The sequence below is a fragment of the Cavia porcellus genome, unplaced genomic scaffold (genome assembly GCF_034190915.1).
Source record: "Cavia porcellus strain 051 isolate PalLab524CR breed Dunkin Hartley unplaced genomic scaffold, mCavPor4.1 scaffold_13, whole genome shotgun sequence".
Classification (NCBI taxonomy): Eukaryota; Metazoa; Chordata; class Mammalia; order Rodentia; family Caviidae; genus Cavia; species Cavia porcellus.
Window position 1 is genome coordinate 12,782,119 of NW_026947496.1, and position 142,037 is coordinate 12,924,155.

Here is a 142,037-nt window from a genome sequence, read left to right on the forward strand (position 1 = left end):
CAGCCCGGCTGAGTCTCAGCCTGGGGAAACTCGGGTGCAGCCTGCAGCTTCCTGCCCTCTGCAAGGTGGGCACAGCAGCTCCTCAGTTAGCCACCGGGCAGAGCAGCCCCTGCTGCCCGCCCCAAACCCCATGCCCTCCCATGGCAGCAACACGCTGGCCCCTCATTGAGCACCACACTTCACACGTCCTGAAGCAGCTGCCACCTAGGCGTCTGCAAGCTGCACCGTCGCCTGCAGCACAGCCAGTCCCCAGTGCCGCAGCTACAGAGCCTGAAGGGCTCAGGAAATGCTGTTAAATGTACAGTAACCCTTGTTCTGGAACAAAACCACCATCAGAAACGCAAGGGTGCGGCCATGGAAACCCTGTTGAGGAAGGCCGTGCGCCACAGTGCCCAGGCCCCGCACACCCACAGCCGCCATTGCGGTCGGCGGCTTCCCTGCACACCCGGGAGATGGACACCGTTTTACTGCAGAAGACGAGCGCCTGTGAGCTGCGCAGGGCACTGCACGCATCGCCTGCATCGCCTGCACCTCCAAGACAACCGAGTCACTGCCAGGTGTGGGGGCGCAGGCCTGTGAGCCCAGCACTTGGGAGGCAGAGGCAGGAGGACTGCTGCGAGTTCAAGGCCAGCCTGAGGCTCCTAGAAAATGCAAAGCCAGCCTGAACTACACGGCAAGGCCGTCTCAAAAACAAAGAACCGAGTCATGAAGTGAAGGTTTTGATGTCACATTACTGCCATTTATTTCTCCCTGGCTGAGCCAAAATACAATTCTGGGCTGATGAGCTACAAATACACATTCAAGGCAGGCGCTTTCAACAATTCCTCACGGTGGACGGACGGCTTCTGTCTTCCCGAGCTGTCACTTCTGAGCCGCTGGCGACTCCAACCGCACTGGCCTCACGTCGCTGCTCCTTTCCTCCCGTGCTCGCTGCAGCCCCATCTAGGGAGGAGCAGGAGCAGAAGCAGGAGGAGGCCGCACAGCCAGAGCGGCCTGGCATCAGCCTGGCATCAGAACCCTCTGGTCTGGAACCTTCCGGTGCGGAAGCCACACTGCTCGGAGGGTGGACTCTGCAACCTCGGCTGGCGCTGCGAGTGAACAGACTAAAGCAGAGGAAAGCGTACCCGAGTATTTACACCATAAGAAGACACTTAAAACAGGCTACTTATTAAGTGTGCTTGGACAAACCATGTGTGGAAGTGAATTCCATTCATGTGGAGTTAGTTCTGCAAACAGCTGCTGCCGAGCTACACTAAGGAAGAACACAACGAGAAGACAGGCCTCCCGAACACTGGCTTCGCCTGAGAGCTGGACGCGCTGCTGCGGGAGGGAGGGAAGGAGAGGCCCATCCTCCGCCAGGTACCGCGGGGACCCTGAGAGGGCCCCCGAGGGCGCTCTGTGCACCGACTGCTTGCTGTTCCAGGAGTTTCACAAATTTACAAAGTCACAAAACGCTCCTTGATAACGCGAAGGGTTCCCTATGCTACAGTAAGCCAAAGCCATGCGGGTACCGAGACCCTGCAAAGCTGAGAACCAACTCACACACCTCAGTGAGAACAGCGCTGCGCGGCCAGGTGCAGAATGCTTACAGCATGGTGGTGGCGGCGCCGGTGCGGGTGGCCGGACACCCGGCCCTCCTCGCAGTGACTCATGACTACAAATAAACCTCTCTCAAACCTCTCTGGCCACGGGCTTTGGCTCAGATGCTCCAACACGTACACAAGTTGCATCTTGTGTGTAGTGTAGTGTTTCACTGCTGCGTCCCTTTTCTGTATGTGTGGATGTGCGCAGGGGAGCGGATTATATCAAATGAGGAGGTAGGGAGGTCAGGAATGAGTCACTCAACTGTCACCACTGTCTCACAAAACATAAGTATGGCTTCAAAACAGAGGGGAAAGCCTCTTACTCGTTCATACACATTCACTTTACCTTTATCCAGCCTGACAGCAACACCAAACATGATTACTGCCTCGGCAAGAGTAACCCTCCAGGAGGGCTTAACAGGACACAATTTATAATTCTGGTCCTGAGGTCTTTAAGAGCTTCACTTTTTAAAGAATTCCCACGTTAATCCAAAAAAGGTATGTTAACCACCAAAATGCAAAAGATTACATAAGAACTATTTAACTTTTAAATTTTTGTTTCTGCAGATTACCATTAGCTGAAATCCTAACTCTGTCCCTGACATGTGGTCCGCTGGGCCACGGACCATGCTAAGTTCTCCTAGGAAAGGACCCTTCCGTAAAGGAAAACCAAATTCTCTTCAAAACAAAACCCGCAGCCCAGGTAGGTCCCAGATGGTTCCCAGAGCTCTCCCTGGGCCAAAACAATGGACAACACAACTCAGTTCACAAAATTGTACCATTTTTGTTGTTGTTGTTGTTAGACAAAAGGGGGGAGGCGTGGGATTTATATATCAAAGTCAGCAGAATTTTCATGTTTTACAATCTTGTTGCTAGAGACAGCCTCAAATTCCTTTAGTCCATTTGGGAAATTTTTTGAAGGTAACGCATTAAACAGCAGCAAAAATACCAAAACAATTTTACTGCTACTGAAGCAGCCACTCCTGCCTCTGCCTTTAGAATACTAGCTGAAAGAAAGCAATGGAAAAAAGAGAATTTGTGCCATCAGTTGGGATCTGAGCAATTCCTTGGAAGAAACAATTATTCCCTAAGACAGCTCAAGGCAGGGCACCTAAAATCACATTGAGGGCAAACACTCACCCAGTTTAGGAGCAAAAATCAGAAAGCGCCAGAAAGAAGAGACAATGGCTCGCATTTAGTATTCTAAAGGCATGATTCAGGTGGTTCAACAATGATTCTGGTAAGACCGACTGCTCACACGCGTACACACGCACACACGTGGATTTTAATGGTTTAAAAAAAAACCAAATTCATTACTTTAGAAAAATGAATGCAGTGCATTTTCAGCAATGTTCTCGCCACACTCGGATCGCTCAGTCCACACTTCAGGAGCAGGTACCTCCCACGGCAGTGTGTGGCTCTGCTCTGACTCCCACCGGCCGAGACTGAGGGTGGGAACGCAGGACCTCACTCGTCAGAGCCCGCCGACCGCTTCTGTGCCCGCTTCCGGGGCGCCCTTCTCGGAGATGCTTTGTCTGGAAGAGAAGAGAACACTCTGAGCTGCTGCCCATAACTGGACTCCAAAGCCACTTCCTCATCCTCACCCACAGAACGGAAAGACATGCACACACGCACACGCGTGCACCAAGGATGACATCCAGGAACGAGGCAGCTCCCCAGCTATCAGGAAGACAGTCCCCCTCGTTGTTAGATAAAAGGGGGTAGGTGGGGATTTATATATCAAAGCAGAATTTTCACGTTTTACAATCCCCAGAGCAAAGGAGACTTCTGCTCCCAGGGTCGGGAAAGCATCTGACCTTGGTTAATGTACTGTGGCAGACTCCTCAAAACATCTTTAATGCTACAACTTAATGCATCCACACGTGCATAAGGAGTCCCCTAAGAGCGGCTTCGGAGCCAGGACACTTGCAGCCCAAATGCACTCGTGCAGGTTCCCAGCATCGTGCAGTCTGCATCAGGAAGTCTACTTGCAATGAGCAACTGAGTACATGGAACAAGCACCGCAACGTGCAGGAAGATCCCCAGTCTCCACAGACACGCTCCCTGCAGTCAGCGCTTCCCTAACCTTCCCATCTCCCACAGGGCCCACCGACAGCACCTCAGTGCTGCTGTGCCTGCTGTGTACACCTATGCACCACGCACACAAGGCTGGACGGACCTTCTCTCTGACCGTGATTATTTTCTCTTATTTTCTAGAAGAACGTTACCCACCAGGTCTCAGAGCAGCTCCCATGGAATACACAAATAAAAATCATAAACATGTACACCTGGCACCGCGGAATGTGCCTGTAGCCCCAGCCCTGCAGGAGACTGAGGCAGAAGGATCGTTTCTGCAGGTCCATTGTAAGCCTGGGCAACATGCAGAGACCCTTCCTACCCCTCCCCAAACGCCTGTCCCACTTAAAAAAAAAAGTGAAAAGCTGGAGAAAGATTCCTTCACCCAAGGATGGGGGTTTATCAACATTTTAGTGACAAGAAAAAAAAAATGTGCTGAAAAGATCTTTCCTCTATCAATATTACTAGATCACTGCTATGGTTGAAATGCAGGTGACCCCCAAAGCCTTGCGCGCTCGTGTGTGTGTGTGTGTGTGTGTGTGTGTGTGTGTGTGCGCGCGCGCGCCCCCGTGTGCACTCGTGCTTCTGGCAGCTGTTAGGGAGGAGTCCGGCGGGGAGTCAGCTCACGGCTCGGAAGGGCTTTCCGGGCTCCCAGGACCCCTTCTCTCTGCTCCCTGTCCACCAGCGCCCGCCACTGCCACACATTCCTGCCTCGAACCAGCTACCTACTGAAACATGCCCCCGCAGTAAACCTCTTCTCCTCAGACTGTAGGTGCTGGGTAAGTTTTGTGCCAGCAAATAGGGAAGGAAGGAAGATACAGTTTCTACAGGATGCAGACATTTTTTCCCACATTTTACAATTTTAAATGTTTATCAAGAATATCTAAAGACTGCTGGGGATGACAGTGCATGCCTACAACCCCAGCTATTTGGGAGGTTGGGGCAGGAGGATTACAAGTTTGAGGACAGCCTGGGCAACTTACCTTGTTTCAAAAAAAAAAAACCTGCCTGAGGACATAGTTCCGGGCAGAATGCTTTCCTGGCGGTCCCAGGAAGGCCTTGCACTTAATCTCTGGGAAGGGGGCAGGGATTAACATCTAAAGGCTGCAAATCCTCTTCCAGCAGTTTGGTTTAAGTGTTAAGGCCTGAAATACTAAGACTGAGTGTACCATGCACATGGAAACGGCCTTACTCAACAGGTGAGCAGTGGGTAGGTTCGGGGAGCTGTACTCTTGCCTAGAACTGAGTGTTAAAGCACAGACGCACGTTCTTGATGATGCAAGCCTACTACTTTCACCAGACTTTTCAAACAGCTCAGAGGAACTACTGCCCTTGCACAGCTGACCACGTTCCAAAGTTAAACAAGGGACACCTGGAGGTAACCCTCCTGCTCTGCCTACTAGCTGTGTGCGCAATCACTGTTAACACACAGATGTGCACACAGATGTGAGCAGGTGGCCATTCCTTCCCAGGAACTCAAAGGCCAGCGCGGGCTTGGACTACAGGACTGCATGCAATGGGGCTGAGAGGACCTCCCACGCCTGCACTGGTGGGTCAGAGCCCGGCGTGGCAGGGCCCGGCTCCGGGACCCGGTGTCTGACGGCCCTGCGCGGCCACTCAGTGTCCAGTGCAGGCAGGGCAGAAACTGCAGCAGCTTTTCAGGTCATTCCGCCTTTGAGAAAATGGTCCCGAACAGCTTAGCACCACAGAGGAAGCGTTTTTCTCTGACAAACAGCAATCCCTGAAGTATGTATTTGCAACCATAAAAACCACCTCATTTACTATTCCCTCAAGACACCTGAAAGTTTTTTCTAAACTCCCACAAAGATCAAAATATTTTAATTTTCAACAGTGAAGCTTAAATCTGTATTTTAAAAAAAAAACTTTAAAATCGCAAGAACTGTGAACTTCATGTCACCCCTCAATGATACTGAATGAGGCAGCTTGAAAACGCCTGCATCCCTCATTTAAACAATGTTCTCTACAACCCACCAAGTTAACTGCAGGAAACTAATTTACTCCTTCCTTTAAAAAGAGGGGAGCAGACCATCAGGCAGCCAGCCGCCTTTCTCAGGTGTGATTTCTCACCTCACCCAGCGGCAACCTTCAGGTCCGTTTCTAGTGTTCTAACGGACACCTCAGTGAGAAAGCTGAAGCATTACGGTTTCCCTGCATATACAAAATCAGCTCACCTGTCACTTTATAGTTAAGACTTGGGTGAACTATCAGGAAAACCTGCCTAGCAATGGGCTCACACACACTGCAAGGACCGAGGACTGGAGGGGCGGGAAGAGGCAAGGCGGGGAGCCCAGCGGGCCCCTCCTGTTTCCACCACTCTCTGCATCTGGTCCCCCACGAAGCGGCTGCTCCCCCAGTCATCTGTGCTCCTAAGAACTCCCAGCTCCCGCTCCTGGTCCTGGTTCTGGAAGGTCTGGGTCCCCGTGCTGCTCGGCAGGCTCCGGAGTGGGCCAGCTCTCCCGCTCCTTCCTGCCAATGCTGGCCTGGGACCCGCTGCTCACAGGACACGAGGCTCCGTAAAGGACAGGGAACCGCAACATACATGTGTAAGATTATCACCACAACACAACTGAGAATATTATTCCGTAACTTTGAAAGCTGATGTATTTTCTAGCCGAAGGGTTAGAAACAGTGAGAGCAGCACTAACCACACTGCGAATGGCTTGCTTTTTTTTTTTTTTTTGAGGCAGGGTCTTCACTTCACAGTTCAGGCTGACCTTGAACTCATTCACAGTGACCCTCCTCCTCCCAAGGGCTGAGACTGAAGGTGTGTGCCCTGTGCCACCACGCCCAGCCCTAAAAGTCCAGATTTTACAGTCTAGTATCACTTAAGGGGTCTTTAAAGACACAACAAACTCTAGGTTTAGGGCAGAGAAAGTACAAAGTCAGTCTGGATTATCCTGGGAAGGAAACAGGTAAGAAACCATTCTAAAATCCCAATAGCCAAAGCGGTAACAATCCTGGCACAGAAGTACGGCTGGGTGAAACACACGGATTCCATAAAGTGCAAGAGTACATACGATAATCAAAAAAACGGGAGGGGAGAAAAATGCTTCTGTCACCGCCTGGGTGGCTTTTAAGCTAGTTTTTTGTTTTGAGTCCCGGTAGAGGAAAGATTAAGTATTTGTATTACTTTCCCAGAAGAAACTATTTAAGTTACCACAGAGTCCTGCTTTGCACCTCTACACAATTTAAATTTTTACCATGATGCTGTCTTTCTTGAATAAATGTTAATAAAAGTCCAACACTGGAAAAAAATTTCTACCTTCCTTTATAAAAATTAATATTCCAGCAAACTGCCTGGGTAATAAAACATATATTTGTTATCTGTCAGGTAATATTTTAGATTTATTGTTTCAAATAGTAATTTTTCCAGTAAAATTTAGTACAAGAAAACTATTCCCGATGTTGGTTAAACTTGCTATAAAGCACTCACATGCCATGTAAGAGCTCCCAATAACTCAAGCAAACACCATTAAAAAAGTTAATCACCTCACCTCTTCTACTCTGCACTGAAGCAACAGGAAGGAAAGAGACAGGAAACAGGTTAGGAATACAGAGAACGCACGCATTTGCAAATCAACTGCAGATCTGAAAGTACAGTACCGCTAAACTAAAGCCCAGATGTTACTATCAACAAAATCAATCTTCAAGGGCTACAGTAGCCGGGGATTTAGCAGCACAGGCGCCTGCCTGGCAAGCTCCAAGTCATGAGTTCGATCCCTGTACAAAACCACAAGTCTACACTAATCATCGTACTCACCTGTCCAGCAGCATAGATGAATGGTAAAGAGCACTCACCCAAGTACTGCTTACTAAATCTAACACATTTAATTTTCAACGAAAGCAGAAAGTTCTCAGCAAGCGTGTCAGGCTACTTACTGATCTGATTCAAAGTCTCCTGAGGAATCCAGCTCATGTCGACGTCACTCTGACTGGACGTGCCCATCTCCACCTTTTGTGCTGGTCTCTTGCGCTAGAGGACACAAACACACTTACAGGTTCTAGTGTACTGTTTTAAAATTTTACAATGTCAACCAAGAAACTGAATTTGAACAATTCACTGTCGTGTTGCTTTCTAGTTCTAAACCACACTAACCACTAATGCAAAGATTTTATTCACTGAAGAGTCAAATCATTACAGAACAAATTACAAAGAACAAATCCTCACAAATTATTACTTTCATGACTTAAAAAGCGTAGATTCATGTCTAAACAATGATTTCCTTTCCATTTGGGAATAAAATCTCAAAGAATGAATTTCCAGTCAGCAGCATGCAAGGCAGTTACCGAAATGCTGCATACACAGTGTTAAGCAAGAAATGAACAGCTGGCACAGATGAAAACATAAAACCTCACTTACAATCACTAACAATTTCTCTTTACCCTAAGAACCTAACACTTTCTGCTACAGTATTAGGCAACAAAGCTGCCAGAATGTAAAATACAGTTTCACTTTCTTTATAGCCTTGCTCTGAAAGTTAAAAAACAAAATTTACCATTTGTACTCCACAAGCGAGCAGTGATTAAAACGTAGCTTCAATTAAAGGGGAAACACACTTGAGGACGCATACACCTCATACATAAACGTACAGCAAGCACTCCGACCACCGTGAAAACAGCTGACAGCTGCCACACCAGGGCGGCCAGTCGGCCACGACACAGGCTCACAGCGGTCTGTCACTGTGTCTGATGCAGGGCGAGGGGACAAGATGGGCCCTTCATTTGTAGGTGGGGGAGGCAGCAGTGCCAAGGGAGGGACATGGGGAGAGGAGGGGGGAGACACAGACGCACAGGTATCGGCCACAGGGCTGGCGAAGATCGTGGCTGAGGCTTTACCACCTGGCCACAAAACCACCAGTTCAGCAGGACACCTGCAGACAAATTATTTCACTTCAAAGGACAGGACTTGTCTGCTAATTAAAAATGACCCCTATGAGCCAACAAAACGGCACCTGCGTGTCACCCCAAGAACTCAGGGTTTGAGGTGAGCCTGGAAAACTTGTAAGACTATCTCAAAATTAAAAATAAAACCAGACAAGGAGGCACATTACACCTGTAATCCCAGCATTCAGGAGGCTGAGGCAGGGGGACTCTCTGTGAGTTTCAGACCAGCCTTTGCTACATAGCAAGTTCAGGACAAGCCTGAATACACAGTGAAAGGCTGTGTCAAAAAAACCCAAAAATAAAAAAAAGCTAGCGATGTAGCTCAGCACTCCCCAGGCTCACTCCCTAGCAGCAGTGGGTGGGCTGGGGGTTACTATCCCCTCACTAAGATTACTAATGCAAATATAAAAGCTCGGTTGTTTAAAATAACATAGCCACAAGAAACTGTAAAAACAGAAAATGAAAGCTTACTGAATTCGAGGGAAATAAATTCTAGCATAGTTCAGACTTACAGTAGGACAAAAGGGTCCCTCTGAAGAGTGCAGCCAAGGAAGGGCACTAACTGCATGAGTCAGTCAGCCCTGGTCACATATCTAAGGTCTTACCTCTGGGCTTTATATTTGTTATTTTTATGAGTGGGAAAAGTTTACTGGGAAACAGAAACAGCTCCTGAGACACAGGAGGGAATCCGGAAATGGGGTGCACTGTTTCATTCTTAGAAAGTTCAAAAAAGCTTTACATTCGCAAGAAGCCACGAAGAACTGGGCTGTGGGTGAGGGAAGGCTGTAGTAACTCACTGCGGTTACCTTTCTGGACTCCAGGAGCTGATGAAGGCCAACAATCAGCAGAAGCCCAAGACCAGCGAGGAACATATACATAAAGATTCTAGCATGAAAGGAAAAACACAAACTGGCTTTAATTCGTAAGGCATACTATGACTAATTACCACTGCAATCCTAACACATCAGACAGCTGCCCAGACAACTTGGGAGGGGAAAGGAACAAAATAAAATTTCGTATTTTCGGGGCTGGAGATTTAGCTCAGCGGCATAAGCACCTGCCTTGCAAGCAGGCGGTCGTGAGTTCGATCCCCGGTACCGATAAAAATGAAAAAGACAAAAAAAAAAAAAAAAAATTTCGTATTTTCAACATTAAGCCCAATTAAAAATAACTGCATTTGATTTTTCAGCATCAAATTTACATTATTGTGCACAACTGGATTTACAAATTACCTTAGTGAATGTTATCTTAGTTCACAGTAAATGATAATTTGAAAAGAACACCATTTTTCAAGTTGAATCCAACTTACATAAAGTAAGCAATTTTGGAGGCACATAAAACATAGCTTAGGCTCAGATCAGTCTGAGGAAAGAATGACCAAAAACCAGCTACCACCATCATGTAAGATTTTGTTGGCTTTCAATTATCTTCCCTCCCAAAGTTGGCTCTAATGCTCAGCCACCTTATCTTTGACATGTTCACCAGAAGGAACAAAGCCTTTTCAATAAATGATGCTGGGAACACTAGCTCTACACGTGCCCAAGATTAAAACTGGACCCGGATTTTTTTACCATGCACTAAGCTGAAATCAGAATGAATCAAAGATCTTAATATTAAAACAGAAACAGGGGGCTAGGGATTTAGCTCAGCGGCATAAGTGCCTGCCCTGCAAGCAGGCAGTCATGAGTTCAATACCCAGAACCAATAAAAAGGAAAAAGACAAAAAAAAAAAAAAAAAAAAAACAGAAACATTAAATCTGCCAGAAGACAAAGTAGGTAAAACTCTTAGAGACACTGGTGTAGGCAGAGATTTTATGAACAAAATCCTGATTGGACAGAAACTACTGCAAAGAATCAACAACTGAGATCTCATCCTATTGAAAAGCTTTTGCACAACAAGAGAAACCACCAACAGAATGAAGAGATAACCTATAGCATCGAAGAAAATGTTTATCAGCTATTCCTCTGACAAAGGACTACTATCAAGAACATATAAAGAACTCAAAAAATATCAGTCCTCCCAGATTTAAAGACCCCCTCCAAAAATGGGCATCTGAGATGAAAACACATTTCTCAGATGAAGAAAACAAATGGCAAATTAATGTATGAAAAGATGTTCAAAATCACTGGTCAGTCAAGAAATGCAAATTAAAGCAATACTGAAATTCTATCTCACCTAAAAAGAATGACTGTTATCAAGCTATTAACCAATAACAAACGCTGGAGGGGCTGTGGGGAAAAAGGAACCCTTCTCCAGTGTTGGTGGGAATGTAGACTGATACAACCACTGTGGAAATCAGTGTGGAGCTTCCTCAAAAAGCTGGGATTGGAAGTCCTATTTGATCCAGCTATTCCGCTTCTATGCATATTCCCAGAAGAACCATAGTAGATATATGTGCGCCCATGTTTATAGCAGCACAATTTGTAATAGCCAGATCTTGGAAACCACCTAAGCGTCCATCAACTGAGGAATGGATAAAACACATATGGTATTTTTATGCAATAGCATATTACTGAGTCATAAAGAAGGATTAACTGGAGAATTTTACAGGTAAATGGATGCAACTTGAGACCTTACTCTTAAGTGAAATACATCAGACACCCACGCATAAACACTGTTATCTCACTAGTTTGAGCTAAAAGAAACATTATGTATATGCATATTGTGTGTGTGTGTGTGTGTGTGTGTGTGTAGGTATGTGAAAGTTTGTATTACTGATTTCTCTTAGGTCACTGAAGAGAAAGACTTGTGCTGGTATTGTTTGCACGATTGAACACAGATGTCTTGCGCTCTGGGGTAATGACTTGAGGATAACAATGTACAATGTATGTACTACTGCTGCCCCCTGATTGATGTGTTACGAAATTTTGTTTTGTTTTGTTTTTCTCCTTGAGATAAGATAGATTTAAAAAGAAAATCTGGGTCTGTGGAGTCAACCAGGGTTTCACCAATCTGGAGCCCACTCCCTCCCGCTCCACACTGATTTCCATAGTGGTTGTACTAGTCTACACTCCCACCAACCCTGGAGAATACATGTTAGACCCGAGCATGTGTCCAGGCTGACCACACAAGGTCACTCACGTTTCTCCATCCAACCCGTCCTCTCTTTCAATGATGGTGACAGTTTGATTGAAGACAGCATCCTGGAACACATTGCCCTGTTTAAAAAAGAAAAACTGAATTTAATTTTTAAAATCTGAAAAGCACTAAAAGAATAAATGCTTACAAGAGTTCTTAAAGCTGGGGATTTAGCTCAGCAGCGTAAGCGCCTGCCTTGCAAGCACTTGGTCATGAGTTTGATCCCCGGTAGCCATAAAAAAAAAAATGAATAAATAAATAAAATTTAAAAAAAAAAAAAGAGTTCTTACTGAGTGTTACTGAGCAGATTTAATACAACTTTTCCAGAACTCGTGTCAGCAAGACCCAACAATCAGACATAATTATACTCCTCAACACTGGCAATAGCCCACAACTGGGGTAACTTCTCCTATAAAGCAGCTGTGCCAAAGTCACCTCCACTTTCTCTGGGAAGCACAAGCAGGTGGTTGAGGAACCAGGAAAGCAGAGTAAAAATGAAGTGGAAGTTGCAGAAAGCAAGCTCACAGGCCTGACGCCGCCACACCAGCAGCTTCCGCTGGTCACCAGGCTTCACAGCAAGGAAGGCAGCGTGAAACTGGACAGCAGGATCCGCAGCAGCGTGGACACTCTGGAGACTCAGACCTGCCAGGCGCAGGGTGCAGGTCTGTGGTCTCTGCACGCTGAGAGGCTGAGACAGAAGCGTTGCAAGTCTGAACCCAGCATGGGCAGCTCAGTGACTTAGCAAGACTGTCTAGAACTCAGAAAAGGTCAGGGGCTTGCTCACTGTCTGTCAGAGCCCTGGGTTTATCCTCAGTACTGGGGAGCAGGGGTCCAACCTGCACAAGTCAGTTCTTGCTCTCAACTGACAATGGGCTGGAACCCAATTCCTTCACGATACAAGCAGCTTTTTTTTTTTTTTTTTTTTTTTTTTTTTTTTTTTGCTCTTTTTGAGACAAGGTCTCGCTATGTAGTTCAGGCTGGCCTTGAACTCACTTTGTACCCCAGGCTGGCCTCGAACTTACAACAATCCTCCTGCCTCAGCCTTCTGAGTGCTGGGATGACAGGCATGCGCCACCACGCCCAGCTTCACACATTGTTTTCTGTTATAGGCCTGAAACAACTATATTCAATAAAATTTCAGTTTCCAAATATGCCAGAAATATACCAAATATACCAGTGGGGCAAAGACAGCCGATCTGATGTGAAATGCTCCACACAGAGGCAGCCTTACTCACACCACCAGAGCTGAAACAGTAACACATAGGTGTTACTTCAGGATCCCTCAGCCTATGCTCCTGCTGACAATCCCAGAAAAACAGCGCTCCCATTGGAACCGAGACTACACGGACTTGAAAATGAGATGAAATGGATAATTCTTTAAGCTGCTAAACTGTAAAGCTGAGTAAGCTTAATACAGCACCTTGAAGGCAGGAAAAATGAGCAACCTTTCCTCCTCTCTACAAAGTAACATAAAAAGAAAAAACTGAAGTGCCACTCAGGAAACTGACATACGGTGACCATGGTAACACGTGGGCGATGAGGAGCTGGACAAGTCTCCAGAGAACTGTGAAAAGGGAAAGGTGTAGACCGGCTCTCAGCGGAGGACTGGACAGCGGGAACCCTCCAGGTCAACTCCCAACAGCAAGAGTGTTCTGGGTTCCACACACAACCTTACAAGCAGTCAATGGGCAAAGGGCACGCAACGAAAGGAGGCACAGAACAGTCACCTAGTACATGTGGATGTCTAAGCAAGCAGGACTCCACTGTCCTCCTCACAAAGCACCAGCTCTGCATCTGTCACTCAGCAGCTCGCTCTGATTTCCCAGATGTGCAGGCTGTGTTACCCCTGGTGTCTAACCACAAAATACACATCAGGAGAGACAGAAAGACACTAAATAACATCACCTGCCCCAGCCATCCCAAAGATAAAGAACACAATGGTGTAGAGCGCCTTACACTCAAATCCTTGTAGTTCAGATTGATGACCAGCCCGAAGGGCCGTCCTCCCATGGGCTCCGCGGGGATGAAGGAGTACTCGAAAGTGGCCTGCCTCTGGGGCGGCACAACAGTATTCAGAGGAAGAGCCGTGAAATTCTGGATGTAGAACTGGTAGTCCTGAGGGTAGCGGAACGACGCGTCTAGGGACTCAACGATAAAATCTTCTGTGCCCTTGTTTGTAAAGCCTACCAGGAACTTCACAATATTATTCGCTGGAAAATCTGAAACAAAACAGACACAAGAAACTCAGAACACAGTGCGAAATGAAATGCAGATGCTGCCGGTGGGTTTCCGTGTGCTCTGCTGTGACTGCGGTGGCCCCAGACACGCAACCCTCCAGCTGCACAGTAACTGCCCACCAGGGCTGCCCGTATTCCAGCACTGCACCCAAGGGGCCGACAGGACATCTGCACTCAAACTGCATGGTCTAAGAAAGAGCTGCTACATATCTTGGAGGCAGGAGTATCACACATAGGTAATGATATGCTACCCATGCAGGTAACGGAGAGAGAATGTTGGTTTTCATTTTCATTTCAACAGCACTGGACATTACCTGTGTGGACAATGGAGAGGGTCACCTCCCTGACACCTTTCTTATCGCCTCATTTATTTGCACGGTAACATCTCTGGGTTTTATTTTTAAAAAACACAACAAACCGGTAAGTCTAACAACCCGTGGTGAGACTGAGAAGCCATAAAGAATTAGGCTGTGCTTAGCTTGCCACACTGTGTAACTTCTAGCAGTATGGCATCCATGTACTGCAGTCCACAGAGCTGACTTTCACCCCCATGCGCAAGCCATGGGTCAGGGAGACCCTGTTCCTACAGTCCCCCTTCGACCTGGGAAACCCTGGGCAATGCTCTGAGCAAACCAATCTCAACAGTAACCACTCCATTGGGCTTGTTAGAATCAAATAGCGCCTCCCTCAGTATCAGCCATTATACTCAGGGCTGAATGTCCCCCACCTGAAAATCGGCAACATTCCAAAACCCCAACCTTTCTAGCTCTCCAAGTGGCCAACTCCACATGAGACCTCAAGCCATAGGACACAGTCAAAACGCAGGTGCCTTGGGAATTGTACATAAAATTACCTTCTGGTTACACAGACAAGTACACACGGAACAAATGAGTACCTGTTTGGATTTGGGCTCCCTCCCCAAACTATCCCCTTGAATATATGCAAATATTCCAAATTTTTACAAAAGTAACATCTAAAACTCTTCTGAGCTCAAGCATTTCAGGTAACAGAAACTCAACCTATACTTTCTTATAATGAAACCTAGGCTTCAACCCAAGCACAATTGGAAAGTTAGTATTTCACTAATATTTAAACACTTGAAATACAATGAAATTACTGGAAGTTTTCAAACAATGTTGAACCAGATAGCATTTATTTTTTCCCCTTAAAGACAGTAATACTGCAGATACTAGTGTTCAGATGTATGAGTCCCCAAAATATTCATTTGCATAACACAGTCATGTGAAAGGTAAAGATCTTAAATATTACCAAGGCTTCTCCCCAAAAAGCAAGCTTGATGTTTAGAAACTCCTCTAACTGAATTTAAACCAGTAACTCTTCATTACCTTCTCCTTTTACAAACAGGATGGTTGTATCTGCACTTGGTGAAGCTTCAGGTTCACCAGACACATCTTCTTCCTCTTTATCTTCTGCCTAAGGAACACGAAATTAAAGACAGATTACTAGAGGAGAAAAAGGCATCATCATATGAATTTGCAGAGATTTCCCTAGATTTGGGACCAAGTACTGCCACTTCACAGCACTGCTATTAATGGTATGAATTTCACTGCATCCCCTCACTTAAATAAAACTTCCAGGACAGGACCACTCGGACTTTCTTTCAAACAAGCACTGGGGAAGTCCAACTCTGCTAGAGTTCTGACCACACTCTCAACTGCAAGGTCTGGGGGTGGGGTTGGTAAACTTCCTTCCTGTAAAGAGCTAAATAGCAGACTGAGCTTTGCACACTGCAAGGTCCTGCTACTCTGCAACCGTCATTGTGCAGGAAAGCAACTGACAAAAGATGACAGGAAGCAGGCTGGCCCTAGGCAGCAACACAATTTCCCAAGTCACTCCTAAGCACTTTGACAACAGTCTACAAAGATCTCCATTCTGATTAACAAGAAGGTTTCTCTGTGAAAATCAGTCATCTAATGTGGATGATGAGGCGGAAAGGAGGCGAAGGCCTGAAGATTCCAAGTTTGAGCTCTGCCAGTGAGATGCTCTCTGGAAAAAAGAAAAGGGCTGAGGGTGTAGTGCAATGGCACAGCACCCCTGGGTTTGATCCCCAGAACCACCCATACATAGCAGCAGCAGCCGCTGCCGCCGCCGCCAGCAGGGGAAGACACAGGAAGAGAGGAAAAGGGTACCCCAGCACTCACTCTAACAGGGTTCAGGAGGGGCAATCAGCAAATACTAGAGGCACAAACAGCAGAGTCCTGGAAAACATGCCAGGCAGTCAGCAGTCAGGTTGCTGGTAACCTTAGCAAGCACAGCTTCATTAGACCCATGGGAGCAGAGCACAGAAGGGAAAACTGTCTCGGTTACTCTTCCAAGATGCAGCTAGCAATGGTAAAGTAAGAAAGCAGGAAGCAGTTAAGGGCGAAGAACAGCTTCACAGAGTAAAGCCTCACAAGAGCCTGGAGCTGGAAAGCAAGAGCCAAATTTAAAAAGTTAGCACTGAAATTTTTAAAACAATTACATGTACCAAAGCCAGGAGTTGGAATCTCAAGTCTTTAGGAAAAGCCCTTTCCTTTGCTTAACTCCAAAATAAATACAGCCCGGTGGCACATGATCTGCCATGTCCCACAGTCCTATGAAACCTTGACAGCTGAGCCCACACTGGTGATACAGGAATCTTGGGAACGGAACAGGACAGTCCAGCTCTCTCAGCACTGCAGGCGACTTCTGCAGCAGCCGAGGGTTGGCAGCTCAGATTTCTCAGAGAGCCTCCAGACAGAGGACACACTTGCCCTGCCTTCCTGCTTCAATCAATTCAAAGCATTTTCTGGTTTGAGAAAAGCCACAAAGCAGAAGGTACCTACGCTTTTGTGCTAAGTGGCTAGGGTGAAGTGGATAATCACAGTTGCTCTTTTTTGCTGAGAGTTCTCAGTTGGGAAAATGACTGAGACAGGGAAAAGTTCTGGCCAGCACCACGTCAGATCCAATAGTTCCCTTCTCTGAGCTTTTCCTCCGCATTACTATATTCCAGGTCTACAGAGGCCAAGTTACTTATCTATTTATTCACTTTACTTATTTTATTTTTTTGAGCTAGGGTCTCACTATGCAGGTCAAGCTGGCCTTGAACGTACTTGTAGCCACCTGCTGCTCCTCCTCCCTCAGCCTCGGAGGGCTGGGATTACAGGTGTGCACCGCCATGGCCTGCCCAAGAAATCTTCAGAAAGATGACTCTAACAATGTAACTCATTACTACATTTCTGTACATATAAGCTATCTGAACCACACGTGGCACTTGCACTTTCAGCATAAATATCACCAACAACAAAACAGCAACATACTGATCTAGCTAAAGCTGTTCATCTAACAAACTGAGTTAAAGATGCAAAGCTTTAACATAATCCCTGAAAGTGTAGTATACGTGAAAGACTTGACGCACAGGTAATCAGTAAAGCTTTCCTAAGGGAGGCAGAGAGGTCCAGAGGTATTCTACTTGGCTGAACTAGTGTGTGCTGATGCTGATGTGTCAAAATGGTAATTTAAGAACATCAACAAAATCACAAGATAGCTTAGGTGGAAGGCACACGCTATCAAATGAATTTAAAAAACAAGAGAATAAACCTAATTCAAAGTTAATCTTTTAAATACCAGGAAAATAGGAAATTGGTGGCTTAATCTTGAGGGAAGCGGCTGGGGATATAGCTTAGCAGCACAGTGTCTGCCTGGCAACCGCAAGGTCCTGAGTTCAATTCTTGGTATCCTGCCCCCAAAAAGTAATCTTAGGGAAATGACAAAATTTAGAATCTCAAAAGGTTCTAGGTTCAAATGCAGCATAAAAAAAGGGAAATCTGTATAGATCAGTCACCCCAGAGAGGAAATGCAATCAGCCGGATGAATGCTGTAATGATCATGCTTCTGGCCCAGGAGTCTTCTTGTCTTACTATAAGTATCAATAAAAAATTCAGAATGGGATGACGCCTAAGAGGTCATCTCTAACCCCCTCACTCTTCACTGGACTTACTATGTTTTAGCTTTTTTTTTTCTTGGTACGGGGGATCAAACTCATGACCTCATACTTGGCTCGTGCCGCTGAGCTAAGCCCCCAACCTTTTTTGTCTGCTCCTCACCCTGACCCGCCACCAAGACACTTGTACACTGTTCCAACAACATGACATCCAAAAGAGCAAAGATCTCAGCTGTTCACACTGGCACCCAGGTCAGTGCTGGCACAGGGCAGCCGCTTCCCAACTCAGTGACTGCATAGGGTGACAGCAAGCAAGGAAGGAAGGAAGCGGGAAAAACGAGAAGCCGAAGGCTGGCACCACAGGCCCCAAATCTGTGACCCACATCCAGGAGGCCTTGAATTGCTCTTTATAAAGCATACTATGTCTCCTCTACTCCAGAAAACATTTATGTTCCCTCTCTGTTCTCCAACTTTAATCCACTTTGATCAAAATAAACCTTCGAATTTCATGTCAAATCCATCCATAAAAGAATAAAACTTCTAGATGTATTATACATATTCTAGATGCATCAAATGTGTAAAAAAGACAAACCAAATCTGTGGGTTCATCTTCTTCTACCTCAGCTTCCTCATCTTCATCTTCGATTATTGAATCTTCTACTGTTTCTTCATCCTCTGTAAGATCTTGAGCTCTGGCTAATGAACCTAAACCATAAAATATAAAGTAAGTGAACTTTACCTAGAACAGCAATTTTAAAAATATCAAGTAGAGGGAAGAAAATGCCCCCATGGAGTAAATTTTTTTTTTTTTTTTTTTTTTTTTTGTACCAGGGATTGAACTCACAACCCCATGCTTGCAGGCACTTGTGCTGCTATGTTATATCCCCGGACCCAACACTCAGTAAATTGAATGTGAATGATGCCAAACTACAGTACATCTAAGAATATTTATATTATTTATTTTACTAGTAAATCTTACAAATGCATGTTAGCCAGGTGTGGTGGTGCACACCTGTAATGCCAGCATTTGGGAGGCAGAAGCAGTATTGCCCAACATACAAGGCCAGCCTGGGCGACATAACGGGCTCAAGACCAGCCCAGACTATATAGTGAGACTGTCTAAAAGCAAAAACAAACACAAAGCAAAACACAACCCAAAGGCATGTTAATTTTAATGGGAAAGGTGTATAACTTTTTGAAGTATCCAACAGCTGGAAAAATGAACTACAGAAACTAAAAATATCCTAAAATTCAAATAAAGAAATTCTAACAAATTTGGTTAAGCAATGTAAGAAAAATAATGTTTTGCAAAGATAAGAAGATCCTAAATATAAGCATAAGGAAAACCATCAGGTCTAAAAATAAAATAGCAACTTAGGTTAGAAACTGTTGTCAGAACTGAACCAAATGAAACAAAATTTGGTAGCAGTAATTCCATGATAAAAACTAGCCTACAGAAAAGAGTTTAGTTAAAAAAAAAAAATTACTGGTAACTTCAAAGCTGACAGCAAAGAAGAATCTATTACTTCTACATATGGCTTCAAACATATTTTAAGACACTTTTTTTAATATGATAAAGTGAAATACCAACTGTAATGCCAAGAACTTACAGATCATATTTTGTAAGCAAAAGTACTCTTAAAATTACATATATTTTAGGTGAGACTCTCAGAAGCATTGCAGAGTTCTAGCAACTCTTCCACCACTCCTCAGAAAGAGACGATGATGTGGCAGTTCTGAAGGGTGGAAAAAATGTGGGACGCATGTGCAACGCCCAGGAATAGTGGTACACGTGAAGGACCACACATTGTCCAGCCTTTTTCATTTCTTTTGAGTTCTTACCAGCTAACAAGGAATAAAACCGTACAAGTCATTTTCAAAATACAGTTTTTAAAAATCTTTGACACAGTCCTTTAAAGTTATGCTAGCCACTAAATAGCAGCTCATCGCTTCACGTTTCTTGGCCAAACTCCTCCTGGGAACACCGATCATTATCATTCATTATGCTACACAGATTGCTTAAGCTTGTAAAATGAAAAGGAATCCTAGTGATCACTTCCAACTAATGCTTCATTTTACAAACCAGAAAACCGAAGTTTATGATAAAGCCAAGTTTCCACTTGTTTTACATTTTATCATCGAAGTTATCTTTATCCCAAGTGGGAATGAATAAATCTGCCATAAAAAAAAATAAAAATAGAAAGGAGGGAGGACTCTAAGCAGACTTTTTCCAGCACATAGCATGCTTTCAATCAACACAAAATGGGCATCAAAAACCGAAGGAGGGAAAGAGGGAAGAAACAAGAGCGCTGTCCCACAGGGGCTACTTCGCTTGGGTGTAGAGGCTGACAATTAGGAAGCACACGAGGAGTTTGTTGGAAATCAAGCCTCAGGAGAAACACACAGTGATCGGCTGCTGATAAGCGAGATAGAGGACTAGAAAAAGACGCCGTAACAGAGCAGAGGCGCAGAAAGCCAGAGTCTGGTCAATGAATGAAGGCGCGCTCCGGCGTGGACGCTAAAGACACGTCAGCCCAGCGCGCGGGGCGGGAATCGCTCAGGGCGCAGCCCAGCCCGACGCCTTCGCCCCGCTCCCGCTGGGCACCCCGGGATCCGCGTGGGAGGAGAGGCCGCGGCAGGGCTGGAAGGAGCTGAGCGCGGCCGGCGAGGCGGACAACAGCCCCGGAGCCCAAGCTGCCTCCGCCTCCTTCCAACCTGCGACAGCCAGGATCCCCAAGCCGACTCCCTCCGAGGCCTTCTCCCTCCGCCTCACCTCCCGGGCCTCCGCGGAGCAAGACGGTGGCTGGGAAGACCAGCAGGAGAAGCAGCAGCAAGCGGGGGAGGAGCCTCATGGCGCAGCAGCTCCACTGTCCAGCCCCAGTCCGCGTCCGCCAGTGCTCTCGGAAGCCCGGGCGGTAATGGCGTTACTCTTCATCCGGGCTCTGCGAGGGCAGAGGCGGGACACGCACCACGCACGGCCATTGGCCACGCCCCTGCCCGGGCCCCGGAACACCGCGACGTGGCGGCTGCGCGCCGAGGGGCGGGGCTCGCTGACCACCCGCCTGCTGGAGGGATCACGTGGTCCATGTCCCGGGACTCCAGGGATCCCGCGAGAGTCGGTGGCGTGCGCTGTTCAGGGGCTGGTGACCTGCGCTTTGGCACTGGAGACCCCGCCCTCCCGTTCCAGTAAATTAGCGTCGTTGACGGTTACGTTATTGGAATGGCGAACCGCTTGGTTCTCAGCCCGATAGGCATTTAAGTAACAGTGACATAAGGAACAGGGGTTCCCTTTCTGTGGCATTTAAAAGCAAAGAAAGGGGGTGGGGATTTAGTTCCGCGGCATAAGCGCCTGCCGCGCAAGTGCAAGGTCATGAATTCGATCCCCGGTACAAAAAAAAAAAAGGGAAAAAGAGAAGGTAGCTGGGCGTGGTAGTGCGCGCCTGTAATCCCAGCACTCGAGAGGCTGAGGTAGTTGCGAGTTCGAGACCAGCCTGGGCTACAAAGTGAGCCCAAGGCCAACCTAAACTGCGTAGTGAGACCCAGTCTCAAAAAGATAACAAAAAAGAAAAAAGGGACGGTAACAATGTTTTAAAAAGAAAAAAGGAAAATCTGTTCCTATGTGCCCACAACATCTCTCATAGTAAACAGCAATTCTAAAATGTTCTTACGTGGCAATCCTGAGTTCTAAGTCACCCAGAACAGTGGCCGGCGTACTGGAGTATGTAGAAAGTACATAATGGGTGCAGCAGTAGCTTACAATTGTTTCTTTCTCATCTGTGTTGCTTTTTGGGTTCATGCAGTTAATCCAAATGGCGTCAGTGTTGGACTGCACTAATGTGAGGCATCATATGGATAATGAAATGTTAGCTTCTAAGTGTTAATTACTGTCTGTCACTTTTCCTTAGGACTCATTTTATCTTACATTCTCATGAGCTGGATTATCACTTGACCAAAGAGAGAGCAGACACATTTACCAAGGCTTCAAACACCTAACAAATGGCAGGTGCAAGTTTTGAGTGGGGCAGCAGGGTCCTGACTCCATCTGAAGCTGTTTTTCTCATGCATTATCTCAGCTTCAGGTCTCCTTGTCTTTTTGTTCTTGTCAAGGCGGTTTGGGACTTTTGCTGCCCCTGTCTTAACAATGTGGACAGAGTCAACTGAGTCCCAGTAGACTAGGTCCCCATGCCACCACTGCTGCTGTCACTGCTGCCGCCAGCAGCACACATGTGGGGAACCCCACTTCCCCTCACCCCAGGAGGCATCCTCCCACTCCACCTCTGTGTCAAAGTCACCAGGGCCGCTGACCCCACTTTACTGAGGGAAAATTTTGCTAAGTTCTCCACTAACGGGAAGAATTGCCATTCCCCACTTGTAGGCACTGTTTCCTGAGTTTCAGTGCAGACCTGCTCTTCGTCCTAGGGCTGACAGGATTGACCAATGACAAACACCTTGTTCTTTTTATCTTGTCTCTGTCTCCTTGTACCAGAAAGCAATGAAACTGTGACAGAAGAGACATCATGCCAGACTGCACCAAAGGGCTGTCACTGATTGCCTTTCCCCTTCAGGGGACTGACTTTACCTGGAGAGACGGATTCCTCCTTCACGTTAGAAAGATCTAGAAGGTGCCCTCACATGTCTCTGGGCATGTTTAGACACAACCTGAACCTGTCAGACTAACCCAGGTGAGGCTGAAGGTGGATCCTCCACTCCAGAACCTCATTGGACAATTCCTAGAGTTTGAGACTTGAATTTTAGGCAGCTATGAAAGGTGCAGCAGGGGCCCCATTCTGGATGTCACCACCATGAGGAATTCAGGGAAAACAGAAACATAACAAAAGAGAAACCAGAGAGCCCTGGGTGGTTGTCCAGTGAATATACAAAGCAGAAGCGTGTGTTTCAGGGAAGTGGAATAGTTACGGATCTGATCGCTCACAAGTTCTGCATTGCTGTGATCCCCATTCTCCCCACACAGCAGGTTCCCCCCAGTGTGTTGCAATCCTTAAGTTACGGATTGAGAATCCCTCCTAGTGGTGTGAGTCCTCCCAGGTAGTTCCCTGTGTCTTGCTGTCACCTAGCTCTTAGAAGGTATCGGTTTTCCAGAAGTGACCCATGTCCTGTCTCCTTTTATTCTGACAGTTCAGCCAAACCCACAGCTGATCTCCACTTTCGTCCTGTTATCCTCTAACTCGGTAAGAGCACAGCATTATTTCCCTTTGGCTCAATACCACTGAGGAAAGTGTCTGTTAAGAACCGGTTTTATCTCTTTATCCCCCTCTCCCCGCCCCTGCCCCCGCCCCCCCCAACTGCCTGTCCTTTGAACCTTTCCTTAACTGTTTCCTTCTCAGTGGGGCTTTCCCTGACCTCCTGACTTACACCTCCAGCCTCCTCCTCCCACACTCAGTTCCCTACCTCTCTCTGGTCCATGGCACTTCCTGCCCAATATATAGCTCATTGTGTCTCCTGTTTGTGTCCCGCTTGTGACCAGCCTGCCTCCAGAGGCTCTCTGACCCTGTGTCATGTGACACTGCCTGATGCCCAGTGGGACTCAATATTTGATGACTTAGTGAGCTATGCTACTGTTATGCCCATATGTGTGCAACCCAGTTTTGACTGTAGACCTAATATTATGGTTTGGCTCATATGTGTCCCCCAGAAGCCCATATGCTAAAGGCTTGGTCACCAAAGGAGATGACAAAACCTGGGAAGAGGTGGGGCCTAGTGGGAGAAAGTTAGGTCATTGGGCATGCCCTTGAAAGGTAATTGGGACCCTGGTGTGTCTTTCCTTTCCAGCCACCACGAGGTGAGCATCTTTGATCTACAGAGCATGCTCCCTGCCATGATACTCTGCCTGATCACAGTCCCAAAAGTGACCATGGACTGAAACCCCTGCACCGTAAGCTCAAATCAAACTTTCCTTTTACATTTTGTAACTCAGCATTTTGCTGTGCTAGTGGGAATCTCACACATTTTTTTTTAATAAAAGGAATTCCAGCAAAAAGGTAGTTTATTGTGTTCAAGGAGAGACGTTAAGTGCTCTTTCACCTATGAAGGGCTTTAAAATGAATTAAATTTTGTATACTTTCTGAGGAAAAAAAATTCTTTGTGCTCTTATGAAAAGAGGACATTATACGGGGTAAGGAGGAATTTACAAGGAGTGCTGGTGTAGGAGGGCCTTCCTGCCTTCCCCAGCTCAGACTTCGAGGAGGGAGCCGGGAAGTCACATCCACTTGACCACTCACCACAAAATCCGCCTCTTATCTGCCTCTGCACCCACAGGCTCTGCCCTTGTTTCTGTTGACATAAAAGTGTTTGTAGGACCTCAAAGCCCAGCCACCATTTGCCCTTTGAATTCCATCTCTTGGTTGAGGACGTGTTTCTGAAAACAGCACTCTTTTTTACCCCCCAGTAAATTCTCAAATTAACCACTCACATCAACACACAAATCCATACAACATTTCCTGTCATTAGAAAGCTCCCCGCTGGGATACAGCTCAGCGGCACAGTGCCTGCCTCACACTCGTGAGGTTGTGAGTTTGATTCTCGGTAACCAAGAAAGAAAAAGCTCCCTGTTTTTCTCTCATTTCCCTCTCCTTTCTCTGCTTCCTGACAGAGTAACACTGCAGGATCCCACGTCTCACGTTTCTCCAGCCTGTGCCACCAGGGCTCTTATTTGTAATACTGTGCTGAAAGTGGCTAAGTTTAATGATGCTCATGTAAGCCCCCAGCCTTCCTGAACTCCTCTCCTCACTGAACACTCCTTTCTCTAGGATCCATGGCAGCTGTACTCGGTTGGTTTCCCTTCCGCCTCAGTGGCCCCTCTGGTTTTGCCTAGCTGCTAACCGCAGGCCTGCTCGGATGGAATGGAGTTGCCAGGGAAGCCGGAGCCCCACCTGCTCATGGTCCCTGTGAAGGCCTGGAGGGCACTTCCTGTTCCAAGGTGAAGAGAGGGGAAAGAGGAAAAGGAGAGATGAAGGCTGGCTCTGGAGGCCAGAGCACAGGAGAGGCTGTCCTACAGCCAGGCCGGCGTGATAGGGATGAGGGGATGAGACAGAGGCCAGGCAGAAAGAAGTCACCGTGGGCAGGGAGGGCTGCAGGAGAGGAGAGAGGTGATGGGGAGTGGCCAAGGGGACATCGGATGAGAATAGTTAATAAAATGCATTCCTAGAGGCAAAACAGGAGCACTCAACAAGGAGACACCATTGCTTCATTTATACCATGAAAGAAATCAGGAAAGGCCAGAAGGCTGAGGGCAGTCATCCCAATAAAAAGCTATGATCTCGTTGTGGTCTTTAAAGCCAAATGTTTGAATTTAGAACTCCAGCATGACAGTATGAAGAGGCCAGGCCTTCAGGAGGTGGTTAATTTATGAAGACAGAGCTCTCATGAATGGGATTAGTGGCCTTAAAAGGGCTGGAGGGAGCAGGCTAAGTCCATTTGTTCTCCCCACCTGTCCTTTCTATCCCAGTAAGACAGAACATCGTCCTCTGTAGTAGGAAGCAACGGAGCACCATTGTGTAAACAGAGACAAGCACCCTCAGCGGGAGAAGCTGCTGCTGCCTGGAGCTTGGACTTCCAGATTCCAGGACCGTGAGAAAAGAAGTTCTGTTTGTTATAAACCACCCAGTATCTCATAGTCTGTCACAACAGGGACAGGCTGAGAGACAGATCCCTCACTCAACTGGGCCTGAGCCAGTTCTTGGTCCCTGAACCCAGAAACTGGGGAGAAGCCAGCTCGTGGGAAGGACAGCCCCGGTGACACCACAGCGCTCACCGTTCAGGCTCACAAATTGAAAAAAGAAGAAATTCCAGGCGTTTGGAGGCTGTTGGACACAGATATGAGTCAACATTATATTCAGAACCTCGTGTGCCGGTATGCCCTTGGCAAGTGATAGGACACGGAAGCCAGGTAGTAAATGGAGCTTCAGCCCCAATCAAGATGACAAGGGGCCCTTCAGGCCACTAGATGCGCCCACACCTGGCCTTCAGAACAACAGGTGGGATGAATGGGTGTACTTGATAGTTGAAAGAACCCTCATAGTGGTTCCCGGACCGGACCGGACCGGAGGGGATAACATAGGAGTAGGTTATCATACAGAACCTGCTACCCCCACTATTCTCTGTCAAGACAGTAAGTTAAAAATATAACAAAGGTGTTGGGGTACAGCTCAATAGTAGAGTGGGTATATGGCCCTGGGTTTACTCCCCAGCACACACACACACACACACACACACACACACACACACACACACAAAATGGAGGAAACACCCTGGGGAATCATAGCAGTGTGGGTTGCCCCCAAAGGGATAATGGTCACCACTAAATCCCAGTTTAATTTACCTACAGGTATCTACAAAAAACAGATAGCTGGTGGCAGTGCAATTCTAGAACTTTCCCAAGTAGTTGCACAGTGCCTCAGGCTTTCCAGAAATTGATCACAAATTTGAACCTGAATCCTGATTCCACGTCACACGTGCTCATTAATATTCTTCCATACTGTCCCCCTCACCCTGCTTTCATTTAGGGAGGAATGTCCCGGGTGCCCTTACGACAGTCACAGGCGCGATGCAGGACAGGGGTATGATTTTCCCTAAAACCCGAAGGACAGAACTGTTAGAAAGATGAAGAGCCAGGCAGTGGAGGGGGAAAAGGGACATTTAGTGGCCAGGGGAGAGCATTCCTGGAAAAGATAACCAAAATAGGGAAGACGATGAATGTTGGATTATGGGATGAAGACAGAAAAACCTGTCCGTGAAACAGAACTCAGTGATGCACGGTTACCTAGCTTTTCCAGAGGACAGTCATGGGTCACCACGCTCTCTCCTGCACGGTGGCTGCCTCACACTGTAGGCACTTCTTTTCCTAGTGGCCCAAACCCTCTCTGTTTCTTTCCCCACCTTTAATCAAACTTTGCTACAGTTTAAAAAAAAAAGAGCTGCAAAGACAGGCACTATGGCAAAAGTTATCAGAAGCACTCTGAGAGTCAGCAGCCTGCTTCAGATACTACACGTAAAGGTGCTTTATACACTGTGAATCGCAGAATGTCAGAGGAATACCAGGAGGTGAAAAGGAGAGACTTGTTGGCATCAGCAGGAGCTTGAATGGAAGGCTTGTTTAAGGCTAGGATAAGAATTTGGTCAAGAATTAGAGAGATTTGAGAAGGTGAAATGTGTGATGGCGCGAGTTATCAAGGTGAGGTGCAGTAGGTCGGAATCAAAGGACGGAGGAACACAGGGGAAGGCAAGGATGCTGGGGCACTCAGGGATCACACCTTGTGCCACTGTCTGGGCTGCGGGGAGCCAGCCCCAGCCCTCAGCTGCCCTGAGTGTGCCCATCCTGACTCCATCTTCCAGCCTTGAAGAGGAGGCATCTCTGTCCCTAGCTTGTGCCGCGGAACCTCCTGTTTTCCGGTCAGTTACCCCTGATCTCCATTCTGTTCCCTGCCCACTGCAGCCTTCCCCACACGCATGCACCCGCACATTGAACATCCCCATGCAGATGTTTCACAGTAACCTCAAACTCACGGAACCTCTCCACGAGATCCCGTGGCCCCTCGTGTCTTATTTCCGTGAAGACAGCCACCATCCACCGGGAACACTGCTGGGCTTGCTGGACCCTCTGCCCCCATTCCCATGGCCAACCAAGTTCCACACTTTTCCACCTCACCCTTGAAACCACTGTGCATCCTTTTTTAAAAAAAAATTTTTTGGTGGTACAAAGAATTGAAGCGTTTTTATTTTGAGGCAGGGTCTCACTGTATATAGCCTAGGCTGACCTCCAACCTGAGATCCTCCTGAGAGTTGCTGGGATGACAGGCCTGTGCCCCACAGTCTGCCACCTCTGCAACCTCAGTTCCTGGCTTCAGTCCGTCCTGCTTGGCATGCCATGGGAACAGCATCACACCACCTGCCTACCCCACTGTTATGGATTAAAAACTGGTGGTCAACTTAACACCTGAGTTAAATCAGCATGGTGCTGTGCATCAATATACCACCTTAGGACAGTGGCCAGCATAGAGACATGGAGAAGAAGAGAGCGAGGCATTATGGGTTTCTCTAAGTGTTGCTGTTTTGAGCCACTGGTTCTCCAGGAGGAGCTCGTCCTGATTAGCTTCCCCAATAAGAGTTTGACCGTTGTTATCAGAGAGGCTCGGGAACTGGGTGAAAGTGGCTGTGGTTCACTTTGGGGGAGCTCTGGTCCTTACATCGAGCATCGCTTCCTGGCTCCAGAGGGGAAGACAGGTGCTGTTTAATCTCCAGGAGAAACTCGTCATGCTGGCTTCCCGGCATGTACTTGACTGTTCTTATCATCAGGGGAGCTCGGGACCTCTGGGTCTCTGAGGATGACTGTCGTACTTTTCAGGACGGCTCTGGTCCTTATTTTGAGCCTGACTTCTCAGCTCCAGCATAGAACCCTCAACCCACCAGCACAGCTCCTTCACCCTGCTGGCATAGACTTCCTAGCTTCCACTGCTGACCTTTGGGTCTTCTCAGCACAATTCCTAAAAGAGACTGGTGTGAGTCCTCATGGGCTCTAGACCTCCAGTTGGACTCGTGGGAGGCACTGTCATGAGCTCCAGGTTTTCAGCTGGACTCATGCAGGATATTGCTGTGGGATCCAGGCCCTCGGCTAAATATTCTATCTTTAGTGTTGTGGACAGACTTCCTGCACTTTCTTGTGTTTAACTCTGGGTGACCATCATAAAACAGTATTATAAATTCGGTGTCCTGATTCTGATTGTTCTCCTCACAACCCCTGACTACGACATCCACGTGTCATTTAGTGCTGCCTGTGATCATCCTCCCCTCCTCCTCTGTGAAGATCCAGGCTTCAGAACTGCTGTGGCTCCAGGCACAGAAAAAGCCAACTTGAGTGCCCAAGCACCCTGGCTTTCTTCTCCTATCTGGAGAGCACCTCGGTGATGCTGGAGAGCACCTGGGTGACACTGGAGAGCTGGTTCTGGCTCAGATGTGGGCCCTATGTGAAATCTCTCCTGAGGATTTTCTCACATGGTCCAGGGCCATTTCCCATCAGCTTCCAGTCAGTCACATGATACCCGGGTCTAGAACGACACACATCTCTCTCCCCAGGATATCACGCAGTCCTTAAGGTCCTCGCCCCATTTTTCCTCCCATCCTTGGCACCTGACACAGAGCCTATCACACACGTTATTGGAAGTCATTAAATGTTTATTGAAAGAAGGACCGGCTTAAACTCTATACCCACTGCCATGTGCCGACACAGGCACATTCATTTTGAGTTAACCTGTAGGTAAAGGAATACAACAGCTGCCTTCTCTTACTATGTTATATTTTCTTCTACAGGATCCCATGGAAGCGTTAAGTTGAAACTTGAATCATTTCAAAGCTTTCAAAGCTCAGGAGCTAAGTTCTAAAGGAAACACTGCTATAGCTGCAATTCATGGTGCATTTCTCAAGTTTAACTTATGTCCCAGCTTTTAATGTGCTTTAAAGGTCCTAAATTTAAGTCATTTATGTTTTAGCTTTAAGACCCACATATCTAGCCAGACATGGTGGTTCACACGTGTAATTATTGCTACTCAGGTCAGAAGGCTGAGGCAGGAGAATTACAAGTGTGAGGCCTGCCTGGGAAACTTACTGAGACCTTGTCTCAGAAAAATATACACAGAGTGGGCTAGGGGTGTGGCTCAGCCGTAGAATGCTTGATTAGCACGTGTGAGGCTCCAAGTTTGATCCCAGTCAAACTTTCTGTTTTTAAAGTGAGTTCACTGAATTGCTGAGCATGATAATGCCAGCTTGCAGGCTGTCTGAGCCTCCTCTCCCTCACCTGCCTCTCCTATCCAGAGCTCTCCAGTGCCCCAGGCCAGCTCTACCCTGCTCCAGCTGCCAGGCTACCATCTGAGGCCCTCTGGGGTGCCCTTCCAAACAAGTAATCCAACTTTTTGAATTTGAGCAATTAACAGAGTTTGTTTCCACATTATACATATAGAATTCCTCAGCGAAAGTCACAGTGATAATAGTTTTTATTTATTCAGCACTTCCTGAAGGACCAGTTATATATCTATAGATCTTTTCCTCTGATTAAATACAATTCTAGTGAAATAAACGTATATTTTAATCAACGCTATACTTTCAGCATGGTCTTGGATGTATCGAAAAGCTAATCTGTGTGTCATGTATATGTTTATTTTCCTGAGGTACAAAAAGGTCTCTGAATCCTTTGTTTCAATTTAGAACTTACCTCAAAACCCATGTTAAGAGAGAAAATAGAAGGCTTACATTTTAAAAGATCAGTGCTCTTGTCTCATCTGGGATTTAATTTCAAACGACTTCAGAGCCGCTGCATTTTAAAATTGGCTGGTCGTAGGAAGAACTGCCTGTTTGCCTGGAGAAAAGAAAGATGTGTTGCAGGGAAAACAAAATGTCCTTAAGTTCACAACTATTGGGGTGCATCATTAGAGGCCCGATAGGCTGTAACCCCAGCACTCGAAGAGGCTGAGGCACAAGGCTCAAAGATTTGAGCCCAGCTTATACAACTTCATGACTTAAAATATAAATTACAGAAGGGCTGCAGATGTGGCTTAGTCCTGAAGGTCCTGGGTTCAAGCCCCAGCACACACATGCAAGGAAATGCCTGATCACATGGTATTCTGGAGGAATATTCAGAAGTTACCACATTCACATGTCTATGTGGAAGTAGAACATGTTTGATTTTCACTGGAAAAAATTTTTTAAATTTTACATTTTGGGGGCTGGGGATTTAGCTCAGCAGCATAAAACGCCTGCCTTGTAAGCAGGCAGTCGTGAGTTCGATCCCTGGTACCGATAAAAAGGAAAAAGACAAAAAAAACAAAACAAAAAAAAAATTTTACATTTTGGGCCAGGGATTTAGCTCAGTGGTATAAGTGTCTACCTGGCAAGTGCAAGGTTGTGAGTTCGATCCCTGGTACCAAAAAAAAAAGAAAATACAATTTACATTTCAAGTTTTTGGAATGTAGGACTTCAGTGTTTACATGTAATTTAATACATCATTTTATGAATTAATTGGAGTGGTATACTTAGTAATGATTTTTCCTGGAGTGGTTAAAAAAATGACTAGTACTTACTCTTTAGTCTTATTTAAGCTAAATCATTTCTATCTCTTTTTAAAACATCTTGCATTTAAAAATGAAAGGAAAAAGCCAGGCATGGTGGTGTATGCCTGTAATCCCAGCACTTGGAAGGCTGAGGCAGAAGGATCTCAGTTTGAGGTCAGCCTGGGCTACATAAGAGAGTTCAAAGCTGGCCTGAGACATAGGCTGACCCTGTCATAGTGAGACCTTGTCTCAAAAAACAAACACACACATACACAAAGAAAGCAAAAGGAAAACATAAGCGGCAGTAGTGACAGTATTCCTGAACAACTACTTTGTTTTTGAGACAGGATCTTGCTGTGTACTGCAGGCCTCTGTGCCTGGTGCAAGAGTGCCCGTTTCTCCTTGTAGCCATGCCTGAAAAGTTCCTCTTCCCTAGCCCTCCTCTGCAACTCCCACCAGCCTCCCTGATTGATACCAATAAAAGCCATGAGCACTTGGATTCACTGCCCTTTGTTCCACAAAGAACCTTGGTCATACAGAGCTCTTCTTCAACGGCAGAACTTTCACTGGCTTTCTTTTGCATCTGGGTGCTCTACAGCCAGGCAGGAGACTGACAGCCTCTCCTGGTGCACACCTGTAACCCCAGCATTCTGGCCAGCTGAGGTGATGTACCTAGCCTGGGTATTTGAAGACTTAGCAAGATCTTGTCTCAAAAAAAACAAAAACAAATAGGCCACAGCATTCATGAACCATTTCTGGGAGGGACAAGAGTGTTGGCAGCTGTGTTGTTTAGCAGCAAAGTGGAGCTTTGGCCTTGTCCTCAAAGCTAACACTCCTTACAATAGGGAGGTGCCTGGAGACACCAACATAAAGGTTCACGAGAGAATTCCTGCACCAGAAGAGCTGCGCCAGGCCAAGGCACAGGACGGGACATGCAGGCAGAGCATGTAAGGCCACACAGAGGTGCTGTTGTTTCAAGGGTACCTCCTGTGCAATGGGAGGAAGCCAGTCAGTTCCCTCTGGGACAAGGCAGGATGCAGGATTGTGTGGTGGGGACCAACACATGAACAAGAGAGAGAGAGAGAGAGAGAGAGAGAGAGAGAGAGAGAGAGAAGTGTAACAGGATAATAGGAGCTGCACAGGCAATAACAGGAAGGCAAAAAATAACACAGCAGGTTTGCAGACCTGCTGGCAGTTAGATATGGAGAGGGAAGCGAGAGCCACACCCCCAGCTGCATGGGGACCCAGGATGCCTTGGGACCATCATGCTTTGCTTCTGAAAGCTGAACCTGTCCAAGCCAGGTGCAGGGGAGCAAAACCAAAGAGGGAAACACCAGCGAGGCACTGGCTGTGGCAGATCAGCGGGAACACCAAGCAGGCTTGAAACAGGAGTGAGGGGACCCGTGTGAGCAATGCTTCAGACAAGAAAAGTGACAGCTCAAACTACGACAGGTGGCACGAGAGGCCCACACTAGAGGACAGAGAAGGCAACCTGATCCCCGCCAAAATGCACCTTAGGAAGCCGGCCTGTGTTATTGGCAGGTCACCGGAAAAAACAGCAGTCTCTATCCTGTCTCTCAGGGTGACCACTGAGGTCACGGTCTTGGATGATTTTCTGATCTTGGTCTGCGGGAAAGAGAAAGAAAGTAAACTGTGTGAGAGAACTAAAATAGTGAACAGGTGAAAAAACATGTCATTTAGCACATCCCTCCTTCACTTTCAAGAGAATTACTATCTGGACCCCAAAAGATTAAGATAAAGTTGTTTTTTTTTTTTTTTAATATTGGGATCAAATCCAGGGATTTGCACATGCTAAGGAAGTGCTCTTCCAGGGAGCTACAATACCAGATCTTTCCTTTCCTCTTTTTTTTTTTTTTTTTCAGTTTTAAAACAGGACCTCACTAACTTGCCTAGACTGGCTATGTATGAACTCATGGTCATCCTGCCTCAGCCTCGCAAGTAGCTGGAAAGTTAAGCCTTTTGGGGGATGTACTTGAGGGTTATTCTCAATGCACTCGAGTACAAGTCCTGAGCCAGCTTCTTACATTTAGCATCACCACAGATCTGCTTAGGAGAAAGCTGTGACCTGGGACCTCATGAATTTCCTTGAAAGTGATGAAGAACAGCGGGAAAAATCAGACACTGGAGGCTAATAAGTTGCATCGTTTCCATTACAAAAGATGACCAGCCCAAGCCGCACTGGGGATCTATGGGGAGACCGAGGCAGTCTGGAGCCTGCTCACCAGCCCAATGCATGGGACTGCTGCTCCAGCACTGCAGTGGCTGAGGGCTGCAGGAGGCCACCACAGCTGCAAAGGGACCTAGAGGTCCCTTGATTCAAGGCCGGTCTACATCTGCACAAAAGCCTCCAATCCATCATGGCCTCACGTGTAACTAAACAAATATGTCAGCTGGCGAATTATGTACATTTACATACAACTGTTATTAATTAAAATAATTCTAAGACACTCCTTATATCCTCTGCATGATTTGAAGACCACATTCAGCTAAAATCAGCATTTACCGAGCATTTAGGATATAGCAGGCTTTAGAGCACATCACATTCTCTCTTTTATTTTTCATGCTGAGGATTGAAGCCAGGGCCTCCACTTTCCAGAGTACTGGGGTGACAGACGGGAGTCACTACAGGTGGCTCACAGTGTTATGAGACTGGGGATCCAGCTCAGTGATAGAGCGCTCCTCCAGTAGATGGGAGGCCCTGGGTTCCATACCCAACACTGCATAAAGAAAGGAAAGGAAGGGAGATGGAGGGGGGGTGGAGAAGACAGGGAGGGAGGGAGGAAGAGAAAAACATCAACTATCATAAGGGATGGTTTAAGGCTGCTCCGGGTTTTTATTTTTAAAACATTGTTGTATTTATGAAAAGTAGGCTGGCTGGGTGTGGTGGCACAAGCCTGTAATCCCTGCACTCAGGAGGCTGAGGCAGGAGGATTGTTGCAAATTCGCCAGCCTGGGCTACAAAGAGAATTCAAGGCCAGCCTGTACTGCATAGGGAGACCCTGTCTCAGACAAACAAACAAACAAACAGGAAGGCTGAAGGAACATGACTCTTGACATAACTGAAATAAAACCTTAGCTACTATCAAAGACAAGCGACAATGTGATCACTATGTGTATATAAAATGTACCAATACAGGGCTGGGGATTTAGCTCAGCGGCATAAGCACCTGTCTTGCAAGCAGGTGGTCGTGAGTTCGATCCTCGGTACCAATAAAAAAAATAAAAAATAAAATAAAATAAAATGTACCAATACAATCTGATTGAAAAAAAGAATGCTCTTTGACCAAAATGATGGGAAAAAAAGACAAATGATAAGAAGTGCTGGTGAGGATGTGGGGAGGGACCCTCGCACACCGCTGGCGCTGGCGGGAGTGTAAATTAGTGCAGCCTTTACAACAAACAGCACGGAGGTCCCTGGAAATATTAACTGGCGATGCTGTGATGCCAGCTCATAGCGTGGGGTCCTCACCCGGAGGAAATGAAATGGGTGCATCACGTCACGGTGGCATCTGTGCTCCCGCGTTTGCCGCGGCGCTATTCGTGACCACTGAGAAGTGAAGGCACTCAGTGTCCGCCCGATGAGGAGCCCACAAACACAATGCAGTGCCCACACACAGTGGGGCCCAAGCGTGAAGTCCTGCCATCCGCGACAGTGCGGGTGGGACTGGAAATCATTCTGTTAGAGTGAAATCAGCCACACACAGCAGACGGGCACTGTGTACTCTCACTCATACATGGGGCATAAGACACAGGGCCCCATAGGAGTGGAGAGTGGGATGGGGGCAGAGGCTGCCTGGGGGTGCTGAGCTATGGTTAGGAGGAGGAAGTCGAGGTGCACTGTTACTGCACCATGGTATGGTGACTATCAATAATGTGCTGAGTATTTCAAAAAACTAGGAGGATTTAAATGTTTGCACCAATGAAATACAAATGCCTGCCTACCATGTGTGAAGCCCCAGGCTCAATTTGTAACATCACAAAATTTTTAATGCAACTTTAATATTTGTCTCCTGTTTTTACTTTAAACCTTTTTTTAAAATTTTTTTTTTGAGCCAAGGTCTTGCTATGTAATTTAGGCTGGGCTCGAGCTCCTGACAATCCTCCTGCCTCAGCCTCCCAAGTACTGTGATTACAAGGAGGTGACACTTGCCCGGCAAGATACTGGCATTTTTTTAAAAAGAAAGAGAACCTACCTTAGTTTTCTGGCTCTCTCCGTGGGCCTTCTAATTAAATCTTCCAAATACTTATTTCTTTCTTCCAAACTGAAGGAAGAAACAATTGAATTTTATGACTGAACAGGACTTTTCTAGGTGAATACACTGCAGATCCCCTGAAGGGTGTGAGCAGATAAAGCTAACTGGTAATCTAGCCCTCATCCTTGCCTCCCCCACCCAGCTCACTGCACAGGACCTTAGGGTTCTTTCCTAACAACTCAAATTTCAACTCAAAGCTCAACTTTCCCCATTACAGATTGCAGTGGTGCAGAGGGGCAACCGGTGGTAGCAAACACACAAAGCACCATTCAGATATTCTCCTATGGCTTTCGGAGAATGGATCCGTCTGTGTGAGTAGACCCAGCTTGGGGACAGCTTGTTAGAAGCACAGCCCCGAAGCCTCCAGCCGTTTGCCGCAGGAAGATGTGCTGGGGACTCACAGCCTTGCTGCGTGGCTGACTTGTGTGGTTTCTAAGGCTTTAACCAGACAGATATCACTGTGCTCTGTTGTTGGCCCAAAAGGGCAAATTTGGTTAGGATTTCCTCCCCAAACCCATTTCCCACTCAGGGAAGTGTGCCAGTCTCCAGCGACTGCTGCCAGGCAGTAGCACAGGAACTTAGAACAGCTCACAGCTGCCTCCGGGCCATGCAATCTAGCAGCACCTCTGAGCCCTGCTTCCCCGCCATGCCATCCCTTCGGTCTTCTGCCGTCAGCTGTCTCTCCACCTCCCATTCCATTAAGATACCTGGGGCTCCATTTACAGTGCACCCAGATAATTCAAGACCATCTCTTCATTTCAAGACCCCAGTGTAATTGGATCTGCAAAGACTCTTTTGCCGTTTGCCAGATCTTGGGTTAGGATTTGGATCTCCTGGGGGCCAATCTGCAGCCTACTGTGGAAAGCACACAGAGGAACAGACTCCTAGAGGAAGTGAGATTCTACAGAAGCTGCACATGCTCGGGCAGGTGCGTGAAAGGAACGAAGAAACCGGATGGCGATTCCCACAAACCAAAGAGCATAAACTCCTACATCCTAGCTGAAGTAAGAAAGGACCACCCAGCTCTTGCCAAGGCTCACTACATGGGAATGCTATAGCGATGTCAGATCTGTTTGTCTTTAAAGAAGAGATGGAAACTGAAAATTTTCAGTAGGATATCTCCCTTTTCAAATTTTGTCAGTTAACTTAAAAATATCTTAAACATTATGTGGACAAAACAGAACACATAAGCCCCAGAGTACAGATGATAGATTATCGTTTTGCAACCCATACCATTTTGTCCAGAGATACCAGGCTTTGCTTTCAAAGGATATGTTAGTCATTTTTTCCATCACTAGGACAAAAAAATCTGACACCTGCAATTTATAGGAGAGAGGTTTATGCCAGCTGACTGGCTCCAAAGCAGAAATGGCTTCATCAGCGGGGCTGGCGTAACACTGCTCAACACATCTCAGCCCGGAAGCAGAGAAACGAAGAGCCGGGAGAAGGAGGCAAACATCCCTTGTTTAACAACCTACCTGTTTAGCGACCACTCAGACGTAGAACACACTTTTGTACAGTCCAGTATATCTTGCTTATAGAGACTCAGTGTGTCTTTTGCACAGTATACCTTTATACAGTTCTGTAATTTTTACTGACTACACTGTACAGTTCTGACGTTTTATGCCCTGTTATTTATGTCCTATCCACTACAATACTGCATGGAAGAGTTATGCAAATAAAAACAAAAGTCATCAACTTGGAGATTTCTTTGACTATTTCTTTGTTCTGAATATTGTAATATACATACTGCACACAATTCCTCACTTAGAGACTAATCATTGGACAACTAGTCACGGGAGCATAACTTGATCATTCCACGAGGAACGTCTGCAGGCTCTTCTGGGTCACACACCCAGTCCCTGCCTCAGCTCTGAACACGTGGGATGCGGGGGGACTTCTAAGTCTACACCATAGCTCAGGGGACAGGAAATGAGTGTCTAAGGAAACACAAACGCGTCTGGACAGATCTGGAGGATGGCCGGAGGTAACTGGGGAAAGCCTGAGCATTCCACATCACACACATACAGACGCCAACAGCCAAAGGGGACATGAGACATTTGAGAAACTCCATCAGCAGTGTGGCTAAAAGCCAGCCATGGGACAGCAAGGAGGCACTGGGAAGGCGGGCAGGAGCCTGGCCATGAAGAAACTCATGGGCCACATGAAGACTTTCTGGTATTTTATAGAGTGCAAAACAGAAGCGACCTAAGTAGGGAGCAGGAAGAAGTTCAAACTCTGCCCCAAGCGACCTACTCTGTTGTTTCAAAAGTTGTGGTTTCATTTATACTACGTTTATTTAGTTCATTGAAAAGAAAGTTTTGTGTTATTTGGTTCTTTGTAAGAATCTTTTTGGTTGGGCTGGGGGTTTAGCTCAGCAGCATAAGTGCCTGCCTGGCCAGCATGAGGTTGTGAGTTCCTTCCCCAGTACTGGAGGGAAAAAAAAAAAAAAAGACTCTTTTTGGTCTATATCTCCTTCTCCGAGTAATTACTTTGAAGTTAGTGATATACAGAGGGTTTGTTTGGGGGTTTTTTTGGTCTTTTTGAGACAGGCTCTTGCTATACAGTTCAGGCTGGCCTTGAACTCATTTTGTAGCCCAAGCTGGTCTCAAACTTGCAATGATCCTGATCCTCTTGTCTCAGCCTCCCGAAAGCTGGGATTATAGCGCATCACATACCGGGTTGAAACACAGTGTATCAACTATTACCATTGTCTCATTTTATTATGAATTTTTTATTTTTTCATACAGTAAAAATGAATTTTTGATCCGAAAGTGATAGAGGCCTCTCTTTCTATGAGACAGACGGCTGACCTTCCAAGGTTTCAGGTTAGATACCAGAGACCACGCGTCCCTGTCAAGTCTCAGCCACGCCGCTTTGACAGAGCAAAGATGGGTTTTGTCAAGGAGTGCTCTTCAAGCATCTTTTCCCGCCTCAGGAATGTGGGGTCAGGAGCTGGTGGGGGTCACCGGGTAAAGTACGATGCAGAGTGGAGGACCTTTGCCACAGTCATGGCCATGAGAATGAGCACACGACACCAACCAGGACAATGGCTGCGTCCACAGTGTTCCATATAGCCCAGTCTTAGTACGAAAACAAGGGCTTTTCTTCTTTAAAAAAAAGGTAATAAGGGGCTGGGGATTTAGCCCAGTGGCATAAGCGCCTGCCTTGTAAGCAGGCAGTCATGAGTTCGATCCCCGGTACCGATAAAAAGGAAAAAGACAAAAAAAAAAAAAAAAAAAAAAAAGGTAATAGATGGCCTGGGGTTTATCTCAGCAGCACAAGTGCCTGCCTTGCAAGCACGAGATGGTGAGTTAGATCTCTAGTACCAAAAAAAAAAAAAACCTGGCGAAGGCTGGGGATGGAGGCACAGGCTGTCACTCAGCACTCAGGAGGCTGAGGAAGGAGGATTGCAGACTGCAGTGAGTTCAAATCCAGTCTGGGCTTCCTACGTGAGTTTAGGACCACCCTGCACTGCGAAGCGAAACCCTGTCTCAACGGAACAAAAAACAATTACAGCACATCCAGTGCATACAGAGAATACTGTAAACTTGGAGCACGACACTTTAAATGCTGATGAATTTTAACAGATTCTACAGACCAGCACCAAGTTAGAGGACAGCTGCTCTGATGATGTCTCTCGTAATTTTTGAAACAATATACATTTTAATGACATGAAAACTAAATTACTCTAATATTTAAAAATTATTTTCCTGGATATAATAGACTATATTTAGTTTTAAAACGTATGACAACCCTGACCACTAAAGCAAGTCAACTCACGTAACATCTGGCAGTGGTCCTCAGCCTGCCTGGATGCTAGAATCACCTGAACAGCTTGCGACTGCACTGACGCCTGTGTCTGTCCTGGGATTCTAGCTTATGTAATCAAGGAGTAGGCACTAGACACTGGCATTTTTCAAAACACACTAAAGAGAATTCCAGTAAGCAGCCACAAATAACATGTTTTTCCAGTACTGGAGATGGAACCCGGCCCTGAGCTACAACCTTAGCCCTTGTCCCCTACTTCTTAAAAAATAAAATTTCTTTTTGAGGCAGGGTCTGAATGATTAAGTTACCCAGTCTGGGCTTGAGTTTGTGATCCTCCTGCCTCAGCCTCCCAAATGCTGGGATTAAAGGCATGCACTGCCATGGTTGGCTTGATAATGCTTTTAATAAAGCTTACAATATTCGGTTGCCACCTCTTAAACTGGATCAGTCTCTTAATTGAAATGTACATTTAAAATTTTTTAAACTTTAAAAATAACTGGGACAAGACAACATGGCCAAAATGATAAGTTAAATGTTGTTTTTAAAACCTTAATTTTAGTTTTTAGTTTGGCTATTCCACAAGTCCATGATTACTGAGCACTGACCGAATTTTCAGGGCTCTAAGTTGGGGAAGACTCCAGCCTTACTCCTCAGAACATCATACCCTCCCCCAATGTCAATGCAAAACTTGCCTGCATTAGTCTTGGAAAACAGAAGAGCTGTTTACCATTTGTTCCTTCATAATGACAGTGAAAATCAAAAGCAAACAAAGCTACTGATCGCTATATTCCAATTACCCTGCAATGAAGGAGTCCTAAGGAAGTTCCTGATCTCAAGTGGGCTTTCCTTGTAAGGAGAAGCCTTTCCCTAAAGGGTTAGTGACAGCCAGGAAGCACAAGTGAAACTGGGGCGGGGTGAGGGTAAAATAAGCAGCAATTAAAAGTGGAAAATGGCAAAATTTATGAACACTATTTTTGGACTGTTTCAAGCTGAATTTCATTCCAGGGAGAGAATTCAGTTCTTTCTTCATACATGTTTACTTTTGTATGCACTCAGTAACTTTTTGGGAATAAATTGTAATCACTGAAAAGTTATTTTACGTGAATATTCTAATACTTTTGGATGTTTCTTACTAATTCCTTCATCACCCCCTAAAACTAAGAGGCACTCTGATCAAGGAAGATAAAAATTTGGTTGTTGAGCTGTTTTAAGCAGCTCAGACAATAAACAGACTATATGCACAGAGGTTAAATCTACAAATCCTTACTTTGCTTGTTTCTGGGAGTCAGAGGAAATGAACTCAGAAGCCAGAGAGTGAAATAAAATATTAGTCAGTAGTCATAAAATTGAAAGCAAAGTTTATCAACTTACTGCACGATCTGGGAATGGGATCCCTGGAGCCTTTGGTCAGCACATTTGATAATTTCCTCATATGACGCAACCTTGAAAAAATAAGCTGAACAAATCATTCCTTGACAAATTCTAGTGTTCTAGTAAGCATTTTTTGCATTCTCTTTTTTAAATCTCTGCAAGTTAGAGTTTAGTAACTTAACTATACCAATGAAAATTTCCCAACAGACAAAACATTCCCCTTAGATTCTGAGATGAGAAATATGAGGAATGATGGAATCATGTCTGTTCATCACATCCAAACTGCAGACACCTGTAAGAACCAGCAAACAGCAAGTCTGCCACACAGTGGGCTGAGGGTCACTGCAGCAACGAGCCTATTTGGTTAAAACCAAACTGGAACGCTAACTTGGCAAGGTTTATAATTACTCTGAAAGCAAAGCAGCAATGCTAAGACTTCAGACCACCTGCAGCAGGATGGACAGACACACCGCTCTCTGCTAGCGCCCAGGACAGTGCCCTTAAGAAGGGAGAGGCAGCAGTATAAACGGGCCACATCGAACCTCAGGTGCTCTTGGTATCTGAAACAGGTTTAAGAAGGGCAAAGATTTCTGCAAGAAAATGTGTACCTTACTTATTAGGTTTCCTAAGTGTCTCTGATACGTATCATTCTCCTCAATGAGTTTGTTGCAGTGATCTTCTTTCGACTCTACAAGGATTCCCAGTTTTTTGATCTACAGAGAAACATCAGTGAAAAATTAACATGAAAAACATCTTGAAATCTAATATGGATGTTGAGAACAAAAGAGGTCCTGAGCTCTTTGTTTTAAAAATAGGGTGGGGGGGTTGCCGAGGATCAAACTCATGACCTCACACTTGCCAGGCAGGTGCTTATAATGCTGAGCTAAAACCCCAGCCCTGGTAGGGTCTTATTCTATGTTGCCCAGGTTGGTCTTGAACTTGTGATCTTCTTGCCTCAGCCTCCCAAGCACTGCACTCAGTGCCCAGTATCCACCTGCACTGAGTGGGACAATAGGTGATTCACGTGATGCTGTCACCAGGACCCGAACAGCTGAGCAGGAACTGCAGTGGTGTCTTATCTTCTCTCCGATCTTACACTACGAGATAACTGCAAATAACTGCAGTAATCTATTACTGCAAACATATATTTGTTTGCCCTGCATCTACTTTCTTCTCTAGAATCAATGCACAAATAAATCTGATTCTGTCTGAAGATGATCAGTGAGGTTGCTTGTGACGACACATGCTTCGCTCTGAGGAATAGTCTCACTTGCGTAAGTAACCAGAGCCTTTTAAAAATGTTCGGCTTTATATATTTCATATTCTAGTGTATGGTCTGCTTTTACTTGCAAAGAACTGCTAATACTGGGGCTGGAGATTTAGCCCAGCTGCATAAGCACCTGCCTTGCAAGTGTGTGGTCATGTGTTCAATCCCCAGTACTGATAAAAAAGAAAAAAAAAAAAAAAAAAGAACTGCTAATATTTTTAAACTTGAGATATTTTATTTTATTTTATTTTTCTCAAATCACTTTATTCAAACATAAAAAGAAACAGAAAAAAGGAGATGAATAAAAACTACAACATTTCAAAGCATTTTCGAATTATCAGGAAAAGATATTCAAAAGTTCCCCTAGCAGTTACTTTAAAATTCTGAGCAATTACAGAAGAAAAACTATGGATGTTTTCCCAGTAAATACAATGTTAAGAATGCCTTTTGATGGGGTATTACCAGAAATCAAACTCAGAACCTTGTGCTTGTCAGGCAGGTGCTTACGCCAGTGAGCTACATCCCTGGCCCAAAAATGCCTCTTACTCTCTTATTTAAATGTAGTTCGGTATCTACAGAAAAAGCCCACAGTGAGCAATGGGGACGCAAACTGGCTGCAGAAACCGCTCTTGCTTTTCTTTCTCTTACATAAATAATGAAGACAATCTCACAGGACACTTGTAAGTGAAATAACGACATGGAAAGATGAATACCACGTAGTCTATCTCCTATGTAGGTGCTAAATGAGTTCATCTAAATATAAAACTGTGATTACTGGGGGCTAGAAAGAGTGGGTAGAAGAGAATTGGGATAAAGGGCACTAGAACCAGACAGACAAATAAATTCCAGTCTTCTCTGTAACAGTGAAGTGGCTAGAGATCACAAAAATCTGCTACATATTTTATGAATAACCAGAAGAATAGAATTCAAAACTCCAAATATAAAGAAATGGCCAAGCATTAACTACGTCAGTTTGAATTCAGTACATGCTGTCTGCAAGTATTGAAAATCATACTACAGTAACTAAATTTTAAAATTGCCTGGTAACTACCCCAAGAGTACACTGTCCTTTTCTTCTGATGCTTTCCTCCCATTTCTTTGCTTCTATCTTATGGGAGACCACACCAGGCTCAGTACCAGGCTTGCAGCACGAGATCCGATGGGACCGACTGGACCAGCTCTCAGAGGACACATCAAAGGACGGCAGCACTGGACTCTGGGGCCACTGCCCCACTGCTCTGGTTCTGGGGCCAATTTTGCCTGGATGTGACTTATGATGGCTTACTTATTTCTTCAGCGTAGTACTAAGTGTTTCTTTGTCTTGAGACTGTACCGCTATGTAGTCCAGGCCGGCCCTGAACTCAACAGCGGTCTGTCCTGCAGGAACTCTCTTCTTCCTCCAAAGCACACTTTTCCCCCATGTGCTTCTTCTGCACTTCTTTTCCTTTTCTTTCTCTTATTTCTGCCCTAAAATAAATGATAACCTTTCACACCCACCAATCATCCTAAGCAATTCATCGACTGAGACAAACAAGAACCTGGAAAACTGCTCCCCCCAACCCACGACAGGATGGAAGCAGATGACACAATACGAATCTGTTTTCCTGACGATGACAAACAGCACGTATTTTGTTGTTTCCACACTTTGAATGACGTAAGTCCTATTACTGTAGGCCAAACAGAAACTAATTGTTTAAAATTTCAACGGATGAAATTGCACCAGTTTCGTACTCCGGTAGTGAATGCAGCACGGCCCCCATGCCAGTGTGTGATCATTTCAATGAGCAGATTTCTGAAGATTAAAATTCCTTAAACTTGTTAACACAGTGGCGCTGAGTATTAAAGTGACAGCAAGTAACAAAAGGCCTCTCTTACCACGGAATCCAGCTCCTCATTTAGACTGTGGTACTCCTCCAGTTTGGCTCCCAATAAGACAGGCACATCTTTCACGTTCTTGGCTTCCTCTGAATCAAATTTGGGGACCTGAGATTAAATATATCAGTGATCATTTTCAACACACAATCCTTGGGACATCTGACAATAGATACTTCACTAGTTTAATAATCCAAGAGGTGACTGACGGGTGAGTGGCTGCCATCCTAGGAGTATGCAACTTAGACCTAGAAGGACTTCACCAAATATATCCAGAGAACATAAATATCAGCGCTTGTATATTGACACATTAAAGACAATGTGTATAAATGTTAAACTTACCTTGATGATGTGATCTTGAAACGCTTTTTCACTGGCAAGTAGTTCTTTAAAAGTTGTGATTCTGTCTTTATGTTTCAGTAGCTAAGGAGCAAGAGTGTTTATATTTCAGAGGCGAGAAAATGAAAGTACATTCTACAGCATTCACAGCCAAGTCACCATGCTATGCATAGTTGATTTCTGATCTCCACGAGACACTGTGTCTTTCCAGTGCTTCGAGGAATGAGTTTGCACAGCAGGCCTAAAACTGCTGGGCTCAGAAAGGCCTCTGATCCAGGAGTTCCTGCCTCAGTTCGATTTCCAAAGCAGGTGGTTTGAACCCAGTACCTGCTGCCTCCCTGCCGGGGGCTGCAGCTGGGAGGCGCAAGGCAGAGGGCTCCTGTGCACACAGCTCCCGGTAAAACCCCCGCTTTGCCTCCAATGAGCTCCCCTGGGGGGCACTCAGTGCCCATGGTCACCTCGCCTGGCTGCGGCAGGAAGCACATGCTCTGGGAGGGCACTTGGAAGCCTGTGTCTCTTCCCTCCTTCAGCCGATTCTGCTTTGGTGACTTTTACAGAAAAAAATTAAAACTGTGATGTAAGACTGGATGCCTTCAGCCAATCCTCAAATCTGTGGGCGCTCTTGGGGCCTCACAGGAATAGCCAGTTGTTATTACCATTAGGCCATTATGTTTCTTTTCTCTAGAAAAAAAAGGTAGGGGTGGGGTGGGGCTCCCTGGTAGTGTCTGCTTAGGGTGTACCAGGCCCTGAATCTCCAGCACCACAAAAAAAGGCCATTTGTCTGGACGTGACCTATGATTACTTATCTTTTCAGTATAGTACTAATGTTTTGTTCCTTTGTTTGGAGACACTATATTATTATGTCAACATCCTGCCTCAGCCTCCCAAGTGCTAGGGATATATGTGTGTGCCACCAGGCCTGGTTTAGATCTTACCCTTCAATATTTACACTGTAAATATTGCTGGGTGTGGTGGGGCACACTTGTAATTTCAACACTGAGTCACTGGGAGTTCGAGGCCATCTGGGGCTCCCCAATGAATTCAAGGCCAGCCTGGACTACATAGCAAGACCCTTGTTTCAAAAATAAAATAAAATAAAATAAAATAAACAAACTCTAAGTATCAGTGAGATAGAATATGCTGCAAAAAAATTGTTCACTTATTTACTCATTTCTTTTTTGAAGTACTGGGAATTAAAACCACAGCCTTTGTACTGCATCACAACCCTGTTTCTTTTTCTAATTTTTAATTTTCAGACAGGGTCTAAGTGGCTAAATTGCCCAGCCTGGGCTCACACTTGCCATCTTCCTGCCTCAGCCTCCCAGAGTGAAGGGATTACTGGCACGTGTCATCTCGCCTGGCTAACATATTTATTTCTTTGTTAAGAGATGCTTCTGATATTTAAAACGGAGAAGAACCTTAAGCAAGCCTCATGCAACTAATGCTTCGACATTTTGCCAGCTTAGACAGCTTTCTCCTATCCAAGCCACCAAAAGAAGGCAGCCAAGGGGAAGAAAGTGTCCCTGCTCCAGCGACAGTGGGAAGCAAGGGCCCGAGAAAGTGGAGAGGCCCATTCAAGAAAAGACCCAAGAATTTTGTCACTGGACAGCACATTCAGCTCCAAAATGACCTCATCTGCTCTGTCAAATGCCCCCGCCATGTCTGGCTAAACGTCACCAGTTCGGCCAGGCCTTGGACAGCCACCCAGCCACCCAGCTTCTTAAGCTGGTCCAGGGCCACAGGCCAGAGCCCAAGCACAAGAAGTTCCTGGGCTGGGCAGAAAGTCACCCGCAAAGGGGGTGTCTCCAGGAAGGGACCAGCAGTCCCTTGAGCAGGGGTCAACACTGGCACCACACCGTGTAGAGAGCAAGGAGGCTCAGCTAGTGGAGATTGCATGATACAGCAGGAGGTTCGAGCCCACAGGAAGACATGCAACACTGCTGCCTTCACCCGCATTAAGCTGGAGGACAGAGGAGCTCTGGCTAAGCTGGCAGAAGCCATCACAACCCACTGCAAAGACAGACAAGAGATCCACCATCTCTGAGATGGCGACAGACATCCTGGGCCCCACATCTGGGACCACATTAGCAACGTGCAAAGGGCAAAGGCTAAAGAACTCGCTGCCAAATTGTGCTAAATGCATACCGTTGAGATTTCTGGATAGAATAATAAAACCTGTACTGGAAAAAATGAATAGCTAGAGGGCAATCTTGTACCTTTTCTGGCCCCAGCCACTTCCCTCCCGCTCACCCCCTTTGCTGAATGAAGCAGACCGCAGGCCTCAGATCAGGTCACCCTGGGACTTTTCAGTAGCCACTTGGGAATCAGCCAAAGAACAAAAATAACCGACCCTGGGCTTCTGCAAGCTCCTCCAGCGGCTTACTTCTGAAGGGCTAAGTCACTGATGTGGGAGCCATGGCTCCCTCGCATGGCTCTGCCTCCTCCTGGGTCCTTTCCTCTGCTGCTTAGCTGGGCGATGGAGACTCCCCAGGGCACCCGCAGCAAGCTTTCAGTCCACATCAATTCAGAGTAGCACAGCGCTAACTCTGCTGGGACCCAAGGCCAGCTGTGAATACGCCTGTATTCCCTGTCATTTACCATTTGTGTGTATTTCCCTCCGATCAAAAACTGACTGATGTAACATCACGTTGGCACCTCCCCTATGTACTTTCCTGATTTTATCTGTCATCTTCTATACCACCACACCAAGGAAATAGTAACTGGACAGACTGAGAGTGTCTGCTATTTCTCAGCTCCCCCCAGAAGTGTTTCCAAAGTTTCCATGGTTTCAAGTCACGCTTGACATCACTATATCATGCCAAAATAAATGGTTCTTGGGGAATCTATAGTGCCACGAAAAGCCAGAAAAGCAATCATGCCCAAGTTCCAGATGAAGGAGAATCTCTAATACACACACCCTAAAGCAGCTCCAATGCTGAATGGTGTGTCTACCTGTCTACCTAGCAAGGGGCACAGAAAGCTACTCTGATCCCCAAGACCAATTCTTCAAGGAATTCAACTGTTATGAGTGATTTCTCTGTGACACTTTTTTTTTTCATTAAACTAGTAGAATTTCTTTTCTTTTCTGAGACAGTCTTACTATGTAGCCCAGGCTGAACTTGAACTTGTAAAGTAGTTCCTCCCGTCTCAGCCTCCTGAGGGCTGGGATTACAGAAGGGCACTGCCACAGCCAGCTTTAGGATTTTTCGAATGAATAATAAAAACAGTACCTCTTTATCGAAATCTTTCTTTTTAAAATGCAGGCTCTTCAACTTCTGCAGCATTACCTCACTCATTTTCTCCCTTTCTTTGCAATGTTCAGAAAAGATGTCCTAAAGGTAAAGAGTTCGGGAAACTAGATTAAAAGATTTTTCCTGAGGCTAAATCTTAGCTAAAACAAAGCAGAAATAGGATTTGTCCGGGATCAGGAACATGACAAACCTATGTCCCCAAATGTGCCCTTTTATTTTTGGTGTTTGAGACAGGGTCTTGCTATGTAGTTCTTTCTGTCTTTGAACTCACTATACCCCAGACTGGCCTGAGCTCGCTGTGATCCTCCTGCCTCAGCGTCCCAAAGGCTGAGATTACAGGTATGTCACCATGGCTGGCTGCAGATGCACTTATAATATTGTATGTTGGTTGCCATGTCTAAACACATCAACATACTACTAGAAACTTGGAATTCTGGGTTAGCAATTCAGAATCTATCGCAATACCTTGGTGGTATCTGGCTCCATTCCTTCATCTAATTTCTCCTGTAACTGAGTAACCTCAACTTTCGGGACATAATTCTGCTCCTGACTCCTAATGAGCTGCTCTTGAAGTTGTGCATTCTCATTTTTCAGCTCACTGATCTGCTCCTCAAGTTTTACATTCTTAGCCTTCTCGTTTTCACAGAGGTATCGCAGACTTTTAACTTGAGCGGTGGATTTCTCAACCCTCAATTTCAATTTCTGTCTCTCTTCCAGGTTCTCCTTTTCACGTTTCTGGAATTCCTCCTGCAAGGATAAGAACTCTTGCTCTCGGGTCTCTTTTTCCTTCTGCAGCAGGTCCAGAGCGGAAGTGTTGGCCCTCTCGAGCCGCCCTTTGAGTTGCTGCAGTCTTTCCACTTCTCCTTCTTTCTCACTCAGGCTTCTGTCCATCTCTATGCACTGGCTTACCGATCTGTTCTTCTGCTGAACTTCAGTAATGTACCTTTCCTGTAAATGAATATAATTGGCCTTGATCTTTTTAACTTGGAGCTGTAAGGTTTCCTTCTCTTTCCTGGATTCCTGAAGATGTTTTTCAGTGATAGCTAAACTCTCTTGTAAATTCTGCAGTTTCCTGTTCATATCATTCTTCTCTAGTTTCATGTTGTATTTGTCCTCAATTAATTCTTCCATATTCTTCTCCAGCTTACTGATGATGTCAAAAAACACCGGCTGTTTGATAATCTTCATCTGTAGCTCTTTATTCTTCTTCTGTAAATGCAGGTTGCTACACTGAAGGTCTTGGATTTGTATTTGCTGCTGTCTGTTAGCATGCTGTAAACTCTGTAAGGCTTCGTTTAAAGCCATGTCCTCTTCCAAAGGCTGTAAGTTTTCAAAGCTTTGCTCCATATCAGGGATCTCACAGTTCTCCTGAAAGGCTCTAGAATCCCTGGAGAGCCTGGCTGGGCACCAAGCTAAGGCAGTCACTGGGCTTTCCAAGTCTTCTGCTAGAACTTCGTCCTGGTGACTGGCTGACATCTCAGGACTCTCCTCAGAAATTTGTATTTCTTTTGAAGAAACTTCAGTCTGTAAATCAGTAAATAAAATAAATGTGAAAGGATAGAAAGATCATGAACTTTGGAGTTTGATCTGATCTTGAGTTCCAGATTGCTAGTTTGGTTTCCTCAGCTATTAGAATAATAATACCTACTTCCAACAATATTTATGTAACAAAGTTAATACCTAAATATTAGCTGCTGAACACATGTATGTACCCAATAGCACAGCAGAACACAAGCAGTAATTATAGATATTAGATACATATTCAGACTTACTGTGACAGAAGAAAAATTTCACACTTTTCTATCAACCAAACTTTTCTGAACACATACAGAATGCTGTGACTTCACATGAATTAAAACAAGTTAATGTATTAATTAGCTTACAGACCAGAGGCTCTGTTTTAAATGAAGGCTTTTAAAATTTGGGGGTTTTTGGAGACAGGGTCTCATTATGTAGTACAGGCTGGCCTCAAACTCACTGCAATCCTTCTGGCTCAGCCTCCACATGCTGGGATTATAGCGGTAAGCAACAATGGCTAAAATTCCTCATTTAGAGCATGACGTAAAGGATCCTCCTGCCTCAGCATCCGGAGTGCTGGGATTATAGGTGTGCACCACCATGCCCAGCCTGACCTCACTATATTATGTCTTCTATGAACATCAGAATGGCAGATTCATATACCTTATGACTGACTTTATGCCCATGATGCCCGTTTGGGACAGGGGACAGTAACAAAGGACCATGAATGACATTGGAAATACACTGGAGTAGTGGACGTCATGCTAATGTCCATTTGGCAGAGCTAATCCCCAAGTATGGGCTTGAATTAGAAAACTTTGTATCTGAATTGGTTCAGATCTCAGAACCTATTTTTCCCAGTGACAGCATCCCTCACACTGATTCAGTGATTTAACACTACTTGGAAAAGTCTCAGATTAAACCCTACACGAGTGAATATCCCACAGATTTCACTGACCTCCAGCAGCCTTACCTCCTCTGTCTTGGAAGCAACGCTCAGATCGTACAGGTGAAAGTCATCTCCATTATAATCCAGGTCTTCAACAGTTCTGGGCATGCTTTCTCTATACAAAAAGTTCTGAGGCTGACCAGGCTTGAGGATAAATTCCGTGGCATTATGTGGAGCCAATGGCTTTTCCCTAAATTCCAGGGTCTCTTTATTGTAGTGCCTTAGACTTCTAGAAGACTGTGTAACACACTCATGAGTAGGTTGGTCTTTAGTTGTAGAAATGCTAGCTTCTATTGAATTTTCTTCCTTAAATGAATCCTGTGTTACATTGTCTTTTGCATAACTGTAAACAGTATTTTGACATTCTGGTTTTTCTATGTAAGAAAAGCCTTCTGGCAGATTTTGAAACATCATTCCATCACTGAATGCTTCTATCCAGTGAAACTTGCAAATGGGTTCAGATTGTCTCAAGGAAGAAATGCTGGTGTTAATTGGCTGGGATTTTATATTTTGTTGATAACTTCCCATGTCAGTATCTCAGAAAGAAAAAGAAGGAAATAAGAATGAGTTGATCATAAATAATTTATGTGGTAACATATTCACATTTACAAATAAATCTTGAAACCTCTTAGGAATTAAGTACTATTTAATCCTTACTCTTTGCATGGGCCTTACGGTTTTGTGCTAGCAAATAAAATAGCAACTTTTTATACAGGGGGAAGAACTGCCCAAATGACTACAAGAGTACGTTACGTATCAGTCTGGTCAAACACCATTAGGGCAAATTGAAAGTACCTTCACATTTATTTTCGTGTACTGTAATTTTAAAAGCTCCAAAAGGACAAAAAGCACCCATAATAGTGTAACAGCAAACACACAGAAATTCATTTAATCTTACAATTCCATGAGCCTGGTACTGTTACCACTGCTCTTTAATAGTAAGTAAAGAGACACACGAGAGCAAGACACATACAAGATATTAACTCACTTTTTGGAGACCATGAGTTACTAAACAGAACAGTTGAGATTTTAGAATATTACTTTAAATACAACACCATAGTATTTCTCAATGTAACAAACTGTCTAGATTTAATACTTTTTTGGGGGAGTGGAGTTTGAGACAGGGTCTTGCTATGTAATCCAGGTTGGTCCTGAACTCACTATGTAGCCCAGCTCAGCCTTGAACTTGCAGTGATCCTCCTGCCTCAGCCTCCCGAGTGCTAGGATGACAGATGTGAGCCACCAGGCCCAGCTTAACACTTGTTTTTTAAAAATCAGAAGTAAGACAAATGAAATGTTATAAAATTAATAACCTCTTCTTCCTTTCCCCTCCCCAAAGATAAGCACTATACTGAAGTCCACATGAACTCATTCTTCCCAGCTTTATTTTCATCTTTTACTGACTCTAAATGATACATATTTCAGCTGGAGATATGGCTCAGCAGCACAGCGTTCACCTGACAAGCACAAGGTTGTGAGTTCGATTTCTGGTACCAAATAATAATAATGATAATAATAATATCTATCAGGTTCCCACATTTCCTTGTTTTGTGATCATGTCTCAGTGATTTTTCATGACAACCACAGAGCAAAAGAAATACCTAACAGTTCCATTAGTCCACTATCACTGTTTCACTCAAATTTCAAAACATGCAGCAGTATCCTAGAATACATAGTATCATGCTTTAAAAATTTATATAAATAGCATGTATATGTATTTGCATGTGTGATTGATCCCCAGCAGTGCACAAAACAGAGCAAAAGTATGTCATTCAAAATTTTGCTTTTGAAACTTAGCCAGGTAAGTAAGTATACATAGAGCTAGTTCATTCTACTCACAGATTAAATTTGTTTTGTTGACTATTTAAATTTCTCCTATCGCTTCTCGGCCTTTTGGCTAAGATCAAGTGTAAATTTCTCCTAATTTTGCTATTTGTAAAAATAGCATTGGGTCAAGCATCCTTACATAATTTCCCTGTTCCTCTGTTCCATTTCCCGGCGTGCAGGCTCTCAGTGTGTATCTAGACGTAGAGCTGCTCCAGTGTAGAAAACACTTAACGTCAGAACTGTAACACTATTCTCCAAAGTGACTGCGGCAATTTATACTTCTACCAAAACATAGGACTTCCAAAAGCTATGAAACTGATTACAGATCAAACCATATTTTTCTGCAATCTCTTTCATATATTTAAGGGCCTTAGAGGTGTCTTTTCCTCTGATCTGCTGGTCGCACTCTGATGGGCTGCACAGTGACCTGCCAAAATTCCTATGTCAAAGCCCTCATCGCCATGTCTTAGGATGTGGCTGTATTTGAAGACAGAGTAAGCAATGGAGCTTAAATTCAGCCAGAATGTCCGGGGCCCTCCCATGAAGATGGAGAGGCACACAGGGAAAAGCCACATGGGCAGCGAGAAAGCAGCCAGCTACAAGATCGAGAGGGGCCCCACGAGGAAGCAACCCTAAGAGTCTACTCATCTTGGGTCACAGGCCTGGAACCATGAGAAAATTAATTTCTATAGTTTCAGGTACACGGCTGATGTGTTCAGTTACGGCAGCCCTGGAAAACACATATACTTGGCCTGTTTTTCTAGTATGTGTCTTTTTAAAACTGATTCAGAGGCTGAGTGTGGTGGCTTAAGTCTGTAATCCCAGCACTGTGGAGGGTGAAGCAGGAGGATTGCTGCGAGTTCAAGGCCACCCTGGGCTTCGAAGTGAGTTCAAGGTCAGCCTGAACTGCATAGTGAGACCCTATCTCAAAAAGACACACACACAGAAACAACTACAGTGATAACAAAAAACCGAATTCAAAAAGACACACACACAGAAACAACTACAGTGATAACAAAAAACCGAATTCATAAAATTGCCTCAGAGTTCATTTTGATAGCAACTTGCCAACTAAACACAGGCCATGTATCTTCTCCCAGTCTGGGGCTTTGTTCCTTTGTACTTTGCTGATTTTACTCTGGTCACACCGAAGCTGTTTTGTTTTCTTATTGCTGTTTTTAATGTTGTCAAATGCATCAATTATGATTTGTATTTCTTAAATGTTAAGAAACAGTTCCCTTTCCTGTGGTCACAGTGGCATTTTTTTTTTTTTTAATGGTTTTAAAAAATTAAAAATTTATTATGCATCTTTAAACACATACAAAAAATAGAAAAAACAGTACATTGAATATCCATGTAGACACCAGTTAGATTGGTTAACATCTTGCCATTACCCTTCACACATACACATACTTTGCTAAACAATTTCAATTTATTCAAGGAAACTAACATTTCACTCCTGAGTCCTCTAGGACACAAATGAAGACAATCTTCTATAAATGACAAAACTTTTTCACAGCTCATAAAGTAAGGAATAATTGAATACTGAAGATCCAGCCTACAACTGTATCCAGATTCCTACAGTCCCCACCCCAAGGCTTTTACAGACGGCTGAGTCCAAGCAAGGACTCCACACTGGTAGCTGGAATGCTTGGGAGCTGGGATGTAGGTCACCGACAGAATGTGTGCTTAGGTAGAGCGTGCAAGGCCCTAGGTGGATCTTCAATTAAAATGTGAGCTCCTCCCTTCTTTTTGATTTTGTCTGAAACCCATGTAGTAGCCAGTGTGATAGCCACTCATGTACCACGACATCAGCATGCTGCCCAGTGCGTCTGCATCATCAAACGAGTCTGGACAGATGGGAGGCGGCGGGGGGATCATTGGAGGTCCAGCCGGAAATGGAGGCAGCCAGCATGACAGGAAGTGTGGAGGTGGTGGGGGTGGGGGTAGGCCACTGAATTTTAGACCTGGCTTTCCAGGTCCAGATCCTGAGCTAGGAACGGGGGGTGGTGGCGGAGGGAAAAAGGAGTTCCAGGGTGTGGCTTTCGACCTGACCGTACTTGGTTTGCTTCCTGGAGACTTGGAAGAGTTCTCACTTTCATCCGTTGAAACTTGACTTCCATTTTCATTCTCCTGCGTGTTCTGTTCCATGTTGTTGGCTGCTTCAGAGCTTGGGGAAAGTAGATCAGACAGATTTTGTTCCTCCCTGTTTCCATATCCAGTATAGACCACAACACAGGTTTCTCTCTTCAAATCCACAGAAGCGATTGTAGCTGGATAAATGCAGCCATCTTCTGACCAAACAGCAGAACACCTGTCACCCACTTTCCACTGTTTTGAGGGAGCTGTGGTATTCTTCTTCTGGCTTTTACTCTTCTTAACAGGTTTTCTTCTGGGTGTGCCCTTCGGTTTGCCGGACATTTCTCCTTGTGGTTTATCTGAAATGTCACCATTCTTTAGAGCGTACTTAAAGGAAGCCACAGCTTTATCATAAGCTTTTATCAATGCTGTATCATCCCAAATGTCAGAGTCATCACTCTGGCCTGTCCCGCGCCGAAACAGCACCGAGTTTTCCTGCTCTGGGACGCAGCCACCATCGCCGCTGCTGCTCATCGCCATGGCCCACAGTGGCATTTTTTAAGTTTTCTTTTTCAAGTAGTTCATACACAGGTCTTTATTATGTGGAATTTACTTTTTGGACTGCGTACAGGGCAAGCTTCCAATGATTTCCTATATTTACATAACCAAGTATTCCAGTACAACTGAATAAATAATCCAGCCTCCTTCACTGACTTAGGATGAGCGCTTATGCTGCTGAGCTAAATCCCCAGCCCCTTATGATGACATCTTTATCAAACATCAAGTGACCATTTATTTATAAGCAGTGTATTCTCATTATTCCACTGGAATGTTACCCTTCTGCCCACAATGCAGTTAAATTTACTATAACTTTATAATTTTACTATCTGGAAGAACAATTCTTTACATGTTTTTTTTCAAAATTGTTTTAAGGTTTTTTTCTTTTTTAACTTTTTTCAACTCTAGTTAGGAATATAAGAATCAACCTTGGATAAGTAAAATTGCATTAATGCAGAATTCAAGGAAAACTAATATTGTAACAATACCAAACATGAAACATGTAATTGTTTTTGTCCTCCACGAAAGTTTTATAGTTTTTCCATTAAAATATGGTATGTTTTGTTAGGTTTATTCTTGAATATATTAGTTTGTACCGCTACTGATAATACTGGTTTTCTTGTTTGTTTGTCTTTTTTTGGGGGGGGTTGGCATCAGGAATCATACTCAGGACCTTGTGCTTGCCAGACTGGTGCTGTGCCACTGAGTTATATCCCCAGCTTGATAATACTATTTTTTTTTTTTTTTTTTTTTTTGTCTTTTTCATTTTTACCGGTACCAGGGATGGAACTCACGACTGCCTGCTTACAAGGCAGGTGCTTATGCCGCTGAGCTAAATCCCCAGCCCCCGATAACACTGTTTTTAAAAATTGTTCTTTAAGGGGCTGGGGATTTAGCTCAGCGGCATAATTGCCTGCCTTGCAAGCAGGCAGTCGTTAGTTCAATCCATGGTACCGGTAAAAACGAAAAAGACAAAAAAAAAAAAAAAATGAGTAAAAAAATTTTTTTTATATAAGTTGTTGCTGATACATTGCGATTCTGTTAGTTTTTTTATGTTAATCAATCAGCACTTCTAAACTGTCATATTAACTCTTAATAGCCCAGGCTGGCCTTGAACTCATGGTGATCCTCTTGCCTCAGCCTCCTGAGTGCTGGGATTACATGCCTGTACCACATGCCCAGCTATTAAGAGATTTTATCAAGATACACACTTTGGAACATGTATAGCATATAATTCTACTGTCAGGCTAGACTTGACTTACAGTTCACTCAGTTAAAGCTACATGACCCTGGGCAAGGCATGGAGTCTTATTATCCTCATCTGTAAAATGGAGATTAAAAACAGCCTTTATTTAAATTTTTTTAAAAATCCCTATTTCAGGGGCTGGGAATTTAGCTCAGCGGCATAAGCACCAGCCTTGCAAGCAGACAGTCGTCAGTTCGATCCCTGGTACCGATAAAAAGGAAAAAGACAAAAAAAAAAATCCCTATTTCACAGAATTGTTTGTGGATTGAGATTTAATAAGGTGTCTAACACGCTTAGTACAGTAGCTGGCTGTTATTATCATCACAGAACATAAAAATTCTGTTTCTCTATTTTGCGTATTACTGAGATACTCACCATCTAACACATTGTCTTGTGTGCTACACATATCCTCAGAAAGCGTGGCTTTAGACTCATTTTCCCTTTCGATATTCTTTCTTTCATTCTGTTAATAAAAAAGGCATTAACACTTCAAGCAAGGATCATAAACTTCTCAATATGGATGTACACTGCTAACCTATTTTACAACATATCGGGATGTAGTATTAGAGATCGAATCCAGTCTTCACACTGAGCTATGTTCTCTGGTTCTTTTTTTTTTTTTTTTTTTTTGAGACAAAGTCAACTAAATAGCTAACTTTCCCAGGATAGGTTTGAACTTGCATTCCTCCTGTCTCAGCCTCAAGCGCAGCCATTACAGGTGTATACCACCATGCCTGGCTTTTATTCAAATTTTTGTTGCACAGGGAAAATGTGTTTTCTAGCATCTTTTTTCTTTGTATATTCAGCTTCTTTTCAGTATAACCACTCTAATATATTCACAACACTAAATGACAAACAACCTGATGCTTTAATACTTTGGTTTTCTGCAAACCAAATCATGTGACTATAAACAGGGTTGTACCAGAATGTATGTATCTCTTACTGATAATTCTTTGATGCTTGTTAAATCTTTAATAGTCTTAGAGTAGTTGTGAATCTATTCTCTTAAGATATATGAAACGATTCCAGTAATGAGATGACTTCTTATACCACTAAATTATTTTCAAAGTTATCTGAGTGGTATCTAAGATAAAAGCATTCATTACACTAACATTATACATAAAATAATCAAGCAAAAATTTTAGGAAAACATTAATTGTATCAAGTATGTGGACCTAAATGATGTCCTAGAAAGTCTTATTTCTAAAAACCAGCTGACTCTACCCAGTCACATTTTTTTAAAAAATTGTTCCATGTATTAAATGTACTTGACATACGATAAAAACTGAGGTGCAACTTGTAACAACTTGGTTTTTATACTTGTCACTAATTTAGACCATTCCTCCTAATCAGATTTTAAGCACAGTAATATATTTGAAAAGTAAAATAGCCCTACTTAGGTGCAGTGACACACAATGGTAATTCCAGCTACTTGCGAGGCAGAGGCAGGAGTACTTCAGACTGGAAGGCAGCCGGGCAATGTAGCAGTACTATGCCTCAAGAAAACTGCCAGGCACAGTGGTACACACCTATAATCCCACGCTTGGGAGGATGAGGCAGGACTACTTCCCTGAGTTGGAGGCCAGCCTGGGCTACAAAGTCAGTTCAAGGTAAACTGGAACTACAAAGTGAGACCTTGTCTCATACATCCAATCAACCAATAAATTGATCAGTAAATAAACAGGACTGGGGGTTCACAGTGCCTCTGGTTTCAATTTTTAATACTGCAAAAATGAATAAATAAAAATTTTAAACAGCCCTAATCATTTGTGATTGTACTATACTTTACATACTCTTCTCTGAATTCTACTAGTCATAGAATTTCAGAGACTTCCTTTGGTTTTTTTTTTTTTGGTCCACAAATCTAGTATAAAATGCTCAGTGAAATTCAAGGAGAACCTCCCAATTTCAGACAATTTTCAAATGTATGTTACATCTTGATTAGCAAGTGCTTAGTTACAAAAAAGAATCCTGAACATCACATAAAGCATTTGAACACCTACTACTAAGACCAATGTGACCATTTAAATATGTATCTGTATTTACCTAAAAGATCACAGACTGTATTCTTACAAAGTAACTTAATTAACCCCTTACTTGTGAAAATTTGTTCCAATATTTAATTATTATTGGCAATTCTTTAAGAATCTTTAATTTTTTTTGAAATAGGGTCTCCCTAGACAGTGCAGGATTGCCTCACAGCGATCCTTCTGTCTCAGCCTCCTGAGTGTTAAGATTGCAGGCATGCCAACAATTGGCCTAAGTATCTTATTTAAGTATTTCCTGGAGGTCGAATTCTGAAATATACTTCAGTTCACTTTCCTATCACTGGACAGCCCTGTAAAGGCTTTGCCAATTTACAGGCTGAGCCACATGAAATTTTTAGCATTTGTCCGTTTTTGAAACACAGAAACATGATTAGCCATGGGACATCTTCATTTCTTATTCCCTACACTCTTGCTAGCACCTATCAAGCATTTAGAACATTCGTGAAGACCTTGAAACACTGTGGTCTTTATCTTGTGAGAGAGGACACTAGGAATTTTCATTAAGACACACAATGGGAGTCACAACCATGCAGGGTGGTGTCACTGTCATTAAAAATGACAACCAAAACATCTGCACACTGACCCAGCGGACGATACTCTAGACCAGGAGTCTCTGCTCCTGCCTTATGACAGAGTAGAGACCATGTCCTCTGGCTGCACTGTTGGGACCCCCCAGAGGCTAGAAATGATGCATTTAAACACTCTTATCTGTAACTCTACTCTCTTCATTCACCAGCAGGACTGGAGAACCAGGTCCCGGTCCCCTCCTTCTATGCCCACTGGAGATTTTTTCTACCATCTTCCTGGATCTGAAGAAATGTGCACATGAAAGACAACGTGAGCACGGAAGGCACCTGAACCTTTCAGGACTCATGAGTGATGCCCACCTGCGGGGAAGACGAAGTAGGGATGCTTTCCAAACAGGAGGGAGAATCGGAGCAAATTAACTCTTGAGAAAGACCACTGATATGTATGGCATCCGGTTCAGACATGCTTTCTAAATTTTCATGACAGATATCCACTTCGAAATGGACGGGAACTGAAGGTGATGAACACAGCTTAGTTTTTCTTTTGAGATGCCAGGGATGATGACCAAAATTTTTGAGAGTCCTTGTTCTTAACTGCTGAATGATAGAAGGCCTCTTAAAAAAAAACACACATGCATACAGAATTTTAGTGTTTATTAGTATACGTTTTCCCCCCATACTTTACATTAAGAAAGTATGAGATTCATGGCCTTAAATTTAAAATGCAACTTATCAATATAAATTCAAAAATGTACTTTTGAGTATATCATAACTTCGTATGGTGTTAACTACTGATTTGGATAAATGTCCGTTTGTGGCCACTATCCAGTAGTTCTCTAAAAAGTGATGGGCTTTCTTGATTACTTAATGAAAGGATATTTATAGATTACAGATGTATCAGTTTTTCAAAACTATTTTTAAACTACTGAGTCAAATGCCAGCGTTTCCCCCACACCTTTCCTACACTACACCTCTTCTCTCAGGTGCTAGGGAGTGGAAATTTGGAGGATCCTGGGGTCCTTCTCATCTCGTGCCCCACAGATACTCGGTTACCAAGTCCTGTCCACTTTTTGCCTTAAAATTGTCTTTCCATAAGCCATGCTTTTGTTCCATCCCCTCTAACACTGTGACACACTCATCTTTCAGAGATAGGAGGCACCCAGTCCCTCCGGATTCCACTTGCCCCTGACACTGCCTACCCAATGCTACCTCCTGCTCTACTCAGACAAGGCTCGATTACCTGCAGATAGATAATGCTCTCTGCTCCAGTGTGTGCCTCTCTCTCTCAAAACCTCCCCATCTGCTCCTTTACATATTTTTAAATCCTGTTTTCAGTCTTTAAATCTCTATCTCACAACTCAGTTCACTGCTTTAATCTTCACTACTGTTCCTAGGGTGTTAGGGTTTCCAGATTATAATTGCCTTCTGGCTTTTCACTACTGCTCTTACTGCAGACCAGCAAGTGCTTTCTACACAGTAAATACTAAATAAATCTTGCATTTTAATGACTTACTTTCAAATTACAGGCATTACCTATTTGCCTGAGTAAATTACTGAATTATTAATAATTATTTGAGGATCAGTTAATTCCAAATCTATGTAGTCGCTTGGTAAAGCATAAACATGTAAGACAAGTATGCAGACTGACGAAAGGCTCAATTTTATGCTTTTTATCTTCCAAATATATATTTCTGGGTTGACATGAAAGGGAATCTGAAAAACCTTTGCAGTCTTCTAAACGTAAAAGCAAAACTTTTATGTGAACTTGTAATTACAGTTGTTAACGACGTTGATCAGCCCTCCAATTGCACTGCCCGATCTGCCAATGTATTTATTTTAGTCAGGCTTACATTCACTTCTGTCCTTCGCAGAATTTACGTTGAATTTTTAAAACAGGTATTCGAATCTTCGGCTACTCCGGAGAGATTCTACAATGTGTTATATGCAGGCGTCCAGAGATGTCAGGGGCGTACTCGGTAAGCGCTCTACCTACGTTTGTACTGACTTTTTTTCCAGTCGCATGATACACCTGAACCTTCAAAAGCACTTATCTTTCACTTGAAGACGCACCAAACTTCCTAAGATGCAAAAGTGTGCTCACTTCCATGATCCAGTTTCTCCGGCCGGCGCTAAGGAGTTCGTCTTCGTCGCCGCGCTCTAGCGTGGAGCTAGCAGGGCAACCTCGCCTTCCTCTTCCCTCCGTGGGCTGTGCACCCTGCATGCTCCCGGCCGCCGCTGTCGCGCCCTATGTGACGTCAGTGCGCGTCAGGCAACCCGGGCATGTAGCAGGGGCGCGCCGCTCTCGGTGCAGTTAGCAGGGCTGCGGCCGCCAGAAAACAGCCTGTGGGCTAACTGGCGCGTCCTTCCGCGTGAGGAAATACAATGCAGGGCGCTAAAACAGAAAACTCCAGATCTAATGGTCGACACAAGACAGCTGACACCACATATCCGCGCCACCATGCTAGCTGCTTCGCTCACTCGCGGTCCCAAGAGTTCCAGGAGTTTACCTTCCTGAGTGGGGCGGGACTTCCGGCAGGTTCGACTTCCGGAAGGTGGGACTTCCGGAAAGTGGGTAGTCCGGGGAATTCGTAGAGTCCCTCAGCACATGGAGTGGCTACAGCTAGCCGGCTTCTGAAGAATCTCGGAGGCGCCGCAGGTGCTAGCCGTCCTCTGTGCTATTCCTGCCCGGTGAAGTGCGGGCAGCCTCGGTCATGGATTATCGGCAGTTCCTGATGAGCCAGGTGGTGCCCGGCCAGTTCGACGACGCGGAGGCCACCGACAGGTAAGCAGGGGCCTATGGGAGACCCCAACTCTCTCCATCGTCCGCCTTCTCCTCTCCTCGGGGCGCTGGCAGTTCTTTGTGGCCTAGGGAGCCAGCATCCCAGCTGGGTTTTTCCTCCTGCAAGGCCTAGCCTGTGAAAGCCACTTGTCTAGGTAGTCTGCGGGTTCTCAGGACGGTCCGCCTGGCCGAGAGGCAGGCAGAATTGGGGATCACAACTGGGAAACAGACTTTTACGTTTTGTCTACATCCAGCATTCCACAATTACGGTACTCACCGAGCACTTGGGATGTGCCGGTTTTGTCTTCTGCTGGAGAGAGTGGTGAACAAAACGAACCACAGCTGTGCTGTCACTGAACTTCACCTTCTGCTTCGGACGTGGGAACCATTAAAAAAAATCAGACAATGGCATATGATATGAGCAAAATTAAAGTAGATTGAAATAAAAGTAGCTGTCAGGCAGGGGCTAAAGTCAGCATGCCGAGGAACAACTAGAGAGCAGAGGACAAATGCAATCTCCCAGAGCGCGACCCTCTGCTGTGAAAGGAAGACCCAGAGGCCAGTGCCGAGAGCACACTGGGTGGTTGAGATAGAGATGTGAAAAGAGCTGGATCGTGTAGAGCCTTTCCAGTGTGGTGAGGAGGTAGCTATTGGTCAGGGCTTAAGAAAGCCAGGGTGAGGATTTTACTAGGGAGGTGAAGTCATTTGATTTATGATTGAAGGGAATCTTTCTGCTATGTGGAAAATGGTTATGGAGAGTGAGAGTGGAGCAGACAGACCAGCTCAAAAGTAGTAAGTCGTTAGGTTCAAAGATAGATGCTAGAGGTAGGGTCATAGAGATATTCTTTGGAGGGGGCAAAGTTTAATGGTAGATTGGATATGGAGTCTGAAAACAGCTTTAAAGATAACTCCAGCTTGTGAGGAAAATGAAAGTTATTTTGAAAATTTCGAGACTATTTTATACTTTATATTTACCATAGGAGATATTACAAGTAGATTTGATTAATCTGCCTGGATATGTTTTCAGTAAATGTGTATTGACTGCTTTCTGAGTGTCAAATCTAATGTTCGTGGGAATACACTGGCAAACACCATTCTGATTTATACAGACTTGTACTCTTGCAAGGGAAACTGGTATGAAATAATCAGACAAATTATTCTTATTAGAACTGGATAATACAGAAGAGAAATGGTTGAAGAATAGAAATTTCCCCGAACAAGTGTTAGTAAGCTGATATAGGAAGAATGAGTAGGTTTTAGTCAGAGAAATGAGAAGCCTTTTCTAGTCATAAGGTTACAGATCAAAATATAAAGACCCTTGTAGAGAAGCCAGTGTGACTGGTCAGTGGAGAGCCATAATGAGAATGCACTGATTTACCATCCACACAGGGCAGAGTGAGGATAAATCCCAGTGGTTCTCCACTGGGATGAATTTTGTTCCTTTACCTCTAGGTCTTTGCAATCTCTAGAGACATTTTAGTTGGTGACAGTTGTGTGTGTGAGGTGTGTACTGGTGGCATCTGTTGATGGAAGGCAACAATGCTGTAAAACATCCAGCTACCTTTGGCAAGGCCCTAGGGCAAAGCTGTGACCGAATGTACCACTCTAAGTTATTGGTGGTTAAAGGATTAACTTATGAAGTAATAATAAATTTCAGGTGTTTGATGATTTTCTATTCTCTTTCAATTCTTGCCCACAAGGATTTGGAACCCTGAGCCATCACAAATTAATAAATTGAGATTGATACTTGATTTTACTTAAACCCTTATCTGATTTTTTTTAGGTGGTACATAGTACTACTTGTGTTACAGGATTTCTTGCCCTTACTCTACATGAAAAGTCAAAACTAGCAACACTTCTGTTGAATTTGGCCTATAGATTGTGTGTGTGTGTGTGTGTGTGTGTGTGTGCAACCAGGAATTGAACTCAGACTTGCCAGGCAGGCACTTAGGCTGCTGAGCTAAATCCCCAGCCCTGTAGATATGTTTTGTTTGGTATACACACTGTTGTAAAAATTTCATATTCTTAGTTAAGTGGGAGATTTTATGCAAATGTCCAGATTTCAGGCTTCTCTTGAAAAACTAAGAAAATTCAGTAGCTTCAGGTCTGAATTCACAGATTGCAAAAACCTGATAGCTGTGTTCTTTTCATCCTGAACCCTTTCTCTCTGTTGTCAGTCCCTGCTTCTCTTGTCTTGTGCTTAGTCCTCCTGCAATGCTTATGTAGTGCTTGGACCATCCCTTCCCTTTGTAAACAGGATGACTTGAAGCTCTGTGTTGCAAAGTGGTGTGGACTTTGAAGTAAGGCTGCTTATTCCCACAGCTGGTTCCCTGATCAGACTTGATTTGTTCGGTGGAGAAGGTAATAGCCAGTCTAACTTCACTAAGGCAGAAGCAGACTTCACATGTGGTGTTGTTCTTTTCTAGTAGGAATTGGGCATGAGGAGTAGGCAAATAACCGAGAAACAGGGGACTGGTAGTAAGAAGGTGGGACTTACTGAGAGATGTAAGGAAAATGGATTTATCAGCATATATTTAATCTGTTACCTCATGAGTGATGTATGTATGAGTGTACTTAGATACAGAGAGCCCTTCCTGGTGCTCGTTGCAATCCAGGAAGTTTATACTCCTAGTCCTAAAAGAAAGGTACTGGAATTCCTAGTGAGTTAATCCAGTTTACCACTTTCAGTGCAACCCAAGGCAAGAATAATGACACTAAAACATATTTATAGGTATAGGGAGCTAAGGGGTCCTAAGTCCAGCCAGGATGCAGGTTCACCAGAACAAAGGCCACAACCCAGGGCCCAACTCTGGTTTTATTAATTTGCTTTTGGTTTTGGTACTGGGAATGGAACTCACAACCTTGAGCTTGCCACGCAGGCACTTTGCCACTGAGCTGTCTCCCCAGCAGGTTTTATTAATTGTTTGAGAGGGACGTGGCTAGGGGATGAGTGACAGTGAGAGTGAGTGGCCTGAGCTGGACTAGGTAGGAGGCCTGGGATCACCTCTGCGATGTGCAGAGAGAGTAATCTGCATAACACAGTGTTTTGGGGTCAGTGCTTCAGCTCGGATGTGCAGTCTTTTCTGCCCTGGGAAGTCATAGCCTCTTATCTCAAGGTTTGACCTCAGCCCACAGCATGAGGGGGGCTGCTCTGCATCCTGACCAGCTCAGTCATGATTTTTGGGAGGCACGGGGTGGGGAAGCCGCTGTCCTGTGGACTTGCTTCAAGAATTACACATCAGCTCCTCAGCCAGCCCTGTCTACATGGCTTAAAGCCAATTGAAGGGATAAAGTGATGGCCTGACCAGCTCTGTTATAACATTACATGGAAACATGACCATTTAGCCAAAATGAAGATCATTGTTCTTCTTTCAAGGAGAGTTCCCATGGTGTTCCCCGCGTAGAGACTGTATAAACAAACCAAAACACTGTTTTTTCCAGTGAGAACACAGATTTGAAGACAATCAAAGCAGAAGATGGCACTCTCTTTGAAGATCTTCCAACTAATGTGACTGAGAAGGGGGAAGGTGAGATAGAAGATGAGGAGGAGGAAGAAGAGGACTGTGACGACGACGACGGCGACTGGGACTGGGATGACGGAGCTGGAAGGCTCACCCGGGGCTCTGCCTGGAGTGGAGGGAGGAACCCGCAGGTACAGCTGTATGGAGTCTGCTGTGTCTTTTTTAAAGGGACCTTTTATGGTTCCAAAATTGAGTAACTGAAGGATTTTATTCAGATTATATTCTGTAGCCCCAGTCTTTACTCATTTCTTTAAATCTTGTGTCACACCACTCTTTAGTGCTAATCCTTATCTCTAATCTTTCCCTTTCTTGAGATACTAGACCCAAAATGAAATTACTAGTATGAGTTTAATGTTGATTTTTGGCTCCTTATTACAGAGTTTGGGGAAAATGAACATAGATCTATAGATCAGTTAGTGGGAAATACATTTAATTTATCATGTGAAGAATACACTGAAAAGAGGTAAACACTGACCTCTTTGTTGTAGTCAGCAACTTCGCCTTCTGTTACAAACGCCTTTTAAAAACAGGACCGAGAAGGGGTGGGGAGAGCACATGACGCATGGACAGGCATTGAATGTCTGAGAGTGAGTGGTCAAGACACAGCAGGACGGACCACCCTGAGGACAGACTATCGGCCAGGCATGTGCAGCCCCACCAGGGCCTGGAGGGAACCCACGCCCCTGACGCTGGCCCAGAGCCCTGCAGCCATGTGCTGCTGAGGACATCCTGGAAGGGGCCGTGAGCAGAGGTGTGTACGGATGGCAGCCCCCAACCCAGGCTGGGTATACATCAGTGGGCATGTGCTGGGGTATGACAGTGCTGAGGCGTGTGCCAGAGCCTGGAATGCCACTTCTCTATTATCAGCAACTCTGCTACACCATCTGGCTTCCTGCACTGCTACAGATGATACATAGGCTCGCAAGCAAGGGCTGACTCTGTCTGAGCGCACTCTCCACTGGGTCCTGCACACGTACAGAGGAAAGCCAACTCCCAGGATGGAGTGCCGCCCTTTAGAGCTCATCAGGTCAGAGCTCAGACAGGAGCCTGGTCTTCGTGCGTAAGCTTCCCTGGCAGAGCGCAGCACATGCCCTTCCTGCCAGTGAACACTGCTCAGCCACGTGGAATCGAGTGGCGGAAATTGGTCCACTCTATGGCCCCAGAGTTTGCCATCCTGATCTCAGCAGTGTGAGTGAGGCCAAGCACAGACTGCAGGGCAAGAGCCCCAGCAGTCCCACAGACAACCTGGAGCTGCCTGCAAGGAGCCAGCATGACCTCGATGACCAGCAAGACTATGACAATGTGGCCTCTTGACAGTATGCAGACCAAGGGCCACCATGCAGTGCTGGTACCACTTGGAACAGGTGCACCCGGGTTACGGAATCCTCAGCCTGTCTGACAGGCCCGTGAAGCTTCAGCAATATCCGGAGCTGAAGAAGCCCTGGCTGCCTCCAAGGCAAACTGCAGCCACTTGTAAAGGTCCGCAGCAGCTTGGGTGATGAACTTCGGGACTACAGAGGGAGCCTCACAAGCTGCTAGCATCCAGCCTGCAGCTCCAGCAGCCACCAGGGTCTGTGCCCACACCCTGGCTCCCCAGCGAGCATGTGGAGCACACTCCCAGGGGCCACTCCACGCTCACACTGCAGGCCTTTGGGGATGCACCTGGGGATGAGCTTGGCACTTAAGCTGCGGCCCTTCCACAGCACTGACCTCAGCTGCACCTTCCACTATCCCCTGTCCACTGCTGTTGTGTTCCCTGGAAGGAAGCAGTCAGAAGAGCAAACTTTCCCACCACAGCAGCGATGCCCCAGAAGAGTGTCTGGAAGAGATGCAGTTCTTTTGAACTGGGCAAGGAGGGTGATCTCCATCCTGAGCCAGACTGGCAGAACACCTGCATGGGGACCTGGTTCTTGGGTTCCCCTGTGACAAGGATGTCATTCTAAAGACAAAGCAGGTCACTGAGAACACTCAGGAGCTGTCCAGGGTGCCCCAGGAGTTCAGATGTGACAGTGTCATGCCCTGCTCAGAGCAGAGCCATTTGGCTGTGACAGAGGTGGCCTCACTCTTCCCAGAGAGGCCAGTCCTGGAGCCTGCATGGCTCACTGCGGCTGCTCGGTGCCAGCCCCCCACTGGCTGCAGCATGACTGCCAAAAGGCATCGCCCCCCACACCCTGAGCCAGGCACCTCTATGGACTTCCAGCTGCTGACTCAGCAGGCAGTCCAGGGCACCTGCGACATCACCAAGGCTGCCACATGGCTGGTCACCACTACCACTTGAGGGAAGCAGCAGTGACCGTGCTCCCTGCCTCACCCACAACCTGGGACCTCACTGGCCATGGGAGCTGGGCCACTCCAGGCAGTAACCCACCCCAGCAGAGCCGCCGGCATGAGTGCCTCCCCTGGCAGCCAGGTGCCCTGGAGCCCACTCCCCTCCTATAGACACAAAAGTGTCTGCCCCCTATAGTCCATGCACTGTGTCTGTACATAGCACCCCACCCTTCCTGCATGCTCTAACTGAGCATCCCTTCATGTGAGTACGTGGGCGGCAGCCCTGGCCCACCCACCTGGAGCTCTGAGGGACAAAGGAGACCGGAGCAGTGGGACCTGCATTGGTCTTTCTGTCCCCTGCTTGGTAGCTGGGACTGACAGGGTCACCAGCTATGGTCCTGATGCCACCACCTCTTATCACAGCCCCAGCTCTTACCCCTATTCTATCAACCTAAAAGGCAAACCACTTCCCTCCGTCTCCTTCCCCTGCTTTGTAGAGCGAAAAGTGTGGCTGGGCAGAGGGCTGAGCACCTGAGTCGGGGCTGGCTCCCTGGGGTCCCCAGCTCATCTAATAGTGTGGTAGTGTGGTAGTCTGAGAGCCCCTCCCCATCACCACTAAGAGGCTGGCGCCCTTTGTCACTTCCTGCACCTTGAGGTGGCTCCACCCTGGACACCTGGGCACCTGACTACAGCCTTGGGGGCTAGAGAGGCCGACAGCAGCACCCAGCAGCTGCCTTCCTGACCACCTCGCCCCCAACCAGCCCTACCTGTGTGGTCAGTGGTGGACTGGCAAGGCGTGTGTCCTGTGCACTTGTATCAAAAATAAGGCACCATGAAAAAAAAAAATGCAGTATCAGGCAGGTTGGACGGGTTCTTGCCTTTCCTTGGTATATTCCTGTAGGTACTGGCGCTTGTAACAGCGAACACCTGTGAAGGAGAAAAGCAGGTGACTTCAAACTCGTTCCTTTGTTCCTTTTTGGTTAAGCTTATTGGTACGTTTTGGATATACATAATGCTCATATTCATCACGAGAGATTTGCATCTTTATGTGATATATTTGATTCCTCTTCTTTAAAAATCGTTTCTTTTAGGCAAATCGACAGACTTCCAGCTGCAGTGCAGCCAAAATGTCTACTCCAGCTGACAAGGTTTTACGGAAATTTGAGAATAAAATTAACCTAGGTGAGCTTATAGAAAACATTATACCTTGCTGTGCCAAGAGGAAATTCTTCAAAAACCATAAAGTATTAAACAGTTTTACTGGGTCGAGAAGTAATGAGTCAAGGGTTACTGATTCTCTATTACGGCTTGAAGAAAATGGAAGCTTAGTAATTTCAAGAAATGGCTTTTGGAGGCCAGCTGACACTGTTTTTGTTTTGTTTTCCCATTTGTTATGGAAATACAAAGTTAGAGGTCCCTGTGCCTGTTCTCATTTGTCCTGTGTTAGATTTTACAGTAGGATCCTCTCAATGCAAACAGCATGTTGAAAATACTGATTTGTTTTACTAGAGGCTTTTTTTGTGGATGTTAATCACTTACTAAGCTGTAAAATGCAAGGAATCAGAGTGCTGCTTTGAACCACCACTTCTTAAAAAGCATAAAATCTTTGTTTTGACTATAAACCCAGAACCCTCTCTGTCATATGAACTGCCCACAAATGCTGTGTGCTTGAGTATCATGCAGCCGTGGTGAACCGGTGGCACACATGTTACTGTGCTTTTCTTTTAAAACAGAAGATGTTAATCTGTGAGTTATTTTTTGTAAACTAAACTTCAGTATTCAGGCTTAATAGCAGTGTTGGCAGTTTGCAGATAAATAATGGGCTTTGGCGTTTGTCTTTAAAGGTTGCCAGGGATTTAGCTCAGTGGCATAAGCGCCAGCCTGAAAAGCACTAAGTCATGAGTTTGATCCCCAGTACCAAAAAAATAAAATAGGAAAAACATAAAGTTTTGTCATCACTGATTCTGAGTCCTCGTTGCTGTTGTGGACCTGTAACTGAAAACTGTTAAGAGTTGGTACTCAAGCCATTATATTGTCCACAAAACATTAACAGATAACTGGAATTTAACATGTAGACTCAGTATTTTTGAGGCATTTCTCTACCTAGACTTCTATAGAATTCTGGCTGGGAAATTATAGCAATAGTGATAAAAGTGACAATACTGTGAAGAAAACAGAACTTAATGCTTATCTTTAAAAAACTAAGTATTTTTCATAACTGAACTGTCATACATATAGTACAGTATTTAGGGAATACAGAAGGAAAGCAAGAGGGGGAAGTAGTGTTGAATTCAGAGGGGCTGTGAATGTCCTTTTATTTATATATTACTTATATAATGTGTCTTTCGTTCTTAGATAAGCTAAATGTCACTGATTCTGTCATAAATAAAGTCACTGAGAAGTCTAGACAAAAGGAAGCAGACATGTAAGTAATATTTTAATTATAAAATATGGGTGACAGGGACAAACTAACAAAATTGTTTTGCACAGGTGCTTACTTGTTTCCGTTTAGCTTCGATGGCATAGCCTGTGTGAAGGGAATTTGAAAACCCTAAACGAGTCTTAGGAAATATGGTAAAACTCTAACCTTCAAAGTCGCAGGCTGCTTTCATGGCGGGAGCGGTGTGTTTGTAGTTTTCAGTTGCACTAAATTTGTAAAACTGTTCCTGTTTCAGAATTTATTAAGAATTATTTCCTTGCATGAAGTATCTTTTAAAATCTAGGGGAAGTTTTAAAACTAAATAAAAGTATAACTGACAATTGTTTTCATGTATACTTATGTTTTGGTTTTTTTTTTTTTTTTTTGGTACCAGGGATCAAACTCACAACCTTGAGCTTGCCAGGCAGGCGCTTTTTGCCGCTGAGCTAAATCCCCGGCCCTATACTTATGTTTTCAGAGCAAATTGTTTTAAGCCCCAGCTAACTTCTCTTACGTGCTAAACTTTACTATCCCTGTGTTACAGAAAATACCACCACAACTAGCAGCATTAGAACTGCCTTAAAAGCCAGTTTTTGTGGTTTACTGTTTGGGTCAAGAGAGCAGCTTCCAGACAGACCCCTAGTCTCTCCTTACCTGCTGCCGTGTCTGTGCCTTGTGTTTGGATCTGTTCCTTGGGGTTCGTGCGCTGCAGTCAGGTCCGGTACCAGAGCTGAAGCCAAGCCGGGTCCGCATTTGAAGACCAAAGAGAAAGCCTTGTAAATAAATGGCTTTCGTTCTGTTTGCGGGACAGACAGGCTGGCTATTTTGTTGTCTCTGTGCTCCAGCTTCACTGTTATTCAGCGCTGCTGGAGCGAGGAGGGGCACTTCCCCTGCACACGTCCCCCTGTGCCCGAGAGGACTGCAGCTGCGCTCAGAGGAGGCGAAGGAGGTGTCTCCGGGGGTAGAATCTACAGCTGAATCATGAAGTCTTGTTAGGAAAGGAGCTGCTTAGGCATTTTCACAAAATGATGGACTTTTAGAAGCATTATTTTGGCTTCTCTCACTGAATTTTGAATGTATCAACTATACTTTTTGTTTCTGGTTAGGTATCGCATCAAAGATAAGGCAGACAGAGCAACCGTAGAACAGGTACAATTCAAATGTATTGCAACTCTTCCTTTGAATTAACATTTCTTTCCTCTTTGGCTTGAAGTTTGCTTTTATCCTTGCTTAATGCTAATGGTACCTAAAGCCACTCCTGTAGAAAGTTACTGCTTTTATGATTTTGAACTTAGAAATGAGCGTGTGGCTTTAGAGTAGAACCGTTAGCCAGTCACGCACAGTCGTGGTCCCTCCATGGCCCTGTGAAGCCACCTGCAGTACTTTTCCCTTCTCAGAAGCAGAGAGATGACCAGACTGGGAACTTCTTAAGCAAGGTTTCTAGGAATTCCGTAGGCTTTCTTGGGAAATGGATGGATTATCTGCCGTGAAGCAGGGTGTGAGAGGGGAGAGAGAGGTAATGCTGTCAATTGCTCATTGAAATTTCATTCTCTCAGAAATGATTCGCTTCATTCTTTGTCCTTAAGAGGGGAGGAAAATTGGCCCCTAATTCTCGCACATGCCGAGGGAGGTGATGGGATGTTACCATTGGTTCAGATTTTCAGTGTGAAGAAAATGAACTATGCTACCCACCACCTCTCTCTTCCACCCACACACATGTTCAAACACTATGGATAGTAGTTTCTTCACCTAAGGAGCCTTGGTTTAAGAAATGATACCCCTTGTGTCACCAGCCTCACCCCAAAGGATCAGCTCCTGTCCAGTGGTTCTGAGATCTAGAACCATTTTGCTGTGAAGATTCCATTGTTTGGAGCGAGGTCTGGCTCTGTGTCTTCAGTGTCCTATAATTTCTTCTGTGTGATTTGAGCTGTTCGTTTTGTGTTTTGTTTGTCTTGTCTTTTTGAGATAGGGTTTCACTGTGCAGTTTCGGCCAGCCTTGAACTCACTTTGTAGGCCAGGCCAGCCTTAAGCTTGCACTGATCTTCCTGCCCTGGCCCCCAAATGCTGGGATTATAGCAGTGCACCACCACATCCAGCCTTTGTGTGATTTGTTTTTGTGATTGAAAGCAAAGTTCGTGGTCTAGTTCAGAAAGATGAGATGCAGCCTAAATTTTCAGACCCTAAAATAACTTGAGATCCTTTCTGTTTCAGAATTAATTTTGAATAAGAGTGTATCTGTTGAGTCTTCCTTTCCTTTTTAAAGATACTTGCCTGTAAGTCTGTCGTTTCCCATTCCCCATTTTTCCTAAGACATTGTTATGTAGTTCTTTCATACGCCCCTTACAGATCTCCCTAGGAATTCTGCAGAAGGGCAGCCCCACCTAGACCCCGCACCAGCCAGCCTGCTTCCCCTCAGGAGGAGCCCTGCAGCCAAGGGCACCTGTACACTCACTTCACCGTCATTCCTCTTGAGTTGCAGGGTGGCAGTGTGGCATTTAGGCCCTGGTCAGCTGTGCTTGTTTTCTTTACAGTATCCTCAGCTTGTGCTGTAACCGTGTCCACCTCGCTGAATATGTGACCTGAGATGGGTCGAGGTTTGACCGGTTGAGCCGGTGTCACTGCAGTGCCGGAGGGGCCTCCGAGCCACAGGGGGCGCTGCTGCTGTCCTTTGAAACTGCATGTACACGTCGGGCTGCTTCAGTTTAGAGATGGACAAGAACGGCGTTAAATTTTTTACTTTTAAGTTCTTGGCTAAGAGGACATTGAAATTCTTTTTACCAAGGCTGAATACTTAGGGGCAGGGCACACTGTGGTCCTGGGTCCCTGGAGGATTACTCGAGACCACAGGTTTGAGATGATCCTAGGTAACTTCAAGACCCTTAACTCCAAAGAAAAGCTTTACAATGATTTTGGAGGTGGCTCCTCCCTGATTCACTCTAGCACAGCAGGTGTCTGCAGACTTCCAAACAGCCCACTCATGAATACTTGGGCTTTGCAGCTTGTGTTTAGTTTCTCTTGAATGATTAAATATCTTGTTAGTGACTTCTTATATTGATTAGGTGGTTGAGTGATACTTTTAGACACACTGAGTTAAGGAAGAGATATTAAAACCGCCTCACTTGTTTTTGTTTCTTTTAATGCACTAACAAGAGAATGTGGAATTATGTAGGTGGTCGGCCTTGTATTTCTGTTAGTTAACATTGGGCTGAAGTCCAGCTCTGCTTCCCTCACACTTGAGAGGCTTTGGTTCCCACAACTCAGTGCACATCTCGGTGTGGGTCCCTAGTTCGAGGGGAGACAAACACTGACCCCCGAGTCACCCGGAAGCACTTCGGTGTGCTGTTGTGCATTAATGCATTTGGGTCCGTCTTCTGGGCATCTCAGTTTTCACCTTCCTTTTTAGGTGTTGGATCCCAGGACGAGAATGATTTTATTCAAGCTGCTGACAAGAGGGATCATATCAGAGATAAATGGCTGCATCAGCACAGGAAAAGAAGTGAGCTTTTCTTTGGATGACTGAATATTTTCATGTTTGTCTTCTTATTTCAAATAACAACTGAAATGCCAGCACTAATAAATCAACGTTGCCTTTAAAGAAAGGACTAGAAGTGTAGCTTAGTAACAGAGCACGAGCGTGCACAAGGCCCGGGGCCTGAATGAGAGAGACCGAGACCTGGGGGAGCTCAATGCCGTGTTTCCGAAGCCAGCAGCTTATTCACAGTTACAGCTGGGTGGGAAGTGATAGCTGTAAGTGTCCTTTTTGACAGCAGTTGCTGCTTTCTGTCACTTTTTCACTGAGTTTAGTTGTGCCCAGCAGTAAGCTTATATGTTCAGGCTGTTGGAGGCCTGAATTCTCATTAACAAGTTGCTAGCTGGGAGCCAGGTATGGCGGGGCAGACTATGATTGCAACAGTCTGGAAGGCTGAGGCAGGAGGATTGCAGATTCCAGTCCAGCCTGGACAACCAGCAAGACCTGTCTCGACATAATAAAAAGCAAAAAGAGCTGGGACTGTAGCTCGGTGATCATGTACCATGGGTTCAATCCCCAGGACTTCACATACACAAAAGCCATTTATTAGGCAAGGGTTTATGGTCTCATTTCTGTGAGTCAGACTTGCTCCTTTTTTTTTTTTTTTTTTTTTTTTTTTAATGGATATGGAGAAAGGCAAACATGGTGTTTTTAAATTGCCAGCTCATTGTATATAAGAATTATTAGCTATAAGAATAGTCTTAAATATTTTCTATATTTGAGATAAAAGGTTTGAAACCAGTTTTCACATATAAATACATTTTGCTGTGTGTGTGCAGTCTCCCATCGCCTGACAGCGGGCTGTGCCCTGAAAACTGCATCCATGGTTTTGTTGTACGAACTTGATAGTGTGCAATCGCACCCATGGGGACCACCACGGTGCCACCTTGGGGTGTGAGTCGACGGAGCGCGCGGCGGGTATGGCCCACCGATCGGTGAAGTTACTGAGATAAACGGCTGCGTGTCTGTGATGGTTCATAGTCCAGCGCATCTTCAGAGCTAGTGGTGTTCTCTGTGAACAGTGTTTCATCTCTCTTGACTTTGAGGTTAGAGTATAGCATATTGGAAAAGTGAACACTAACCCAACCTTTATTTTTGTTTTTGACCAAAAATAGGCTAATGTGTACCATGCCAGCACCCCAAATGGAGAGAGCAGAGCCATCAAAATTTACAAAACTTCTATTTTGGTATTCAAGGATCGGGATAAGTATGTCAGTGGGGAATTCAGGTAAGCTCGGATTTCTCTTCTCCCAGTTTCTTTTCATTTCTCTTTGTTAAAACATTAAATCAGAGTAGTGGAATGATGGATATAACAAGTATTTTCGTTATTCAAGGTTTCGTCATGGCTACTGTAAAGGAAACCCCAGAAAAATGGTGAAAACTTGGGCGGAGAAAGAAATGAGGAACTTGATCAGGTGACTGGGTGTGGGGTGCCTGCAGCCCTTCCGGCCGGCAGGTGCCTCCTGGTGCTGCTCTGCCCACAGAGAGGGACTCCTCAGGGCCCCTAGTGCTGCCCAGTGGGGCGGCAGAAACAGTACTGATTGCCCGTCCTCTGCGTAAGGTGGCAGCGCTGTTTGCGTGTGGTCAGTAAGGCTACTCATCCGAATGGCCTTGTAAGCCACACGAGAACACGGTGAGAATCCGTACTAAGGGTTTTCAACAGGGAAGTGACACAGCTGGTTATGGTAATGCATGTCACCTTTTTGTGGGGTAGAAGGGTACCGGAATTGCCTCATGCTTGCCAGGCAGACATGCCACTTCTTAATAGTACTTGATTTAACCATGTTATTCCATCATTTTTAAAATTCCAGTCCAGTTTTGGATACAACAAAGATAAAGTGTGAAAGGTCAAGTACCTTGTTGAGATCAGGATTCCTTAAAATGTGGTGATTTTTCCCTTCCCTCTCCAGTGTCTTTTAACCTGTTATATCAGATGCTATGCAGTGGATAATTGTTGGGCAAGTATTTTTTGTTGTGAAATTCTTTTGAACTCCTGCGATACACTAGCTATTAGGTAGGTGTGAATCCAACAGTTTTTTTGTGTGTGTGTACTTTTTTTTTTTTAATCTTTTTACTGGTACCGGGGATCGAACTCACGACCATCTGCTTGCAAGGCAGGTGATTATGCCGCTGAGCTAAATCCCCAGCCCCTAATCCAACAGTTTTTACTGAGCATTTTTCAGACTTACCAAGTCAAAAGATAGGGTCAGCGTATCTGCTGTATTTGATCAGCTCTAGGATGCACATTTTCAACAGTTTAATGTCTCTGAGTTGGGATGGCTCTTACGGGCTGTGGTACGTGGTAGTTTACTAGCCAGCATTTTGTCATTCAGAGTCGCGCATACTGGTGCCACTCCTGTCACTGGCACCTTAGACTCTGAAATATGCCACACAATTGGGAGGCCCTGTGCTCCTTGCTGACAGTAGCAGTTGTCTGGACTGTTGCTCTTAATTTGTTTAGATACCTTTTTGACATTTTGTTGTCCTCTTCTGTGTTACCACAGGTTAAACACAGCGGAGATACCGTGTCCCGAACCAATAATGCTAAGAAGTCATGTTCTTGTCATGGGATTCATTGGCAAAGATGACATGTGAGTGTGTAGGACACTAAGCACGTCACGCATAGGCCGTGTGGTTCAGGGCTTTGTGTTACCCAGCGTGTGAATTTCCAGCACTCCTCGCCTGCATCTTTCTCACCTCCTTAATGCGTGCGTGTGGGCGGCTTCACTTTTGACGCTGGGAGCGCTTCAGAGTACACAGTGTGCTGGGCAGCACCTGCCTGTCGGCCGCCTGTTAGCAGGGGGTAGACGTAGTGAGATGAGCTGTCCCATACAAGTTCCAGGATGAGGCTGGAAGAGAAGTGTGAAGCAGGAAGATGTGTCCTTGGTCATCTCATCTTCGTTTGTTCGCTTTTCATTCAAGGCCCGCGCCACTCCTGAAGAACGTCACATTGTCAGAGTCCAAGGCCCGGGAGCTCTATCTGCAAGTCATTCAGTGCATGCGGAGGATGTACCAGGACGCCAGGCTCATCCACGCGGATCTCAGCGAGTTTAACATGCTGTGAGTGGGGTTCGTCCCCTCAGAGCCACCACAGTGTCATTTCGTGACCTTTTTAAAGTGATAGGCAAAATCCCAGCCTACGACATTCTACAGTTGCGGCATTCTACAGCTGTGGCATTGGCGTCCCCATGGTGACAACTAAGATGTGGTCCCTGCCCTCAGTGACCCGAGTCCCAGAACTGACTGAACGGGCTTGGGAAATTTTCTCAGCTCTCAGCCCGTCAGTCGGGTGACTTCTTAGCCCCCATGGTCATGTTGTGAATGGCTCCCTGCTTTCTAAAGAATAGAATTCTTTAAAATCGAGGGTGCAGCCCGTGGTCTCTGCTCGCAGGTACCATGCGGGCGGCGTGTACATCATCGACGTCTCGCAGTCTGTGGAGCATGACCACCCGCACGCCCTGGAGTTCCTGCGGAAGGACTGTGCCAACGTCAACGGTGAGGCTTCTGGGGGTGGGCTCCCACCTGTGCAGTGTGTGCACCCCGGTTACACTCGGGGTGTGAGGCCTCCCTCGGCTCGGCCTGGCCCGGGGTAGCTCAGTGGGGAAGTGGCCCAGGTTCCGGCCCAGCCCCACAGCCAGAACTCCTGTCACTACCTTGTCTGCTGTGGCAAACCATGCCTGGGAAGTGGTGCGCGTTTGTTTCCTGTGCAGTAGCTGGAATCTTTTTTCCCTTCTGCAACTGTCAGCAGCATCTTCCTCCGGCAGATTTCTTTCTGAAGCACGCTGTGGCAGTGATGACCGTGCGGGAGCTCTTCGACTTCGTCACGGATCCGTCCATCACACACGAGAACATGGACGCCTACCTCTCTAAGGTGAGGCAGGTGTGGGGGCAGGCTTGAAGGCAGCCGCAGAATTGCGTTTGTGTGGTGCTTTTGAGAAGCTCACACTACTTAGTGCAACTCACACATTGATAGCTTCTTAAGCCTGTGATTTCACAGATGGGGATCAAGAGCCCAGCACAGGCTGGGCATGTTGGAAGTCGCAGGCTGAGGCAGGAAGATTGCTTGAGTTGACAAATTCAAGAGCAATCAACCAGGACAGCATGGAGTCATTAGAAAAACGAGGTGCCTTAATTTCAGTCATTTGGCAAGATTACATAAGCTGTCAACCTTCAGGAATATTTAGTAGTAAATCCATTAGTGGGGTTTTTTTTGGGTGGGGGGTACCTGGGATTGAACTCACAACCTCACGTTTAACACACAAGCACCTGAGCCGCTGAGCTAAATCCCCAGCATCCCATTAGTTTTTTTACCATTAATTCTCCCATGTTTCTGAGAAGCTTTCCTTAAGATAGAGGTTTTTTAATTAAGTTGTAATAAAATCTGCTTACCGTAAAATGTACTATTTTAGCAATGTTGTTTTGTGATGCTGGGATTTGAACCCTTGCCCTGCTAGACAAGCACTCTGCTGCTGAGTTACCCCCTTTTGTAGCTGTCTTTAAACATGCAGCTCGGGGGCATCAGGTTCATCAGCCCACCGCACATGTTGTTCCCGCACGTCTTCAGCCCCTTCCGCCCTCCCAGGCCGGCTCTGTCCCCAGCAGAAGCCGCGCTGCCACCTGTCCTCAGGGCCCGAGTGCTTCCGCTGCTGCTTGTGCCTAGACACTTATAGTGTGTGACTTTTACATAACCAGCTCATTCCATAATTCAGCTCACTGAATTAGGTCCTCACAGATCATCCCTGGGGTGGCGTAGGACAATGTTTTTTCTTTTGAGGGCTCACAGTACCCCATAGCGTGCACCCCACACTTTGTGCATCAATTGCTCATCTGTTAATGGCAGCTTTTTTGGTGATGCCTGTAGGAAAAATCCTGCGCCATCTGAGCTCACTGTATCCTTTGAGAAGTGGAAAGAGGTGGCGCCTGTGAAGACGGGAATAAGCTCAGAGAGAGCCTGCGGAGTGTGTCCATCTTGTATAGGTCCAAGTCGAGGACAATGACCTCTTCTTTTCTCTCACAGGCCATGGAAATAGCCTCTCAGAGGACTAAGGAGGAGCGGTCCAGCCAAGATCATGTGGATGAAGAGGTAGGGCATGTTCTCTGTTCACAGCGTCAGGAACACCTTTGTTCTGAGGGTCGCCTACACAGGCAGCACTCATGCTGGGAGAGTATAAACTTGACTTTACAGATGGAGCATAATTTAACTGAGCTGAGTTGGATTGCTTCATTTCATGCCATCACCAGCCTATTAGCCTGTTGTCCTAGCAGAGAAAAATTAAAGAGCTGTGCAGTCTGTGAATCAGAGGCCGGGGTGTCACACATCCACGATCTCAGGGTTCTGGGAGGCTGAGGCAGGAGGATTGCAAGTTTGAGTCCAGCTCAGACAATTTAGTGGCCACCAAGTGAGACCCTTTCTTAAAATCTCAAAAAGTTTAGAAAGGGCTGGGATGGGCTCTAAGTTCAGTTCCTAGGTGTGTGTGTATGGGGGATGATTTTGATTTTTTAAGCTACTTCACGTTGATTCCATGTATTTTGTAGATTTTAAATACTGAGCCTTTGGTGAAAACAAGCAAGGAAGAAGTCAGGGTACTTTTAAAAAGGCTCCACGACATGCTTTTTGCCTTTTAAAATCCTGGTAGCTGTTAATGTGACAAGAGCCTCGCTTGTTTGTTTTTTGTTTGTTGCTGTTTTGGTGGTTTTTTAGCTATTCTTTCCACGTAGGGTTTTTATTTTTTTTTTATATTTATTTAAGTACCAGGGATCAAACTCACAACTCTTGCTTGCCAGGCAGGCGCTTATGCCGCTGAGCTAAATCCCCAGCCCGTTTTGGTGTTCTTTGAGACAGGTTCTCATTCTGCGGTGCAGGCTGGCCTTGATTTCAATGTGTAGCTCAGGCTGGCTTGAAAATTGCTGTGGTCTTAGCCTCCCGAGAACTGGGATCACAGGTGTGAGCCACTGAGCTCGCCTGCGAGGTGTCTTTGGCATCCAGGCTCAGCAGACTGGTGGCATCCTGTGGAGCAGCCTCTGTCACTCCCTCTCCCTGAAGGCGAGACCTGTTCTAATGCAGTTTTTTTCTTGAAAATAAATCATATAAAAAATGTAGTGTTTTATGATGAGTAACAGATCACGTTGGCCAGCACCAGTGTGCTGGAGCCGGTGGCAGACTCAGGTTCCGCCGGGGCTCGTCGGGTGAGGGTGCCAAGGGCCAGTGGGAAGCGGACCAGGAACCGAGTGGCTATGGCTCCTCCTCCATCTCACAGGTGTTTAAGCGGGCGTATATCCCCAGAACCTTGAACGAGGTGAAGAACTACGAGCGGGACGTGGATGTGGTGATGAGGCTGAAGGAGGAGGACATGGCCATGAACGCACAGCAGGACAGCGTGAGTGGCCTGGGTCCTGGACGCCTTTTCCACCCCATCCGGAGCTCTGCGGGGCTGAGCGTGGGGTCTGAGCCCGCAGGATGCACACCCCACGTCCCGTGTCCTGGCGTGCGCTGAGGGGTGTTGTGAGGGGCGAGGTGTCTGCAACAGGGCCAGCAGCCTCATGGCAGCGAGGGCCAGGCCAGCCAGGGGACCACCACAGGTACACGCCTGGTCCACCACGCGTGTTTCAGGAAGAGTTTGCTATTACAGGACCAGATAATAAGTGTTTGGGGCTTTGTAAGCCAAGAAGCAAAATAGAGGCTGATATGTAGGGCGAAAATATCAGAGAACAGAAAAAATTCTGTTCAGAACTTTCATTCATGCAGCTGAACCTGTGTTTGGTAATAGTTCAGCATAGCCTTTGGAAATACGCTGAGAAGAAAAAGGTGAGGTCAGGGCTGGGGGTTTAGCTCAGCAGCATAAGCGCCTGACTTGCAAGCAGGCGGTTGTGAGTTCGATCCCCAGTACCAATTAAAAAAAAAAAAGTGAGGTTATGTGGGAAAGGAGGTGTCATCTCACCTGTGGGGTTCAGACTGCTGCTCACCTGTTGGGGTTCACATTGCTGGCAGGTGCTCACAGGCAAGAAACACCCGCTGCCGGTGGGATTGGCCTGCAGGTGTGGACAGGAATGATGCCCATAGTAGAATCTGGGTGTCACAGTCGATCAGGCATTTCAGCAGTGCAGTGTATCTGTCACCTCTTAGGCTGATTTTGATGTTTTTTTTTCCTTTTGGTTGCAAGATTCTCTACCAGACTGTCACAGGACTGAAGAAGGATTTGTCAGGAGTCCAGAGGGTAAGGACAATGTGTGGTAATGCTTCCATGAAAACTAGCGATCATAGCAGTGAAAGCAAACGGCGTCACACTGAAATTGCTATTTTTTAAAAAACAGTCTTGCTTTGATTTTTATATTTTAGGAGGGCAGGGGTTCAGTAGTTTTAATTGAATAACAAAGGCAGTTCCTTTTTAAATTTTTACTAACTGCTTAAATGAAGGAGCACATTTTGCTTTTTTGACCGTTGGCTGTGTTTCTCTGGGAAGACCTGAGCTGAGGGAGCTGCCTCGGCCTCCCAGAGCGCTGGGATTGTAGGCCACCAGCTCAGTTTATAGCAGGAAGTGGGGTGCGGAATTAGTGTTCATAGGGTTTAGGACATGAAGGTTTTGCTCCAGCTAGTTTTATACATTGCTTTTAAAGACCTTATCTTATAAAAAGAAACCACCCTCTTTTAAAAACTGCTTTCTACTGCAGGAAAAAAGAAAACTGCTCAATATCCAGAAACATGAAAAATTCTCTGGCTGAAAATTGTCTCCCTCTGGATTGCGGTAGTTTGTTGCTGGAAGCATAGCTCAGGGGTGTCTTCAGCCGTGAGGTGCAGGCGCAGTTCAGGTCCTCCCAGGCCCAGCTGCCCCAGCTCGTGCAGTGAGTGGCCACGGTTCTGGTGCTGATCCCGGCCCGGAAGCCTGCGCCCTCCCCTGTTCTGGGCCCTCGGCGCAGCACCTCAGGAGCTTCCTCCCTGCTGATGACCTGCTGTTCTGATGTTGTTTTCAGAGCACAGCTGCAGTGTTAAAACTGGAATCCTATGCTACCGTGTTCAGTAATGTCCTAGCCGTTGGCTTTGAGTAACATGGTCCTGTGATCATTTCAAGGTGCCCGCACTCCTCGAAAGTGAAGACGAGGAGAAGACCTGTTCAGATTCTGAGGACGCCGAGAGCGCCGGGCACTCCGACAGTGACTCTGAGGAGCAGGGAGGCCACGATCGGGGCCAGAAGCACCCCACCGAGCCCGCCGGGGACCGGAAGGTGGGCAGGCGCCCCTGCACCCCAGCCCACTGGGGGCAGCCAGGCCGAGCTGCTTTGTGCTAGCTCAGGATCGGGCTGAGACCTGGATGGCACCCCCGATTCCAGCTTCAGTGTCTAAAAGGGACCCTTGGTTTAGCCAGGGTGTGGGCTGCTGGGTGGGACCCTAGGCATTTCATGGGGAGGACAGCCTGGGGTCAGCACACTGATCAGCAGTGCGGGCGGGATTGTTCCCACAGCACAGTGTATGAGAGCTGCACCCTGCACAGGGCTCAGAGCTGGCCTCCACCTGGCGGTCATCCCTAGCCCTCCCCGCAGACTTGAGACTGCTGGGAAGGGTCCATGACCGCCTCCTGAGTGCCACCTTCAGTCTTAGTTTATCCTTTCAGCCTTACAAAATTTGGGTTCTGTGACGAGCTAGACAGGCTCCACTGCCTGGACATTTCTCTCTCTACCAGAAGCAAATATTTTGCCTTTTTCCAACTTCTATTTCTGTTAGAACATAAAAATAATAAGTCAAAAAAAGAAAAAAGTGGTTGTAACAATGACATCCACAGAGATACTTTTTTTCCTTCATACTGGGAATCCCACAGAGTTATTTGTGATGAAGCTAGCTGTCTTTACAGTTCTATAAGAGAGCTCCAGATTGGGTGTGGTTGGTACACACCTGTAATCCCAGCAGTCTGGGAGACTGAGGCAGGAGGGTCACATATTTGAGTCCAGCGCAGACAGTTCTGCAATGTAGTAAGACTCTGTCTCTGGCTGGGGATTTGGCTCAGCAGCATAAGCGCCTGCCTGGGCAGGTGTGAGGTCATGAGTTCCATCCCTGGTACCGAAAAAAAAAAAAAAATGACCCTGTCTCAAATAAAAACAGGCTGGGGATGTAGCTGAGTTTGAAGGCCCTGGGATCAATCCTTGGCACTTCTCTCCCCTCAAAAATCTTACCTCAGGGTCTGCCACTAACTGACACTCGGTTTTGGGGGGTGGGGTCTTGTTTTTTTGAGACAGGGTCTCACCATGCAGTTCAGGCTGGCCTGACACTCACTTTGTAGCCCAGGCTGGTCTCAAAACTTGCCACAGTCCACCTGCGTCAGTCTCCCCAGTGCTGGGATACAGGAGTGCATCACCACGCCAGGCTTTTTTTTTTTTTTTGAATGATACTGTTTTCCTTCCATGTGTGAGTGTTTACTTAGTGGTAATTGTGAGGATCTAGTGTTCCAAATGAATGAACTGATGGAGGTTTTGGTTTATGTTTTCACAGGAAAGAAAAAAGATGGTCAAGGAAGCCCAGAGAGAGAGAAGAAAACAAAAAATTCCTAAACATGTGAAGAAGAGAAAGGAGAAAACCGCCAAGAAAAAGAAAGGCAAATAGAGCCTGACCTGGTCAGCTGCCCGCTGGCCCCTCCTGCGTGTGGACGGCTGCGCCCCTCGCTGGGGCCCCGCCCTGCCCTGCCTCCCCACCTACCCGCCTCTGTGGACAGGATTTCTGCAGTGCAGAACATCACAGAGATGTTTATTTTTATGTATTTTTTCTTCTGCCAAATGTGTCGGAAGCACCCTCAGTCTTTAACTGCGGGGCACATCCATGGCTGGTGTGTGAGTGTAAAGGCACGTTAGGCAAACTTACGGGAGTGGTGCTTTCTTTCCTTGTCTGGAGTCACTGGTGACATGGCCATGGTTTGTGTGACACCGGCCACAGCTGTGTGCTCTCAGCACTGACCCCAGGGGCCCTCGTGGGATCGCTTCGCTGGCTGCGTCCCTGGCAGCCGCCCGCTGTCTGTATGCCTATAGTATTTGAGGATGCCAGGTGCCAGGGAGAGCAGTGCACGAGACAGACCAACCTGTGGGGTTCGCGCGTATCAGGAAGACAGGCGACACGGCGTTAGAGCGAGTGACCCGGGTGGCGGAGAATGCCGGCAGAGAGCTCTGCTGCTCGGTTTCCTCCTGCACCTGTTGGCGTGTGCGGGCTGTGCGGCAGTGGGGCGCACACGACCTGCTCGCGCTGGTGTGGGGGCTGCGGGGCCCCTCCGCATTCTGTTTCTCTGCTTTCACCTTCGGCCTCTTTCCATAAGATTTCATGTATCAGAGAGCATGTGGAACTCTTGTCTGGGTCTGGCTTGTGGGACCTCCAGCTCCCCCACGCAGACAGGCATCTGGGGGAGACCTCGGCAGCAGGGAGCACGTGCTCAGGCCCCTGGGGAAGCTGAGCGCTGCAGAGGGGCGAGCAAGGGGCATGTCCCTCCCTCAGGTGCAGGCCGCAGTGTCCAGGAGGGGCGGGGCTGCGCTCGGGGTAGTAGCCGCACTGCAGGGTCTGGAGGTGAGGACGGGTGCGACCCGCTGGCCGCTGGTGAGAAGTAGAGCTGGCAGCCAGGTTGCAGGGTCCCAGTTTTGTTTTTCGTTTCTTTGGTACCCAGGATGGAGTAGGCAGTTCCTTCCTTGACATAGCTGCTGGGCGGGGGCACCATGCTTGCTGACAGCTGTGAGGTGCTGAGCTGGAGCCTGGAAGCCTTCCAGTGTCAATCTTGTTAACGGGGCTCCGGGTGGCAGCTGCAGCAGTCACTGAGACGCTGCCTCAATCTGAGCTCCTGGCTGAGCTCCGAGTGGGCTGCTTGCGCGCTGGGCGGCGTGGAGTTCAGGGGTCTCTGGTTTAACTCTTGGGGCCCACAGCCGGGTCTCACTCCGTGCGGGGTTTCACCTGTCCATCCCAATGTCTGTTTTTCATACTCCAGATGAGGCGGTGTTTCTGAAAACTGGTGGGAAGTCCCATTGGTCCTCCCTCCCTGGCATCGCGGCCCACTCTGTGCCGCTGTCGTTCTCATCATGAGGAAGGCGGGTCAGGGACAGAACTGCTCAGCAGGTAGAGGGTGGCCCAGGGCAGCTCTGAGCTCTGCTCTGGCGTGGGTCCCGCGGTCCGCTGCACTCCTGGTCTTCAGCGTCGTCTCTCACCCAATGCAAGCAGACTGGAGGTATGTGGAAGCCTTGGCGCTGAGCGCAGCGTCCTGTCGCGCCTCCTTCCCGCGAGCTTCTCTTCTGTGTTTGGAGCCTGGCCAGCCCCTCCCCTGGACCTGCCCTGGTTCATTGCTGTGACCTCCCAGTCCTTCTGGCCTCACAGGCCAGAAGACAAAAATGGAATCAAAGATTCCTCTGGCTGCTGATGCATGTAAAGTTTAAAGACATTTCAGGTGACCTTCGGGAGCATGGGCCCACTGAGAAGTCAGAAGTAGGGTGCGGGCTTTTGCTGCCTCCATGTGAGTTCCGAGGGGCACTGTGGGGGCCGTCAGAGACTGGGGGGTGGAAGGAAGGCCCAGGCTGGTCTGGCCCCAGGCAGCCCTTTCCGTGTCCTGGTACCCCGGAGCGTCGGGGTGGCTGGCGGGGGGACGGGACCTTCCTTGGGGCCTTTCTGTGAAGGCTGCCGAGGACCTGTTGGGGCTCTCAGGCACCCCCAAACATGAAGTCTGAATCCGTGTTGCCCCAGATGTGATCACTCACAGGACACGCGACCAGGAGGATCCAGGTCGCCCACTCTGGAATAAGGGGCATCCAGAAGTGGGGTTCACAGACACAGGCGTGTGCCCTGATCGGAGTACTGTTTGCATCCTGGTTGGAGCAGCCAGTTATAAACAAATCAGGGTGCTTTTTGCTCACAGAAGAAGGAAAGTTAAAAGTGGATAGGTACTAGAGGCGTTTGTTTTTACAGTGACTTCATGCGTCATTTTAAAACTTGTTTGAATAAATGTCTTGGATTACTTTAAAATATCCCATCCCTCTTCCCAAAGAAAAGTGGTAGGCTGGGGACTTAGCTCAGTGGTGTAAGCACCTGCCTGGCAAGTTCGAGGTCATGAGTTCCATCCCCAGTACCAAAAAACAAGAAAAGTGGAAGATGAGCCAAGGTGACCAGATTGTTACTGGTGTCTGAAGCTGAGTAATGGGCACGTGTGAGTCCATTACCCTGCCGTATTAATTCTCTCGTGTTCTGTGACCAGAATCCGTGGAAAGAATTAAGTTCATGAACACGAGGCAACAAGTTTCACATCACAGCACTGTTGGGTGTCTGTGTATTTGTTAGTTTGCTTTTTAAAAGCAGTTTTGGCCTGGGTGGACACGAGGGTTTGTGTGGGTAAGCCTGGGTCTAGGCTGAACCGTCACTCCCAGTGCCCTTAGGGTTTAGGTCAGAAATGTCCCCAAGGGGCTTGTGACAAAGGCTTGGGGCGCTGTCAGAGGCAGTGTCTGTGGGCATTGGGACTTTGCTCCTCTCTGCTCCAGGTGCAGGCCAAGCCGGAGTGAGGGGCCCACTGTGGGCCCATCTTGGGTGCTCAGTCCCGGCGAGGAAGAGCTGGTCAGCACTGTGCTTTGAGCTCTGAATTCAGGGTGAAGTTAGAGGATTTCCGTGTTGAGCGAGTGCCCATAGACTCCTCAGTTCTGCCAGGTCTGGGCTTCTGCTAACACGTGGTGTCCCCATGAAGAGCGCTGAGGTGCCCCGGCCTCCTCCCCTTGCCCCACGTGTCCCCCCACCCCCAGCAGCCTGGGAGCCAAGCTCTGCTTGTGTCTTCCCCAGCCTCCCCCTTCTGCTCCAACCAGGGTGTAAGGCCTGCCAGGCAGGGTTCGTCCTGGTGGTTTTTGTATCCCAGCACCTAGAATCCTGCCTCAAACCTAGCGCATCCCAGTAAATACTTAAATGAATAATGTGTGGTCTTTCTACACGAAGATGGGGTGATCACTGCATCAAGCACCGCTGTGGTTCACAAGGGTGATTTGCTGTGGGGTGGTTTGCACACTCGCACCCATGTGTACACATCATCCCTGACCCCGGAGTCAGGGCTGGGGGCCACTGCTGTGCCCTGCCTCAGCCTTCTTTGTACCCAAGTTGCATTAAGATAATAATGAGTCATAGTTTGATTTTGCCTGCATAAGACCATTTGATTATCACCTGACTAATGGGTTCATCACCGGTCACAACACAGAAGAGATCCACACAGCCCATGTCACACCTGTGTGTAACATGAACAGTTGAGAAAAAGGCCTTTTAAACAAGGAGTGGGTTGGAATTACTGTTTTACTTTGCTTTGTTTTATTGTTTATCAATAGTGCTGGGGATGGAATACAAGTGCCAGTGATCACATAAGTCAGGTTTGCTTTTTGCACAAATCATCCGGTCAGACAGCTTACTTGTTTTTAGATAAAGAATGTGATTTATTAGCTCAATAGACAGAAGCTTGTGGGCCGCAGCAACGCAAGCTTCCAGAGGCACAGACAGCAGGAACGGGCTTCGGGACTGCGCTGGACACAGCAGCCCTCTCCAAGGTCAGATCAGAAAATGCAGCTGCTGCGCGCGGTTTTACCTCTGCCTCGCGCTCCGCCACTAGGGGGCGCCGTGGCCCGCGCCGGCCGCCAGCTATGTGCTCTGCGGCCGGTTTTTTAATGTTCACTGAAGAACTGCGAGTTGTTTTGGTCCATCATGACTCAGTACTTAAGTAAAACACCAAGAGCGGCAGAGACCAACATCTGAAAAGCCCTGGCGTAGGTCTGGCGCTCGTCCACTTTGTGGGCCTCAGTCTCCCCATCTGTCAAGGAGGATGCTGGGCTGGTAAAGACCCTGCTGGGGTAGCTGTCCCTGCCCCCCGGCCCGTGCAAGGCACACCCTGGATTCATAAGACTGAAACGTAGCAGTAGTCCCATGTGGAATACCTGTGAAACATCACAGGTGTTGGGCTGTAGCCTGCTGGTGGTTTTCTTCAGCTTCCTGTTTGCTGGGCTTGGGCTTCTTGTCTTTCATTTTGTTATTGGTAGGAGCTTGGCTGTGGGAAACGGAACCTAAGGTTTGTAAGCTCGCTTGTACTGCACAGTTACTCAGCTTTCAAACCTCTGCTGCAGCCTCCAGCCAGACTCCGTGGAGTGAGTCTCAGCAGCAGCTTGTGAGCCTGGCGGGGTGCACACCTGTAACCCCAGCGCTCTGGAAGGCTGAGGCAGGAGTGTTGTGAAGTTTAGCCCAGTACAGTGCACTCCAGGCTGGCCAGGGGCACAAAGCAAGACCTTGTCTCAAAAAGCCAAAATGACAGCAACAGCAAAGGGTGTCTTGTGCGCTGGGGTGCAGCCCTGTGGCATGGCACCTGCCTGGCACACTAGGACCTGGTTCCACCCTGGCACTTAGGAAAGGTGCCCACATCAGCATCCAAGGAGGGAAGGTGATGGTGGTTGACCGGGCAGCGCTAGCTGGGTGGTGACAGGTGACAGGTGGGCAGGTGACAGGTGCAGAGCCCAGCGCAGGGCAGCACAGGTGGCCTCAGCTGCTGGTCTCAGCCCCTGTCCCCACCTCCCACTGTCCTGCATCTCATTGGGATTGCCTGTGACAGGGAAGTCCTCCAGCCAGCCACCGGCTCGGGCCACAGATCACAGGACAGTACTGCCCCTCCAGCTGGGGACAGTACAAGCTGTAAGGTGACTCCTGCCTGCGGCTCAGGCTCTGCCACCATCCAGGGGTGCATCCAGGTTCCTCAGAACTGCAGGACCAGTGGTCCACGCGGACCTGCTCGCACCCACGGCCGCCTGCTGCCTCACCCTCTGCGTCTGTGGATGCGAGGTCATTGTCTGTCCCACATCCACGTCCCACTTTCCTGTGCCTGCAGCCAGCCAGCCGTGCCCCACACGATGTCCAGGCCCCACACTCTGCACCCCTCAGACGATGTGGTGATGGAAAATGGCCCCCACACTGCTGCCGTGCTCCTGGTGGCAGGCACAGAGCCCCTAAGGAAGCATAAAGACAGACACAGCTGGAATTTCAAACCCCAAACACAACCAGCCTGAAAAACTGCCTCATCCACTCACACGGGCTGATTCTTGCTTTGCTGCAAAACACTTTCCCATCTTAAGGTCTTTGAGGGGTTTTTTCCCAGGATTCTTTGTGGGCCTCAAGCCCAGGCAGCCAGAGAGCTGAGTTTCACCTCCATGACACCTGGACAGCTGTCCTGGGAGAATCCAGGCTCTATCCCCCAGCCCGGCCTCCAGCGGCCTCTGAAGTCCCTTCAGAACTGTCCTGTAGGGCAGAGTGCATTAGGGATGCCAGGCGATCAGATCCAGCCACACTGCTGTTTTTCTGAAGACTTTTTTAGCTGGGTGTGATAGTTCCTGCCTGTAATCCCAGCATTTAGGAGGCTGAGGCAGGACAGCAAGTCCAAGCCCAGCCTGGGCACACAGATGGGCCTCTGTATCTACAGGTTCTGTAGCCACAGTGCCAACCAGTTGTGAATCAAAGATAATTCAAAAAAAAAAAAATTCTAGAAAATTCCAAAACAGCAAAACTTGAGCACCATGCTAATCCACACAAATGCAGAGACCATAGCAGTGGGGCACCTACCATCAGCTCCTGCCACCTCCCGGAGCTCAGGCTCCCCAGCATTCCGGTCCTGCTCCTGTCCTGTCCAGTCACTGTGACAGGCACTGCTGAATGACATAGGTGGCTGTTTTCCTTGTCACTGTTTCCTAAACAGTGACAGCAGCTACTTACATAGCAGTTACTCATATCAAGTGCCCAGGTCATTGAGCTGATTAAAGTATCGGTACAATCCTATTATAACACCTGGGACTCGAGCACCCTGGATTCCAGGCTCCAAGAGGGGTCCAGGGACCCAGCTCCATGGATTCCACAGGTGCTGGAATTAAGCAGCAGTGTAGCTACTGCAGGCAGACGTGGGACCCAACCAGAGTGGGCGTACCAGCTGGAAAATCATTCCTGGGGTGTGTATGTTGTTTGTTTTTGTGGTCCCTGGGATTGGACTCAGGGCTTTCACTCCGATCAACATCTCCAGCTCTTTATATTTTGACACAGAATCTTGCTAAGTTGCTAAATTGACCAGGTTAGGTTCCAAATTGCCATCCTCCTGCCTCGGCCTCCCAGCGGGTAGCTGCTGAGTACTTTCTAAGTGCCAACCTGTGAACCTGCCCTGGTGTCAACGCTGAGGTCTACACCATCTGTGCTCATGGAAGGCTGCGTTGCTCAAGGTCCTCCTGCTCCAGCCTCCTGCAGGAGACAGCATGGCCCTGGAACACTGAGCAGGAGCCAGGAGCCACCGCAGCCTGGGGGCTTTGGGGGTGAGGCCGACCCCTCCTCTGTGCACTTTCACCTTCCTGTGGATGGTATTGTTTATTGGGAGCCATTTAAAGTTCTCCACAGGCAGAGCAGACATCATGGAAAGAAAACAAAAGACTTTTATGGACTTGACTCTGGACCTTGCAGCTGGCTGTATCTGGCGTGTGCCTGTGATCCCAGCAAACCCTGAAGGCTGAGGCAGGAAGACCTTCAGGGAAACAGCCCAAGAGCCATCTCTTTTCAGTGACCATGGTCAGTGTGCAATCAGCGGCATCAAGCGTGACTGCCTAGGGACAAAATGACACCACAGTGTCTGCACAGGGTTAGAGCTGCTGCCCTGCACATTCGCCTCCCAAGGCTAAGCTTAGGACACCCTTGCAGCCCGTCCTTCATCCTTAAAGAGCAAGTACAGCATGGCACCTCTCAGGAACCAAGAGAAAACACTAATAATCATTCAGTGTGGCTGGGCAGGGCGGCACAGGCCTGTGAGCCCAGCACTCAGCAGGCCAAGGCGTTCCGTGGCTGTGTAAGTTTGAGGCCTGCTGGGCTGTGTGGTGAGTTCAAAGCCAGCCTGAAGTCTGGAGCAAAACTGTCTCAAAATGCTGCAAACTGAAAAACCCAGAACAAAACAAGACAAAAAAGCCATCTGTTGTATGCCCCCTGCCTCAGCAGCTGCTGTCTCATGGCACCCTGTCTGCCCCTTGACTGCCTACCCCCAGTGACAAAATCCCAGCCACTCTGTTCTTGCAGCAACATGATTTCAGAGAGCACTGTGACAGTCACAACCCCCGAGAAAACTACTCGTTCAGAGTGAGATGTAACTTCTCCAGCAGAGAGGCGACTGCACGATAATAAAACTTTAAAGGTCATTTATAATGCAATGAAATGGGAAATTCACATTTTTGTTAAGCTGAAGCAAGAGGCTGAAAAGAAACACATTGTAGGGGCTGGGGATTTAGCTCAGCGGCATAAGCACCTGCCTTGCAAGCAGGCGGTCCTGAGTTCGGTCCCTGGTACCAATAAAAAGTTAAAAAAAAAAAAAAAGAAACACATTGTGTGATGAGGAGCAGGGCCACCGTGTCCTCTCGCCCCCTCCCCAAGCTCCTGCGTGCTGGGATGTGGCTCAGGGGAACAGTGACTGTCCCAGTGCCACAGAGCACAGAAAGAACCGTGGGTGGGGGGCCGGGATGCAGCTCATGGCAAAAGTGCCTGCCTGGGAAGCGCGAACTCCTGAGTTCCACTCCCAGTACACACACATACAAAAACTACCATTAAAAAAAGAAGAAAAAAAAAAGACTAGTTGGCAGGAAGGTTTGAGACACAAACTAACAAGTTAACAAATTACATTAGGCATAAGACAGGTAACAGGTACAAGTTAAGCATTGATGGTCTAAAATTTGAAACTTTTCAAACACAAACATGATGATCAAAATTCTACAGTTCTGGAGCACTGGGAGTTCTCAGCCAGTAATGTCTATACAAATATTCCAAAATATTTCCAATAAAAACCCTCTAAAATCTGAAACACATCTATCTGATCCCGACCATTTTGGATAAGGGATACTGAACCTGCATTAATGTCTATTTATTCTTTTTATTTGGTTGGGTTTTTTGTTTGTTTGTTTGTTTGTCTTTTGAGACACGGTCTCACCACGTAGTCCAGGCTGGATTTGAACTCATTATGTAGTCCAGGTTGGCCTCGAACACACAGAGATCTTCCTGCCTCAGCCTCCTACGTGCTAGGACTACAGCCGTGGGCCCCGTGCCCTACGGCTTACAACATGACCACAGGGGCAGTTTAACATTTTCTACCCCACAGAGTCAAAATGATGAAAGGGAGCAGCACAGAAAGCTTTCGGTTTGCTAACAACCAACCAGGCGCCCTCAGGATAACCCCTGAGTAGGACCTACACAGCCCCCTTGAGAACCTGTTTGCCCGCTTCCATGGGGATCGACCTGCATGCAGTCAGTGGGCTGGGAGTGGAGGCGTGGAACCTTTGGGGGGAGGAAATGAGGTCACTGGGGCGTGGCCTTGAAGGGGCGGTGGGGACCCTACCCCTCTCTGTCTCCCTCTCCGTCCCTCTGCTTCGGCCTCCGAGCTGAGCAGCTGCTTGCCCTGGTGCACCGTGCAGCCAGGGCCAAGCAGCGGCCGGGAGCTGTCATGCAGGTCCCTTTATTGCATGGATCGCCTGCAGTGCTGTGCTACAGTGCTGGTCCTTTGTCCCGTGCGCCTGTGGGGCCTGGGAGCGTTCGCTGCAGGGGACGCGTGCCGAACACTCCCGGACTTCTCAAAGTTGTGCGACTCCCAGAGTTTAGACTCAGAGCTGCGGAGCTAACGTTTTCGACTTCTGACTGCGACCCGCAAACCTCTGTCCAGAGGTTCTCAGAATGAATGGTGCACTCTCGGAAAATATTCCTTGTTTTTTGTTTTGTTTTGTTTTTCAAATCCATTTTATTGAAAGATAGTAAGAAGAAAAAACTACAACAAAATTTCAAAATATGTCCATGGGGGGCAGCAATGGCACATACACTGTGCACTGTCATCCCCAAATCATTCACCCGGAGCACAAGACATCTGCCTTCAACTGTCTGAATGATACCAACACAAATCTTTCTTTTCAGTGGCGTCAGAGAAATCAATAGTATAACTATCTTTTTTTATATACATCTTGTAATCCACAAACGAGACCCCAAACTTGAGTTCAAAAAATGAGGCAAAAATATATTTTAAAAAGCAGCGCTGATTTATTGTATCCTATAGGCCCAGCGACACCGTGTAGTTGAAGTTGCAAAAGCTGTGTGTGGCTCCTCCAGACCTTAGCATTTTTGTACATATGACAGTTTACAAAGTAAGAGGTTATGGGCGTGGATCAGGAAATCTGCTAAGGAAATGAGGGACACCTTTGTTTTCCTTAGCAGAGGATAGAGTAGCCTAGCAGTAATTAACAATTCTTTGTCAATTTATTTTAGCGCCACATCTGTTATTTGTAGAGGGCAACAATGGTTAATATATCAATTAGGTAAGATTCTCAGGGATTTACAGTTCTTTATAGAGGGGAGCACTGATTAACATATCAGTTAGGTCACCTAGAAAAAAAAAACGAACACAGAACAGTAGGCTGTTACTTTGGCATAATACAAACATAAGGAAGCTCTTTTTGCTAGGGTACAGCATACATACATGTTTTTTCTTTTAGTTTGTTACACTAATGAAACAATATAATGTTTACATGTGTGTCTTATTTATTTCACTGAGTATGTTCTCAAGTTGCATCCATTTACCTATAAAAGTGTCCAGTTTAGCCTTCTTTATGGCTGAGTAGTACTCCATTGCAAGTCTTTGGTCATGAGTTTGATCCTCTGTACTGATAAAAAAGAAAAAGACAGATCCTCAGGTTCATAAGCGCGATGATTGGCTGTTCATGCTCCATGCACGACATGTGCCTCCTTTGAAGCTTGTTACGACCTCGGGACATTACCCATCTGACGTGAAAAAAAAAAAAAAAAGAATACATCTTTGTATCCATTCCTCAGTAAATGGGCTGGAGATACTGGTTGTTAACCCGAGCTAAGGCTACTTGCTACTGTTGGAGGAGGTGACAGCTACTTAAGCTGCTGAAGGGGGCAATAAATGTGGCTGAAACTGGATATTCAGCAGCTGAAACCGACATGTCACTTGAGGTTCCAAGCATTGGAAATCTTTCCTCTTGCCTTGTCTTTGGCTGTACTCAGTTCTTGGGAAAGTTATAAAATTTCTTCCACATATAAACACGGAGACCCAGAACTTGGGGAAGCCATTTGTATTGTAAGTTTTCATACTGGCCCTAAACTCTTGGTGATCTGCCTTGCCTCAGCCTCCCAAGTGCCGTGATTACAGGCATGCAGTACCATGCCCAGTAACCTTTCCGATATTTTTTTGTTTTGTTTTGTCTTTTTAAAACAGGGTCTTACTATGTGGTCCAGGCTGGCCTTGAACTCACTACATCCTCCTGGCTGGCCTTCAACTCACAGAGACTCTCCTGCCTCAGCTTCCCAAGAGCCAGAATTACATGACTGCACCACCGTACCTGGCTAGAACTGATCCTTGACTCCCAGCTACAGAGCAAGGACATCAGATGAAGTATACTGTTGGAGGGCATCCAGATAGCACAGCATCTTCTGCAGAGAATGAGAGACCTTGGTGCAAATGAACCACTGAGCCAGGCCAAAGAAGAGACTCATCAAGGTCACATTCCGGCAAATGAGATTAAGATGGGATTCCAGGAAGCAGAGAGAGAAGAGAATCAAGTTGTTCCTGATGACAAGCCAGGCTGGGAGGCCGCACTGGAGGAAGAGGGGATGGGCGGGGATGGGGAGCCACGGAGGGCCCCTTGGGATGGAAAGGGCGGGACTTCTGGTGGCTGGAGAGAGACAACAGGTGCCTGGTTTCCTGGTGGGGCTCAGATGACAAGGAATCAGCCAATGGGGTTGGGAAAGAGGAGGAGGTGACACCTGGGCATCGGGTGTTTGGGCTGTGAGCAGGCAGTGTGCAGGTGTGAGGGTCACCGCTGGACACACAGGAATAACCCAGAGTGAGGCTGAGGCGCCGTAAGGCGGAGCCCTGTCACTTAGAGGCAAGAAGAACACCCACCCAGAGTGGAGGCCGAAAACCAGGACAGATGAAAGGAAAATCCAGAGGAAAACAGCCTCGGAGGACGGGGTGTGGTCCTGCAGCCTCGGGGCCCCCCTGTACCCCAAATGCTGGGAGCAGGAGCCACAGCCCCAGCAGCACAGCTGTGGATGCCTTCAATTACTTTTAATCTCCTGGCAGATTGCATCAGCGCTCAGCAGCATTTTCTCCCAGAGACAGAAGGGAGAGGTGCTCGGGGCCCGGGTGCGGCCGGGCAGAGTAATTGCTGAGTGTGAAGCTTGGGTGTCCCAGAGCTGGCAGGAGAGGCCGGTGCCCGCCCTGCAGGCGGAGGCCAGCTCAGCTCTGCTTTGCTTGCCCTAGCTCTTCGGATTTTTCTCCTGATTTTTGCCCTGCACACCCAGTGCTCATGGGTCATTTTTTTTCTGGCTTTTTCGTTTTTATCAGTACCAGGGATCGAACTCACGACTGCCTGCTTGCAAGGCAGGCACTTATGCTGCTGAGCTAAATCGCCAGCCCCTCAAAAAGCACAAGGCTTTTTGAGGAGGAAAAGCAAGTTTGCCTTTTCCATCCTGTGTGTGTTGCTGTTTGTGTGGTGTTTTGAACTTAAAGGAGGCATCGTGCCTACATTACGCCCAGGTAAAATGAGCTCCATGGGCCTCTCCCTCTGCCAGATCCACATGGGAGAGCTCAGAACTCCAGGGTGGCTTCAGGAGTGGGACTCATTTCCCCTGTGTTGAGGACCTGTTTTTTGGGGGGGGTTTAATGTCGGATGACAAGGTGCTACTTATTCACTCAGCAGATATTTTTATGGACAGCCTATTCCGCATAAAGCAGCACCTTCGAAACTGCGCCCTGCCCACGGCCCCGGGCCCTGTGGGGAGCAGGACGGAACATGCACACCTTGAGACTCACCACACACAACAAAGACTGAGCCAGTGCCTTGCCAGCCAGATGACACGCGGAACAGCAGCGCTCCTGTTCCCAGGCGTGGTCACCTGAGCTGGGAGCCCACGTCTCTGTAAGGAGGTGGCCTTGGTGTGGGCCGGGCCTCTGCTAGCTCTCCATCTCCTCGGATCTCTGGCTAACAGCTGTTAGGAGGCGCTCAGCGAGTGTAGCTGGGGTTGGTTTTCCCTGGTTGAGCCCCCAACACTGGTTTATTGCCCTCCCCCCGCCCCATACCCCTTGCCCCACTGGGTTGAAACAGCCTGACCCCACGTCTGCCACCCTCACCTGTGTGTCACACTGAAGCCCGCTTTGGGGCCTGCAGTGGAAGCTTGCAAAGGGCTCTGTTGAATGAGGACTGAGAACTTTCTAGACAGAGAGCAGAGAGCCTGGGGCATAGAGAGGAGAGCGAGTCGCCCTGCCACAAGGTTTTACATCTGCTAAAGGTAGGGGAAGAAATACGCTCTGCTGCTCAAGGACAGACAGCTGTAAAGGAGAGCAGAGTGGCCAGGAAGTTAATGGCAGTGGTCTTTTGTGTCCCCCATTGTGACATCACATCCTATCAAACATCGGCTGGATTTCAGATGTCGGATTGGACCAGGGGCTTGGGAACTGTTTCTGCACATGTGTCTTGGATTGTGTCATAACTCTGTGCCTGACAGGTTATGTCCACTTGCCGGCCAGTTAGCCACGCCCTAATCTCCTGCCTCACTCGGTGCCATTGGTTTCTCCAGCCTCCCTGCTTCCCAGACCTTCTCTGGAGCTAAACGTTTTCCAGTTGCTGCCGAGCCTGATCTTCTATTCTCTGTTTACAGGGACCCCTTATGAGCCTGGACTGGGCGAGCACCCCAGCTTCACCCACACAGGGACCCAGGCAGGGACGGTTCCAATTAGTGCTCAGTCTTGCAGGCAAAGAGCTAATGGTAAAAATGACTATCCAAGCAGAGCTTGGGTGTGCCCGCTTTTTAATTTTTTCCAGATGAGTTAATTTGGCAGTGATGATTATGCATCTTGGCAAATGAGGGACTGAAAATGTGCAAGGTGAAAGGAGACGGCAAGGCGCCCTGGTGGAACCAGGGGGAGAAGACCTGGAACTGAGGACAGGGAAAGGTGTCTGGGGTAGTGGCTGATGAAGGGAAACGGGCTGGTGCAGCACGTGCCTCGCATGCAGGAGTCCTAGGTTCGATCCCCTGCATCATCATAAACATACAAATACACAGGAAAGTAGAAGAAGGGAAAAGATAGGTAACCAGGATTATATGTAGCTGGAAAGATACTCATTTTTTCTATTTTCTTGAAACAGTGTCTCACTCTGTGGTTCAAGGTGTCCTTGAACTCACGGGGATCCTCCTGCCTCAGCCTCCTGAGTGCTGGGATTACACTTGTGCATCACCATGCCTGACCAGAAAAGATTTGATTTAAACAAACCTTTGATTCCTTTTCTAGTTGGACCAGAATCTTTTAAATGTGTGTTAAAATGTGTCCAAGTTTCCATTATGGTTGTCAGTTCTCCCTTTGTATATTAGGGTAGATTGGAATGGGTATGGATCGAATTTTGCATTTATGATAAATAAATGCATTTTTAAAAATAAATAAATGCATTACTCCCAGGAGCCAACAAGTGGAAAGAACTGAAATTCTGTCAACTGACAAATGGAGAAGCAAGTTTGGGTGTAGCTGTACACTGGCTGTGTACTGTACTGCCCACCTCAGCAGTGGGGGTGGGGGGCTTTTTATCAACATACAATAAATGGGGGAAGCTTGAAAGCCCTGTGTTAAGGGTAGGAAGCCACTGCCAAACACCACATATGGCCCTGCTCTGTTTTTAATAAGTGTCCGGCACGGGCAAATCCACAGGTGTAGGGAACAGGTGTTGGTGGTTGCCAGGGAACGGGGGAAGAGGGAATGGGGAGAGATACTCATGTTTTAGCACCATGACACTCACACCTGACACACCTGTCAGCGTGCACCCCGTCAGGAAGCACCCCTGGGCCATGTTTGTTAAAATATCCCCACATCAGTGCATACAGGTCTCTGGCCGTCTAGACAAACCGTGATGTTTCACTTCTTACTTGATAACTGGTCCCCTAGCCAGTCCTTTCCCATCGTTGGGGACCTTGGTAGATAATTCTGTGACTCACAGGAAGGAGATTCTCAGAAACAGAAAAGAGCTCGGGAGCTATTTGCCAGTATTCAGCGCCCCTCTGATATGGTTGTGGGTTCTTCTGCCCATCTGTGACGGATAAGTGTGTCCCCTGCACTTGGCAATAGACTGGCAAATGTTCTGATCAGACTAACTGGTGGACAAAGGTTCACAGTGTTGGCTCGACTTATTAGTATTATTATTATTAGGGATGTTGACAGATTTTCCAGAAGAGTCAAGACAATGAAGAGTCTTTGTGAACCATCTTTGTCCTTTTTTTAGTTGATTTTTTTCTGTTTCGACACTTTACTATTTTTCTATTTCAGCTCTTATCAACATATTTGCCAGATGAATCAGAAATATTTTTCTGGGCTTGTACTTCAATAGTTTAAATGTAATTCAATTTAAAAATTTGTTAATTTATGAATTGATTTATAATAATTCTATTGATAATTATGAATAACAAATGTTGCATTTTAATGTTTATTAAAATTTAAATGTGCTTTATAATTTTTTGGCTATAGGTTTTCTCACAAGGGTTTTTTTTTAATGAAGTTGAATTGATGGATCTTTTCTAATTTCTTTTTTTTTTTCTTCCTGGTACTTGGGATTGAACCCAAGGCTTTCACTTTGAGCTACATCTGCAGCCCTTTATGTAATTTAATTTTTTATTTTGAGACAACTCCTTGCTAAGTCACTAACTTGCCTGGGTTATGTGTTCAAACTTTCATCCTCCTGCTCAGCTTCCCAGACTGCTAGGATTACAGGCAGGCACCGCCACACTCACCTCAAATGGGTTCCTGGAGTCACTCTGTGAGAGACGAAAAACCTTTCCTTTAAAAACCACTAATTCTGGGGCTGAGGATTCAGCTCAGTGGCATGAGTACCTGCCTTGCAAGCAGGCGGTCGTGAGTTCCATCCCCGGTACCAATAAAAAAAACACACAAAACCACTAATTCTGGAGGCCACACAGCTGGACGTGTACGGACAACGCTGAGGATAGCACTTCTCCCGTGTGGGTGAGGACAGCCACTTCTGCAGGAGAGAGCGGCCTTCACCTGGCCCTGCAGAGGTCTGAGGGATCCTGGGAGCCGGCCTCTGTGCCGCCTTTATTGTGGCTCAGATCCCCACTCAGCTCTGCACGTCATCTCACCAGAGTCCTGTCCAGAACCCAAGGGCAGGCTTGACTAGTTAGTCTCTTTCCCCTTCAGTACTGAGACACACAGGCACCAGCAGTGGCCGGTGGAACTCCACCTCCAGTGCTGGAGGGGCACCTGGAGTCCCCAGTCATTGGTTCTTTCCTGCCCATTGACCCTCTGCACCCCTGTCACCTGCAGGGCCCCCTAAGGCAGGTGCTAAGCTGTCCAATCCAAGCCGACTTGGTGATCAACCTCCTCCTCCTCTTCCTCTGCATCGAGGGCCCCAGACAGCAGCAGACCCAGCCTTTCCTTGCTTAGTCCTGATGCACAGACACAGCTACAGACCACAGAGACATTTCCTTGTGTTTCATTCTAATCACAAGGTAGTACTCTTATGTTCTGTTTTTAAATGTAGGTCTTTAATTTGTGAAACATTTATTTTGGTGTTAGGCAAAAACCACCTTTGTCTATTTATTCTTTGGAAGCTGGTTCTCCAGTTTTCCCCCACTGTCAGCTGTGATTTCACTTTGTCCCACATTTCTGAAATGTCACCCCTATAATTCTTTGTTGTTGCTGTTTGTCTTTTCAAGACAAGGTCTTTTTTGGGCAGAGGCAGTATCAGGGATCAAATTCACCACCTTACGCATGCCATGCAGGTGCTTGTGCCACTGAGCTAACTCCCCAGGTCTATGACAGGGTCTTGCTATGCAGTTCAGGCTGCCTTTATGTTCAGTTTGTATCCCAGGCTGGTGTCAAACTCACAGTGATCCTCCTGCCTCAGCCTCCTGAGTGTGGGATTATAGGCGTGTGCTACCATGTCTGGTTTATACTATAATTATTATAATTAGAACTTTCATGGATTTTTTTTGTCTTTTTCATCGGTACCAGGGATCGAACTCACAACCACACACTTGTAAGGCAGGCGCTTATGCTGCTGAACTAAATCCCCAGCCCCACATGGATTTTTATATTCTGTTGCATTGTCTGTATGTTCATGTACCAGAATCACACCTTTTAAAAATTATTGTAACTGTGCAGTGTATCTTAGGATTTGTTGGGCTCATCTTATTGCTTTTCTTTTTCCTTTTTTAATTGATTGATTGATTGATTGACTTTAGATAGGATCTTACTATGTTGCTCTGGTTGGTCTTGAACTCCTGGGCTAAAGGGATCTTCCTGCCTCAGCATGCTGAGTAGCTGGTACAGATTCACACCCTACTCCAAGCTTGTTCGCCTGCTTTTGCATTTTTCCATAGGAGCCAGAACTCAGTCCAAGCCCAAATGTTACCCTTAACTACCAGTTCCCCAGAGCTTCTGGGAAGCATTTCATGAAGATTCGATTTAGCAGCTCTGCCCCGCGCTGCCTGTCCTGTGCTTCCTGGCTTCCCCAAGCACAGTTCTCTGCTGATCCTGGGATCAAGCTGCTAAGCACCTGACTACACTCAGCCTCAGTCATGAATCTGCAATATCCCTGGTTGCTGGGGCCAGCAGCAGCCCTGACCGCTGTGTCAGTACCCAGCACTCACCCAGCCCCATTTCTCTTCCTCTGCATCCTCAGAATGAGAGTGTTGTTCAGCTCCTTTACTCTCCGAGTCCCTGCCCTTGTACAGGCAGCGTGACACCCTCCCCTGGGCCTGGATCTGCTGTCATGGCTGCTTCTCCTGAGCAGGCTGTCACAGACCCCTTATCCTGGAGACTGGTTCCCAGCGCCTTGCTGGGCAGCTGAAACCTTAGCAAGCACTGGACCTTAGATACACTGCATTGTAGTCATTAAAGACCTAGAAAATCCAGCTGAGGACCTGATCCCATGGCAATAACCCACATGAGTCCAGCTGGAGGCCTAGAGTCCAGAGCAATGACTCACGCAAGTCTGTTTCAAGGATCTGTGCTTTGATGGCCCAAAGGTCAGCAGTGGAAGCTAAAAAGTCTATGCCAGTGGGGTGAAGGAGCTGTGCCGGTAGGTTGAGGGTTCTACAGAAGGGCTGAAGTTACGCTCAAAATAAGGACCAGGGCTGCCCTAAAAAGTACCACAGCCATCCTCAGCGACAGCAAGGTGCCCAGCTCCTCTGACAATGAGAACAGTCAAGCACATGTCAGGAAGCCAGTGTGACAAGCTTCTCCTGGAGATTAAACAGCACACATCTTCCCCTCGGGAGCCAGGAAGCGATGCTCAACATAAAGCTCCCCTAAAGTGAACCACAGCCATTCTCAGGTCCTGAGCTCCTCCAGTGATAATGGCTGAGTTCATATCAGGGAGGCCAGCATGACGAGCTCCTCCAGGAGAACCAACAGCTCCAAACAACACTCAGGAGAACCCACAGCGCCTCACTCTTCTTCTCCACGTCTCCTTTTATGCTGGCAACTTTCCTCAGGGGCCATCCGCACTCAGCACCATGCCCTTTAATTCAGCTGGCATTAAAGTGACCACCGGTTTTTAATCATTAACACTGTGTTTTCCCTACACAAATACATCTACCTATGATGAAGTTTATCAGTGTGCTAAGAGAGGAACAATAATAATAAAATAGAATATTGGAGGCAGGAGGACTCCAAGCCCAGCTTGGGAAACTTAGTAACTCAGTGAGACCCTGTCTCACAAAACGTTAAAAAGGGCTTGGGATGTAGATCCATGCAAAGGCCCTTGGTTTAATCCCCAGTGTGGCAGGAGAGGAGAAAGAAAAACAGAATAACATATTATAAAAATTATTTTAAAATATAAGTTGTTTATTTCTGGAATTTTCCATTTAATGTTTTCAGATCACAATTAATAATAGCAGGTAACAGTTCCCCTATGGTCACCTGAGCTCTAAAAATATTAAATGGACAACTCTAAAAGTAAAAAATTCGAGCCAAATATGGTGGCACACACCTGTACTTCCAGCACTTGAGAAGCTGAAGCAGGAGGAACCTTGTGAATTCAAGACCAGCCTGGACCTCAAAGTGAGCTCAAGGCCAGGCTGAACTGCATGGTGAGACCGTATCTGGAAAAAAAAAAAAAAGAAGTAAACAATTTGTAAGTTTTAATTTGCAAGCTGTACTAAGGCCTATAATGAAATCTCACACGGTCCAGCTAGCTCTATCTTGCACAGGACATGACTCACTCCTTTGTCCAATGTATCCACACAGTATATGCTACTGTCTAGTAGTCACTGAAGACCTTTAGTTGTCAGTTTACTGTCCCTATGTTGAATTGCTTGTATGTAGGTTAGGTGCTACCCAAAGTTTCAGGCACCCATGGGACTCCTAGGAGGTATCCTCCATGTGAAGAAAAGACTATACTATATGCTGATGGGAAAGTACTTGGGTTCCCTGACGAGGTACTAACAGCAAATGGCTTCCCCATTGTTTTCTTAAGCACTAAGTCCACTTGCATGTGGTAAGAGCCCTGGAGCAGCCTTATGAACAAGGTCACATAGTGAGGAGCTGCCAGCAGCCATGGGAGTACCATCTTGAATGCAAAGCTGGTCCCTGTCAGGTTCAGCTGGCTGCAGCTCCATCTGATTTTTTTTTTTTTTTTTGAGATATAGTTTACTATGCAGTTCAGGCTAGACTTGAACTCACTATGTAGCTCAGGCTGGCCTTGAATTCAAGGTGATCTTCCTGCTTTAGCCTCTCCAGTGTTGGGATTACAGGCGTGTGCCACCATGCTGGCAATCTGAACATTTCTTCCAACTTTGTTTGCAAAGATCCCCATATCTCTGTAACGTTAATAAAACTGATGTGCTTTGCTCTCATTGACCTACTCTTGTAACTGGATTCCTGGATCCAGCTGAAGAGCCACCGGAGGACTGGGAGTGGTGGGACCTCTCTCCCATCAAGGGTTCAAACAGACACCTGTGTGTCACATTCAGGGCAGTCATGATGCACCAGCCGGCAGGCAGGAGGACCTGAGTGATCAGGGGAGAGCTGATGGGTAAATAAGCCAGCCACACACAGACAGAAGATCCCTAACATCCTTACAGAAAGGAGCTGGGTTGCAGAGGGAGAATGGGGTGTCTACTGTTCAACAGAAAGTTTCAGCTTCCATGGTGGGTCTCGGTGGTCCGTGAATGCACCCCTGTCACTGAATTGCACACTGAACACAACACATAATATTTAGACAGGGAAGGAGACTCTGGCATGGCTACAGTGTAGAAGAAACTTAGGGACCTCATGCCAGGTGAAAGGCACAGGCTGTCAAGGGACAAACTGTGAGGAGTTACTCAGGCCAAGTACCTGGAGTCCTCCAAGCCATAGAGACAGGAAGCAGAGCAGCCTTACAGGGCTTGGAGTGAGAGGAAGGGAACCATTCATCATATACAGAGTTCAGTGCTGTGACACGGACAATGGTAGTAATGGGTGGAGTGGTATTTAACGCCAGCGAAGTATGCACAGAAATGGTCAAAATGGCAAATTTTATGTATGCATTTTTTTACCACAGTACAGAGCATAAAGGGGAAAGATAATTTATGGACTAGGAGAAGATATACATTAAGCTATATATCTCTGTTAGTTTATTTATCCTGCCTGGAAACACCAGATTATGGTCAGAGCACACATCGACTCTTTGTAGCAGCAGTCTGATCGTGAATTCTCTGTGCCTCGGTTTCCAAAGGCAGCGTGTGGGGGGGGCATCCTGCAGGCCTATGCTGGGCCACATCTGCCTCCCTCTGGCTCTGGAGGTGGAGTGAACATCCTCAGTTCTTTAAAGTAAACAAGGCTGAGTCAGGGAGAGGAAGCCCCTGAGCTTTAATCAGCCTCTGGAATGCAGGCGAATGGCTCTTGATTTATCACCCTGAGAAATGAGGAGGACCTGGGACAAGCCAGAGAAGGGGTTTCTCTCCATCTGTGTGACAGGTCAGGGCCTGCTGTTCAGAAAGGAGAAATAAACAGACCTCACACTGAGGCAGCTCCAGAAGGAAGGTCTTCCCAAGCAGTCTGCAAGGCAGCACCCTAATCAAAAAAAGATTGCTTGTGACTATTTAACCAACTCCTCCAAACAAGGAGAAGATAAGGAAGGGACTCTAGCCAGAACTGTAAGAGGTGATGTAAGCTGGCAATCCACAGAGGAATTCCACATGGCAGATAAACATTTGAAAACAATGCCAGGCTTTCTGGTAATTAGGGAAATGCAAATTGAAGTGGATACCGACCATGTGTTGAAATACGTCCCCACATTAATGAGAAAATCAACTCAGGTGTCACACTGGCAGGCTGCAGGAATGCTGAGGAGGCTGGAAATGTAATGTGCTTATCTGAATTGCTGAGAACAGGGTGTACAGACAGGAAGCAGGTCAGTCTTCTCTAGGACTGCAGGGTTGTGGTGCCCAGAAAATCAAAAGTCCCACTATTCTAAGTGTAAAGAGACAGGATCCCTCCTCAGAGCAGGGCAGCATCTGATACAGTTAAAGATACGCCTGTTCTACGTCCCAACAGTACCACTGTAGATTAAAACAAAATCTTTGGGACATTGCTAACTATGTTCACAGAAACCTAATTTGGTGTTTGTTTGTTTGATCTTTTTGAGACAGGGTCTCGCTATGCAGTTAAGGCTGACCTTGAGCTCACTCCGTACCCAAGCAGGTTTCGAACTCTTAATGATCCTCCTGCCTCAGCCTCCTGAGTGCTGGGATTATAGGCGAGTGCCACCACGCCAGGCCTCAGAAACCTAATTTGTAAGGGTAAAAAATTTAAGTGTCTTGAGTGCCCGAGAACAGGATCGTGGGTAAATATTTTTATTCATACATAGAATAAAACAAATAACTAGAGTTACATATAACAACCGAGATATAGCTCCCAAACATAAGGTTTTCATTTTATTTTACTTTATTTTTTTGTACTGGGAATCCAATTAAGGGCCTGTAACACAACACCACTTTTATCACCCCGTAGCTTATGAAGCAGGAGACCCACGCAAAACGACCAACAGTCAAGGTAGTTGGACCTTTGCAAGAGGAAGAGGATGAGAGCAGAAACGCAGCCCATCAACTACACAGTCCGCTCAGGTCTGTTTCTTTCGAGCAAAACTGGTGTTGGTGTGTGAGGAAGATGTATGCATTGTTACGTGCGTTTTCCAGTGCAGCTGAAATACTGCCTGATTCTAAAACAGAAACAGAAATGCCGTCCCAGCTGTCGGCTGCTGGTCTGGTGCTGATGACTTGGATGGGCCGCCACGCGCATGCGCACTTTGTTCCTGTGGACCCCTGGCCAGGGGAGCCTCACAAAGCTCCCCGCTTGGGCTGAGCTCTGCAGCCTGGCTGGGACCCTGACGTTGCAGTTCTCTTTAGTATCCACAAGCTGTTCCCCTGGGACTCACCACCACCTCTTGTCTATCAGTGTGACTGGCGGGAGATGAAAGATGACTCTGGCATTCCAGAGAGGAGACCCAGGGCTGGTTATCAGTGTCGCCATGACAACCGGCAAGCACAGGCAAACAACGGGAATGTGAAAGGTCAGGTCAGAGGCTGGTAACTGCACACTGCAAAATCTCTCAGGTGCCTGTTCAACGTACTTGACATGCACTAGATGGTTGGTTTGAAGCGTAATTTTTTCACCCACAAGTGACCTATTAATTTTATTTTATTTTTTCAGTCAGTGGCATTGGCATGTTGCTTAGCAAGCAACTATGCCCAGTACCGCTTTTTAAAGGTGCTCCTAGAGAGGTGACACTGGCTCCCTGTCCTGCACAGGCTTTTAACCAGCTGTGACTTCCTGTATAGCACCGTGGAGCCCTAACACTAGTGTGGTTTGCAAATTAGACTCTAAAGAGTCGGGATCATTAAACTCAGAATAATTAAAGGCTGGAATAATTAAGCTCTCAGAAAGCTGGAGGGGAGGCAAGGATGGGCTCCAGCTGTCACTTTCCAGGAGGGGCATTTCTGCAGGTGGCTTCCTCAGCCTAGCTCCTTGCTATTCAGAGGTGGTTTGTGGACTGCTGGCAGCCCGAATGTTTATTAGAAATCCAGGCTCTGAGGCCGCCCTTGGACGCATGGGATCAGATTTCGCAGTGTAACGAGATCCCAGGTGATTTTTATGTCTTTTTAAGTTTGAGAAGCATTGTGTGTTAAAGTCTGAGGCACTCCGTGCCTTCCCAAAAGCTTGAAGGAAGATCAAACACTGCTGTAGACTTTAGGAAGGGAGGTTTTTCTAAAAGCCATGCAAATGTAGTCTCCAGGCTGCTACCTGTGGATTATATTTTGCACTCAATTGCTCTTCTGTCTTTCCCACTCCTTGAAAATGGAGCTGGATTCCAGAAAAGACCAGCACAAACGATGGGAACGGAATGATTGAAAACTAATGTGGGAAGTTGGGGGTGTGGCTCAGTGGTAGAGGGGTGCATAGCAGGGGCAGGCAACCAAAACAAACAATCCCAAGGACCAACGACACAACATACAAATGACTTCAAAGCCAGGGTGGTGGCAGGCAGATGCCTATAATCCCAGTACTTGGGAAGCTGAGGTAGGAGGTTTGCAAATTTGAGCCCAGCCTGGGCAATTTAATAAGACCCTGTCTCAAAACAAAATTTAAAAAAACTAGGTCTGTAGCTCAGTGCAAAGGTCCTGGGTTCAATCCCCAGCACCAAAACAAAATGAAACAAAACAAAAACAGACATTCAAACACACACACAGATGAAACGCCCCCTGAGTTCTGAAGTCCTGAGTTCTCATCGGACCATTCCCTTGATGCCATGTGGCATAACTGTGGCCTCCCTTGTGCCTGTTTTCTTGCGTGGAAGTAGCCTGGATGTTTCCACGAGCCCACAGGAGGACTCCTAAGTCAGTGCCCATAGAGGGCTCTGGAATCCTGAGATGGAAGTCTTGGACCAGGCTGGCAGCGCTGGGGCTGTGCTGTGAGGCCCAGCTGGGTTTTTGAGTCTGCTGTCTACTCGTACATGGGGTGCAGGGAGCCCTCCTCTAGCTCAGCCGCTGGTTTCCACGGGAGAAAGAAGGGGCAGGCAGGACACAGAGAGAGGAGCCACAGCAGTTTCAGGGCGGTGAGTCACAGGAAGCCTTGTCCGCGGCTGGAGAAGCCATTGCTCACCAGGCTGGACCCTGCACCAATGAGAAGAGTGCAGTTCCCCCAGTGCTGCAGTGATGGGGTGCAGGGGGAATCCAAGCCCAGGGCCACTGAGAGTGGGAGGATTACGGATGGCGTCACTGAGTGACAGTCTGTAGTGCTGGGTGTGAGATGTGGCTCCGAAAAGCAATCTTTAGATCCAAGCATGAATCCAGGCTCTGTTATGGGGAGCTGGGGAAGGGTGTGGTGGGACCCTTCCACCACAAAGGGCTGAGCCCCAGGTGGGAACTGGCACATGTGGCCCTAGCTGAGGGAAACACAGTCACACAAATGGGAACTTCCCAAGCAGATTCGTGGGGGGAGGAGCTGTGATTCTTCATGTTATACAAGACCCTTTTGCTTTCCAAAGTGAACCATTCATGAGTACATTTTTAAAATTGTGCATTATACATATTAAAAATTTTACCATTTTAAGCCAGGCATGGTGGTGTGTGCCTGTAATCCCAGGACTCAGGAGGCTGAGGCAGGAGGATTGTTACAAGTTTGAGACCAGCCTGGGCTACAAAGTGAGCTCAAGGCCAGCCTGAACTGCATAGAGAGACCCTGTCCCAAAAAGACCAGAAAAAAATTTACCATCTTCACTTTTTTTTTGAGACAGGGTCTCACTATGTAGATCAGATTGGCTTTGACATTCATATGCAGTCCCGGCTGGCCTCCAACTTGCAGTGACCCTGCTGCATCAGCCTCCAAGTGCTAGGATTGCAGGTGTGCACCTCCATGCTTGGTGAGGTGGGTGCCTGTCTACAGCGCCCGTTCTTCCACATGGACTTTATCCATCCTCCAGCCCCCCTCCCCATCCTGGAGGCTCCACCCTGAGCACTGCGAGCAGTCCCCCAATCCCAGCACGGTGGGTGGAAGGAGAAGCCCCGGTGACAGTGAAGTCACTGGCACAGCTGTCTCGGAGTGTCTTGAGGACAGTTGTGACCCTGATGACAATCCCATGTTGGTGTCTCAGCAGTGACCGTCACATGACCTTAACTCCTGGTGACAGATGGGGAGGAGGGGAACAAAGGGTACAAACAGGAAGGGCCACAAATCAGTGTGGATACACAGCTTCACATTCTGCACCTTTTAATTTTATTTTATTTTTTTTGTCTTTTTCATTTTTATCGGTACCGGGGATCGAACTCACGACTGCCTGCTTGCAAGGCAGGCGCTTATGCCGCTCAGCTAAATCCCCAGCCCCCACATTCTGCACCTTAACTTCATTGTTTAAAGAACAATTAGGAAATTTTACAGTATTATTTATTTATACCACTCACCTAAAATTGGGGTTTAGATTGTGTGTGAGAAGCAGGATCACATCTTCAAATATTGCTATTTGAAAGAACTCTTATACCTTGTACCCATCGGGATGGCAAGTAGAAACCAAACAAAACACAGCAAAGAAAAAAGTGCCATAATATGACAAAGGTCACCAGAACAGTAAGAACATGAAAGGTAGAACTGTTATGTGACCTGGCAATTCCACTTCTGGGTGTGCATCCAGAAGCACTGAGAGCAGGGACCTGAAGAGTCATCTGTCTCCGCATCTCCACAAAGCTGCATTCACAGGGGCTGAGAGGTGGTGGTGGCCCGTGTCCGTCAGTAAACGAGTGGACAAACAGGTGGACTAAGTGCCCGCACCGTGGGGTTCAGTGTGATTGGCCCTGCCGGAGAAGGAGACTGTGACTGTGTTGGATCATGGAGATATCATACTATGTAAAATAAGCCAGTTAGAAAAAGCCCAATCCGTTGGTTACTGGGTACTGAGTTCCGGTGAGACAGAAGCTAGCAGTTCAGGTGCAGTGCAATGACTATGGGTGATGATAGTACAGTTTACACTTCCAAAGGCTGTCAGGAAGCGTTGCTGTTGTTGGTTTTGCAGTGCTGTGGCTGAACCCAAGGGCCCAAGAATATCCGGTATCCTCCTTTTTATTTTATTTTGTGACAGCGCCTTGCTAAATTGCACAGGCTAGCCTTGAACTCAAAATCTTACTGCCTCAGCTTTCTGAATAACTGGGATTATAGATGTTCACCAACTAATTTGGCTAAGAGGAAGGATTTTAAGAGTTCCTATCACAAAGGAATGATTAATATTTGAGGTGACAGATTCAACCTGATTTAAATGTTAATACACGTATTAAAATATTACTGTACCCATCAGTATGCAATTTTTTAGATTTTTATGTATCAGTTAAAATCAATTTAAGTAAAAATACGCACATTTAAAACTGAAGTATGTTCAAAACTTTCTACAGAATGGTATTCCAATTTTCACCTTTTTTTTTTTGATACCAGGGATTGAACTGATGACCTCGAGCTTGCCAGGCAGGCACTTATGCCACTGAGCTAAATGCTCAGACCTTTTCATCTAATCATTAGCATATGAAAGTCCATGTTCCTTGTACTTGACAAGAAACAATTTGATTTTGGTTAACTGGAAATTATTTTGTCAGTGATCATGTCAAACACATTTTGGCAGTCCAAAAGCAAACATCAACAAATGTTCTATGATTTTACTGATGTGAGGTCTCAAAACAGTGAAACACAGGGAGGCAGAGGGCCAAAGGGCCTGGGGAGGTAGTGTTTCACGGGTGCAGAGTGTCACCCTGGGTGTCCTAGTTACTTTTCTCTCTTGCTGAGACACGATTTTAAGGAAAGAAACACCCAAAATTAAGGAAAGAAAGGTTTCCTTAGCTCACAGTTTGTGGAGGTTTCAGTCTATAATCAGCTGGCACCAGTGTGGCCTGGCACTGGGGCAACTGTTCAAGGCAGCAAAAGACAGGAAAGGCAGTAAGAACCAAAAGGGCAGGCGGCAAACCTCTTTGCTCCCTTATGTTGTAAGCAGGCTCCCCGCCCTAGGCTGGGTGTAGGGCTCACGTCATCTCTCCTCTCGCACAGGCTCAGTGAGGACCCTGGCCCGTGTTGAGCTACTTAGTTAAACTTGGAAACTTCTCAAGTTGACAGAACGAACAAGGGCATGTCGTCTAGACCCTATGGTGTAGTCCCTCTGATTTACTTGGTTAAGCTTCTAGACTACTGGAATTGACACAATGTATCAACCATTACATTGGGATAATGGGAACCCTCCACTGATGCCATCCCAGCAATAAAGATAAATCAGGCCTGTGTGATACTAGCCAGGACTCACGGTGGCTGAGGCAGGAGGAGCAGAGGTTCAAGCTTAGCCTGGAGGCCTTGTGATTTAGCAAGACCTTGTCTCAAAATAAAAGAGTGAGACAAGGGCATAGCCTGGGTTTAATCCTCTTACTGCAAAAACACTGGGGAGGGAGGAATCACAGGCAACCACAGACAGCATGGGACAGGTGAGCATTTCCCTCCACTTTGTGTGGCCAGAACAGAACAGCTGAGCCTGGGAAATGGTTGTTTTGTTTGTTAGTTTGTTTTTAAAAAAGAGGTTTTACTTTGGCCTCTTGGAGGCTGGGTTAGGTGACTGCACTGCCACATGCAGGAGTGTGCAAAGGACATGACCATGTAAGGAAGGGGCACCCCTGAACTGGAGGAAGCAAGTGTTATAGTTGATACATTGTATCAGCTTGAGAAGTTTAGAAGTTTAACTGGGAGACTGAGCCCGGCAGCCAGGATCCTTACTTTGTAAACAGCCTCATCCTGTGCAAAAGCAGGGCACACAGATTTTGCAAGTGCTACACCTGCCTTGTGGGTGGTGGTGGCCTGTGTACAATGTAAGGGAGGAGAAGAGGCTTGCTTTTCCACTCTTTTTGCTCTGGCTGCTTTTGCTGGCTGTTGTCTCCAAGTGCTGCCCCAGTGCCATGCCGTCCTGCCTTGGAGCCAGCTGATTATGGACTGAAACCTCCACAAACAGTGACCTAAATAAACCTTTCCTTCCTTTATTTTGGATGTCTGGTATTTTGTCCCAGCAATGGAGAGAAGTAACCAAGATCACAAATTGACTGGGTGGGGCCACACTTGCTGTTCTAAAGCAACCTGTCCCAAGAGGTTCGACTTAGTCCCTTCTGAGGATGATGCCTGTGACCCACTATTGCCTTCACAGCCCCCAGCACCTCAGTACTGTCACAGTACTGAGTGGCCCTGCTCTGGTGTGGCTCAGCCACGCTGTACCTAGCTGCAGGAGGTGCCACAGCGCAGGCAGTGAGGGACCCACAAATCAAGTGCAGGGGCTCCAAGCCAGCTAGTTGGGCCCGTACAACTTGGGGAAACTTCTGCTGCACAAGGCTGGAGCTCAGTGCGGGGCTGGGGGAACAGCCCAGTATCTGTGGGCTGCATATAAGCCAGGAACCCGGGTAGCTGACAGAAGCCAGTATGGGATTCTTGGTTTCCCATCCACAAATGTTTTTATAAATCGAATTCCAAGTCAAGATATCACTGCCAGCTGTTTCGTTCGCCTCAACTTCTGCACTGTGAATACATTTTACAAACGAAAAATGACGTCAGGGAAGGGAGCCTTGGCATGAGTTCTGGCAGGGACAAACCATATTGAGACCAGAACGCTAAGTTGCAGGGTGAGAACAGAGCTAAAGGTGAAAGGTGGGGGTGTGTAGCATTCAAGGTCCACGCAGAGCGGAGCAGAAGTGTTTTAGGGGCCAAAGACCAGTGGTTCCGGCTGACCAAGGATGCTGGGCCCTGAGCCCAGTCGTGAGTGTTGTTCTCACTGACCTTGATCTTTAGGTTCTACCTGGCAGGTATTGAGCCCTTGCAACGTGCCGTGTGCTGGAGTTACAGATACTTAGAGATAGTTATTCTAGAGAATCTTATGCCTTCTGAAATACCTGCCTTTTAAAAAGGCTAATAAAGCCGCAGCTTAACATAGAAAGCTTCAGAAACATTGAGCACTACAGGTTTGAGTAAAGTCTTCGTATTGGGTAGCATGAAAGACTGGCCACACGGAGTTCGCCCTTTCCGAGAATCGAGGTGCTTGTCCTAGACCTTTCCCGGCTGCTATCTTGGGGTCAGGGTAAGGAAGAAGCAGAGCACAAGACACAGATCTGAAGAACCGAGGCTGGCGGGGCAGAAACCCAGACTCCACGGCCTGATTCCAGGCTCACGTGGAGTAAGAAGGGAAGTTGGCGGACAGGGTCGGAGCTCCTCGAAGGAAGCTCGGGGCAGAGGGTGTGCTCAGCACACACGGGGCTGCACCTTGATATCCAGCACCGAACCAGACCAAACAGAGCGGGAAACTGCTTTTAATTTATTTCCTCTCTCTAGCTTTGGAGCAAAAAGATGAAGCTACACATAAAAAACTAAAGAGAGGGCAGGGATGTAGCTCAGCAGCATAAGCAACTGCTTGGTAAGCTCAAAGCCCTGAGTTTGAGTCTTGATCATCACCCCTGCCAAAAAAAAAGATTAAAGGAAAATAGACCACAAAGGTCAACAGAGCTAACCTTTTGCTGGAGGAATTAGAGATGATTTGATTTTTTAAAAATAACTTTTCATGGTTTTGTTGTTGTTGTTTTGTCTTTTTTTGAGACAGGATTTCATTATTCAGGCTGGCCTTGAACTCACTTTGGAGCATTCGCTGGCCTCAAATTCACAGTGATCCACTTGTCTCAGCCTCCTGAGTGCTGGAATTACAGGCATGCGCCACTATGCCTGGAGCATGTTTTAAACATTTGGGAGAAATAATATTTATTTTATAAAAAGATGCTTTTTTTTGGTCTTTTTTGACCAAAGCCTGGCCTTGAACTCACTTTGTAGTCCAAGCTGGCCTCAAACTCACTACAATCCGCCTGCCTCAGCCTTCCAAGTGCTGGGATTACAGGTGTGCGCCACCTTGAAAAAGATGCTATTTTAAAAACAGAAAATATCAAAAAGGGGTGGGGGAAACACATTTCTTTATTCAAAAAAGAAAGAAAAGTAGAAGATGTAGCAGGAGGAGAAATACTAAGAAATTGCACTCTAGACCTAGGGCTCAGACACCCAGGTTTAATCTTGTCCTCACCTGGGACAGTGCTGGGCATTTTCTTTAATCTATTTATGATAAAACCAAGGAATAGTAAGTCAGAGAGAAATGGTTTGGTTGTGTACTAACCCCACACACCCTTCTCTAGAAGATAGAAATAACCTGAAGTGATTGTCTTTCTTCTTTGTTGCATAATTATACTTTTGTCTCGAAAATCCTGAAATTCTCAGGTAGAGATAGTGAGAGCAAGTCGATCCTGAGTTTTAGTTGCTTCACTGTGGCATTTTGTTGTTATAAAGCATATGATCTGATGCCTCTGATGGGAGCAGGACGTACTCTAAAACGAAGGAACGTTACTGCCTGAAATAGAGATCTTTACTCTAGTTAGCAGGAGGGAAATTAATCTAAAAGTCATGCCTGGTTGTTCCTATGTGCGGTTTTAAAGGGTATTTGTGGGAGAGAAGATGGATGCAAGCCGTCCGTGTCTGACTGCGTAGTAAGCACCTCTGTTCACAGTCTCCTGAGACTGAGCCTGTGTCTCGACACTAGAGCTCCCAGTCTGGGTTCTGCAAGTTGCTGCTGCAGCAGGCAGCTGAGCCCGGGGCTGCCCGGTGTGGATAGGAAGTGCACTGCGGCCCACACCCATTCCTGAATCTCTGGCGAGAAGACCTGCCCCACAGCTGGAGGGCGGCCAGAAGACTTGAGCAAACCCTGGGCTTCTCCTTAGAGAGAGAAAGAGGTGCGCCTGCCCCTCTCTGAGGTCTGCAGCAGCCCTGGGAATATTCATGGCAGCCCGGCTCTCCCGCCCGGGGCATTTCCCCTGGGCAGGACCAGGCAGGCTGGGTCCTGCCTGGGAGGTTGCAGGCTAAGAAACGACACCTGCCTAGGCACCGAGATCTGAGAAATCCTGGCCCTCAGCTGTGACCACAGACAGTTTCTATAGACTCTTGCTCCTCCTTAGGGCCACAGGGACTCGGCAGGAAAAGCCTGGGAAAGTCGAGTTTTCCTGGTGGCATCTTCAAAATGAATGAAGGTGAATGATCACAGCTCCATCCGCAGAGCTCTCTGGAAAGCAAATCTTTCTTACAGAAAACAAAATCTAAGTTCAGAAGCCATCTACGGTAGGATTCTTCCATACTCTCTGGGGCTGCTTAGAATCCCGCTGCCCCGCTTCCCCATCAGCTGGCGATGATGGTCACAGGATAAGTTTCTGCCAAGGGATTCGGAGCCTGGAGACCTGGCCACAGAGAGTCGGAAGCAGCTAACAAGGCTGAGTAGGGTGTTTGGCCCAGATGGAACCTCAGACACCTGCCTGGCGTAAATAACAGCAAAGAACTATTTGGCCAGGATATTATTATTATTATTATTATTATTATATTTTTGGCCTTTGTGTAGATATATTCTTAGATACAGAATGAGGTGAGGGCTACACTTCTTTTCTACTGGGCATCTTTGTTAAACTGATCATAATGTAAAGGTTCATTTCTGATTGTTTCAAACTCACGATTCAAGTCTGTGCTTCTATCAATAGACGGTATCTTGACCACTGTAGGTTTTATGGTAAGTTTTAAAAGCAGGTGATATAAGTTGTGCCATGTTGTTCTTCTTTTTTAAAACTGTCTGACTGCTGGCGTGATGGCGCACCCCTGTAATCCCAGAACTCGGGAGGCTGCGCCAGGAGGATCCTTGTGAGTTCAAGACCAGCCTGGGTTACAAAGTGGGCTCGAGGCCAGCCTGAACTGCATAGAGAGACCTTGTCTCAAAAAGACAAAAACAGAACAGACAAACAAAAAAGTTGTCTGACTCTGCTAGCTTTTTTTTTTCCATTCCCATATAATTTTTTGGGATCAGCTTGTCAAATTCTGTTAGTCTGCAGTGTTTTGGTAGGAATTGTGCGGGCTGTGGATTAACTTAAAAGGATCTGAACTCTTAAGGCTTGTAATCCTGGAGATTGAACCTGGGCCTTCACTACTGAGCTACACTCACAGTCCTAATTTCGATTTCGGATGGTGCGTTGTTAGTATATTGAAGCACACTTACTTTTTATATATTGATCTTGTGTGCTGTGACCTTGCCCTCTGGCTTATTAATTCTAGTAATGTGACACCCGCAGTGGATGGTCCTTGTTTTGTCTCTTCCTGCTGGTGATAAGCTGGGGCGGGAGGCGGCGTGGCCACCTCTATTTCCGCATTGGTTTTCTGGAAGAGTCAAGCGTCAAGATTCACTCAGTGGTATAAGCGCCTACCTTGCAAGCAGGCAGTTGTGAGTTCGATCCCCCATACCGATAAAAAGGAAAAATACAAAAAATAAACAAACAAACAAACAAAAGATTCAGCAGCTCCTAGAACTTCTCGCTGCACCTCAGTCCGAATTTGCAGCCCAAGAACCCCCGGTCTGTGCGTGCTTTAAAGTGAAGATGAGTGAACTGTACGATGTCTTCCTTGTTACTTAATCATGAAGAAGCCCCTGGACTTCCTATCCTGAGTCCTGCATTCCCAGTCTCATTTCCCACTAATTTGCCCCCACTCATGCAATATAGACCTCGGAGGTACCCCAAATTCACCGTATTCCTTAGATCCCCATACACCTGGGGAACGTTCCTCAACTTTTGTATACCTTTAAAACTATTTATTAGTTATTATAATCACCTTTACCGCCTCCCACGAAGTCCTCTAGTCCCAGCCCCTATTCACTCATTTCTGTGCAATGATCAGACTTTGTTTACATTTTTATTCCCTTGTCAGTGTCCCTGGCTATGCTGTGAGTTGCTTGAGTATAAAATCTCTATATTACTTATATTAATATTTTCAACACAATGACTATCCTTTGTACTTATAAGCATAATTAACATTCTGCAATTTTACACTAAAAGGGGGATTAAAAGAAACCTCATGAAAAAATCTGAATTTATTATACTCCAAAAAATTATCAGTCTACCAGTAGGATTTTCCCAATTTTAGTTATTGGTCAGGATGAAAATTATACTCCCAGGAAAATGGGACCCTCCCATTTTGGGGAACACTCCCAGGAAAGCTAATAAATTTTCTCAAAGTCTTCATTTATCTGTAAGATGGCATGGTGCCATGAAATAAATAATTATACATGTGAAATATTTAATGTGTTGTGTAATTAAGGATGGGGTGCTAATTGAACCTGTTTTCCCTTAGGAACTGTCTGTCAGCAATCAGCTTCTGTGCAACTGTGCAGTATGCAGTTTAAATGGCACAATGCAATCGAAATAAAACTAACCCTAACAAACTAGTCATGCTATCAAAGTCACCCAAAAGTCACTTATACAGAAACACATACTTATTTTAGAGCCTTCTTCTTTTTTTTTCTTTTTAAGACAGGATCTCTCCATGCAGTTCAGGCTGGCCTTGAGCTCACTTTGTAGCCCAGGCTGGTCTCGAACTCGCAAAGATCCTCCTGCCTCAGCTTTTTGACTGCTGGGATTACAGGCATGAGCCACCACACCTGGCTAAATCTTTTAATTTTTAACCAAATGATATTGGTCACACGTTTTTATTTCTGCTTTCTGGGAGGTCTATTTCATTTAGGAGATTTGAACATTTGAGGACATGTTTGATTTGTGGTCGCTCACTCATCAGTTTAATGGTGGCTGTCCCTGAAAATCAGTTCCTGATCCAATTGGTACCTGGACTCGAACCCAGGACCTTCAGCTTTCCAGGCAGGCACTTATGCCACTGAGCTATATCCCCAGCCAATTGTAGGTTTCAAATCAGCCAAATGAAGTTGCACAGGTCTTTGAAGAGACTTAATACAGAACATTTGTTCTAAAAATTGATTTTTTGTGTGCGCTGAGGATCACAGCCAGGGCTTTGTGCTTTTCCTAAATTCCACGAAGCAAATCTGCCTGCATTTTGATGAATGTAGACATGTTTCGGTGTCCATCACAAATCATCTTCCTAATAAAAGGCTGGTTGTCACCACTTATCCTCCACGGTGAATTCCACTCCAGACAAGACCGCATGCACATTGGCCCTGGCAGTCCTCTCCAACTCTTCTTTTGCTTTACTTTTTGGAAATTTTATTGTAAGATACATAAAGAAATTATTATTTTTCATAAAATAGATACATAAAAATTATTTAACTTTTTCAATGTATAGGTAAATGTAATCAATTAGCTTCACAATGTACAAATGTCACAGGTATCTATTTTCAAATATTTTTACCACCCCCCATAAAAACTTTATAAATATTAAGCAGAAATTTCTGATTCACCCCTTCCCTGGCCCCTACTGACCCTTGTGACACTTTCTATGTGCATGAATTTTCCTATTCTAGATATTTCATAGAAACAGAATTGCACAATGTGTTTCACTTTGGAGCTGGCTTGGTTCCCTTGGTATAAAGTCTTCAAGTGTCATCTATATGTATCAGAATTTTGTCCCTTGGTATGGCTGAGTAATATTCCATTGTATGGATATACCACACTTTTCTCCCCATCCACCTGGCTTGCCCTCTTTGGTCATTGTGAGTGAATACTGGCATACAGTATCTGTTTAGGTCCTGTTTTTAATTCTTTAAAGGTAGAATTGCAGAATCATGGTTAATTCCATGTCATCCTTTTGAGAAAATGCCAAATCGTTTTTGACAATGGCTGCACTGCTTCTCCTTTCCCTCTAGAATGTACCAGGGTTTCAGTTTCTCCCTTGAGTCACCAATATTTATTTATTTATTTTTAAAATTTACAATAGCCATCCTAATGAGTGTGAAGCGGTATATCACTGAGGTTTTGATTTACAGTTTCCTCATGACTGATTGTGTTGAGTATTTTTTAAGTACTTTTTATGTGCTCTGTGGCCATTTGCATATGTTTGAGAAATTTCTATGCAAGTCCCTTGCCCATTTCTTTCTTTCTTTCTTCCTTTTTGTAACAGTGTACTAGGAATGGAACTCAGGACTTTGTGCCTGCCAGGAAGGTGCTTGTGCCATGGGGCTATTTGCCCATTTGCACATTTCTTAAATTGGGTTATCTATCCTCTTGTCACTAAGTGTCTGGTGTTCCTTGTAAATTCTGGATATTAAATCTGTGTCACATACACAATTCACAAATTTTCTTCCGTCTTAAAAGTTGCCTTGGGGCTGGGGATTTAGCTCAGCGGCATAAGCGCCTGCCTTGCAAGCAGGCAGTCGTGAGTTTGATCCCCGGTACCAATAAAAAGGAAAAAGACAAAAAAAAAAAGTTGCCTCTCACTTTTTTTCTTTTTTCAAAACAAGATCATTCTCACTTGCCCAGTCGGCTGTGAATTTGCAATCTTCCTGCCTCAGTCTCCCAAGTGGTTGGGATTATAAGTAGACACCAGCACACCCAGCTCTACTTTCTTGATAATGTCCTTTGGTGCACAACAGTTTCAAAACTTGAGATTCAGTTCACTTTTTTCTTTTATTGTACATGGTTTGGTATTGTATCTGTGAACCCATTGCCAAATCCAAGGCCATGTCTTACCCTTGTGTTTTCTTCTATGTGTTTTAGGATTTTAGCTCTTATATAGAGGTCTTGATCCATTTGAATTAATTCAAATGGTATAAATTGGGGACCCATTCTTTTGCATATGTAAGTCCAGTTTTTCCAGCACTATGTTGAAAAGATTGCTTTCCCCCGCAGAATGGTCTTGGCACCCTTGTTGAAAGGCGTTTGATAAGAGATATGGATTTATTCCTAGACTCTCAATTCCAGTCTGTTGGTCTACATGTCTGTCCTGATGGCAGTACCACTGTTTTGATTACTAAGTCTTACGCTGTAGTATGGAGATTGCGATGGGTGAATCCTCCCACCTTACTCTGTGTGAAGATTCCCAGGGCTCTCAGGGGCCCTCACAATCCCTTTCAAAAGCTATGCCTGCCTTCCTCCCCACAGACTGTCCGGGCACCAGCTCCCCTCGGGCCTCTGCATGGTTCCTGTCACTGCCGTTGGTCCCATCTTTTTCAAGGCCTTGCTATTCATCTCCTTAGATGCAGACTGCCTGGTCCTCGTAACCTCTTCTCACCACTGTGCAGATGACGATGCCCCTTTCTTGGGGGCCTCATGTTTTTATGACCTTTGTTAGGAGAGCAAGGGGAGAGCTAATGAGATGGGAACAAGGCATTAAAATGTGTTCTTGAGGTGTCCATCTCTACCCTTTCTACCATCCAACTCCATGTCCTGGGCTAAGGGAAAAACCCTGCATGGACCTTTGAGGTGTTGTCTATTTTCTTGGGGTGGGCACCTAATGTGTCCCAGATTGAGCACTGTTAGAAATACACAGGAAGTCTTAAATTCATAGCCCCAGGAAAGTTGGTATTTTGGGGGGTTTACATGGCCAGATAATGTTCCCAGTGTCGGATGCATGGGCACGATACAGTATTTACTATCATGCTGCATGCTATGGTGTAGAGAATGTGTTTGGAGTTTGGAGGAGGCACAGTGCCATGTGAGGGCTGTTGGAGAAGCAGTGAATGAGCCCAGGGGGATTCCTGGAGGTCTGGAAGAGAGGATGTTCTAGTAGGTGGCAGGGGTGTGATGCAGGGAGATGACAGCAAAGTCCGAGCCTGGGTGGGTGTCAGTGTGATGCCTCTGTGACCCAACCAGGACACCACTTTTACTGTGGCCCAGGGGCTCAGCTGCGGAGCCCAGAGGAGGGGCCAGTAATTAAAGGAGCTCGTTGTGTGGAGCTGTGGGTGTCCTGGGATTTATGGGCTCATCTTAGACAGTTTTGGTCACCACGGCCTTTCCAGTTTCTGGAGGACCATTGTTCCTGAGATGAATGTGGGATGTGATCCTCACAGACACACCAGCAGGTGTAGGTTCCCACAACCACCAGGCACACTGTGTGTCTCCAGCATTTGCCCTGTGGCCACCACCCAGGTCAAGGATCTCATGCATCTGAATTGGCCTCTTGTCTCATCCCTCTGCCCTCAGGCTCACTGCCGTTCCAAACCACAGAGCAAACCAACTCCAGGCTGATGGGCTTGCAATGGTGTCCACACCATGTCCTTCCTCTGCTCAGAAGCACCTTCCAGCTTCCAGCTAGGGTACAGAGTTCTGTCCTCGGAGCTTCCACGATTCAGTCTACGGACTTCCCCCTGCACAGCACACAAAGCAATCCCACTTGGTCGTTCATGCAGATTTTCACCTGCTGTCATACCACCTGTCCTCCTCAGGCAGGGACGCTGTCATCTGCTGGGTGTTGATCTCTCCCTCAAAGTTCCTGTGTTGGAACCCTAACCCCTAGACCCTCAGGATGAGACTATTGCTGGCATAAAGCCTTGAAAGAGGGGCTGTGATTAAGCTAAGACAAGGTCCCTAGAATGGACTCTAATCCATATGACTGGTGTCCTATAAAGGGATTAGCATACAGATGCATGGAGACGGGACCAAGTGAGGACACTATGATAGAAGCCCGGGGAGCAGACTCAGGAGAAACCAATGCTGCCGAGAACTTGAGCTTGGAATTCTAGCACCCAGTTTGTAAGAAGATAAATATCTGCTGTTTAAATCAACCAGTCTGTGGCATTTTGTTATCGAAGCCCTGTTACCATCAACCCCTCTGTCAGACCACCTTGATAGTGGCTTTTAGGGGCACACATTATTTTCCTATAGAAAATAAGAACATACTATATATATTTTGCAACTGATTTTTTGTCTTTTTTTTTTTAAACAAAATAGGTAAATATATGTCATGGTTTATGTCTGTGTCCCCCAGGCCTCATGAGTTTGCATTGTTCATTTGTGATGGTTCATTGTCTAGTGCTTGGATTGATGGTGTCAGTGCTACACCCACATAGAGGTGGAGCCAGGATGTGATGTAATGGCAGGAAGAAGGTGTGTCTTGCTCTTTGCTGGTTCCTGTTTGCTGTTTGCAGCCACCATGAACTGCGGCCCAGCCATGCCTGCCTGCCTTGGAGTCAACTGAGTATGGACTGAAACCTCCAAAAACTGTAAGAAATAAACCTTTCCTTTCCCAACTTGGGCTTGAGATATTTTGTCTCAGTAACGAGTAAAAAGTAACTAAGACAATATACAAGTTCTTGCAGGATTCAAACAGTTGTAATGGATCAACATCAAGAACCACCCCTTGCTAAGGATAGAGCATGTAATCACAAATTTCTAATTCTAGGGTCTACACAATCATGAACAGAGTATCTCAAGGGATCCTCCTTGTATCCTGCATAAGGGACTAGAATATGGATTCATTTCTGGTTGCTGTTTTGCTCTTTATAGTCCTTTATGCTAGCCTCAAACGTGTCAAGCACATGCTGGCAGACATGAGTTCACTCAGGTCTCTCTGAAATGGCTCAACAACTGAAAGGGCACCCCAACTCTGAATGCGCAAATTAATTTTGCTCTCTGAAGGATGGGTCGTAGTGTAACCACAAAATTCCACTTCCGGATTCTTCATGATCATGTACGGTAGAGAATTTGCTAGGGTATGGTCCTCCTCATGCAATACAAACGTCACACAGTGTCCATCTGTTCCAGCTGCCTGGACCATTTCCAGGGCTGTCTTCCTCTCGCCTTCAGTCATTGAGGTCTTCAATCCAGATATTTTTCACTCCAGCTCTTGGTCCTCTCCATCCCGGGGTGGCTTCCGGAATCCTTAGGTGGTGCGGGCTGAATGGAGTCTCCATCACATAGCATGAACCATGCAAGCAAAGGAGGAAGGAAGAAAGCAGCCAGCAACAGAGAGAGTGGGGCGGAGCCGGGCTGGAATGCTATTTTATTATTTTTTAGGGGGTGTAGGGGGTGGAACCTAGGGCTTCACACGTACTGAGTAAGTATGTGCTTTAGCACTGAGCTACTCACCCAGCTCTAACAACTGAATTTTTAAAAGTAACAGCATTCACAGACATGGTCTATGTCAGAATTTACAAATCTTATCACTTCTTTTGTTTAGTACTTGGGCTTGAACCCAGGGCCTTGTGCACATCAGGGAAACACTGAACTGTATCACCAGCCCTTTAAACAATAATTTGAAAATGTTTTCTTTTGAGACAGGTCTTGGTAGGTTGCCCAAGGGGGCCTGGATGTTGTGATCTTCCTGTGTCAGCCTTGGGCATAGCTGGGAACCCAAACATGTGCCACCATTTCCTGTTTTCCCTTGTCTAACAGCTAGATGTCAATGACCTCAATTTTATTAAAACTCATAGAACCTACACTGTAAATGAATGTATTCATTCAAAGACCCATGTTTATAAGAAGGTCCTAGAAAGCAAAGGTGAGCCTGAACACAGACTCCCTAGGGAAAGGACCACCGTGTGGCCTTCTCATATTGTCGTGTAATAGAGATGCAAAACTGAAGGCCCAGGACAAGCCTGGTGATGTACACCTGTATCCTCGCACCCAGGAGGTCAAGGCAGGAGGAACAGAGTGAGTTTGAGATCAGCCTGATCTGCATGGTGAGACCTTGTCCCCAAAACAAAACAAAGATTTCAATGACTTTCTCAAGGTCGTGCCAAGGGTAAATGCCCACCTCCAGAGTTATTCCCATGCTATCACAGTGCCAGTCAACTGGAGAGACCACGTGTACCTTTTCTGGGATTGCTCTACTGAATTTTATTCCTTTAGCTACCCGACAATCACTTCTTATTAACAGAAAATTAAAAACCATAGAAAGAATGTGAGACAGCAACCATATGGTCAACCTGTCTGTCATAGATGAAGGCGAAGAGGGGCCCCCTTGTGTGATCAGTTCTTCCCCTTCCGGTCTCCCAGGTACTTCCGCTTCCGGTTACCCCACACCCCCAGGGCTCGGGTCCTCTCCCGGACTCTCCCTGCAGCTCATCCGTCCTCTCGTCCTCTCTTTGCTCACTGTGCTGCTGCTCTTTTTGTCCTCACTGTCCTTTCAGCCATGGACTTTTCATTGAGGAGCTATTTAGTGCAAGACCAGCCAGCAGATGTTAGAGGAAACAGAAGTCAGGTTAACCTTTCATGAGCTTTAAGAAGCCAGCCCCCTACTGCGGATGCTGCATCTGCTGCTTCTGCACCCTCGAATTCAGCCAACTGGATCTTAAAAAAAGATTATGCCTGTACTGGATGTGTGTAGAATTTTCTTGTTATTGCTTCCAAATAACATGGACCTTAAATGCACACTATTGTGTTCAATAATTGAATGAAAGAAGGAAGCCCCCAGCCTTTACATAGCATTTACATTATGTTAGGTATTAAAAGTAATCCAGAGATGATTTAATGTGTGATAAAAGGTAGACAGTGGGAAATTGGGGAGATAGATCTTTTGCAAAAAAGAGAGAGAACGAGAGATAGAGGGAATGGGAGGGAAAGAGGACAGAGAGAGAATTAAGATGTGCTGTGTGCAGGCACCAGCTCCCCCCACGAACACAATCATTACGTCCTGCAAACGTGGACTAATAAAGATAAGAACTGACCAAGAAAGAGGCAGACAGGCGTGGCCACACAGCACCTGAAGTCCCAAGCACCGGAGAAGCTCAGGTAGGAGGGTTGCTTAGCCCAAGGGTTTGGGACCAGCATGCTCAACAGAGGCAACCCACAGGAGACCCAGTCTCAAGCAGACAAACAAAGCAAAGAAATGAAACCCCCTTTGCAGGTGCTATGTCATCACTTTACAGAGGGGGCTTGGGTATCCATGCAGTTAGAGGTCCTGGCCCCTGGGGTGGTCACAGATAAAAACAGACGACTGTGAATTAATCTTTCTTTTTTCCTCCCAATAGAGTGAGTGAGTGGGCTGGGGGCTTCCTTCTTTCATTCAATTATTAAACACAAAAATATTACCCGAGTGTGCATTTAAAGTCCCAAGTTAAGTACTGGGGACACAAAGTCCAGCAAGACAGGAACCTGGAGTGCAGCAGGGAGGACAGCCGGGTGGGTGAGTCCTGAGGGAAGGTGGGGTCTGGGGATGGTGGAGCTGAGGACAGGGTGCCCTTGCTGCCTGCAGGGTGATGCTGAGCTGTGTCCTGGATGACAGGGGTCAGTAGGTGTGGAAAGCAGGGCCGGCCGTGGCTTTAGGGAGGACAGCAATGGCAGTAGGAGGAGCAAGTGCCAGGCTTGGCCACAGCAGAGGGCAGGCTGGGGGAGCTGTTCATTACCAGATTGGTGAAAGAGGGCCCGTAGAGGGACAGGAGAGGTGGCCAGAGGCAGTCAAGCCAAGCGGACAGTCTTACAGGAGTGTCCTATTATATTAGCATTTTTTATATTAGCATCAATAGCATTAATTTATCTATGGGATCACTTATTTGTTAAGGACACACATGCTTACTGGTAACGTAGTAAACTCCAGACTTTGTTTGTGTATCACTGTCAGGGGTCAATTAGAAAATTTTAAAGAATTAATTAAAGTTAAAAAACAGCCATAAACATGTGACTGAATCTATTATGCATGATAATTTCTCTGGCTCTGTCTTTGACTCTGTCTATGTCTCTGTATCCCCGTCTGTCTGTCTACCTATATATATAGGTTTCAGCATCTCTAACTTTGAAATTGCAAACTGGAAATGTTCCAAAATCTGAAACTTTTGGGGCATCAACATCATAACAATGGAAAATTCTACAACTGACCCTGTGTGATAGTCACAGTCAAAACACGGGTGCACAGCCAGGGATAGAACCTAGTGCCACAGCGCCTGCCTGGCAAGCAAGAGGTCCTGAGTTTGATTCCTGATACCAAAAACACAGGTACACTAAAAACTATGTGCATGACAAAAAAAATGATGTGTTTGAAACGTGAGTAAATTTTGTGTTTAGATTTTGGTCATCACATCACTAATGAAATCTGAAACTCATCTAGTCTTAAGTGTTTTGGATAAGAAACATTTAACATAAATTTTGAGAGGTTGCTAAAAGCCTCTTTTTGTTGATGAGGAAACTGAGGTTCAGAGAGTGGAGTAGCATTCCTGAGGGCACACAGGCAGGGTGGAGACGCCAGGCTGCTTATCTGTCCATGTTAAAAATCCTTCCCCAGCTCCCTGGATGAGAGTGGGCAGGGAGGCTGGCCATCACTGAAAGTCCTGGGAGGTCTCACACCTCATCCACTGGCTGCGTAGATTTGGGCCTCTGGTAGAGCAGCACATCATGGTGGGGAGCACTAATGGAAACACCCCTTATATCATGAGCTAGGGAGCAGAAAAGAAAGACAGGCCAGGCCACGATCCCATATTCTCCCCCAATAACCTATCTTCCTCCCACCAAGCTCCGCCTCTTGAAGGTCCCCGCACCTTCCAATAGCACCCTGACCTGGGGCCACACCTTCAATCACATGGGTCGTTGGGGGACATAGCCAAGACCCAAACAGTAGCAGGAAGCATGGGATTGTGTTTTGGAAGCAGCTCAGAGAGAGAGTCTGGTTCATAAGCACACCTGTGGCCTGAACGGCAGGTAGAACAAGGTGTCTTGGGCAGGGCAAGAATCCGTAATTGGTTGCTGATGGAATTCTGTCAGGATGACCTAGGTTGATTTAAAATGGGCAGAGATAGAAAGTAGAGAGACCAGTTAGGAGAGTTTTTAGCAATGCTGGGGAGAAGTACAGGGCGTTGGACTGGGTGGGGACATGCGGATTGGAAAGAAGACAGTGACATGGAGACCAATGGTCCTAGAATCAAGGGGCCCTGACAACTAGATGTGAGCCTAAAGGGCAGGGATGTAGTCCAGGACCATCTTGAAAGTTGTGAGCTTCAGGTGAAAGAAAGAAATTCGGCTCGGGGAGTACTGGGTTGAGACCATGGCTACCAGTCTAGGCAGTGTGGCCCAGAAGCAGGTTGAACATTTGTCTGGAGAAAGGTCAGGCCCAGGCTGATCTCACGAGGTTACCTCTGAAATGACATGGGGCAGTGCCACCGAGGTCAGAGGGAAGACAGAGGGGAAGGCGGCAGAGGACACAGGCTTGAGAAACAGCCCGTTATGGTAGGAGGAGCAGGAGGATCAAAGGTGACTGTGGATGTGGGAGGACAAGTATGGCAGTGGACAGGTTCAGATGTCAGGGAAGAAATTTCAGTGAGGAGGTGGCATGAATACAAAAATCCCTTCAAAACCCACGGCTGTTAGCCCGCTGTTAGTTATTGTGGCCAAAGAGGAGGTACAGCCCTCAGCCCCTTCTTCTCCCCTGTGGTCACTCTGATTCACTGGAGCTTTTAAAGAAAGATTTTCCTCAGCACACACGGTCCTTGACTCGGGATGGTGTGATTTAGAACTTTCTGGCTCTGGGATGATGTGAGAGTGGTATTCAGTCTGCAAAACTGTACTTTGAATTTGGAGTTGGGTCCAACCCTCTTTGGTGATGCTGGGCAGCACCCCAGCTCCAGTCAGCCCCAGAACCAGGATAGAAAGTGGAGCGCTCCAAAGCGTGTTGTGTGGCCCACCATGCTCTGTGGGTCAGGAGCATGAGGTACATTTTCAGCTTAATAATGTTTTCAACTCTTGCTGGGATTTGGGGGACATGATCCCATCTCAGGCTGGGGAGCATCTGTACTAACAGAAGACAACAACCACCACCAATAACTGGTCTCAGATGTGCAAGGCCTTTGGTTCTAATGTCAACACAGCCCGCTTGCTCTGCGCAGCTCATGGGTTTTACCTCAGAGAGCAGCAGCCTGCCTTCCAGGGTGGGAAGGCTCCTCCTGGTCCACGTCTGGGCTTCTCCTCCAGGGCACTGGCCGTACATGGCTGACTGACCTCCTTCCAAACCTCATGCTAGGCCCAGCTTCTTGTACATCTGGGTCTGGCCAAGATGGCGGCCTGTGCAGGGCCTGGTGTCTCTATTTCTTTGTCCAACATGAATGACCTCTTGTTCCTGTCAGGGATGTCAGGAATCATGTGACTCTTCCAATGAGACTTTGACTGCAGGCAGAGCAGGAAGGAGACAGTGACAGTTTAAGGGGTAACCAGTACTGTGAGCCTGGGCGGGGCAGAGCCTCCGGGCACAGGCTAGGGGTGCTGGGGAGAAGGGAGTATGCTGTCCTGGAGTCAGATGTGGCAAAGAGTGCTGGGGGAAGAGGAGGAGAAAGAGGGGAAGGCGAGAACTGAGAAGGAGCCTTCAGGGATGGAGGAGGATACAGGTGGCTACTGACACATGAGCCCTGCACATTGTCCTCAGACAGATCCCAATTTCTCCTTCCTCCTTCGAGTGTGCAGTGTGGTGCCTCCTGTGGGCACTGGGCTCACTGGTCCGAGTGAGAAGCAGAGACCCTGGCTTGCTGCTCTGTGCTGGGTGAAGACACCCCGTTACCTTCCTGAAGGTCTGCACTTGTGGCCCATTGGACTGTGCCAGGGTTTCTGTGTCTGTCCTCCCACTGGCCTTCTCTGCCTGCCTCTCTGATTTCTGATAGCCTGTGCCATCCCTCCCCTCCCCTTCTAAATATCAGGAACCGGTGCTCTGAGCTCAGCTGTGCAAGAACAGGAGAATCACACTTTGCAAAGAAAGTGCAAGCATCCAAATTCCTTTGCCTTTGTCGGAACCCACATATCACAGAACAAATCTGAATAATTTATCCTCAATAAAGGATGTTCAGCGTATACATCTCAGGTTCTTCCCTGTGTAGCCAAACTCTTGACCTCAGCAGTCACGGTCTAGTTCTTTGAGGACATTTGAACTGCCTGTTGATAAAATAAACATGTGACTGTGTCCAAGTCATCCTGTTGAGTTTTACACATAAGTGTAGTAAAAATATTGCTCAATACTCAGCCTAAAGTATTAGAGGGGGACGCAGATGGGTCTGATGGTGGGCAGCCTCTTTCCCCTGAGAGCCTATTTTTCAGGATAACTATTTTTCTGTTTTTAAGTTTTATTTTTGTAGAATACGTTTGCAGCACATGATTACATTCATTAGTGCCTGTACCTACCAACGCATGCTCGTTCCTTTTGACCCCTGCCCCATCTCTAGCTCTCTTCTCATTAGCAACTCTATCTCCTTGAGAGTAACAGTTAGTCAGTCGCTCACTAGAGATGGAGCCTCACTGTTCAATTTTTTGATAGGATGGTGGGCCTGGTTGGCAGGACTGGCTTTAGATATTCACTCACCAAAACTGAGTGCGAGAGATTTGGATATTAAATTCTATCATTAGCTAACAACATGCGCCTAGGTAAGTCTCTGGGCTCGGTGTTCTCAGCGCTAAGTGAAGAGTTTGGATTCGTTTTGTTTGAGCCATCAGCTCCAGATGAGGTAGGTAGGGGAGGAGGAAGCCCTGGTCGGTAGGTTGTCAGTTTCTGGGATATAAATCATCAGACCTCCCATTTCACAGTATCCATGTGAACTCATCTGGCTGGCAAATTTCCTGAAAATTTAACGCTGGGCTGGGCTCTGGTTAGTGAGTACCAGGACAACCCAGGAGAAGAACAATACTGCACTTTGTTTTAATCCTGACAGTCTATGGTATTATGCATTCAAAAACCTAAAGTGCTACTACGCTTCTAGGATTCTGACACTGGATGCTTTTTTAAATTGTCAGGAGACAATTTAAAGCTCAAAGCTAATTAACCCGCTGGCTTCCTCTCCTCTCCACCCCGTCCTGATGAAGCTGGCTTCTGTCTAGAGGGGAGCACTCCTCCCTCTTTGGGATGATTTTTAACCCAAAGATGGTCTGAGCCGGTCCTGGCCCAGGCGGGGGACTCTGGCCTGACGACTTCAAGAGTCATGCTGAGTTGCTGGCCTCCCGCTGGTCAGGTGGCGGTGACTCACGGCTGTGTTATTTCAGCCCCAGTTTCCCAGGCCGCCTGGAAGCAAGGAAGGCCTGGGAGCTCAGAGAGGAAAAACAGAGAGGAGGAGGAGGAGGAGGAGGAGAAAGGGTCCCGCCTAGGGCAGGGCCTGCTGAGTCGCAGGCAGGTGTGAGTCACTTCTCCCCGCCCCAGCAGCCACACCTTCTGCCCGGGCTCTCAATGCCAGGTGGGGAATCTGCCCAGACCAAGCGGCCACGGCCTCAAGTCCAAACAGGTTTCCTGAAAGCTCCCTCTCATTAAAGCGAATGGAATCAAAGAGGCGGGTGGGCTTCTGCAATGTGATTTCGTCCTTTCCTGCGTGTTTCCCGAGTGCTTCCAGAGAATGCTGCAGAGCAGAAGAGAGAGGCCCCAGGGAGAAGCAGGCTCTGCTCAGGCTGGGGGCTGCAGAGCAGGTTGGGGGTGGGGTGTGGGGGAGGGGGGGATTAGCCAACCCTTCCTGCCTCCTCCAGTCTGCGCCTGGCCAGACTGCTCGAGAAGAACAAGCTGCGAGGTGCTGAGAGGTGCGGAATGTGCTGGCCACAAACCCTCAGGGTTACCAGGTCCTCCAGATCAAGATCTTTCCATTGTGTGCGGAGCACAGAACTGCTATTGAGTTCGGAAGAGGAGGTCTAAACGGGAAGCCTTGGTATACAACCAAGTCTCAAAACCTTAGGGACGCCTTTCACACCCACCGGGGTAGATGCTATCAAAAAACAAGAAATACACACAAAAGAGCAAGTGTTGTGGGGCCCTGGAGAAATCGGAACCCTTCAGTCCTATGAGAATGGAGAACAGGGCAGACTCTGTGGGTACGGGGTGTTGCAGTCCCTCAAGGAATCAACACGAAATTACTGTATGGTCCAGCAATTCCACTTGGGGTGTGTACCCCCCAAAATAGAAAGCAGGGCCTAGAAGAGGTGTCTGTACCCCCATGTAGGATCATTATTCACTGTAGTCAAAAGGTGGAACCAACCTAGGTGGCCCCTGATGGGCAGACACAAATAAACAAACTGTGGCATATCCCCAGGATGGAACAAGATTTGAGTGTAAAAGGAAAGAAATTCTGAATGATATGGATGGGCCCTAAACACACTGTGCTTAGTACAATAAGCCAGATCTAAAAGGTACACACTGTGCGATTCCGTGATTTGAGGTCCCTGGAGAAGCCGTAGTCACAGAGGTAGAAAGATGCATGGGTACTTGAGGCAAGGTGGGCTGGGGAATTCTTAAGGCTCATGGAGGTGTGGTTTGCAAGATGAAAAGAATTGGTGGTGCTGGCTGCACAGCGTGGTGAATGTATTTAATATCACCAAACCTCGATACTTAAAAAATGATTAAGGGTGAGGGGTCTGGCTCGGTGTTAGAGCAGTTGGGTAGCGTGTGCAAAGCTCCTCCGTCCCCGGCACCACTACGTAAATAAATTCAAGTAAGATGGCAAGTTTTATGTTCTATGTATTTCACTGCAATTTGAAAAACGTTTCCACAATAAATGCAAAAAAACCTTGGGAGTTTGAGTCTCCATCTCACGACTTCAGGAGAAATATGAGCTGGCAGAGTGACTTGCCCAATCTGAGCCTGTTTTGCCCTGTGAGATGGAGCTGGGAGGCTGTGGTAAGGTGAAATGAGAGTGTAGCTAAAGCTCCCGGCATGCTTTTGGCACACAGTAAGTGCTCAATAAACGTCAGCTGTTGCTGCTCTTGAGTCCTTGGGGTTCAAGGTTGGAGGTCAGCTAGAGGCTAGCCATGGGCAGGTTTGTCTAAGTTGTCTTTTACATTTGATTTGAAAAATGCAAACAGTAATTTCTTTTTTTTTATCGGTACCAGGGATTGAACTCACGACTACCTGCTTGCAAGGCAGGCACTTACGCTGCTGAGCTAAACCCCCAGCCCGTCAAACAGTAATTTCTTACCTTGCATAGTCATATCCATCCATACATGCATCATGCAGATTTTTGCTTGTATAATAAAGACAAGCTAACACCCGGAGTCAGCATTCTTAATTTGTCTTTTCTGCTAATTTACCAGCCCCCCTTTGCTCCAGGCAAAATCGTTTAGAGGTGTTTTATGTTTATCAACATCATCAAAGACTTTTTTCCCAGTACTGGGACTGAATCCAGGTGTACTCTACCAGAGAACTACATTCTCTTCCCTCTTTCTATTTTCTGTGTTGAGACAGGCTCTGGCTTAGTTGCCTGATTGGCCTCAAAGGTGTGATACTCCTGCCTCAGCCTCCTGAGTCCCTGGGGTTACATATGCACCACCACACCCAGCAATGCCATCAAAGATGGAACACTGGTTTTCTCTAGGGACCACTGGACTACTGCCTGTGATGTTGGTGGTGTCCCCATCAGCTCAGAGGAAGGCCCGCAGGAACTGAGCAGGTCTGCATCTGGACTCATGCAGGACATCTGCTAAGTTTGACCCCTACTCCAAGAACCTACCAGGGGCTCTGTCCCCACAAGACCCGCTTCCACTTCCTGCTGTTGCAGTCAGCAGGTGGCCTCCACAGGAGGGAGGTTCAGGAGGTGGGGCCAGGGAGAAAGGCAAAGGGTCCTGGGGAGACCACATGGAAGGTAGCAATGCCTTGAGATCTGAAAGCCTTGACATCTTTGGGTCAGTGTTTAAGGCAGAAATACGTACTGTTATAGATTTAAAACTGATGTTCAACCTAACGCAGCAGAATTAAATCACCATGGTGCTGAGGAAAGTTGCCAGCATAAATAGAGACGTGGAGAAGGAGAAGCTAGGCATTGAGGCATTGTGAGTTCTCCTATGTGTTGCTGTATGAGCCGTTGGTTCTCCTGGAGGAGCTCTGGTCCTTACATCGAGCATTGCTTCCTGGCTCCAGAGGGGAAGACATGGGCTGGGGATTTAGCTCAGCGGCATAAGCACCTGCCTTGCAAGCAGGCAGTCGTGAGTTCGGTCCCCGGTACCGATAAAAAAAAAAAAAAAAAAAAAAAAAAACAACAGAGGGGAAGACGTGTACCCCTTGGTCTCCAGGATGAACTCGTCACGCTGGCTTCCTGGCATGTACTCGACTGTGCTTGTCGCTGGAGGAGCTCGGGCCTCCGTGTTGCTGAGGATGGCTGTGATGTTTTCAGGACAGCCCTGGTCTTGTTGTGAGTGTGGCTTCTCGGCTCCAGCATAGAACCCTCAGTCTATCAGCGCAGCTCCTTCACCCTGCTGGCATGGACTTTCTAGCTTCCACTGCTGACCTTAGGCCTTCCCAGCAGGGATCCGTAAAAGAGACTGGCATGAGTCCTTCTTGTGGGCTCTAGACCTCCAGTTGGACCCATGGGAGGCACTGTCATGAGCTCTAGGTCTTCATCTGGACTCATGCAGGACATTGGTGTGGGATTAGGCCCTTGGTTAAATATTCTGTGTCTTTGGTGTTGTGGACAGATTTCCTGCAGTTTCTTGTGTTAATTCTGGGTGACCATCACAAAACAATATTACGAACTCCATGTCCTGATTCAAATTGTTCTCTGCACAACCCCTGATGCAACAGTTACCATGCCGACAAATATTTCCAGAAGAGCGCTTCTCACTGGAGGTCCTCTGCCCTCTCAGGGGCCCAGAACCCACACCGGAGACTTCGTGAGTGGCACAGTCTTGTGATACCCTGCTGTAACTGGTAGGTGTACGGGTCAGGGGTCACACGGCCCCCTTGCCTCCGCCTCCTGAGCAGCTGGGGTTATAGGCCTGGACCCCTGTGCCTGTCTCAGCTGACTGACCTTTCCTTATCTTGGCTTGTCTTCTCATCTCTTTTCTTTTCCCTCTTCTTTCCTCTCTCCTTTCCTTCCTTTCAGCTTTATCTTTATATTCACACACATGTGAATATCAGCACACTGCCAGCTAGAGGCTATGTTTGTTTGTTTTTGCAGCAGAGATATTAACATTTAAAACGTGATCTGGTAAACAGGGCAAATTTCCTTTATAAAACACCGGCCTCTTACTTTACAGTGTTCGTCCAAACTTGCTTCCTATCTTGTTCCACATCCGGGAAGTCTTTGTCCAACTCGAAATCCATCCAGATGTCATGGAGGATTCCATCTGAGACGCAGCTTTATGGGCCCCAGATAGAGGTGGTGAGGAGCTGGAAGAAGCATCCCTAACTGCTCTGCAGGGAGCTGCGGAAGAGGAAGAGGCCCTGGAGCCCCCACCTACCCACCCACTGGACTACGTCTCTGTCCTCTGTAGCACAGGTGGCAAAACGGTGGCCAGCACACTGAGTCCCCTGGCTGGGCTGCAGGGCTGTCTCCGGGGACAACTGAGTGGCCTTGGGCGACTTACGGCACTGCTTTGTGACATTGTAATCTGCCTGCTGCGTGTGTGTCGGGTGGATTTCATAATAACGTGCAACATGGTTGCTGGGGAAGTGCAGGTGCACTAGAGATTCCAGCTACTAGGATCAGGACTATAATACTGCAGTGTGGTATTTTCATTTATTTTGGGTGCCCAGGATTGACCCCATGAAACATGAAATCTCCCACTGAACTAGACCATCTGGAACATGGTATATTTATAAAGATGAAACAAGAGACCCTATTTCCATTTATTTAGATTTTTTTGAGCCAGGATCTCATTATGTAGCCCAGGCTGGCCTTAAACTTATAGCCATCCTCCTGCTTCAGCCTCAGAAGTGCTGGGCTGGAGGTGCACACCTCCACACCTGGTGGCATTCCTCTACTATAGTGACTGTTCTGCTCAGTCTCCTAGGTGTTAGCAGTCCTAGGATTGCAGGCTCATACCAGCACGACTGGTTAGAATCTATTTACTTTTAAGTATGCAGTCATCAACTCTTACTTCTCTGTGACATAAAAGAATCTATAGATTATATAAAACTGGTCAAAATGTCATTTTCTTTTCCTCTACTCTGGAAATGAGAAGCCATTATCATAATATGGGCACCAAAGAATGCTTGCAAAATTAGCAAATAGGATTAGTGAAGAAAGAGGCCAAGAAAAAGGTTTTTTGTTTTTTGTTTTTTGTTTTTAAACAGAATCTCACTATGCAGTTCCGGCTGGCCTTGAACTTGCTGTGTCACTCAGGCTGACCTCAGGCTTGTGGTGATCCTCCTGCTTCAGCCTCCTGAGGTCACCACCATGCCTGGCCTAGAAAGAGAGCTGTAAGATGTTTTCTCTTGGGGCTGGGGATTTAGCTCAGTGGCATAAGCGCCTGCCTTGCAAGTGTGCGGTCGTGAGTTTGATCCCTGGTACCGAAAAAGACAAAAAAAAAAAAAAAAAGATGTTTTCTCTTAAAGACAACTTTAAGACAGGAAGGCTAAGGCCAAGTTCGGCGTTCATTCAGATGGTAGCTGCTCTCCATAACATCCCTGGTAAATGGTATTTTTGTGGAAGATGAGGTGTAAGACAGTCCAAAGAAAGGTGAGGGGTCACTATGGGACCAAACGCCAGGCTTGTGAACATTGTGAGGAGTCTGGGGAACCCCAACAGGACACTCAGAGTGGTCCCACCCCAGCAGCACACAGGGACACCTGCAAGGACCCTTCTGCCGGGGCTCCGTTTGCAGTGATTAAATCAGGAGGCTGGGAGGGTCAGCCCCAGCCGGGGTCTGTCCTCCACCTCTCTGCAGATGGGTGTAGCACATGTGTGAGGTGTCGGGCTCAGCACTGCAGAAATAAACACAGCACCGAAACCCTGGACTGGGCCAGGGCTCCTCAAACTCCAGGGTCCTGGGAAGAACTTGGGGACTTTATTAAACTCAGACTGTGACCCAGCAGGGTGCAGAGGTGGGAGGGTGAGGGAGCAGGAGGCTGAGAACCCACATTTCTGAGAGACCCTGGGAGATGTCACTCTGCACTAGAGGGATCCTGTTTGACTCTTCAAGCCCTTGCGCTGTGTATAAAGCAGCGCAGGCCATGGCTGCATTTCTACAGGAGATTCAACATCAATGACCTGCAGGGCGCTTTGTGCTTCAGGGGGACGTGTGTGTGTGTGTGTGTGTGTGTGTGTGTGTGTGTGTGTGTGTGTGTGTGTAGGAGGCTTCTCCCCTCAAGCTGTTTACAGTTCAGCCCCTGATAGAGGGCCTTTCAGTAAAGTGAAGGTAAAACTTCCTGACCAGCAGGACTCTGAGGATGGTGACAGGGAGGGGGTGTTAGGTGGGGGATATTAACAGATGGGAGGTTTTTTCCCTTCAGGAAGGGGCTGGAGGAAGAACTCTGTGCAAAACAGAGGAAGGTGAGAAATTCAGGGGAGAGGTGGAAGAAATTGATGAGGGGGAGATTAAATACAAGAGTTAGTTGGGCCTTGAGTTCTTTTTGTTTTGTTTTGTTTTGTTTTGTTTTGTTTTTGGTACTGGGGAGTGAAACCAGAGCCTTCATACTGAGCTCTTTTTCAATAGTTAAAAAAAAAAAAAAAAGAATTTTTAAAAATAGTAATTAAAAAAAATTTTTTTTGAGACAGGATCTAGCTAAATTGCTAAATTGTCTGGACTGGGTTTGAACTTGTGATCATCTTACCTCACCAGAGTGCTGAAATTACACGTGTGCACTGCCAGGATGAATACTGGGGTTTTAAGAAAAGGGGTCTGAGTGCGGCCATCGTGGTGCACATGTGTAATCCCAATACTCAGGAAGCTGAGGCAGGAGGATCACTCCAAGTCCAAGGCTATCCTTGTCTACATAGTGAGTTCAAAGCCAGCCTGGACTACAAAGTGAGCCCCCATTTTTAAATAAATAAATCAGATTCCTTTTTCCAGCAGATACTGAAATAAATGCCTTTGATATCATTTCACGAGCTTAGATACAATTAAGTTTTCTTTTTTTAAAGAGTAGTATGGATTTTTTTTTTCTCTTAAAAAGTGATAGCTGAGGGGCTGGGGATTTAGCAAGCGGCATAAGCACCTGCCTTGCAAGCAGGCGGTCATGAGTTTGATCCCTGGTACCGATTAAAAAAAAGAAACAAACAAACAAAAAAAAAGTGATAGCTGCACTTGATAGAAAATTAGAAAATACAGAAAAGCGTAACAGAAAATCAAAAGGCCAGGAACTCTGAGGAAAGAGGCTTGGTACTGCAGGTGAGAACACCTCACCCCTGGATCTGAGGTCTCCTGGGGAAACCCTTGCTGGCAAATTTCTTTTCTCTGGAATCCTCAGATAAACCGGGCACACAAACTCATGCTCACGTAAAATTTCTCTAGTTTATCTGGTCCCCAGTCTAAAAGAGAGGAAAAAAAAATTAGCTGAAGGCTGTCTGCTCTTTGCACTTGACCCTCAAAGCCCCCCACAGAGTCCCTGTGCAGAGGGCAGCGTCCCCGGGTACCAGCGTCAGGACCAAGGTTCACGGGCACAGCATTCTGCCCAATTCCTCTCAGCGGGCAGTGGCAGAGTAGAAAGCGCCCAGATTCCTTCCTGTGTCGGCAGTGGGTGGGACAGACGGACGCAGGTCTCTGGGGCCTCCTCCAAGCCTGTCACCTGTCTGGCCCCGGCTCTGCTGAGCCTGGCAGGCTGGGCACAGGCTTGCGACACCACCGCCCTCTGCTTAGAAGAGCAGAACATACCCGCCAGGTGCTCCGAGCTGGGGACAAACCGGCTCCACCTGCCCGGTGCCCACAGGATTGGGAACACCTCTGACAATTGTCGCATAAGCTTGAGCACAAACTACATTAATTTATTTTTGTCTGTTTGAGACGGGGTCTCACTGTGCAGTTCAGGCTGGCCTTGTGCTCAACTTTCTAGCCCAGGCTGGTCTTGCACTCACAAGGATCCTGCTGCCTCAGTCTCCTGAGTGCTGGGATTACAGGTGTGCATCATCATGCCCAGCTAACTACATTTTTTTTTTTTAATTGGTACCCGGGATTGAACTCATGACTGTCTGCTTGCGCGTATGCCGCTGAGCTAAATCCCCAGCCCCTACATTATTTTTTAAAAAGGGTGGTATGAGGTGGTTTTTTTTTTTTTTTTTTTTTTTTTTAATAAAAAGTAATAGTTGGGGCTGGGAATTTAGCTCAGCGGCATAAGCGCCTGCCTTGCAAGCAGGCAGCCGTGAGTTCGATCCCCGGTACGGATAAAAAGGAAAAAGAAAAATAAATAAATAAATAAATAAATAAATAAAAATTAAAAGTAATAGTTGCACTTGATAGAAAAAATTTAGGAAACCTAGAAACGTATAAAGAAGAAAATGAAAATCACCACAACTCCACTATCCAAAGACAAACCCCGGATAGATTTTGGGAAATTTCTTTCTGTCCTTTGAAAAGAAATTAACTTGTTGGATAAATGTGTAATAACCTACCGTGGCTGTACACTTTTTTTTTTTTTTTTTTTGGTTTGTTTTATATTGGGGATTGGACCCAGGGACTTTTACTGAGTTATATCCCAGCCCTTACTTTATTGTTTGAGACTGGGTTTCATGAAGTCACTAAGTTGAAATTGAACGTGTGATCCTCCGGCCTCAGCCTCCCAGAGTGCTGTGATGACAGGTTCAGCACTGTGCCCAGCTGGGGTCTTTTTCCAAATTTTATTTTACCATAGCATGTCTGAGACTCAGAGGTAGATGACACGTGGATTCCCTTGTGCTTACTGCATGACAAAGAGTGATGTCACGTACACAGTTTTGCTACTCCACTTGGCCACCTAACACTCTGGTTCAACAGAGCTAAGACAGACGCTCATCTTGCTCCCCTAGCATGCTCGGTCCACTGAGGAAAGCACCACTTCTGTGGCATGAATCTTCCCTGGTAGCTCACGCCCTTCATTATAACCAGGCACAGCCTTTGGTAACAGAATCATCCCATCCCCATCCCTTGCTGACATTGTTATCAGATGCAGCAAACTGTATCTTCGGTAGGAATTGGGTGGGTGAGAAGGCAATTGTGCCCACCACGGAAGCACCCTTGGGAATATAGGGACCCAGAAATAGGGTGCCAAAGAGCCCCGCTTGGGTTGTATAAAATTACCTGCATATCATTGCACTGTTTGCTTAGCTGACTACTTAATCCGCCCACAGGAAATTTTCATATTAAACGTTCATTACTTTCTCAGCTGCTAGCTGCCATCCTCATGAGGAAGCTGTTTCGACAGCGCTGGTGAACCCTGACAGCACTGGAATTCTAAGCGTGGCCCAGGCTGGCCCTTCCTTGGGAGAGGTGACCCAGCGGGGCCTGTGAGCAGTGGCGCTCCCTCCCCAGGGGACTGTCAGGGTCTCCCAGAAAACTCTGGACAAGGCTGGGCTCTGGGCTACACCCTGGATGGTGACTCAGCCCCTCTGAGGCTGGGGTGCAGGTGTGGAGCTGTCAGACGCTGTGAGTGACAGCAGGACAGTGCTTCTCATTAAAGGGGCCGCACAGTGGAGCCATCTGGGGGAGATTTTAAAAAGAAATTAAAGTACCCGAGCCTCGTCCCAGAAAAAAATGATGCAGAGTCTCTGGGAGGATACGTTTTCCCAAGGATCGTAGGTCCAGAGCCCCAGGCATCCAGGATGAGAAAGGCAGGGCTCTAACCTGTGTCTTGCTCCCTGGCCCTGCGAGCTGTGCACGCCGCGGGAGGCGGAGCGTTGACAATGGGCGGCACCGCTGGGAACCTGGACAGTGGGTCAGGTCTTGGCTTCCCTTCTCATGTTTGCTGTGTGACGTCAGTGAGTCCCCGAGCCTCCAGGGTTGGGCTTCCTGTCCACCAAACTGCAGGCGCTTGCTCTTTGTACCATCCCTGGTGTTCCCAGACTTTTTTCTTCTTCTTTGATCAATAGTTTACTGGGTTTTATTTGGTGATAAGCCAGGTGTTATGGCGCAGGCCTGTAATCTTAGTACTCGGGTGAGGTGGGAGGATCACTGTTGGTTCATAGCCAGTTTGGGCTACAGAGTGAATCCAAGGCCAGCCTGCAATGCCTAGGGAGATCCTAGCTAAAGACACGTTGCCATTACTAGCCTCAGAATCCCGCCTTGCTACAAGCACCCTGAGCCCATCCTCCTTGCTGCTTTCTTTTTTTTTTTTTTCTCCTTGCTGCTTTCTGCCACAGTTCTGGAAGTCCTCTCTCTTGAATGTCTTTACTTTTGCCATCATGGCAGCTGTGATGCCCTGACTCAGTTGAAAACATTCACTTAGGGGCTGGGGGTTTAGCTCAGTGGCATAAGCGCCTGCCTTGCAAGTGTTCGATCCCTGGTATCAATAAAAAAGGAAAAAGACAGAAAAAAAAAGACGTTCACCTTTCATGGTCATTTTGACTTGTGGGGAGAGCTGAAGTCACACGGTGCCAGAGCTGGCGAATAAAATCATGGTGTCCTGTTTTTATGAAGCTGTCTTCTTACTGGATGGCACACAACATCCACCATATTTTATTTTAATTTTATTTTATTTGTACCAGGGATCAAACTCAGAACCATGCACTTGCAAGGCAGGCGCTTATGCCGCTGAGCTAAATCCTCGGCTCACCATATTTTTTTTATCACACTGGTAAAGACACAAAAAGACAGAACTGTTTTAGAAAGTGACAGAAACAGTGGGACAAATATGTTTGAAGTAAGGTGGAGTGTTTTGTAGGAGGTTAATGGCAAAGTTTTTTTTAATGTAATGATTTTTGAAAAATTTTAAATACTGTATTTTTCAATCACCTCTTGTGTATAGGTCTTCATGTAAGTGCTAAAAATATTGACAGCTATGCAATTATAATTCTTTTCTGTTAATCTTCCGGTTTAAATTTTGAAGATAATTTATTCTTTGTTTTGTTTACTTGTTTTATATTTTTTTTAGACAGGTCTCACTATGTAGCCCAGCCTGGCCTTGAACTCACAGTGATCCTCCTGACTCAACTGCTGAGTGCTGAGATTACAGATATGCAACACCAGGCCCAGGGACAATTTATTTATTTATTTATTTTTGTCTTTTTCCTTTTTATCGCTACTGAGGATCGAACTCAGGACTGCCTGCTTGCAAGGCAGGTGCTTATGCCGCTGAGCTAAATCCCCAACCCCGACAATTTATTCTTAAAAGGGGACTCCCTCTTTTTGCTCTGCATGGTGGAGCATGCTTGTAATACTTGGGAGGCTGAGACAGGAGGACTGCAAGTTGGAGGCCAGCCTGGGCAACTTAAGGAGACCCTGTCTCAAAATAACAAATAAAAAACAACTTGAACATAGCTCAGTGGCAGAGTGCTTACCTAGCTGGGGTTACATCTCAGCAGTGAAGCAAGTGCTAGCATGTATGAGGTGCTGGGTTCAATCCTCAGTGCTAAAAAAAAATAAATAATTGCAGAACCAGGCATGGTGGCACATTCCTGTAAGAGGATCATGATGAGTTCGAGACCAGCCTGGGCTACAAAGTGAGATCAAGGCCAGCCTGAACTGTGTAGTGAGACCCTGTCTCAAAAAGACAAAAAACAGGGCTGGGGATTTAGCTCTGTGGCATAAGCCCTGCCTGGCAAGCACAAGGTCATGAGTTCAATCCCTGGTACCAAAAATAAATAAACAAATAAAATTGCTACTTCACATGCTCCAAATATATTTCAAGTATGTAAATATTTAAAAAAAAAAGACAAAAAACAAAACAAAAATCACACGCATGAAGTAGTTGACAAAGCAGTGTGTCTGGCTTCGAGGAGAAGGTGACACTGAGATTGTCCAGCAGGATGCTAATCAGATCTGGCTTCTTTCTCCTGCTTCATCAGAGCTGGCTGTCTCAGCAGCTCCATTTTCTGCGGGTGACTCTTCAATTTCTCTTACATTTAATGTTAGCAAGCACTTCGTGCTTCCCTCATGCTCACCTCTGCCTGTTGCTCTGCAGTTTCCTGCTTCTTGTTCGGCTGGTTCCTCTTCGTGTTTGAATCCCTTTCAGTCTCTCGGGAGCAGGTCTGGATGCCGCCTCACCCGTCTCTCAGGGGTTCCCCCTGACCGGCCCTTTCCAGGCATCTGGCGAGGCCTGGTGTTTTGGGGACAGAGCTGCGCTGGCTGCACTTTGCCATTTTTGTCACTGCTGGAGCCCTTGTTTTCAAGTCTCTGAAACGGCTCCAGGCGTCTTTTCATTCATGAAATCCTATCTGGACTACTGATATTCATTTAAAGGTCTAGAAGTGGACACGGCCCTGGGGTGCACTCCTGGGGGACACCGGGAAACCTGACTTTAAATTTGCACCACGTCATCTTGTGATGCAGTCAGATTTTTACAGGGAGTGTGAAAAATGGTAAGAATCCTTTGGGAGACTTTCCTTTCCATAAAGAGAATTACTGGTCAGTTTGAGGTAGAATAAAACAAGGAAAGGGAGTGGATAGGGATGGTAAAGGCCTGGGGGAACCAACAGGTGTCCCAGTCTTGGGCCACAGATGTCAGTGGAGGAGGGGACCCTGGGTGACACACCCATGGGAGACAGCACAAGTCAGATCTGAAGTAGAGGCAAGAATGTGGGAAGTTGTGGCCCTTGCTGGGGTCCACCACCTTCTTCTTCTTTTTTTTTGGTACTGGGAATCGAACTCAGGACCTTGCACTTGTCAGGCAAGCGTTTAGAGTGCTGAGCTAAATCCTCAGCCAGGTCTACCACCTTCTTCCATGAAGGTGGGGTGGACAATGAGAGGGGGAGACCTTCGCTCTTGAATGACAGTACAGTAATGATCAGATGAACACTGTGTGGGTCAGTTTTCTGTCACTGTGACAAAATGCCTGAGACAATCAGCATAAAATGAGGAAAGGTTGACTTTGGCTTGCAGTTTTGGAGAGCCCATGTGTGGTTGCTTTGCACCTGTGGCGGCACCGTACATCATGGTGGGAACACAGGGAGGAGGAGGAGGAGGCTTCTCACCTCATGGAGGCTGAGAAACAAGAGAGAGAAAAGAAGGGGCTGGTGTCCCACAATCCCCTTCAAGAGAAGTCCCCAGTGACCCAGCTTCCTCCCACTAGATCGCATCTCTTAAAGGTTCCATCACCTCCCAACAGCACTGCAGTCTGGGGACCCAGACTTCAGCACACGGGCCTTTGGGGACATCTAGGATCTAAAGCAGAGCGCATACAAAGTAAGGGCAACATAAACTGCTCCCGGAGTCACCCCATTAGGTGACCCATCACCTTGGTTAATGACCACTAATCTGTATTTATTGTTTGCCAGCAGGTTAATAATGCTTTTTAGTGATCCTAGAGAAGAAAACAATTAGGAAAGTACAGCCTAGATGACCGAATGACCTGCTTGGAGCCTGGACTTTTATCTGGCTGATCAGCTTGGGCCCTGTAATAAGCACAGCCCACTATGTCCTTTAATTACGGAGGGCCAGTTTCTCATCTCCTCAGGAACTTCCAAGCACGTGACTCAGGGCAGACTCTCCTCTCATCCGTACCCCACTCAGCGGCTGTGCTCTTCAATTGCTCATGCTTTACAGAGATTCAGCCATGGAACTGCCTTAAAATGTCCACGTAGTGATTTCAACTTTTTATTGAAATAAGACATTTAGAGAAATATACACAGATCATACATGTGCAGTTGGGTGCATTTTCATATCCATGGACATACCATGGCCCCAGGTCAGGAAACAAAATATTAGGGCTGGGGATTTAGCTCAGGGGCACTAGCACCTGCCTAGCAAGCAGGAGGTCGTGAGTTCAATCCCCAGAACCAAAATAAAATACCCTCACCCCAGAAGCCTCTCTCTCACCCCTCCCATTGCTCCCATGGTAAGCACCACCTGAATTCCAACACCTTACACGATTGTTATCTGGTTTTGAATGTTTCCATTTTCACAGTTAATCGCTTTAAATCTGTTTCAGAGGGTAGAGTTTCCTTGTTAATGTTTCTACCTCAGCAATCATAGTGCTAAAGGCTGCTTTTTTGTTTTATTTTCAAGACAGTGTCTTGACTAGCATGCGTGAGGCCCTGGGTTCAATTTTCAGTGCTGCGAGGGAGAGGGAGAGGGATTAGGTAGCTCTTGTAATCTAAAGGTCAGATCTCTAAATATGCTATTTGGGAGTCATGACTGGCCGAAGATTTGTGATCTCCTGCCTCAGCTTCCCTCCACCTGCTGGGATTATAGGCATTTTCTGTGATACCTGGATAGCAATGGATATTCTCTTTATCCTCTTTTTCCTTAGTGCCCTAAAGTGAACTGGACAAGTTTGACACTTGTAAAATCAGATCTCTGTGTGTGTGTGTGTGTGTGTGTGTGTGTGTGTGTGTGTGTGTGTCTGGGTGTCTGTGTCTCTCTTTCATTGTGCTGGCAATTGCTTGATGGAACCCAGGGTCTAACACACGCTAAGCCATTGAGCTGTACCCTCAGCCTCTGGACCAAGTTTTTCTTGAATGCGACCATGAGCATCCTACTCAGTCCTGTGATGTGCTGGCCTTTGTGTTAGAGAATGGGCTTTGCTAGGGGAGTCATTCTTCAGCCCAAAGTGTGCATTTAGAGACCTGATCTTCGGATTGTAAGAGGAACTTAATTTCTTCCCCCTGCCCACCTCCCAGTACTGGAAATCGAACCCAGGGCCTCACCCATGCTAGGCAAGGGCTCCTCCACTGAGCCACACCTCCAGCTCTCCAGTTCCTTAAGAGACCAGTTGTAAAGAGGATTTATTTAATGAAAGACACAGTGGAGGAAATTCTGCTGTTCCCAGGACAAGCCTTCCATTCTCAGTTCAGTTTCTACTCGTCAGCTCTGGCCAAACTTGCCTTTGTCTGTTCACCTTTCTCTGAGATTCTGAGATTGGGGCTGTGAGGAGGGAAAGGCCTTGGAAAGACCCACTGGGTCACAGTTCAGTTCATCGCACCGAACACACATCTGTTCATAGACCCCACTCACACTGTCGTAATTATGGGGCCTAACAGCTAGGAAGGAGGCAAACTCCTCTGTATTCATGCTGAAAACATCCAAAGGTCAGGGCTCTGCCTCAGTTTACAATTCCCCCAGACAAGAATCCTGGACTCACCTGCGGCAGCCAGCGAGGTAATCACTTTATGAGGTGATGTCATCCTGTCCGCTCTGGGCTTGGGGTCAGCAGATTCCTGGATCGGTGCCTCCTTATCTAGGGCACCTGAGTGCCGGGGTGTCTTCATCCTGGGTTTGCAAGCACTACTCACAGACTGCGTAAA

At 46.7% G+C, this 142,037-nt stretch overlaps 4 protein-coding genes, 1 long non-coding RNA gene, 1 other non-coding gene and 1 pseudogene across 15 annotated transcripts; 3 read left to right on the forward strand and 4 right to left on the reverse strand.

Moving 5' to 3' along the window:
* Positions 1–711: 711 nt before the first annotated feature.
* Positions 712–20,782, reverse strand: Ssr1 (signal sequence receptor subunit 1). The gene is made up of 8 exons (XM_003468853.5): positions 20,576–20,782; positions 18,395–18,507; positions 15,227–15,314; positions 13,600–13,862; positions 11,647–11,723; positions 9,371–9,449; positions 7,560–7,653; positions 712–3,118 (listed from the first exon to the last, which is right to left on the reverse strand). The coding sequence occupies exons 1-8, from the start codon at positions 20,652–20,654 to the stop codon at positions 3,051–3,053; spliced, it is 861 nt and encodes a 286-aa protein (XP_003468901.1). The 5' UTR covers positions 20,655–20,782; the 3' UTR covers positions 712–3,050.
* A 72-nt stretch (positions 20,783–20,854) lies between these two features.
* Positions 20,855–28,518, forward strand: LOC106027477 (uncharacterized). 2 transcript variants are annotated; one of them, XR_010051127.1, is made up of 6 exons: positions 20,855–20,988; positions 22,289–22,484; positions 22,939–22,991; positions 23,593–23,695; positions 24,570–24,739; positions 25,268–28,518. It is a non-coding gene; the product is annotated as an uncharacterized LOC106027477 (long non-coding RNA). The 2 variants fall into 2 exon arrangements; XR_001201077.3 differs by lacking the exon at positions 25,268–28,518 and having other exon boundaries at positions 24,570–25,083.
* Positions 28,519–28,968: 450 nt separating this feature from the next.
* Positions 28,969–60,276, reverse strand: Cage1 (cancer antigen 1). 8 transcript variants are annotated; one of them, XR_010051125.1, is made up of 13 exons: positions 59,856–60,275; positions 58,115–58,369; positions 55,555–55,642; positions 49,494–50,005; positions 47,468–48,526; positions 46,982–47,083; positions 43,755–43,835; positions 43,416–43,523; positions 40,882–40,986; positions 40,274–40,344; positions 35,072–35,140; positions 32,371–32,483; positions 28,969–30,166 (listed from the first exon to the last, which is right to left on the reverse strand). XR_010051125.1 is itself a non-coding variant. In XM_023564706.2 (12 exons), exons 1-12 carry the CDS (start codon positions 59,973–59,975, stop codon positions 32,453–32,455), a joined length of 2,601 nt encoding a protein of 866 aa, XP_023420474.1. In that variant the 5' UTR covers positions 59,976–60,275; the 3' UTR covers positions 28,969–32,452. The 8 variants fall into 8 exon arrangements, 6 of the variants coding, with proteins under 6 accessions (XP_023420474.1, XP_063115913.1, XP_063115918.1 ...); XR_010051126.1 differs by having other exon boundaries at positions 40,274–40,358; XM_023564706.2 differs by having other exon boundaries at positions 28,969–32,483.
* On the reverse strand, positions 52,710–54,336 carry LOC101788625 (survival motor neuron protein-like). The gene has a single exon (XM_063259849.1). It carries the CDS (start codon positions 53,928–53,930, stop codon positions 53,019–53,021), a length of 912 nt encoding a protein of 303 aa, XP_063115919.1. The 5' UTR covers positions 53,931–54,336; the 3' UTR covers positions 52,710–53,018.
* A 15-nt stretch (positions 60,277–60,291) lies between the features above and the next one.
* Riok1 (RIO kinase 1) lies at positions 60,292–82,112 on the forward strand. Of its 2 annotated transcripts, XM_003468856.5 has the most exons (17): positions 60,292–60,536; positions 63,975–64,185; positions 67,414–67,504; positions 68,678–68,747; positions 69,848–69,890; positions 72,145–72,237; positions 73,386–73,498; positions 73,605–73,685; positions 74,775–74,861; positions 75,193–75,330; positions 75,662–75,765; positions 76,035–76,141; positions 77,288–77,353; positions 78,528–78,647; positions 79,431–79,484; positions 80,337–80,489; positions 81,748–82,112. In XM_003468856.5, the coding sequence occupies exons 1-17, from the start codon at positions 60,466–60,468 to the stop codon at positions 81,856–81,858; spliced, it is 1,713 nt and encodes a 570-aa protein (XP_003468904.1). In that variant the 5' UTR covers positions 60,292–60,465; the 3' UTR covers positions 81,859–82,112. The 2 variants fall into 2 exon arrangements, with proteins under 2 accessions (XP_003468904.1, XP_013006797.1); XM_013151343.3 differs by lacking the exon at positions 63,975–64,185 and having other exon boundaries at positions 60,346–60,536.
* A 9,844-nt stretch (positions 82,113–91,956) lies between these two features.
* LOC111756499 (small nucleolar RNA U13) lies at positions 91,957–92,058 on the forward strand. The gene has a single exon (XR_002790983.1). It is a non-coding gene; the product is annotated as a small nucleolar RNA U13 (small nucleolar RNA).
* A 27,494-nt stretch (positions 92,059–119,552) lies between these two features.
* Positions 119,553–142,001, reverse strand: LOC100720782 (DNA-directed RNA polymerases I and III subunit RPAC2-like; annotated as a pseudogene).
* Positions 142,002–142,037: the final 36 nt, after the last annotated feature.

Bases quoted from the DNA above. Each gene is read 5' to 3' on its own strand.
- Ssr1 (XM_003468853.5), bottom strand. From the start codon at position 20,654: ATGAGGCTCCTCCCCCGCTTGCTGCTGCTTCTCCTGCTGGTCTTCCCA. The intron at 11,724-13,599 runs GTAAGGCGCTCT...TTTTTTAAACAG, and splicing joins TGAACTACAAGGATTTGAGT to GGCAATGTGTTCCAGGATGC. The intron at 9,450-11,646 runs GTGAGTGACCTT...CTTTCATGCTAG, and splicing joins GACGGGTTGGATGGAGAAAC to AATCTTTATGTATATGTTCC.
- LOC101788625 (XM_063259849.1), bottom strand. From the start codon at position 53,930: ATGCCACTGTGGGCCATGGCGATGAGCAGCAGCGGCGATGGTGGCTGC.
- Cage1 (XM_023564706.2), bottom strand. From the start codon at position 59,975: ATGCAGGGTGCACAGCCCACGGAGGGAAGAGGAAGGCGAGGTTGCCCT. The intron at 43,836-46,981 runs GTACTGTTTTTA...CTTGCTCCTTAG, and splicing joins AGAAAGATTTCGATAAAGAG to CTACTGAAACATAAAGACAG. The intron at 40,345-40,881 runs GTACACATTTTC...TATTTTTTCAAG, and splicing joins TAGGAAACCTAATAAGTAAG to GTTGCGTCATATGAGGAAAT.
- Riok1 (XM_003468856.5), top strand. From the start codon at position 60,466: ATGGATTATCGGCAGTTCCTGATGAGCCAGGTGGTGCCCGGCCAGTTC. The intron at 60,537-63,974 runs GTAAGCAGGGGC...TGTTTTTTCCAG, and splicing joins GACGCGGAGGCCACCGACAG to TGAGAACACAGATTTGAAGA. The intron at 73,686-74,774 runs GTGACTGGGTGT...GTGTTACCACAG, and splicing joins GAAATGAGGAACTTGATCAG to GTTAAACACAGCGGAGATAC.